We start from the raw sequence: 130,915 nt of genomic DNA, 5'->3' as shown, positions 1-130,915 counted from the left end.
CCTGTTTGGGAGATGAGGGCAGGATGGCTCTCATCAGAAATGCAACACGAGCCTCAGATGCTGCGGTAAAACTTCTACCTGCAGCTGTCCTGCAGAAAATGTCTCTGTTTTGAAAAGAAACACTTAGAAATCTGGAAGAGGGGATTACAGACTTGTACGCATTTCTGTTTCTGCTAAGCACTTCCTTTGATTCCTTGGATAAATTTCCCAAACTCCCTCTGAACTACCTAATATTTTAACAAAGGCCTGGATGTAGTCTCCATCCTATGTAAGAGTGCTCTGTATCTCTCTTTGTTCATTCTTGTAACTCATCCCCAATTAGTGAACCATGCTCAAATAGCATTGATCTTCCCTCAGCCTTCATGCTGCCATTAGTCAGGGAATGCTGAAAAGAGCCTTTGTGAACATTTTCTCTGCTAATATTGTTTCCCATATCTGCAAGTTATGCAAAGAAGTTGCAGTCCACTCTGGGGAGATGAGCGTGGGACTTCTTTGACGAAATACAGACTTGCATGTTAATGGATTCCTCAGGACAGAACGCTTTGCAGTCAGAGCTCTTTTATCCTGCTGTGGTGACAGAGGAGATGAGATTGTGGGACTTTCAGTGCTAAGTAAAATATGAAACAGTAACGTTTTTATTTCCAAACCGCACAGGAGATTCCAAAAGCATCTCCCATGTGTTTTGAAGATGGTACAAAGTCAAAGTGTTCCAAAAAACAAATTCTTTTTGCAAGATACAATAATTGGCAAGTTACAGTTTGAAATCTTTAATTATCCCTGCCTTGAACATATATGCATATGAAAATTCTGGAGGGAATTGCTCAGGAAGAAAAGGAAAAGCTTTCCAACCCTGCGGTTCAGTGTGAAAACCAACTTCTCTGGTGTTCTCCTGACCTAGATCTAGAGAGGAGTTCTTACTGTGGGCTGTGTGTCTCAGTTCTAATGAATCACAGCTTCTGACAGTGCACGATGTTACAAAATCCTGAACAAAACTGTTCAAAGTATTTACCATTCTTGTGTAGCACCTCTTTCTATTTGCCTTCTCTTTCTCATGCCTCTGACTCTTTGAGGGTTTGTTTGCTTGCCAGACCTCCCCTTTCTTTTTGCCTTCTGCTCAGGTTTGCTTTAGTTTGTCTAAGAAGCCAAATAAATATTTTATTTATTCTGAATTTTTCCTCTGGGATTTTTTTTCTTTTGTGCAAAGTGCAACAAATTATTTCAAAGGAATTCCAAGAAGATCAGTAGCCAAAGAGCGCTGCATATGTTATGTGAATTTTAGGCATTATCCCTGGTCTGCACAGGGAGAATGGCTCAATCATTTGTATAAGTTAGCTGGAGCATGTCATATCTGTATCTAATGGGCAGATAACTTACACACAGTGATGAGTAAAAACTGGTTCTCTGTCTGATAGTGTGCTTGTGTTAATGTTACTGGCAATTCCTACTTTACGCTAATGGGCAAGTGTCAAGAGCAGAGCAAATTCAGATTTATCTTTGCTTGCTTGAAACTCATTGTAAAACCTCAGTGAGCATCTACAGTAAATGATTCCGAGCTTCTCTTCTCAGCATTACTGAGAACAATGAGCTATGAGGAAATGCCCTGTTACTAGATAGCGTACTGAGCTGAGCTATTGTCTTATCAAATCCTTGCCGCCTTTTCTGAGATATCTACCAGAGATTTATTTAAATTAGCAGTCTCAGAATGGAGAGGGAAGGAAAATGGCAGTGAGATGATCATATGTGAGAGTGAGAATGTGGCAATCCTCTTGAATGCTCTGCAATGCTTTGGAAAAAGCCAGTTTCTTTTACTTGGGAGTGCTCCATTAGTAATGAATTTGGCAAGTATGAGGAAGCGTCTCATTTTTATCACTTTTATATAAACACACCAAATTATGTTTAAACTTATGTACATACCTTATGTTTATTATTTTCTACATAAGACAAAAGGTGCTGCATAGTAATTACAAAGTGTCAGAGCTTTCCATTCCACTTGCAAAACCCATGCAGTTATGGGAATGCATAGTACTATCAGCTCCGATTTCCCTTTTCCTAATGTCAGCAGTAGGCTTCCTACAATTGGTTTGTCTTCTAATGTGTTATTTATGTTTTGTTTTTCTGCAAGTTATATCATTCACACATGCAATACTGCATAGTTCTTTCAGTCTCCTTCAGTCAGGAGAAGGTAAATATTTCATTGTTTTCTGTAGCACTGTTGCCAAATCTCAACAGAGGAAAATGAGGAAGGAAAAGTCAGCTCGGGACACCAAGGGGATTTTCCTCTGCTATGTGGATCTTTTCTAATCTTGAGTTATTTAACCCCCTAGGTGTAAGTCTTGTGCATTGCTATCTTAAAATATCCAGGATGGCTGTAAATATACTAGTTCCAATTTTGGGGAACATGATCACCACAGGATTGTGTTCTGTCCAAGTTAGATGCGTCTTGTCTGGGGCAAATTTAAGCCAACAAAGTGCTCAGATGACAGCCTGTCTCTGGAGCCTGAGCTGTGTCCCAGCACGGTGCCCTTGGAACCGTGTGTTCCTCTCTCTCTTCTTCATCTGTCACGTGGGAGTAAGTGTTCTTCCCCATGAGGATCTATAGGACTAAGCACAGTGAATGCTGTAAGGTGCTCTGCTATGATAATAATAGAATAGGTGCTCAGAATAGATTTCTAGTTATATATTGTAATATACAGCCATTTACTATAAGAATTTAGATTGGGGAAAAAATACCCAATAAAATCCAGGCTGCTTCAAATAACTTTTGGACACAGTATTTCCCAGCACACACAGCTTGTAGGGCTCGTGTGCAAATAGATATGCGTGAAACACTGACTGTGCTATAGATCCTCAGCACTTTGATTGAAATCAAGATGTGTGATTCATATCATTATTGCAATTGTTATTGCAGGTTTTCACATCTCACACAAAGATAACTTAATTAATTGGTGACTGCAATCCAAACCATTAATTTTAGTGATAATATTGTTTATCAGCAATTTAAAGCAGAATGATTATTTTACAAAATCAATAGCGGAGTCATGAAAAAATGGAAAAGGATTCATTCTGGATAATATTTGATCTTTTCCTTCTTTATTTGATAGAATACCGTATAGATGTTAATGTTTGAATCATGGAGTTAAAGCACAAGGGCACATGGTTATTGGAGCAGTGTGCTCAGAGCTCTGCTCCAGGCACTTTGTAGCTGCATCACAGCTGTGGCAGCAAATCTGAGTGCTTCTTAGAGGTGTTGGAGCTGTTGTTGGTCAGGCTCAGTCTTTGGAGAAATAGGTGCCATTGTCCAAGAAGTTCTGCAGAATTATCTGCTGAAGGTTTGCCTTCCCCATTCTTTTCCATGGGCTTGTTTGGTCTACCTGCCGGCATCTGCCCTCTGCTCAATGGGAACACGGGGAGTGACAGAGGACCTGCTGCTGCCATGGTGCCTGCTGCCATCACTACCAGCCCCTGGGGGGGTACATGAGACATGGGCACCATGGCAATAATGCAGATTCACTGTCAGTGCAGCTCTGCCTGCGCTGTGTGAGGAGGCCCTCAGATAAGTACGGGCATTTTAGCTGAGGATCCAGGCTGCCCATGTGTGGAAACCAGAGGAGTGGTTCATCCTCCAGAGCCCTGCTGTGAGGTGTGACCCTGTAGGCTGTCTCTGACTGTACCAAGCTCTTTGCTGTCTTCAGCTTCTGTTTTCTTAATCTCTGTGAGATCTAACTGATCACTGACCAAACAAATTAATTTCCTAACAGTTCTACCACAGCTTCTTGCATGTGAGATTAGGTGTCACTGTATTAACAGGGACCATGCTGTAATAACATTACAAAATCAGCTGAGAAGAGAAGTAACTTCAATTATTTTGAAATGACTGCACTGCTTTTACTTAGCTAATTGCAGCCTGAACATGATTAGAAGAAATGGTAAAGGTTGAAATGCTTATTGATGGAACCCCATGGTGGACAGAAACATTCCTGAATAAATTGTATGAGCTGGTCAGAAAGGTGAACATGACAATACAACATTACTTACCCTTTCTACCAGTGGAGATAATTGCAGTCGCTGCACTGCTACTTTTGGTAGAAAAAGTAGAAGTTACTTAGAAACAGTTTAATCCTGAAGAAACAATGTGTTCCTCATATAGTAACAAAGTGGTTTAGGCAAACAACATTATTTCATCAAAAAGTTGTGAAGTAAAGAACGCATTTTAATTCATCTGCCAGATGGCTGCAGTGAGGAACTCGTCCTTTGCCAGCCGGGTAGGATAGGTGATAATTAAGGGAAAAAAAATCTACAGGAGGATGTGCTGTAAAAGTGCTACTTCTACATGAGATACTGTTTCCAGTCCAGCAGGGCCCAGGAAAAATAAATCCTGAGTTTTGAAAGGAATCAGAGGACGGAGAAGGCAGACGCAGGAGGAAACCATGTCAATATTTAAACAAGAACCAGATGATTGTTTCCTGTCCCAAAGTGCACCAAAAAGTGTTACCCCAGAATAAACAATCCCTGTTCCTTTTCAGCTTTCTATAGTAGGATCCTCTACTTAAAATTCTTGTGTCCACTTTCGGTCTATGACTTTTGCTTGAGATGTGGTTCAAGCCAAGGAGAAGATCAGTGGAAGCAGATCACACGCACCCTGAGTGCAGAAGCAGGTGGTGGCATCAGCCCTGGGAACGGCCTCAGAGATGTTCATTATCCTGGGGAGGTCTATCTATATATCTATGTATATATCTTATCTATGAGGTGTCCTTTCTTCCTCCATTAGACAGTTGAGGAGAGCATGCCACTTTGTTGGTTTTGAGAGCTGAAATACGAAGCAAGTGCTGGTTAATCCTTGAGCTCCCAGTCTGACCCAGCTCAATCGCTGGGTGTCAGCAAGTTAAAATCTATAACACGGCCATGCTAAACAGTAGACAAATTCATCAAACAAGCCAAGCTGCCTAATAAAAGGACAAGTTCTTTACACAAATCAAGTTCAGAACCCACAGAAAGCACTGAAGACCTTGAGAAGGATTGCATGATTAAAAATAAAAGCTGCTTATTTTGTTGCTTACTCGGGGGACAAGTGTAGCAGCTTCCTGCCTTGTGGGAGTTACTGATGGATAGGTTAAGGCTGGCAGGGGAAAAACACATGAGGATAACTAGATTTTAACTATTAATTTTGAAGAGTATCTGTCTAGGAACCTAGATTGGGAGTAATGTACATTACACCTGTTTGTGGATCTTCAGAGGGCAAAATGGGGCAATGGTTTTAAAACTGTTGACATTTGGGCAATATTCAGTTCTGATACCTACTTGACTTGGGGCACACTTGGTCAGAGTTGCAATTGTTGTTGTAGGTACAAAAGTCTCTCCTGAGACTAAAGATCTCCTTGCAATATCAGCTTCAATTGAAAGCTGAGATCTTTAGCAAAATAATGTCGGGGGAAATTTGGTGATTTCTCACGTAGCTGGGTCACTGCCCTCCAGGATGGGGACTGGAGGGCTGGAGCTCTCACGAGAGTGACAGAGTGAAAATGGCCACTGGAAAGCTCTGAAGGAAAACATCTACTTCTGTCTGGTAAACAGAGTTAGAGCCAAGTGCGGTGTGTCAATTCTGAACTAAGAAAAATGTAATTGAGTAATTCATCTGGTTTCAGATTTTCTTACTGGTTTGGGTCTTAAACCTTTTAAGTGAAACTGGAACAGGTTGGTGGTTTTGCAGAAAAGCGAAATGAAACATGCTGATCCAGTCGGACTTAAGCATGAAATTGTGTCTCTTGAGAGTTATAAATAAAATCTCAGACCCATAGAAAAAGAAGGAAAATCCATATAAGTTAGCAAAAGGGAGAAGCAAATTTTTCCTGTTTAGAAACTTGGATATGTGAAATTCAAGCTACTTACCCATGTCAAAAGGAAACAATCTTCCAATTATTTAATTTCAAGAACAGTGAACAAGAAAAGTGCTAAAATTGCAAAGGTTTGACAAATTAAGATTGCGTTACTCAGTGATATTTAGCATGCTGTTCAGGTTGGTGCAGTCTTTTATCTGCACAAGATTCAATTCGCAGTCAGTGTCCATCTGGAGAAATTCTGGTATTCCATTTCTTGGCTGGGTTAGCGTGAGTGGCCGGTTCTCCTACGAATTGTGCATGGACTCACTGTCCTTGGCAATATTAAATGTCTCCTTTCTTGATACAGATGAACATTTTTTTTCAGTGTATTATATGTTACCAATCTTTGCTTCAAAATTAGGCTTCTCTCCAAAGTTTTATACACCTTTTCTTGAGACTTCTGTGGTTGTCAGTTACCATTTTAAGAAACTCCAGGGGCAGACGACCTAGAGAATTTGTTTATTATTGCACCACACTCAAAGTAATGCTGCTCTAGAGCAGCTGCTTGCTAGTAAGGAACATAACATGGGGTAACTTCGGGGATTACTGAGTTGATAGGGTTACCATTTTCCACTTGCTGAACTTCTTACTTCTCCAAGAGCAAATTAATATGACATCTACAAACCCAACACATTCAAATAGTATTATCTTAAAAAAAAAAAAAATACTAAAGAAGAGACCCATGGGTCTTCCAGAGACATTTTTCTTTTTTTTTTAACCCATGTTTCTCAGTCTTCCTTTCACAGATGTTGTTAGATACCATCAGAAACTTCTGAAGTGGGGAATGCACTCCTGAATTTTGTTATATATTAGATCGTAACCCTCTTTTGAAAAAGCCTTCCTGCTAGTCTCAAGATTCCTTTTGAGTAGCCCAGGATTTACTCTGTTGTATAGCAGTGTCTATTTGTTATCTAGGCTCTTTTCTTTTGTTATTGCTGCCTCCTTTGTCATCTTCTACACTCTGATAGTACCTGTCATGCAGACCCGGGTTTGTATTGGTTCTGTTAACTTCAGCTCAAGTCTTTACTCTCTGGCCTGATGTGCTTGCTCTTATTTTAATGAAAAATACTTCACTTTGGTGGAACGTCTGTTTGTATTGATTTTTGCAACCACTTATTTCCAGAGGTTTTATCCATTCTTGTGTGTGAGTGCATCTCACACTGTGCAGGAGCAGTCCATAATCTTCACATCTCCCTCCAACTCAAGCAGAGTTGCCAGAAGAGCTACTAACCACCAGCCACAGGAGTTTCATAAAGCAGCAGGCCGTGACTGTGTGCTAAACTCTGCCATTCACTTCACTTTCTGGAGGAAACCTGGCCCCTTTTGTTGTCTTTCCTTGGCAATGAGAGTGCTTTGTGCATGCTTATGTTGGGCTGAAATTAGTGGGTGTCATGACATTGCTGAGCAATTTTAACATTCATTGCAAGGAGGGGAAAAAGAGAAGTGATCATTTTCTGCTGTTGGATCCTGTCCTGAGCGAAAGCAACCTTCACAATATTAATTTCCTGCATAGAATTTTTTTCCTGTATAGAAAATTAATTTTCTGTGTAGAAAACGGAAGCTGAAGGAGCTGGAAAGCTGACAATCTAAAATTCTCAAATGGATGCTGAGCACTAACCTCAAATCTAATAGGCTAGCACTAACAGCTCACATAAAGATCTGCTTTTGGGCACTGCAGTGTGCAGACCTTGCTGAGTTGCTGCAGCTACAAAAATAAAATGTAGATTATTTTAGGTTTTGTTGTTGGTGACTGAGGTTTATTTTTTTCCTGGATGTCATTTAGGCTCAGTGTTTTGCAGTATTACAGAACTGAAATCTGTGTAAATCCCAACATACTCTCCCATTTTTGTGGTCGTTGGGTACTTAACGTTTGTGCTTTGCGTTCCATCTTTAGAACAGGGACCACAGCGGTTCCCTCCTTTACAGGGATAATGTGAGAAAAAATGTATTAAAACACTGCTTATTCATAGCCTACAGCAATAGAGATGCACAAAAGAACTCCATTAGGTGAATACACACAGAGATACTTGCTGTTACGAGACATCTCAGCTTGGCTAAGCCAGAAAAAAACAAAGGCCAAAACAGAAAATCTGTCACAAAGAGCAGAGGGGTTTCCTGGCAGAAGGAGAGCACAAGCAAGCCAACATCCCTACAAACAAAGTGAAGATTTATAGTGTCTTCCCCAGCAGCTCTCTCCATGCAGCAGAGTGAAGTGCTCCTCGCCATCACCAAAGGCATGATTAACGCCTCATTAAGAGAGAAACGTGGTGTGCCCAGCACTGAAGGCGGAGAGCTGCACAGGACTGTGGGCTTCTCGTGCCTCCAATAGGTTCCATGTTTCACCGTGCTTTGCTCCTGCCCTTTCCTCGCTTGGGAACTGCAGTGAGGTGGTAATTCTTGGTGGGAGACGGCACTGTGGAAGGAAATTTGTAATCTCCATCAGTTTCCAGCTTTGACGAGAGGTTGGTTTGTGCTGATACAGCACTCTGCAAGCCAGGGAAAGTCCTTGTTTGTTTCTTGCTGTTTAATGAAGAAAGAGAGGGGATTTTTGTTGTTGTTATTGGGTGACATAACTGTTTTGTTATTAATAGCAGTACATAGTGGATTTATATGACTTAATTCCATCTGTAAGATGTCTGGCAGTGATGTGAAACCTGGAGAAACCAGCAAGCTTTGGGCTTCCTGACAGCTGCAGGTTAGCACGTGCTCTGTGTATTCTTCAACCTCACACTACCAATTTTCTCCAGCATACTGAAGACAAATTGTCGCATGGTAACCTAGAAGCAGAAGGCTTTTCTACACAATTTCATGAGTAATTCTTTGTAATAGTTCAGAGCAAACCGGCTGAAGCTGGCAGCCACAAATCACAGCAGCAGTATTTGCTAGCAGGTGAAGTAGCCTTATTTTGCAGGCTGCTGATAAATCTCTTGGAGGTTTCCTTTGGACCTAGTTGCTAGATGGAAGACATAATTGGTGCTTGTGATGGGCAGGCCCCTAAAAGGCCAGGGGTTTGCAAAACTACTATAAAATCAGTAGGTTGTACAGAATTCTGTCAGCACTAAATCTCTGTTTACTTGTATGATGGAGGCTGAATGCTGCAAGATCCTTTCCAAACTAGAATGAAGAAAGTCATAACGTAAAAGAAATTTTGCTGGACTAAGTTGTGAACCCAAATCACACAAATAAAGGAGCTCAAAGTAGGGCTTGAAATAGTAAAGAACAAAGCCAAAGAATTAGCTATAATTCAAATGGCCCCTGAACTTTAGAGGATTAACACAACTGCTGTTAGTTCAATTGATTACAAAAACTCATCTGAAACTCAGAAGGAATGGGACTCCTGGCCTCAAGTTACCTGAAGGCAGAGGGAGTTGGTGCTTCTTTGAAGGGCAAATCCAAGGGCTCTGGCAGAGGGGAGGACGGCCAGGCTGCAGCCATTGGGGACTGGAAGGCACTTCACTGCCCAGCTCACCTCTGTGGTCTTTCCCCTTCTGCATCACGTCTCACAGCAGTAGCAGCTGGGTTGCTCACCTGTGAGGACTCAAACCTGGGAAGATTTGTGTAGCTAGCACAAAAATACTGCATTACTTTGGCCTCCCAAAGTAAACGTAGGCTGGCAGCTTGACATCTTTCAGCTCAGGGATGAGAACATACATTATTAAACATTCACTGTTGGTGAAAGTGAAATTTTGGTGTGTGAGGTGTGTGAATTTTGGTGTGACCCTTGGTTTGTGTATCTGTGCCATCATCACCAAATGCACCAGTATTTTCCCCAAGTAACTGAATCGTGGAAGAATTGCTTGTTTGGTTTTGTTTGACCTCCCAGGCACCCTGTAGCATTGTGTCTGTAGATGGTGCCTTAAGGCACGTTCTTGTTCACTGTTTCTGGTACATATTCATGATGCTCTTCAGCAGAGCAGCCTCCCTCATGTGATGAAGATGGCATGTGCTGGGTGCCTGGCTCCCATGCTGCACAAGGCCAAAACCTCCAGCTTCTCACTGTTCTGGCTGGTACGAATTGGTGTGGATTTATTCAAATAAGTCAAATTATGCCTTTCCCCAGACAGGGGATCTGCCATTTCTTTGCACTGACTACAATGCAAAGGGGAGAAAAAGCTGTTGATTTTTGTTTCCATAATGAGTCTGGAACCGCAGCCTTCTGAGGAGACTTAGACATTATGCACAGCTTGAAATGTCTGTAGCCAATGTAGCATTTAAATCTTCAAGCCAATTAAGTGTAATTATTGAATGAAAGGTAATACTTTTCTTCAACAATATTACTGTTAAATTTAAAATGGGTTTTAAATTAGAAAGTGACACCTACTAACTGTCAGTCAATTAGATGTTTATCTGGAGACTATTGGCAAGAGATTTCTTTTTCTTCTTTAAGTACATATATATAGCCCATTTATCTCACTGGAGACTGAAGAGGTTTCTGCATTTTATGCAGAGAGGATAAATACCCAGAGCACACATGAATAAATGAAAAATGAAGCAAAGGATTCGCTTTCGAGAAAATTTCCAGTTCTATTAATAGGTATTGATAAAATCTTTCTGTTTATTCTACTCTATCAACTATGAAAATTAAACTTTTAGAATAGTATTTCCAAAAAGTGCTTAATGAAATAATTCAAACATTTCCTATGGGTCTGGGTTATTCCATCCATAACAGAAATTCTCAGCTTCATCCCAGCATTTCTATATGATGCCCTCTAAAACTTTGAGAGCTATGGGCTGATTTTTCTAGCTCAAGGGCACATAGAATCATGGAATCATTCAGGTTGGAAAAGACCTCTACATTCATATCACTTGGTTGAAGGCACAGTTTGATTCCTGTCCTGTGTCCTGCCTCATATCTCCCAAATCTGGTCAGAGACATTGGGAAGTCTTTTCATGCACAACACCAGTGTGTCCCCATTTATTAAAACAAGACAATTTTCCATGGAAATCTGTTCCTCCTCTAGCATCTGTAATACATATATTGCTTAAAGCACGGTTGCTGGATAATAAAACACAGAAGTTTCATTAGATTAAAAAGCAATTTGAGGTGATGAGATTTGTACTGCAAGCTACATTATTAGGTCTTCTTCTGGAAATACAAACTGTTATTACTTCGAAAAATTAAGTATTTTTTCTCATTTCCTCCTGTATGGAAACACATTTGAAGTTTCTATGTTTGTGACTGCTAAAGTAGCATAAATTAATAGTTTCAGAAGAGTTCTTTTTGTAAGCAATTGCTGATAATTTTTATTTTTACATTCATGGTAGAAAAGGGAAAAACACGATGTTGAAAGACGTGTCAACACTGATAATAAGCATCTTTTCTGAGAGCAATTGCCAATATTAAGGTTTTATTTACATGATGAAAAACGTCAGGTGATGTGGCTGTGTGGGCTTTAAAAGGTGTTTTTTCTCAACTTAAAAGCACCATCAATCTCATTCTGCGATAGGAAGCCATGACAGGTAGAAACAGGACATGTTTTCCTCTGTTATAACCACAAGTAATTATTAATATTATCTGTAACTACAGACAGAGAGAGCAGCTGCTCCCTCACCCAGAACAGCTTTCTCAAGGTTTTTATCATGGTGCTGTACTGGGGCTGGGTAGGGCCAACTCTGTGGAGTGTTCCAGGGGAGAAAGATGGAACCCAAACGCCTCTGGTACTTGGCTGTGGAGAAACAAAGTGGATGGCTTGCCCACAAGCTCCATGCTGGCAGCTGCTGAAACAGGGGGAGAAGAAGAAAGCATGGTGTTGGGGTTCTTCTTCCACTCTAACAGTGGACAAGTTGCCCAGGGTGGTGTAGAGTCTCCATCCTTGGAGGTACTCCAAACTTGACCTGAAGTTGGCCCCACTGTGGGCAGTGGGTTGGATGAGATGATATTCATAGATCCCTTCCAAATGAGATTATTTTGTGATTCTGCGAATGATGTGAAACTGCTTTAAACTAAACTGGGTTGCCACGGTAATGGAATTCTATTGTTTCCTTACCTATCTGAAGAAAAGTTTGTGGTAGCCAGGCTGGATTTGCCCGGTCCATAACAGATCACACCTGATGAAGTTTTTGTTAGAGGTTAATCAGCCTTTGATCTGAAGAGAGTATTAAAACTCCATTTGTTTTTTGTTTTAGCTGAGGATTCAGCCCGTGTGTATGTTGTGTGTTGGGCAACATTTATGGTGCCCTTTGGATATGTTTAAAAATTATTATTATTCATTTGTTCAGTGCAGCTGCACATCTGTTGGAGGTAGTAACTTGACAAAATATTTTATTGCAGTATTCCTATATCATAAAATGTCATTGGCTCGGATATTGAGCAGCTATGCCCTAGTTTTAACAGACAGATTGTATTGCTATTGATTTTGTAATCACGGCAAAATTACAAAATCTCTGAAGCATTCTAAACCTGATTAACATGAGTATCTATAGACCTGAATTAGTACAAAAGGTTAATCCTAAGAGCTCTGAATTACTGAAACTACCTTGAATCCTTGAGATAGATCATGGGAACCACCAATGCTGCTTTAAAATTCCATTTAATGATTCACAGAGAAACTGTGTAGTTGCCTGTGAAGCACAGTAATAATCCTTTAATTACATTTCTGATATATTACAGTTGAAATTATTTCTCAGTCTCTTTTTGAATGTGTCCTATAATAATTGGCAATTGTAATACAAACACTTTACTTTGTTCTGTTACAAGCTGCTGTCAGAGATCTTTTGGTGTTCCTCCCAGAGGCAGTGAATTAAACTATCAAAGCACAAAAGGTACACTTTAGTTATACCTTCAGTAGCCAAGTTAATTTTCCAGATATTAAACTGCTGAATTTTTTATGCTGAAAGTGCAAAGGGATGGAAATGCAGACATTGAAAACAACGTATGATTTCTACGATAGGATATTCCGACTGGTGGTCAAAATTTTTTTTGCACAAGAATTATGTTGACTTTATTAAAAAAAAAAAAATGGAAAGGAAACCAGTAACATTTCCAAACAGGGCCTTCTCAGTGATGAGAGTTATCAGTGCAGGATACTTAAAAAGACTGGCTCAAGCTTAGTATGGCTTATGTATTGCCATTCATGATATGAATCCTTCTCCCAAGGACGTGTCAGAGCTGTAGCCATTTTAACTGTTAGGGGATGAAAATGGCATTAACTGAAGTAAAAACTGTTTTGAAAGTTCCAAGCTGCTGCACATCAGCATTTGGCTTTGAAGCTGACCTTCCTCTGTACAGGGGTTGGACCAGATGCCCCCCAGAGATTCCTTCCAAGCTAAATTACTCACATTCTGTATATTCCCCTGAGGAAAAATCATGCAAGTGGCATTTCTAAGGGATATATTTCCTTCTCTGGATTGTTTGTGAGAGGCTGTCCTAAGATAAATGAATTTAGAGACTAACATAGTGATAGGAAAATGACTAATAGAAGAGAATAACAGGTTTGTGGCTTTTCCTTCCTTCCATTAGGCATTGTAGTGGATATTGTCTTCAGGCTGGCTATCTTGAAAACTGTCAGCTTTATGGAGGAGAATCTGGTTTTGCCTTATACAGCGCTGCAACATGCAATGCTGCACTCACTGCGTGGCCTGACATACTCTGCCTCAGCTCAGGTCTCTCAGGTGCCTAAAACATGCCTTTCTTCAAAGGCCATTCTGTCCCCATTACACAGCTCCTAATTGCTAAGAACGCTGTCTCCCTTTAGTCATGCTGCAGGGGCTGTGTCTTTCCTGGCTATGGATAAATTTGTGGAGCGGGATTTCCTTCTTCAACAGCATGCCGAAGTGTGTTAAAAGAAAAGCTTTCCACAGGATAATGTCTTCCATAAGATTTGTCTTTCCTATGCTTATAACAAATGATAAAACAGCATTTTGATACACCTCAGGGCACAGCACTGTTCTGTATGTGGGAGCCAGCAACCACTTGTTGGTCTGGTGAGAACATGAACAGTATTCTCATGTCAATAGCAAATCAGTGTTCTGTAGGATTGTGTTTTCCACAAGATACTGCAATGCATGACTGGTAGTTCAACAGGGTAATAAGTGGGATAATTGGGCGTAAAATGCAGCAAAAGTACAGATCAAGGAATTCAGTATTCTTGCATCAAATACTGTTCAACTGTTTCTTCTGGGAAGGATTTCCAGGCAGAATTACAGAGCTCGCACTGCTTGTCCTTCTATCTTCACTGACTGTTAGAAGGCATGCAAATTTAATGCACTGGTCTTTGTTGCTGATATGGCTTTCAGATCTGTGTTTATCTCCTCCATAAGGGAATGGTTTTTTTTCTGTGTTTTTTCATATACTTAGGTGCATTTTGTTTGATATGTGAGGTCATCTAATGTAGTGGGTTTGGAAATGCATTTGAATGTTAAAGTAAGATCTGTCCTCTACGGACACACAGCACAAAAGGGAAGGAACTAATTTATGCTAATAAAGTAACAATGAGATTTAGAAATGCCTCAAAATTGGACAGCCGAGGTTAGATTCTGCTTTACCATGAGCTGATCTGTCTCCAGCGAGGTACATTTTACCACTCAGATTCACACTCTCTGATTACCTGCCCCAATATATTATTTACAGTGCTGAGTTATTTGGTATTTGATCCTGACAAGTCCTAACATCTTAGAAATAAATATTTGCAATGTGTGCTTATTTGTTCCTTCTTTTCTTTTCTTTCTTTTCTTTTCTTTTCTTTTCTTTTCTTTTCTTTTCTTTTCTTTTCTTTTCTTTTCTTTCTTTTCTTTTCTTTTCTTTTCTTTTCTTTTCTTTTCTTTTCTTTTCTTTTCTTTTCTTTTCTTTTCTTTTCTTTTCTTTTCTTTTCTTTTCTTTTCNTTTTCTTTTCTTTTCTTTTCTTTTCTTTTCTTTTCTTTTCTTTTCTTTTCTTTTCTTTTCTTTTCTTTTCTTTTTTTTCTTTTCTTTTTTTTCTTTTTCTTTTTCTTTTTCTTTCTTTTTTTTTTTGTCATCTCCACAAAAAAAAAAATTCATAGGATTTATAGTGCCAAATAACTTTTTTCAGAAATAATAAATCTTGGGCTTTGAGAAATAAACAACTTCTGTCAGTTAAGCAGAAATCAGGAAAATAGGAAGGAAACTGGCAATCTCAAGAAAAAATCCAGTGTATTAATAAAGTTCATTCTTTAAAAGTTGGTTGACCCGCATCATGAACTCTTTTAAAACCAAAACGCCTGGGTAATGCAGAGCGGAACACCAGCGTGTGATGAATGCTCTTGGTAAGTGCTGCTGAAATGTGAGGAGAATGATTTCTCAGAGCTCATAAAGAAGGGATATAAAAACCAAACAACGATCTGTTAGCAGAGATACAACAGATCTAAGGTATCTACTTCTGGAGAGAAAACCAAACTAATGCATAGTCCTGCTACTCTCCCATCCTCTGTATACAATGTCACTGCCTGGTTCGTTGTCTTAATCCGACCTTTCTTATTTGTTTAAACTACTCGATGTGTTTCTCAGCTTCCTCATTTCAAACCAAGTTGAAAATAGCTCCACCGAGTTATTGAATTTGAAAACAATTTCAGCAGACTGCAGTTCCCAGATTAAAAATCATTGAAAGGCCAAGGTTTGTGGAAAATGGGCAATTTAAAAGGGGTCGAGCAGTGAGTGCTGTGGGTGTGAATAGAGCTGAGCCATTCTGTTGATTCTCCCATTGGACAGTTATGGAGGTTCCTGCTGTTTGCTCTCGTGTCTTTCCTGGAGTGTCCTCTAGCACTGAGCACTCCAGCATATTCTGGAATTGTTTCTGGGAGTAGCATGACCTCCTCCAGGAAACACTGCTTGCTTTCTCTTTGGAGCCATTTGTAGGGCCACCAGAAGGGCACCTCTGGAACAGCTTGTTAAGCAACTTCTGGGCCCAGTTCCAGAGCTATGTGTAGTACCACCATTCTCACAAAATACAGAAGAGGTTTTAGAATTACCTTCAGACTTATATCTAGAGCCATTCTCCAAATGCTGTTAAAAGTCTTGCTTTTTAAACTTCCTATTCCTGGAATAAAGTTCTTCTGCAGAAGCATGTGGTGTACAAATTATTTGTACTACTTCACACATTCAAACGATTCAAAGTAACCTCTGTCCTCAAATTTAGGAATGCCTAAATACATTTTACTTATTCCTATCCTAAGTGAAATGTATGGATAATTAGAATAAAATCTTTTTCAGAAAATTTAGGTGGGAATTGTTCTGTAATTGAATGATCATTATGTATACCTTTATGAAGATTAGATCTCATTTAAAGCCTAAAGCTTGGTGCTGTCTGTACACTGGGTGTAGCACTGATGCTTTGTGTTCTGTTGATGTGACTGCCAGTGACTGCACCTTACGTAATCCCTTACATTGTAAATCCCATCCTTTTTACAGAACTCCTACTGTCAAAACAGGTCAGGTTCCGGTAATCAGACAAATTAGACTATAAACTGGCAGCAATTGCTAAATTAATTTGTGAAACAGTTTTAGGTAACAAATAGATGGTAGAAAATCACAACCTGATTACAGCTATTGCAGAAGTAAGAAACCAGATTAAATTCATTAGATAAATTATTCACCATGAATCCCTTTCTCAGTAGTACAACTAACACCCCAGGGGAAAATATATTATAAAACTTCACAGAGGAGCTAGAGCACCTTCTTTTGACTTCTAATAAAAAGTTCTAGATGACGGTAGGTGCCTTGGAAACCTCCTTGAAACGACTGCAGTTTCAGTTCAGCATGTCAAAGGCAGTGGGATGGAGAGTTATGGAACAAAATAGAGCAGATCCCTCGATTCCTCTTGCCCTCTACCAGTAACGGTACTTGTGATGTTGGGCAAATCTACAAATCTTACTGCTTTTTTTTTTTTTTTAAATAATTTGGAAGATTACAGAACAAAATGAATAGAAAATGTTAATAAACTTCTTAGGAAGATGTGTTGCAAAAATCAATTATGGAAAAAATAATGAGAAATGTCACTGTTATACAGTTCCAAACTCCAATTCTGAAATCAAGTTAAATAAATTTCTTTGAAATCTGCCCCATTTGTTCACTGTAGAGGCTGCCCTTAACACTTATTTCCTTCTGTCTGATTTTGGTTTCATTTAAACAAAACAAATGTAGTCTGAGGCCAAAACACAACTGATTAATAACTGCACACATATTTTAATTAGTCTCATCTGACAAAAATCTATGATGTATGATGCACCTTGCTTAAGCTTAGATTTGTGTTTGTTCTCTAGGCAGATGCATGCTGTTTCTGAATGTTTTAGTAGCATTTATCTTAACAACAACAACAGCAACAACAAAAAACCCAACAAGAAAAGGTTGGTACAGCTGTGAGGAATACAAGGATTCTCACTTCCAGGATTCAAGGAACAATCCTCACACTTGTCAGAGGTTCTCAGGAAGGCTGCTCCCTGTTGAATGATCGTGTGAAAACAAATTGCTCATGTCTGCTGTCCCGGACCCAAGGTTAACTACCGCAACGTAGAACAGACTGAGGAAGATGTTGCGTCCAGGTCTCCCCAGTTGACCTCTTTGTCTAGAAAGGAAGCATTCTGTAAGCAGCAGTCAGCCATTTAAACAGCAGCTACTTCATGGCAGTGGAATGTCAAGAGGGAGGGAGTGTGAAACAACCTTACAAGGAAAACCATAAATACACAGAGAAGGTGGTGAAATTAAGGGATAACCAAACTTCTGTAGTATAAGGCAGATGGGTAATGGAAAATAGCATAGATCAGATATTTATAGGACAGCCTTTGATTTTCAGTGTGCGGTTTTGCATACTCAGTCTCTATCCCTTGCATGTGATTGATTATCTGGGAGTGTATAAAGTCACCTGCCAGCAAGAGTGGTCCGAAATGCATCTGGGAGTGCCTTAGAGGAGTTCCCTATCAGAAAGAGGGTAATTAAAATCTGGAACTGATCGGCAGATAAATTAATTGACATCAAAACTTGGGGCAAGTAAATGGATAACAGGTCTGTCAGGAGTTATAACTGATGGGAAAGAAAGACTTCAGCAGGAATATTAAACATCACAGTTTGGGCATTAAGCCTGCATTAAGCCTTCGTCCTCACACCCGGAGGTGTGACACGTGGGGCATGCTGTCAGGCATCTGCCTCTCCCCAGATTCTGAGCACTCCCAGAGCAGCCAAAGTCTTGTTGTGTGCTGCCCAGCTGAACGACTGCCATGCATGGCCAGACATCCGCCTCAGAAACAGAACATTTATTAAGGGCTGTGTACAATATTCTGTCCCTTTTCCCCTATCATAACAGGAGATGTACCTTTCTGTATTTTCACAGCTATAGACTATAAATTCTTCTCATTTGGCAGCATTGCAGAAACTCAGACTGAAAATAGGACTAGTGTTCTTAGTCGCCTGCAGCAGAGGATATAAGGGGAGAAGGAGTTATTGTATCTGTTATTGTCAGAGTGACTCAGTTGGTAACAATATTGGTTCCGAATTGGTAGACGTTCAGGTTACTAAACTGTATCACAGATGAGGCTGAGTTGCAGAACTGGGGGTTGTTTCTCCGAAGAAAGGGAGACAGAGAGAGAGATGGAGAGAAGTTCATTGATGATGAAAAATGCTTGTGATTTCCTTTGTAGGTAGCACACGTCTTCTTCCTTAATGAGGGCAGTATTGGTATTCCAGTCATGAATTCTTCTCCACTCACCTGTTAAGTCTTTTACATAGAAAAATCCCTCATTTTTTATATCCCCCATATGATTCCCTTCTCCATTCAGTTCAATACTGAAGTTCAGGAAGAAATGCAAATCTTAAAGCATGGGCCTTCAGCTAGGCTTTCAGACCTTCATGAGTGAAATAACAAGGCTAATTTTCAGATGCATTTAGAAATTTGATGGTAATTGTGTCAGATGAGTGAGCTGTAATTATGAAAACCAGACGTTCTTTAGAAGCTCTAACACTGACCTAAGAGTCAGGTGTTGGCAGTTCTACATGGATTGTTTCAACAACTCGTTTTCAGGATATTAATTTATTGTGGCAGAGGCACTATAGAGAAAGAAAAAATTAAGAAATTAAAAGAATATCCATATGCTAATCTACATTTAATGTTTTCCTACAGTCTATATAAATCCCAGAAATTCTTCTTTCAGAATCTCACTTTTTTGTGTGTGTAATTATCTTAGCAGCATCAAGTATTCATATGTTGGGATGCTGTGAATAGTGAATACTAGCCCCAGATATGCTAGTTTCAGAACCTGGATGACCAGGACTATATCTGCAGCCTAATAATCATGTCACCAGGTGAACTGTGCATGTCTTTCCCTGGGAGGAATGCCTAGCAATGGGTTTCAGTCATGTAAAGTTTTGTCTGGAAGAGGCAACTGCAGTGATGTGAGCAGCACAGATGAAGTCTGCACCAGGCAGAACCACAGTGTAGAAAGCGAGCCTTATATTTTCAGTGAAGAAAGGAAAATTAATTTCAGAGATGTTCATTTTAACTTGTTTGAAAATCCTGAAAATCTGGAGCAGCCAGCTTTTTCCTAAATACAAATTTTGTTGCTGTCAGAACATTTTTAGAGGAAACTGTTGAAAAGCAATTATCCACTGGGGAGAGAAAAGCAGCTGGATAGGAAATTGACCACCTATCAAAAATTGATCAACTTTGCCAGACTGGCTGAGAGGAAAGATTTAGCTCAAGCAAGACAGGAAGCAGGAAAAGAAGAGGCATGGGGGCAAAGGAGAGACACTTGAGACATTCCATTCCTTATCAGAATTACTGCTCTGCAACAACTTTACCTAAACAGGGATCAGTTTAGTTACAGTCCCTTTCCTTCTCTTCGGGTGACGATATTTGTGCTGTAACCCAGCTTCAGTGGGACCTCAGCACCTGCGTGTTGCTGTGGGTTGTTGTGCATTTTCTTCATGAGCTGAAGAAAGTCGGGATTTTATTTATTTATTTATTAACCTTGCCTGTCCAAAAATAACAAAATGTGCGGTAGGAAATGTTAGATTTGATTGAGTTTCTCAGAAAATTCTGCCTAGCTCAGTCACCTCCTATGAGCCATTGACCATCACAGTTACATGTCCTTGCTGCTGAACAAGGCTCCAGCTGCCAATCCCTGGCTAATTTATGGTACAATGCTTTCCTGCTCCAAGAAAGGTACATACGTTTTTGAAAGAAGTGATTTGTATTTCACGCTCTTCTGATTTCTCTTCTTGTTGCTTACATTTGCCTTGAACTTTTTTTCCTTTTTTTTTATTTTTTTTTTTTAAATTCAGTGAGGCATGATAAGGAAGGTCTTGGTGGTCAAAGGTCTGCAGACTCCCAAGAAGTGCATTGCAGAAAACAAAGATGCATTGCCTGTGGCTTTGCCAAAACCAGTCTGCTGACTGGTGGGATCAAACCACTGCAGTGAAAGTGGGAATCCTTTCCTTCAAGAAAAAACAGGAGCCTTGTGTTGTTGCTCAACTTCTGAAATCAAATAGATGGGCAGAAGTAGCAAGCAGGAAACACGTCATGTCCTTGTTCCCTCTGTTTAGGCACATAGGGGCGTTGTGGGGTGCCATCCTCCTGCTGGGACTCATCCCCTGCCACTTCTCCAGCAATGCCCTCCTGCCGCTGCTGCCTAAATGCATCTGCAAATCTGCAGGGAACCCAAGAGCTCCTATTTCAGCAGAATGATTTCTAGCTTTGCCAAGCACACAAGTCAGAGGCAAAACTAATTAATGTCAGTGTGCTGCAGACTCTTCCCTAATGGATCCCCTTCCTCCTCAAATTAACCTTAAATGAAGTGAGTAACATATTTTGCACATGGCTCGTTAACAGTGCTATCTGGCACATGAGAGTCTGATGTAGTATTTCCTCACCATTTCAATTGGAATTACCCAAAGCTGTAGCACACTAAGAAAAATGAAGCCCTTGGCACTAACAGCTTCTCCATATCGTAGCCAGTGGTTGGACTAGGCCACTGTTGCTGTTTTGTTTCACAGTCGTGTCACTGAAACACCTCCTGCTCACTTCCCATTTGCAGAAGCTCTCCAAAAGTGGAGGAGTGGCAGAGAGAGTTGAAGAGGTTTTAGCATCAGCTCCATCTTTTCTTCTTTTCTGAATGCACAGGACAAACACTTGCAGCACACGGAGGTAGTGTTTGAGGCAGGTAATGATGGAGCAGCTTGAATGCTGAGGAGCATGAAGACGGCAGCATGCTTTCAGCAAGTGATTGCTGCCCAATCACAAAACCAGAGGTCGGTTTTGGTTATGTGTTGTGCAGGGTTTGGCATTCTAATTTATGCTCTGTATATCAGAATCGGAGTAGCACTTAGATACGTAATTTCTTTCAAAGTAAAAAGGAGACAGACCCCCAGAATTCCTCCAGGGTCTTCTTTATCCTCATGCAAGTCCTAACTCTGATAAGAACATGCTGCCAAAAAAAAAAAAAAAGCACTCGTGCAGATAGGATTATTCAGTAAGATTCTCATCTTTGGTACATTTCTGTGTGATTTATGCCTTGATGTAAGTAGAGAACTGCACACAATACTTTGGGAGCTACTTTTCAAAGCAGATTTCACTGAGATTCCAGTTCACTTTCCTTTCTAACTCTGTGCAGTTTCATGGATGATCTAGTCCCCTAATTCCCCTTCTGCCTCAGGGCAGCGGTTCGAGGCTCGCACTCAGTGGCCAGGCTCCCGCACCAGAGGATGGATATGTCCTGGATGTCACCATGCTATATGAGATGTATCATAGCAACACATCACAGGCCCTGTGATTTCTAGATTGCAGATGGTGGAAACAAGCAACAGGCAGTTTTAATTAGCAGGATAGCTGTGGCAGTGCAGAGCTCAGGACTTTGGGCTACATGGGAGCACTCCCCATAAACCTTATTTCTGCCGTGGTTGTCATCCCATCACTGGTGCTCATTTCAAGTTACCTCAGGTACACCTGCCCAAGCTGCAGTCATAGCAGCTGGTGTGTTGCAGACACACTTAGCCTAAAGCTACAGAGAGCTTTTTCCTTGAAAATAACTACCAATTAAAAAAAATCTTCACATTGCAATGATCCAGCAGCACGTGTCCTTCCTCATCAGCCCTGAAAGTCACAGTGACACTGCATGACCCAAAGCAATGCTGGGTCCTGCTGCAGCCTCACACACAGAGCAAGGTCAGGAAGCTGGGACACCTCTGTGTTTCCTAATCCTTCTGGTGCTTCATTTGACCTGGGATAATTCACTGCAGGTTGTTGTCCCTAAATACTAAAACATACAGCAATACCTATTTCTGATACAGATTTCGGGGCTGATTAAGTATTTACCAGCTATACATAATCTTGCAAAGGAAGTCATGTAGATCTAACTCTTATAAATCTGGTTGTGATTAACAATTAACGTTCCTCCCATTTAATTTTATTTAGAATTTTCATCTATTTTCCTCTACTCATTATTTTGGATATTCTCCTAATGTTGGATGTTTGGAATGATTTTTAAATAAATTCAATAAGCTAACTCCTACCCTGTTTGTAGCTACACACCTTTGTACAAACAATTCTCAGCACAGGTGAAACTCTTCTCCTACTCACCAGAGAATGGACCCAGTAATCCACACAATTCAGATTGATTTAATAATCACAAAAAATAGCTTATGAATATTTCATGCCACATCATTTTCACCGAGAATATATACATGCTGCATGTCTATATCTTCAGATTATGCTGTGAGCAATGGAAAACCTACGTTCTATGTATTTTTCTTAACAACTTGCTGAAATGAGAACACCTGGTACGGTTAGAAATCAGATGCAAGGGAATTGTTTTCTTTTGTTACTTGCACTCTTGAAATTGTAACTTGCATACCAACTGTGTTCATGTTTTTAACACTGAGAAAATATGCTATAAAAGGATTGAAATATTTTGCTATGTTTCAAGGCTTATGAGCAGTCTAAACCAGGGATGAGGCACTGGAAATGCCATGAAAGAAGTATTCCATTAATTGGCAGATAGGAAACTGCTTTTGGTTCTTGTGGTAGCACAGAGCTGTGCATCCATGTTCCTGTGAGACAGATTCATTGTTTGCATATATATGGAATAGGATCCATTTAGAACCCACTTCTAAATGGCACTGACTGTGTAAACTTTCAGCAGTAAACTTTAGAAACAAAGAAACAAAGGAAAAACCCCAAGCCACTAACCTAAGCTCTGAAAAGAAGGTTGCTGTCTATGCCAGGCAATTAGTAAGTCGTCAGACTTCTTCAGAAGAGTCATGGTCAAAATAAAAGTATAGGTATTTCCTGAGCCCCTTTCAACCTTGCTAAAACAGTATGTTTGTATTTCTGTTCATGCTCTAAAATCACAAAAGACACTGTTACAGCAAATTGCTTTGCTCATATTAAATTCCAGAGTTATCCGTAAGATACAGCACGCACACAAAAATTGTGCATGCGACTGATGAACTGAGAACAAGGTGAATCGTTTGCTAAAATTAAAGCAAATCAAGTATTCAGAGTAGACTTTAGGCAGGGAGTTTAGGTGGTGAATTGTCAGGCCCATCTTGCTCTGAGGGGAATAATTTACAAAAGGACTGTCAAATACACTAGCTCATAGGAAAGCCATTATCAGGTTTAATATCTCAAGTGTGGACCCTCTGATGGTATCATCTGGAGTGCTCACGCTACACACAGAAATTCTGTTGTCACAGGGAGAATACATGAGTATTAAAAGAATGGTAAAATGCAGATGTAACATTAGAAGAATGGTCAAATGCAAATGTAACAAGTACTTCGGGTTAATAATTGAGGGCTCTGAAGATACAGGGGAAGAACTAGGAAAAAAGAACCCTCAATTTAATTGTGAAAAAATTGTTTCAGATGATAATATTATTCTTCTTAAAGTTAAACCTTGGAGGCTCTGAGTATAATGACTCGATGTATTTATTCTAAGGATGGGTAATTGGAAAGCGTTCCTTTGCAGAATGCTTTCTGGCCCACTGAACTCCACCAATAGTTGGCTGAGATTACGGTAAAGCAGAAAAAGCTTTCATAGGTCAGATCATATCAAACTGAATGGCCGTGTTGGACAACCAGCCCAGCTCGATGTAGCCCAGCATAAGAATCCTCTCCTGATTCCCATCAGACCTTCAGCTCCCTCTTTAGGCCTGCTGTCTCCTCTCTCAGGAGCTCAGTGTGGTGATGTTGCTGTTGGGGAGCTCAGGCAGGAGCCGTCCTGTCCCCCTGGCTGCGGTGCTGCCCCAGTGCCAGCATTGCCAGCTCTGCCTTCCCCTCCATGAGCTTGTTCTGTCCAGAAACCTTTAGCTGGCAGCGACAAACTCCGAGAAGTCAAAAATGATGGGAATGGGTTGTTTTGTAGCAATTATAGAAACCAGTAGCATTGCTGTGGCCACTGATGGCACATGCTAAGATGCAATTAGAGATAATAACACATTGCTCATGCCTTGCATGAGACCACGACTCTTGGCATTACTTAAACAGTATTTCTGGCAATAAGCAGTGCCAGGAGGTTACGCATGGTTAAACATCTTTCACGATCGAAGTAGTTTTCTAGGATAATGACAGTAATGAACCGATTTCAACACAGAGAAAATTCAATGAAACTGATTAAATACAGATTGCCAGACAGGGTTTTTTAGTCTACAACTGGGCATTGTTTTTACCAGTGCCAAATGTGTTCTGTTTTCTCCTTTTCCAAAGTGACATGAAATCTGCTACTAATTTTGTTAGGAAGAAAAGCACTCCAAATGAAAAACCGTACAGTTCTCCTCAAGCTGTTTCTGCCTTGTAACCTCAGGAAAGCATTTCCGTGTAGTAAAAGCTATTGGTGATGTGTCCTTGACTCAGATGCCTCAGTGAGACTGAGATGGTACACGTGTTTAACCAATCTCCTACTTTCTTTTCATCAATATATGATACCTTGCAGTAAAGGTTGTTCCTACTGTAAACTACAGGTTCAGAAGATTCAGAAATTATATTTTCAGCAAACAGAAGGAAAATCTTCAGAAGCCTTCTTTCAGCCGTGCGTTGATTTGTTTCACCATTTCCTTGCTACTTACTAGAGCAATAGGCAGCGAGGCAATAAGTGTTTAAGCATCAGCTTCTATGCGAGTTTTGAACTGCTGATGTGAATGTGAAGTTCCATCTCCACTATAATGCCATTGGCACCGGTGAAATTTAATTAAATTTTTCTTCACTTGTTTTTGTTAAGGACAAGTATTTCTACTGAGTTTCAGTGAAGAAGCAGACAGCATCAGAGTGCCTTCAAACACCGTGAAAAACAAACAGACTAAAGAGAAAAACAGATTCTGAAAGAGTTCAGTAAAATGGTCAGATAGAGAAGAACAGGCTGGGAATTAATTAATGGTAATTACAGCATTATTCAACTGTCAATTTTTATCATTAAATGTCATCATCCACCTCGTATCTTTAATTAAAACTTAATTTTGATTTTCTCTTCTACGTTTTTATATACACGCAGTAAAGCACGCTAAGAAAATTACCGTGTTTTGCTTTCTCTCTTAAAGATGTGGCATTGCTTTGCATTTAAAACATTTAAGCAGTATAACTTAAAGAACTGTTTCAAGAAGCATTTCATCTTTTTTACCTCTCAACACACCATAGAAGTTGTTTGTTACAACAAACCTGCAGAAGGGTCATAGCATGAGAAGCTTTCTGAATACACGTGCAGTATTTAAGCCAAGCAAAGCGAAATGTTCTTGGTCTGCCTGTTCCGTGCTGCAGGTGATGCGTGGCACCCTCAACCCATTCTCAAGGCTTTGGTGCATAAAAGCAGAGAACTCTGCTGAAATGAAAGTACTTCTGAAATGAAGCTGTGGGTGCTCCTTATTGTTCTGTGTGGGTGAAATGTGGTGCAGGGAGGTTCAAATCGCTCTTCCATTGTTCCAGAAGCTGTGGTGGTGCTCATCCTTTTAGAAAAGACAGAAAGAAACTTCAGCAGACGAGTGCTTCCCTTGCCAAAATGACATTTCCTTGTCAAAAAGAACAGCAGAAAATCTTCTTCTGGGAATATATTACAATCCATTTAATATGATGGAAGGTATTATTTTCTTCTACTGAAATATGCAACAAGAAACATTTCCAGAGTAATAATGTCACCAATAGTTCATATTTTTCTTTAAACAATGACTCTGCATCTTGAGAAAAAATCTTTCTAAAGTAGGTAATAAAAAAATGCATGAAATTTCTTTCTTCCCTCTGTGGAGAGGGAAGGAAATTCTGTTTTGTGTTGTTTAGGGGATGGGGTTAATGGATCCGTGCACCTGGAGTGACCAGAGCTGTGAGATCAGACAGCAATCTGTCTGAATCTTCACACTCGATTATTATTTAATTACACATTGCAGAATCCAAATCCAGGTGATGAATTCTGGCGAAGACTGAGCTCAGCCCAGTGCTCAGTGCAGTCTCCACGTGGGGCTTTTGTCTTCAGAAGGTGGTGTCACAGAGATGTGATGGGACATCAGAAATGCCCATTATCTGTCATCTGCATATGGGTTGGGAAGCCCTAAGAGACACAAATCTGAGCCCAACCTGCTGCTCCATCTGCCTCTGCAGCCTGGTTGGGAAGATCTTACTGTGGGATGCAGGTGAGAAAGGCAGGGATAAGCAGCTACCTAAACAAACATTCCTCTTTGGTCAGAGACTGCTGTTAGTACTGTACAGAGCAGCGAGTAATCAGCCAAAACTGAAATCTTTGTGCCAGGACTCACAGATCAAAATGGTCTGAGGCAGTAACTTGATTTCCTCAAGTGTATGGAGGAATTTGTGCTCAGTGGATGAGAACAGAGGCAATCCTGCTGTGCTAAATGAGTCTGGGAAGAGAGGAAAAAATGCTCTTCTGAAAACTGTGCTCTGTCTCTCACTCTCTCCCGAATTGATGCAGAGTTTAGGGCTTGCTGAAGAGTTTACTTTGCATCCTTGTGCCAAGGGACATTCCCCACTCACATTTCTGTCTGTACAATTAAAGTCAGTGGATCTACTCAGGTACTTATACTAGATGCCTGCATAAGCATTAGCAGGACAGTTTTAAGGTATATATTGATTTTGACCACATATACAAATGTGCTTTTTTCTTTATTACCTGTACAAAGCAATATTTCTTTGTCTTATATGTTTTCTTCTGCCAACATAAGATAGCAATGTGTAAAGCTAAACTGATAAGAGAGGTTAAATAACAAAGAGCAAAATACTAACGAAGTAATAGCTTCACTTGGGCAATAAAGTGCCTGTTTTTCTTCACTCCTGTGCTTTTAAAAGTTGTTGGGATGTTTTAATGGGAAGCATTATCCCTTTTCCTAGGGAAGGGGGACTCAGAGTCCCACAGCAGTGAGGGGCTGACATGTGGAGTTTCAGGAGTTCCCCTTTTCCTGCTGTATTTCTCTCCACATCTCATTTAATCCAGCCAACATGAGCTTTAGTGCTGTTCTGTAAATTCTTCTTTGCCATCTAAGCAAAAGTGGGAAGGGGTGTCAAGAAGAAAATTAGTTACGGGGATTTAGTTGTATTGTAAGCACTACTGGCTTCCTCTGAAGTGTTAAATATGCACCAAAAAATATTATTTTATCGGTAACAGTGTGACATGTAGTTTAATTGCCATACTTTTAGCATTACAGTATCAGAAAATGGAGTGGTATTTGAAATATTAATAAGGGAGAGGTTGCATGAATATGTTGCATTTATGTAATAAAGGGCTCTGTTTGATGTGGATTAATGCTCAAGTAAATATTGTATATGATTTGTTTTTGTACATATTTCCTTGCTCATTCTATGTGCTGTTTTATGCAATTTTTAATGGAATCATCAAAAATATTTACAAATCTGCTTTGGAAATGGCAAATTTTGATGTCTTAATTTTCCCATGAAGTATGGTTGGCCTTCATTAGAATTCAGGATTTTAAGACTCTTTTATATAATCCCTCTATAATTTACATGGAGCTTAAAGCTAATAGAATCTGCACTATAAGGTCTCTCTGACAGCACTGGGTTTTGTTCATTGTTGGTTGTGTTTTTTGAAAGCCCAATATGTCTGCTCAGCGCAGGGGATGTTCTGCGGTAGAACCACAGCAAGAAAAGCCAGTTTGATTATGTGCTGCAGATGTGCAGAGCAGTTTGAAAGAAACTGTAGAAAAAACAATAAAGATTTCATAGGCTGCTAAAGCCTGGAGCTAAACTTTCACTTCTTCCTTTCATGGAGGGGATTTGTTTTTGGAATGGTGATGACTGCAGTGTTACCAAATAACAGCAAAGTAGACTTCCAGCTCTGGCTCAGCAACAGAAGCGAACCCATCCCTATGGGGGCTGGTAGCTGTCCTTAAGGGAGCTGCAGTTCAGTGTCAAAGGGTTAGAGAAACCACTGCTCCCTGAGCTGTGAGCTTGCTGCTTTCATGGGGATTCTACCTGATGAAGGCAGGTAAAAAAATCCCACTGTGGTTTTCTTGGGTAAGTAATATCTTGGTTAGCAAAGTGTTAATTATTTCAGTTATACCATGGCTTGGTCCTGACAATTGTTAATAATTTTGTGGAGTACTAATTACCTGAGGTCATAACTACTGCATAAGTAGTTTGGAGTACCTGGCACTGCAGAAGATTAAAGGTGAGCTGTGTTATCTCCTAATTTTAAGCACAAAGCGTAGAAGGTAGAGGCATGAAAAACATCTCACTTAACCTCCTAGTATAACCAACCTTTCAAGCTGATAAATGAGGTTTTACCTAGACAACTCTCATTAATACTGAATCAGGAGTTTTTCTTATACTCAGTGTCTTCCTGCAAAACTGGAACTCTAATGAGCACAGGAGGACTCAAGCAGAGCATTTGGTAGTCCCCAAAGGCTGCACTGACAGGCTGACCTAGAAAGTTAAAGGCCAGAGAGGACTAGCAAGTCCTGTGTCTTTAACTTCCTTCTAGTACCAGTCATAAATAAAAATAATAATAATAAAAAAAGATTAAATTGTTTGTTTTAGAAAGATCATCATCAGGTCGTTCTGAAAGTAATGCCTTCTATTTATTTCCATGGAAACTACAGTGGATACAAAGAACACACTAACAATATTTGATAGAGCAAATTCTCAGCTGCAAAATTTCATTTTTCGACATAGTTATCATCATTAGCTATGTTTTTTTGCCAGTGGTGAACAAGAGCTTGCATGCTGTGTTCGTCAACATCTGCACCAGCTGAGGTGATCCACTGTTTCACAGCTGCTATAATGGCATCATGATTAGGAGAATATTGCCCACACAGCCCATCTTTCATCGGCCTGATCAGATGAAAGTCAGATGGTGCCAAATCCAGACTGTGTAGGGGTGTGGTAGGACAGTTCAACCAAGATGGGCAGTGTGCCCCATGGTCTTCAACTGGCATGCAGCCTGGCGTTATCGTGTTGCAAGAGAAAGGTTGCCTTCTCTGGCCTGACTCTGGAAGTTTGAGCCTTCTGCTTAGTCAGCATCACAATGTGGGGGTCAGAGTTGATGCTTTGTCTGCGTTCTGGGAAATCCAGAAGGATCTCCCCTTTTCTATGCCAACAGGCATTGCACATCAATTTGCTTTTGGAGCAGCCCTCGTATAACACGTCACATTTTTGGATATGTGGCGTGGCAAGGCGGTAAGGGATGAACCATCTTCAGACTGAACTATTGGATATTTTTTCCCATACTTCTGGCAAAATAATAACGAAAATGTTATTCCAGGGTAATCACAAAAGTTATGTCAACAGGAAATGTTTGCTGTTCTGTTACTCTTTGAAAAATGCATGAATTCACAGAAAAAAAAACCCTATAATTTTGAAATGAGAAGTCAAAACGCTTCTGTAAGATGACAAAATGAAACATCCCCCTGAAAATTCATTTTCCTGTCAAGATGATTTTTGCTATATTCAAACAAGTGAGTGATTTTGATTGCAGTAAGCCTGTGTTTTGTAAATATTTGTTATTACTATTTATATATTTTTTAATGATTAGCCAGCCCATCTCCTCCAACAAAATGCTGCAGTGCAGAATTACCTTCAAAGGTGCTTTTTAAAATGCATTCCTGATTTCTGAGTATCTATTTAAACTAAAGTGTTTTGTTTTAGTAGTTCTTGTCCCGGAATGTTCCTTTGTTATTGATTTTCAGCATCGCAATGTAAAGAATCTTCATTCCCAGCCTTACTCCATATTTAAAAATAGAAGGTTATTAACGCATTGTTTTCTCTTCCTTTCCACTTAATTAAAAAAAGAAAGAACAAGAAAAGAGAATCAAACAAAAAAACCCAAAGCCCTACAGAATCTAAATAAAGAAAAATAGAAATGGATGGGAAGACACCTAAGCTAATATTTTGTATTATTTTCTTTTTTTTCTTTTTTTTTTTTTTTTTTGCATTATGATTTTTTCACGTGGTAATTTTCACAGCAAATAAGCAGTTTTAGAAGCAAAATGATAAATTTTCACTGCAAAAAAAGAGAACATTTTTGTCTTTGAATATTTAGAGATCTCAAAAGCAGGCTTGAATGCAGGCGTGCGTACATCTGCATAGGACTTCATGAAATCGGGAAAGCTGTGGTTGGAGATTGCAATCGCTCTGTGATCCTAATTCATGGTCCTGAAATTTCTGCGGGTTGCACAGGAGATATTCTGAGCGGCTTTGTTATAACAATGAGTACAGGAAAAATGTAGCCCTCTGGGTTTTCATAATTCTGAGCGAGGAATGGCGCATTTCTCTAGAAGCACAGGAGGTTCACAGCCTGTCCCCTGAACTCTGGTTGGCTGCATGGAGGCTGCCTTTCAGCCTTGTTACATCTTCATGTGTTAGGCTGATCACAAACCTCACTCATTCCAAATTTCTCCAGCTGTTTTCTTGCACGTGCCTTGACATAAGTAGATAGAGCTGAACCTCCCTACAGGAATTTAATTATGACCGGTGGGGCTTCTCCCTTTATTGCTGCTTCTGTTTCCTTAACAGGTGGCATTATTAAATTCAATTGTATTCTTTTTTATCAATCATAAATAAGTGTTCCTAAGAAATAGGTTGACTAGTGAATGGGGACATTAATATTTGCTGTGATCATGCATGAAAGCAACATTTTTTCACTGCTGAGATTTTGAAAACATTCATGTAATGCCTCGTTTTCTTGATTAATATGAACTTGAACTAATTCATTTTCTTCTATTATGATGAAAGAAAATGACTTATACAGTAGATTTCTCACTAAAGTTGTTAGCTATGAGAGTTGATACAGGTCTACAGATGACTTTTTTAAATGCCAAAGAAGGTTGTGTATTTCAAACATATGCAATAAAAAATTTTAATAATAATTTAAAACCAGGAAAAGAAAATACAATTCTGTTCTCTTCCCTCTCCCAGTATTTTTAATTTTTTTTTAAAATATAAGTTAAATGGTGGCTATTTCATTTTGTGCGTCTTTGTATCTGTGTATTACATAGACAAAATGAGCAAACAAATAAATAGATTTTTCATCAGGAAAAGACAACTTTTATAAAGGAGTTTGCATTCTTTGAAATATAAGAACTTATAGCTGAGCACAGTAGTTTGGAGGAGGGGAAATTAGGAATGGCCAGTAATGCACAAATTCTCCACCCACCCCAGGAACCAGTGCTCATGGATACCAGGCAGGCAGGCTGTCAAATCACCATCCCCTTTCTCTGCTGACTAATTGGTGACTCACAAACACAACAAAATGTCATGTTCATCAGACTGCTTGTATGGCATGATGATTTCAGAGGTTTCGCTGACTTGTGCACTTGAAGGGAGTTTGGATCGCTTTATCTGCTCAGAGCGAGGATCATGCTCGCCTTCCTGGCCTAAGAAACAAATGGCAACAAGCTTCTCAGGGCAGGATCATTTCAGAACACGCTTAAACATGTCTGCTGTGCTTGTCAGTGGTGGCTGATGGTAGATATGAGATCATACTGGACAGCAAGTTGTGTGGATGCAGCTGTGACAAAAACCTGTAGATCAGCTGGCACTTCTAGCCACTCCAAGGCAAAAGAGAAGGGAAAAAAGTCTTTGTAGGGAAAGAACTAGGGAGATTTTTCCTATGAGATGGAAAGGAATTTGTACTCTGGACCTGTTGTATTTCTCGCAGTTCAGCCAAGGGCTGTTGATCCTCCATCCCATCCCATGGAATGCACTGGCTTATCCCAAATGATGTGACTCTGATTAAAGGTAGAAGAAAGGAGGAATAGGCAGACTTATGCAAGCCTGCTGAGAGCCAGGAATGGCTCTCAGCCAGGGAGCTGCTCCCTGCAACCAACCAAGGACCCATCTACCCAGCGCTCTCCCTGGCACCTGCCTGATGTCCCCCCCAGCTGCCACATCCCCTTCTTGAAACTAGAAAGCCAACACACAAGGGCCACAGTCTTGGTCCCGAGTCAGGGCAGCTGCTGCTTCTGTAGGGAGCTAGTTCCTTTCTCCTCCCCTTCCTTGTCCAGTAGCTCTTGATACAAGGGCAGCGTTGGCAAAAACAAACTGCGCAGTAGATCCATATTATACATGCATATAAATTATATGTACACTCGAGCCTTCTCGTGAGAATGATCTCAGACTCAGCCTTTCATGCAGTTTTTGTGAGATGCAGAATTACAAAATGCATCACTCCCTGACCAGGCCCAGGGAATCGTGACATGAATAATTACAAATTGCATCCATGGTCTTGAGACAGTGAACACCATCCATTCCTGTGCAGATAAACAGAAGATGCAGCATTCAGCATCTCCCAGAACCAGCCTCTTTGGCCCTGCAATGAATAATTGCTGCGAGCTCCACTAAGGCCATTATTTCACCCAGCTGCTGAATGTTGCCAGCCTGCAACATGCTGCCTGCCTTCTTTGAGGGGTAGGTATGGCAAGAGGTTAATCGCATCATATTTCATTGTCAGAAAATATTTTAGCACGGCCTTTTCAGAAATAGAGCATCAGTTAAAAGCAGATTACCAGACCATGAATTTTGAACAGTGAGACTCAGGTTGTGTTCCACATCCCAAACCATGAATTTAAGAACCCTTTTCCAATTAGTTTTGTGTGTGTGTGTCTGCAAGTCCAGATACTTTTCTTATCAAATATTCCCCCCTCAGTACTATGCGTTTGTTTCCTAATGCGTGGGAATAACAAATACATGCTACACAAACACGTTTGTGTGTCCTGCATAGCTAGCGACAGAAGGCTTTCACTCTTTTATATACTGATCCTGCATTAAGTTATGAACCAAGATGATGCGAGGGGAGGACGACGAAGAAAAGGACTTTTTTAATGGTGAATTTGAAATACCACATTATGGGTAATTTATATGGAAGTATGAAAGTACTAATCAATACCAGAGGAGAACATGATACTGAAACCTAAGCTATCATGTTCACTGTGCCTCATTTTACTCTTGAATGATTGATTTATTAATTTTCTACAATTATTTTCCTTTTTTATGAACCCATATTCAATTTTTTTTTCCTTTCCCTTTTTTCTTTTTTGAGTTCAGGTTGCCTACTATGCTTTTTAGTTGAAAAGAACACTGTAGTGCCAAGGAGCAATTTAGAAATGTTGAAACCTGAAGTTTCCTGGTTTTGCAGAAAATTAAAGCTGCTGGGGTAGAAAATCTACCAAAAATAAAATTTTAAAAATAATCAGAAAAACTGTGAACCGCTAGAAATTGAATGGAAAAAAAAATAATTCAATATTTTATGATGTTTGATTTGGACTTTTCATTTTTTTTGAAGATAGAGTCAGACATCATTGAAACCTGCAAGCAGGCATATTTAATGGAAAATAAACTTAAAAAAGGTAACAGCAGATATTTTATCCCACACTAGCGCATATTTGATTTATTTTTAGACTATCAATTAAGCTGTTTTGCTGTGTATTTGCTCACTGGTGATTTTATTATCTCCCATAGACCCTTAATCAAAATTCTTCTCTGCACTCCCATGCTATCAGTAGCCTTCTGCACATACCGGGAGAGCTGACTACCCGTGTCAAGATCTTCTGTGTAGTTTTAAGAAGAACATTTTGCCCTCAGGCTCCTAACAGCACACTGATTACACAGAAGCTGCTTCCCTTGGCAAACCCATATGCACGCTTCGTTTCATGCTGTAACTAGGAAGTGCTTGCCTTCCACCAGCTGGCAGAAAAAGATGGAGGTATTACCTCCCCCATCTGCCTCAAACCCTAAAGGAAGGGTACAGTTGCTGGAGTAGCAGAGTTTGGGAAGTTCAGTTTCCTATGGGCATGAGCTTCACAATTCCATTCTCTGGGCTGTGATAAGACCTGAACTATGGTGGAAACCTCTTAACTGTAGTGACAAAGAGAAGGAAATCTCTCATTCACCAGCCTGCCCACTGAACTCTGGGGGGACAAAAATGCTTTCAAGGCTGCTCACAGATATAGCTAATTAATTGTACTGATTGGCACCAGTCAAAGACAGTTGTAATCAACTAGGAGCTTATAAAGAGAAGGGGTTAGAAGGAAGACCTGGTCATGTAACTGGATCTTACCTGTTGTGTTTAAGAAACCAAAGTAAAAATAGAAGCTCTTTTTGAGAGCATCCCTTCCTTCTCTTTGAGTTGGCTTTGTACATACAGCACAGTGTGGGGTTCATTAACTCTCTGCAGGTTCAGCAAACACCATCTCCAGGCAAGAAAGGAGCTTAGGCATGCTCTTGAAGTTAAGTACACATCTAAAGTGATTTTTTGAATTAAGGGCTTATGTTGACGAATAAGGAATCACTGAAAGACTGTGCAGGAGTTGCTCTTTCATTGTTCTTCTTGTTTCCTTGTTTCTTTTGTATGTTTTACATTAACTTTGTTGTGATTTAGATTTATTTCTTGGATTTTCTACTAGTTTTGAGGACGTGGGCTTCCACATTGGGTAAAGCAGTGGCTCTATAAGCAAATTTCATTAGTACAATAATTATATATACATGTATAGAAAATTATATATATTATTATATCAACTATTTATTATTATATCATTCTATTATGATTAATTTTTCAGTCATGTTAAAGCTTTGAAAGTATTGTCGTGGAGTTTACCAGTCAAGTGTATTTTATTCTTTATTAAACAATTTAAGGAGAAAGGCATTAATATTATTCAGAGAGAAATCATAGGCATGCTTTATAGCTCATTTATACTGATATCAAATGAATTCCACGACACGTTAAATGTGGTAGTCTTTAATCATAGGAAACTGCAAGGTACTTCAGCTGCATAAATTAGGGGCAATTAACTAAAAAAAAAAAAGTTACACACATGCAGCTCATTATTTTTAATTTGAAATTTTATTTATGCTGGCACCAGTTTCTATCTGGTGCACCAGATGCCAGGTAAAAAATAGAAGGAATAAAATATTGGCTCTGGAGTCAGGGTAGTGTTCTACAAACAAGCAGGATGGGAACAAGTGTATGTTTTGATACTGACATCAAAGATGGGAAATGCCAGGTCTCCTCTGCTGATTTGTGCCCAGCGTCTCCCGATGAACGTATGAGCACGCAGCCACAAGCCAGCAGGTGATGCTTTTGTGCATGTCATAACATGGCTTTATCTTCACCTCCCCTCACTTTGTGATCGTCTATTCTGATGGCATCTCCATGCCCTGCAGTAGTTTGCTGGGAAAGGCTCTGCAGCCATCCTGCACTCTGGCACGGAAGCAAAGTTTGGCTCAGCTGCTCTGAGCCTTGCTGTGCTGCTCCTGGTGGGTTTGGCCAATCCGGGCCTGAGGTGCAGGCCCGGCCCTGCAGACCTGGAGGGGACACCTCGTGCCTCTTGGGGGCCCGCACTGCTCTGCGTTTAGCAAGATGTTGCATCCATAGTCTGCTCTACTCCGAAAACCAGAGAAAAAGAAAACAACATTTTACGTATTAGTTGGTAGAGTTAGGTCTGCTGGCTTTAGAAACTGGCGTCTCAACAATGGGGCTGAGGACTTGGTCGGCAAGAACCAAGTAAATAAAATAGGGTCAGGCTGAAAAAAGAGGTTCCTCTGGCTCTCAGCAAGCCTGCGATGATCTATCCAGTTCTTTCTTGGTTTTATTTCCGTAAATTTCTTTCTGCAGGTTGCTGGAGGGATGCACTGAGTAAAAGTCATCCAAAGCTGCTCTGTGAGTAACTTATAACGCTTACTGGGGTCAAGCACTGCCTCTAAAATAGTTATCAGTTTGAATGCGGTGCCTGGTAGGAAAACTAAGAGTGACTTAAAGCTGCTTAAACTGTTTTTCCTGTGCATGGTATTTAGAATTGAGATCATTTCCATCCGAAAAAGTGATGTAACATTCTCCTTTCAACACTCATTGAAGCTATTTGTTAATGCAGGCACGCCCCTCTCTTTCTGTAGCCCTTCCCTAGGGACAGAGCTCTGCAAAAACCAGCAGTTTCCCACGTGCCAATGTAACTTCATGTGATTTTATCAGTTTCTGAGTATTTCTGGAATCATCCCATAGTGTTTTCCGTATTTATGTCACTGCTGAGAATTGTTTTGCCGTTATCTTGGAATTTTTTGAGCTCTCAGACGAAAAAAATTGATATCTGGTTTTGAATCTTCATATCTTTGAGACGTTGACACAAAAAAAAAACCCAGCACATTTTATTTGAGATTTCCTTTTTTTTTTTTTTTTACCTACTTTAAAAAATTTTTGGAAGTCCTTTTGAGAAATCATACTTCAGTTTGACAACACTGAAACATGGAGGATTTGTCAGAACTGTCACGGTTTTATGAATCACTTCAACCTTCATGCGCTTGCACACGTTAGCTACAAACAGTTAATTGAAAAACTTGTCAGCTGTCTGTTGGGTTTCTTCATCAATCTCAAAGCTGAATAGAGCAAGCCCAGCCCAGCCAGGCTGTCCCAGGCCCTGGTGCAGTGCAAGGTTACCTTCTCTGAGCTCTCTGAGGGCTTTCAGATGAGCACTGGGTCAGTTTGCTGGGGTACTTAATGTTTTAAGGTATGCATTACAAACCCTCTCTTAGCTGAGCTCTTTTTCAGGGAAGCATTTCTGAACTTCGTATCTTAGCAGGAGTTCAGAGGGCACCTATATGAAAAAATAATAATAAAGGTGTCTTATTTACCAAAATATCTTCGTATTCTAGTGCAGGAATCCTTCCTTAGAACTGCCAATCACTATGTTATAGGATGCAAATAACATTGCAAAACTGAAAAGGAGTGGCCATGAATTATTCAGAGCAGCAGAAGCAGCAGCTGCTTTTTGTATTAGTCTCTAAATTGAAGGGTGGAGAATTTGAGGCCTTCATTGACATTAGAGGGGCAGAGAAGGAGACTGTTGAAATATATTGCTGCCCGATGTCTCAGAAGCTTCAAGTCTGTATGGCTGTGTTTAATTTGGTAATCCATACTGTGGTCCCTTCTGTTAGAAACAGGAGCAACAAATTGGTGCTTGTGAAATTCTGCTTCTTCCAACAGGCAGAGAAATACTCAGCCCGTTTCAAGTGACACAACAAATTCTGGTTTAAAAATAACCAAAACCAGCCAGGAAAGTATATCCGTGAAACAGCTCTAGGGAGAGAGACAGAATTCAGAGCTATACAACTATTCCACTATGACAAAATAGATGATTTCTTTCTTTCTTATTCTTTTTTCTGAAGTTCAAATAGGAGAGGAAGGGATAGGATGATTGGGTGATTCCCTTTCATTTTATATACATAGTAATGTGTCTAGGTTCTGCAGATCTGTTTTTTCCCCCTGCAATGCTGCCAATTTAATAAGTCAACTAAATTCAATGCAGAAGAGGCATGGTAAAGTGGAGTGGGGAGTCTTCATGATTTTTATTTACTATTAGAAGGATAAAACTCTGCAGATTAAGTATGAATTGAGAAAGGAAACAAAAATTAATGAAAGATGACTGCAGTAACTCCTGAGTTGATAACAGATGAGGTGTGGTATGTTGTAGGCCTAATCCTATAGCATGGTATTTCATTGCTAGAATGCCACAGCATGAAGACTATGCAAAACTTTTCTTATCGCTTTTGCATAGCAAACTGTATAGTCAGAAGAAATTCTGACTCCATATTTCCAGTAGAGCATTATTTAAGCCGTGATTCACTCTCTAATTTCTTTGGGAAAAATTTCTTTGGGTACAAAGAACAGCACATAAAATGTTATAGAGCTTGGCACTTAGTCTGAAACTTAAGCACTATTTACTCCCCTGGGATAAACCCCAAGGTCCTTTACACAGGCAAACTCTTTGGTAGCAGTAGTGTTTGCTGGAATGAAGGCAGAACTAAGCAGCTCAGGATCTGGGTCATGAGATTTAGCTCACCAACCTGTAAGGACATTTAGCAAAGATTACACAAGCATAGAACTCAGACAGAGACCTTGTTCCACCAAAACCAATTTTAGATAGGAAAAGCCTTTTGATAGGAAATTCAATTTTTTTTTTCTTGAGAGCAAGAAAGAAAATGACAAAAAATGAGAAGATAAATTAACTTACATAACTTCCAGACTATAAACTGATCTGCTGTTCTGCAAATAGGAGTAGAAGAGGGATAGATTTTTATATGGGGGGGGGGGGGAAATCTTTTTAGATATCATTCATTTGCACAGTAATTCTGAGCATGTAAACATGATGTGCATGTAGATAACAATAGAAGTGTTGGCACTATTTTTTAGAAGGGATTGTGAGACCAAATCCAAATTTGGGCAAGAAGAATCTCTAATGTATTTAATGTATACTCCTGGAAGGAGAAGGGAGAGTTCACACACTCACACACACACACACACACACACACACACGCACACACTCATCTGTGGGCATTCTCCTCTTTGGAAAGTGGAAAAAAAGTCTGGTTCAGAAGGTTTAACTGAACCTGGTGCGGAAAGAAAGGGTCTGAGCATTGTTTCATGGTGTTGAGAGCAGAAAACTGCATTGAAAATGTCAGTTTTGTTGCTAGTGATGCTTTTATTCTTATTCTGCTGCTTTTTTATTATTTATTTCAATGGAGTTGAGCGCCTGTCTCCCTGTAAATCCTGAGAGGAAGCTTGTGGGTCGCTGTGGTTTCCTGGCCCTAGGGATGCTCTGCCATCCTTGGGACCCTGCAGAGATTGCTATCCCTCAGTGCAAACTGACTGTGTTAAATTTGAGGAGCTTGCATAAAGCTTATGTATGAAGATGTACTTAATAGGAACGCTAGCAGAGGGTATTGTAATAAAGCAGCCAGGAATAAATAACAATAGAAAGTGCAGCTCTGACTGGGAAGTGCAGAGGAGTGGCCTGGAGGAGGCTGCTCTTCCACAGCTTTTTCCCCTGGACCCAAACATTTCCCCATCAGAAGAAAAAAGTTCCCAGCACAGGCAACTCACCATCCGTCTCATAACTACTTAATCCAGGCCTCGCAGCTGCCCCACCAAACCCATTAATCCCATTTCCATTAGAAGGTGCCCGTTGGCAGCTCCTCGTGTCCCCCCATGAGCCGTCCATCACTGCTGCCAGCACTGAGGAAGCGTTCAGCTCGCAGTCACAGTCAGGCTGCAAATGGCCTGGGATGTTCCCGAGGTGTCTCAGTATGAGGGCTGCTACCAATTTATGGCCTTCTTGTAATGAATTTCAGCCATTCGGGGAGAGACAAAAAACTCCGTGTGCTCCTGCCAAAGTACTGCTTGAGATGCTTAGCTGCAGCTCTCCAGCAAATAGATTTTGAAATAAATTACTAACAGCGCGGAGATGGCAAGTGAGAGCTCTGCAGAGCTGGTCCACTTCTCAGCCTCAGGGTGGAGGGTCCCGAATAATAGACTGGAAACCTCTTGATGTGCGAATGTCTGTAGGAAGAGAGCCATTTGCAGGAGTAAGGAAAAGCCTGGGGCTTGTAGTCTTCTAGCCTTCTGTTTTCTTTCTTTATTCCCTCCAGCTCAAGATGAAGTGGCTGAGACTCACATTTGGATAGGAGTTGAGAGGAAAAGGCAGGTAAAATCCAAGCAAACAGAGAAGAAAAGCCACGTGGCTATGGAAACACACAAGTGATCTCACATTGACAATGATGGACAATAAAAAGGAAGAATAGTGCAATGATATCACTGTATCCTAATTTAATTAATTAATTTAACAGTAACTCTCTTGATTCCCAGAGAGTGAACTTCAGAGAACTGATGTGCTGTGTTCTTGCTAACTGGGATTGCCTTTGTTACTAAAAGGAAAGGGAATTACCATGTTTTTCCAGAATGAAGTTTTTAAGCAAAGGTGTAACATACCCTTTCTTGGAAAAATTTTTGATCCATTATGATGTCCTAGTGCATCCCTAAGTAATCACATACTTTATCATCCAGGCCACAAAGCTGCAAAGAAAACAGAGGAGGCCTTTACCTGTGTGAGGAAGGAGGGGTAGGATAGCTGAAGCAGAATCAATGAGCGTTAATGCAGGAGTCTGCCCTGTAAAAATCCAGCACCAACCAAAGCAAATAAAAGAAATGGAAATGAATTGTGAAGCCCAACACTAGGTTTCCCTGCTTATTTTCAGCAGCCTACTTCCAGTTCTCCTTACAGCTTTGGCTATGATCATTTTTCTGTGTCCCTCCTTCAATATTTTATTCAGCAGTCAGCAACCAGAGTGGTTACAGCCCTTCATCTTTGATAAGAGAGTAGAAATTATTGACTTAGTTTGGAGCAGGGATGAGTACTTGGTTCACTATCTTCCTGCTAATTTTGTCATCTACTGTCAGTTACTTGCAGAAAAGCTGTGTTCTAGTTTTATCTGTTTAGTTCTGTTTTCAATGCCATTTGAAACTGCTTTCTCCTAAAAGACACAGCACCATCAAGGAATGCACAGACCACATCCCCCTCAGCAGAAGTCAGTCTGCACAATTCTGATCATGGCTGTTTTTCAGAGCAGATACCTGTACGTGTTTGGGGAAGTACACTGTTGATTACTGAACCAGTGAAGACCAGACAGTAGTTTGGTGATTCACTTCAGCTGTGTGATATAAATACCGTATATGAGCTTTTTGGTTCCATTTGTAACACTGCCACCCACTCGGCTGCCTCACTGAGATTTGTTCCGTTGCCTCCAATTCTGTGTTTATCAGCTCTTTAAGCTGAAACTAAAAAACCCATGCACAAAGTAGCTATTTTTGGAAGGAGAGACTGATGGCTCTCTTTGTACAGAAATGTCTTACTTTCTCCTCAGCTGATTTTATAAATTACTGCCTGCGCCGAACCGGACTGTTTATCACTCTCATCCTCAGCAGTGCTTTCTCAGCCCGACAGTAGCTGTGCTTTGCCTTCCCAATTTGCTTAGGCCAAGATTTAAGATAGGCAGAGACCGCTGCTCTTATAAATCCTGATTCCATTAGTGATGAAGTGCCTGGCAAAAAGTCCCTGTGATGGATGCTCTGTGCTCCATCTCCTGTGCAGCCTAACTAGGCCTCCAATGGCGCGATGAGCGTGGGACGGCCAGGGCCCACTGAAGCGCAATAATAAGGGCGATGGAGAAAGTGGTCCCTGCGAGGCCTCATTATGGGCATTTCTGGGGCTAAGTTACTGCTTCAGAGGGTGGAAAAGGCATCTTTACGGTGACTTCCCCAAAATAAAATGCATCGTTTCTATCTGGGTCTGACTTTCATTTCCCTTATAATAGTATCAGTGTAAGACTTGCTAATTGGTACGTAACGCAGTTTGTCATACCTTTTGGTTATGCTGTCGTTATTCTTACCATCAGTAGCAACCCAGCTTAACGCTGAGGCATAACTGTCTCCAATTAACTGATGAAAAATGACATCTGTGTAAATGTGCAGAGTTGAATTTTCCTCATCTGTCTGAATGCGGTATTTTTCCTCGGTAGCTTTCTTTCATAGATGAGCTAAAATTGAGAGATGGAATGAGTTTTAAAAACCAAACAAATAAAACAGCGACGCTGCTGTTTGCACTAAGCAGATAGATGGGTTAGCATGGCTTGTATTCCAGTCGGAGTGGGGAAGATAGATGTTATCTACCCTATTATCTGAAAAGTAATATAAATACTTCACAGAAAAGAGCTCCAACAGGATGAAAACATCTCACAGCGGAATGAAACATGCTTCTGGCCTTTTCTGAAACTTTTTTCAGTAGAAGGAACAGTTTTATAACCGACTTCTGGCAATTTCAGCTCATCTACATATACTGATAAAAATGTGTATGTACTGGTATTTATACAAAATGAGTTTATAATATGTGCATTTATATAAGATCAAGTGTTTATTGTCAGTGGCTCTGGCTAACATTAGGTATCATTTGCACAAATCCTGAATAGATCCAGTTGATTTCAGTGGTCAGATATCTTTAATGGGCTTCAATCAAAGCATAAAGTCAAACTCCTAAGAGAAAATCCAGGTGCCTGGCAAGAGCCACGTGAGCTTAATGTCAGAAACAGGAGGTCTGACAGTGGTGTTAATGCACCTGCAGCCATACATGTCAGCATGGTGGGAGATTTTCAGAACTGCAGTGTGGGATATGTCAACCATGTCTCTTGAAATAAGAAATAGATACCATATAAACAAATAAATACCAAATAAACATTTAAACATGAATTTTTCTAAGTGCAACCCTCAAGAGGAATTTTCTTCTGCTTTCTTTCACGTTTACAAATAAAATGGCCTAATAGAAGCCATGTTTATTTGCAACTAAAATACCATCTGCTTATGTGAGAAAAAGTTGCCTAGTCTTATGGATTGGGGGTTAAAATGATACATTTAATTATCAGGAAGTGAAAGAGCAAATCACATACAGAAACAGCAAATTTCAGCAGTACTCAATATTTAATTTCATGCTATTTCCTGGAAGTTCAGTAGGTTCTGTGGCTTTCTACAAAATTCCACACATTATTTAGAACAAACCTGTTGAGATATTGTATTTATCAAGCATAACAAAACACATTTATCACATGCCCCATTGTGGCTGCTAATATGCATTGGATACTTTCCTGTCGTGTCATCATTCCTGCTTTCATCAGTGGCTGTCTGCACTGCCAGATGAGCTTTTCTGTCTTTTAGCCTCATTGAATCCTTCACATCTTATTTTAAAGTATTCTCCCTCAAAGTTCAGTAACACAGTTCATGGTTAGTCTCCTCTGCTCAATTTAAAAGAAAACTATTTATGAAGTATTTGAGAATAAGCAATTGTTGGGAAGAAAAAAAGAAAAAAAAAAAACAAACCCTCAGACTATCTTTCTTTTTGCTAGCACCACTCCTGGCTGACTCAAAAAGTGACGTTATTTAAGCCTTCTGTAGCTGTCCTCCAAATTTCTGGAGAACTTCAGCTCCTGAAGGCTTTTTTTTTTTTTTCAGCTGCTGCATTCTCATATCTCTACATAGCTCTGTTATCTACTTTGCTAATCACTGCATACATCTATGTGAAGTGTAATTTGAAGATTTGGTCTAATCACCAACAAAACTGCATGATCTTAAGGAGATATTTAATAGTAAAGAACCCTCGTATTAAACAGAGTAAGAAATCTCTGCAGGTAAAAGCTGCCTCTTTCATAAACTAAACTGTATGCTAAATTTGCAGCAGAGGTCTATTTCATTTGGGGTCAGTCCTGTATTTTGCTAGGTTTGCACAAGAATAAAATCATGCAAATAAAATACTGCAGAGCCCTAAATAAACCCCTAGCCAGCTCCTTTTCCTATCACCTTCCCCAGCTTTCCAGTGCCTCTATAAATGTGCACCTCTATTCTGAACAGAATTTAATGGTTTCAGAACTCTCTTTCACATTATGACTGCATATTTGGGAGAATTTTCCCATCACAGTTGCAGCATCAATGATCAAACTATAACTGGTTGTGATATTATGCTCCCAGTAATTGTATCCCCACTCGCTTGAAGGTGGACGAAACTTCTATTAGACTCCGAGGGACTCTGACGTCAACACAGCCTTTCTAACTGAAAAAGATGAAAAAGTGGAGGAAGCAGAATGTGCTCAGCAGGAGCAATATTGCCTTTGAAGAGATATACTTAGTGTATTCTATTTACATTAAGGCCTTCATCTTTGTTGCCAGTCTGTGGTACAGGCATTTGCTATAGAGGTGGGAATTTTTCCCAGATGGCCAAACACAGTTAGATATTTTCTGTGATTTTTCTGCTTCACCCTTTCTTTCCAAGGTGGATACATGCAATAGAAAGAAATTCTTGTTCTGTTCTCGGCTGTTCCTCAACAGCTGTCACGGTGCCTGAAATCTGCTGGGCAGCGTGCACCCTTAGAGGTGTGCTCCTTCAGAAACACCTCCAATGCTTCACCTTAACTTCAACCTGCAGTCTGGTTTTGGCTAAGATCCTACGTTGCTCTGGAAGAAGAAAGAACTTTTTATCTTCACTTCATAGCACTTCTTTTACTTCTGTTGTAGATTTGACATTTTGCAGTTACTCTTTTTTGTGTTAGAGAGCGTGTGGGTACAACCAGGTCCTAAAATAAATACAGATCCTCCAAGGTACATAAATAAACAGTAGAGCTCATAAATAAACAACAAAATAATCTTGAAAAATGGAGCAAGACCATATCGTCTGATCTTCAGCAAAGGAAAAGACAGAAAGTACCCCTTGGTAATTTCTACTTCTAGCCATTGCTTACCTGCTGTGAGCAAACGCTGATATCAGTGTCATCTGTTTGCATACCAGACGAGTCTAGATTAATTAATTTACATTTGCTTACCTAGCATCACACATTTCCTGACTCAGATGTTTCATAGTGAGGCTGAACTCCTGTCTCGTGTTGCAGGAATGTTATGTATGAGGAGCAGAACAGGGCTGAACAGACTCACTGGTTGTTTATAACAACTGCCAAAGTTTTGGTCAATACATAAATATTGGGCTCCTCCAGTAACCAAAAATGCAAGTTTGTTTCATTGACAAATATTTCAGAGCTCATGCGCATAAGCATTTGCAGTTTTGAGTATGTGGATGACATCTTTCATTCCAGCCACCCTTCCATTCTATACTGCATTCAGAAGGCTCTGGTGGACATTGTACATATTCATCATTATATTATCAGTGGAATTTGAAAGATATTTCTTAATTCGTCTATCAGAAAAAATTCCTAAGAACACTTCATTAGATGACATATCTACAAGCAGGTATTTCCAGCTTTTGTATTAACTGAAAGTACATCAGTGCTTTTGAGTTTTGAGGTTCAGTTTCTTTGAGCCCACTGTGTTTCTGAAGTGTTCAGACCATCCTAAATGGCATCGCATCGTTCAACACCTTTCCAATTTTCTACTGCAAGGAAATGGATGGAATATCAACCTTGCCAAGTGCGAAAATGGCAGGATCAAGTGTTGAGTTTCAATCTTAAATTTCAATCTGTTTCCCGTCTTGTCATCTGATTTTTAGTATCATTGTATCTATTGAAAAAGATGGTTAAGCAGCTGTTATTATAAGGCTTTATGTTGACAATAATGCTAACAGTCCAAAACAGTATTTCATGGAAAAAAGGAGCTTGAAGCTATCTCCAAAATCAGATATAATGGAGACTCTTAGTACTGGCACTCTATAGAGGAGGCAGCAAGGAAATGTGTGCACTAGATGGTGCTTTTAAGATGCTAAAACAGCACATGTCTTTGTGCATTTTGACTGCTTTGCATGCTATTAGGAGAATGCAGTAAAGGAGCTGCCGATAGTATAACGATGTCCTCCTTCTCTTCATGAGAAAATATTTTTATTTATGGTAAATAACATTTGATCTACATGTTACTTCAATTAAACCTGTTAGAGTAAGCCATGCTCATCCAGGCAGACTCACTTCAGAGCAAAATCACTGTAGAAATTTCACAGTTCTGAAACATTCCTGGAAAGGGAAACTGTATATTCTTATTGCCAGTTCAAATGGGAGAATGTAAATCCCATCAATCTCCAATTTTCTTTAATAATTCATGAAATGTCATGAACCAATAGGTAATTGGTTCTTACAGACAAGCCTCTGAGCATTTTTCTAGTATTCAAGAGTTCCACGGATTTATGCCCATGCATATAACAGTTAGTGCCTTTAAACAGGGTCATTAAAAAATTTCCACTTACATACAAATGACCTTTTAAACAGCACCTCTGATTGATTTGCAGTCGGTAAAATAACATCCCCCTACATCCTGGTATTTAATTTTCCTGACAGAGCAGTCTCTCCCAGGCTTTCTCAGGGGATTGTGAGCAAGCTATTCTCAGGATTATTGTGTATCAAATTGCCATCATTTCTAATGAAGTAGTAAATTAGAGGTGCTGAGTGGGTAACAGTTAATTTGGATATTCCTAGCTGACTCGAACACTTGTCAGTCATTCTCATACCTGTATTTGGGTCTGAAACAGGGCAGGGGTTGAGCAGAGAGAAATTAAATTAGATCTTTTTAAATTTTGTACCGGTTTAGTAACTTAAATGCACTGGAAATGAATGTGTTCTTGTGCTTCTGAAAACATATACATGGAATCATGTATCTTACTGGAAATCCGGGGCAAATTAAACTCCTAATTCTCTTTTGAAAATGGTATCTAGTTGTTAAATCACGTGATAGTTTTGATAGATGGGTGGTTTATCTCCTCATTCATTGTTGAGCAAAAGTGATGGTAGCAACTATTTAAAAAAAAAGAAAAAAGAAACAGAAAAAAAAAAAATCCTCACTCTTGCATTAAACAACCCAAAAGGCATAAAATACCCCGGAGAAAACTTGAAATAAATGTAATTAAAATGACCTTTTCCCCTTTTAAAAATTATTTTGCAGTGAAGCACAACCTATTGAAGTAGTTCTATTACAGAACAGTCTTCTTCATAAATCCTGTATTACCAGTTCAGTGATTTAATCAATAAGACTGTCTTAATGGAAACGCTAATCCTTCATTTGGGTAAAGCAAGGCACAGAGGTGCTGAGTAGAACTCTCAAGCTGACAGTGTGACACCTGAATCCTGCATCAGACCTCTCTCCCACAGCCAAAACCTGCATGCCACCAAAATACATGCTCTGTTCCTCTTCTGTGCCTCAACTTGTCAGCAGTGATGTAGCCGCAGGATGGAGGATCACTTCATGAGAACTCATCTTTGCACAAAGGCTGGGGTTGGAGGGAGCAGCTGTATTTCAAATCTAATGTTCTTCATGAGTTATTCACAATGGTGTCAAATAGTATTACTAATCAAACCTGAGGCATGCTGCTAGAAAGGTAGATATCACAGAGGGCATGACAGCTTAACTGGGGATACGTTTTCAGTTCCATGTATTGCTGAACTGGAGTTCTCTTCTAGGGGAACAACCCGCACTCATGAAACGTATCACTGGAAAATGAACTGGAGGCACAAATCAAAGTGCCTGCCCCAGTAGCTACGTGCATAGTGTGCTCCATTCTATGAGAGAGCTTTTCCTCTTGAAAATGTGACCCCAGCTGGAGTTCCTAATCAGCATCAGTCACAACAACTGTGTTAAGGGCACATGCCTGCTTTTCTTGATGAGACACCAGAAGCAGATTTACTCTTTTGCAAATGAGCTATTATATCATGCCTTTCTGTCTGTATATTCATTTACTTTAGAAGACTTTAAAAGTGTGTGTGAATACGTGTCCCGTTGGGTAGATCTATGTGGCATGAATTAATTGGCTTGCAGCTCACTGGGGAGGGCTGATTTGGTTGTAGCATCATAGAGGAGAAGTTGCATCCATAAGAAATGAGTGACTCATGGCAGTTCCTCTCCTACCAGTCAGTAAAGGTATAAAGATAATATTAATGATTAATTCATACTTACTTTTGATTTGTAGTGTAGTCAGACCAGTTACTAGCTTACCTGTTTTCTATCACTGTCTCCTGACCTGAACCGAAGACTCTAAGCAGTTGCAATCTAATTCTGAAAAATTCAGTGTAACCTGAGGTTCTGACAGTCCTGGATCTGATGAAAGGATGCGTATAGATTTTTCTTCAGCTTGGCTAAGCTATTCCTGAGTTTGTGAGACTGGCTTCAGCAGTCTGATAGGGAATTGGGTTTCTATAGGATGAGGGCGTTTTATCCAGATTGGTGCTGTTAATCTGGTACACAGTTCTGCAAACACAGAAACATGACTCTGACATCAGCGAATCTACTCACACAAGTATTGCTCTCTGATTCTACTGTTTGTAGGACACTAATTAATGAATGTGTTCCTGGTGTTGAGTAAATCAAAACAGAGTAGAAAACTGCTGTTGATACAATCATGTTGGGGAGTTTTGCACTTAGTGTTCAAAATTTCATCAGCTTCATTCAGCTCCTCTTTCCCACGCTGATTAAGACACAAAACACCCATTAAATTGAGCATGTTGTCTTCAGCATTGATGTACAGTCCCAGCAGCTACTGTATAAGCTCTTATTTCACCTTCATTTACTAACACAGTCTTCACTATTGAATACTGATGCAAGAAATGTAGTAAGAGTCCTCATCAACATTTTGCATGTTGTATAAACTGAATTGATGAAAACTGACTCATCCGTGCCCACTTAAAAGATTAGTGTTGCACGACCTTCCTTAATTACTCTATAATCTTGTCTTTTAATTCCTTCCCAGCCTGACAATATCCAGCATCTCCCATGCTGTAACACAGACCCTTCCATTTCTGCTGAGCAATCAGGAGCACTGAGCTTGCCAGTGGAAGCACAGCGAGCAATCATTGCATTGCTGTCTACAATAGGCATCGAAGAGCTTTCCATGGCACGCAGCTGCCACGCAGCCCCACGATCTCATACCCCCTCTCTTCATCCTCTTGCCAGCAGGACCTTGTTCTGGTGCTGTCACTAAACTCAGCTTGGTTATACACCCTGAAAATATTTGCCGAATTCTGTTCCTGTGTATGTTCAGGACTATCCAACCATGCGTAACTCGTCCCCAAGCTTATCTCTCATGCACCTTCTCCTGCTCCCTTCTTCCACACCTTTGCTATTGCCACAGGCATGAAGTTCCCTTTATCTCAGAGTACAAATTGTCTCCGATCCAGGATTGATTTCTTGCTAAAAGCAGTGAGGAAATGCAGAGGAACAGTATCCTCCATGTGTTGGCCAGACTGCCACTGCTGTTGGTGACTGACAATGGGAAATGGAAATTGAACCTTGGTTTTCAGACTCTTTAGAGCAGCAAGCTGACGCAAGTCCTGTGCTGGGCTTTCTCTTCTTTTTGTATTCACAGAGAGGCTTAGAAGGGACTTGGTTTTATTCAAAGATGAAAGTAGACTTTTTTTTTGTCCTGTACAAAAGGAAAACGTTTTTGCTTTGGAGGCTGAATATAGACGTGTTGTGAAGAGGGATCTCATTGTGATGAAAGGAGCATCTTTCCATCATGTGGCTGAGGGATATGAGCCACGAGGAGCAGTACGAATGGGATGGGGAAGTCCCACTCCTCCTGATTCCTGCCTGCTCAGTTCTAACTGTGCACTGCCAAACATCACGACACTGCTCAATTATAACAATGGCAAGGTGAAAATTCCTAGGGAAAAGCACAAAACTACTCAAACTTATTAAGAGACCTTACAAATGATAAAGGATTTCAGCAAGTAATAAATAGCTGATGTGATGGAAATAGTTCATTATAAGCCCATAGCATCATGCTTGCATTTAACTGAAGTGTATCAGCATTGCAAAGCACACCATTTGAAATACACTTAGCACTGTAGAGCATAGATACTATTAATATCATTAAAGGAGTACAAATGTATTCAACCAAATGTCACAAATCCTACTAAGTGTGTATAGAACATGCTGGTTTTGCACGAGGGTTGAAATTAATAAGCATGACCTTTTCCTGACTTGCCTTTTGTCCTCATAAATTCAGCATGTTTGCAAATGAGGCTCAGCAGGATTTGTTTGTGACTTTGTTTACATCCAACACAACAAAAGTTACAGCCTTTTTTTCAGTCCTACTAGTCTCTTAAAGAAGAAATAATGTACCAAGCTGTATCCTCTCTGCATCATGGCAATGTTAGAAGGTTAGATTTATTTACAAACAAGCGTCCATCCTTGTGTTAGCTTTTCCAGTCCAGACTGTATTCATAGACCAACATGGGAAAGTCTAACTTGAAAAGCGTAGATGGAATTAATGACACTGCATTGAGAGTGCTCGCAGCAAGGGCTCCCTGTTGATTTTCAGCTTCCAGTATCCCCTGGTCAAACAGGCGCACAGGTGCGATGATAAGAACTCCTACATCCCACCAGGCATTCATTTATTTCAAGACTTTCAATTCAAGAGTGGCCAAGGATAATATTTCAGAGGGAGAAGCAAAAGCTGCACTGCAAAAAATTATCTGTTCCTTTTAGGAGTATTTTCCTACCTCCTGGCAATGAGCAGCTAACTAACGTTCTTAATCTCACTGATTTGCATCTTTTGTATTCCTTTTGTATTTGAAGTTCCCGTTGTGTATTTGTACAACTAATCCTTTTGGGAACAGTGGTAATCTCTGTGCTTGCATGTTGTGAGTATTACAGTTTGAGCAATGTGCACTGTAGAGCATGTATTTCATTTTGCTTGTTTTTAAAATAAGCTTTTGCCTACCAGTAAACACTGTTTTTCCTACATTGTGTCAGCAGATATGCCTCTGAAATACCATGGTTTTGGGGTTCTCTTTTTCTATACATTGATTTTCTGACAAAAACCAGCAGGCATCCAGAATAAATTGCAGCTTCTTCATAGAAATGATATTAAAATACAAAGCAGCAGACTGCAGAGTTTGGGATGGGGCAGACTGAGTAAAGTCATCAGGAAAGTACTTCCAACAGGCTTCCCAGTGCCTGGAGCTGTGTGATGTGCTGCTCTGCTGTCTCCTGTCTGGGTAGCACCCCGAAAGAGAAAAAGGAGTGAATGGGGGTAGCATCACTGGATCTTTGAGAGAATAGATGAGGAGACCCCAATTTTATAAGCTGTCAGAAGATCCTTGCTTGAGGCTTAACTTAATTTTCTGATAAAAGAGTTGTGACCTTTTCAAATATTCAGAATTCAGCCTGAGTCTCACATGTCTCTGCTTTGGCAATTGCATAAACTTCTATCTAAAGACCCTGCTGTATCCAGTATTATTAGATTTCAGAGGTGTATCAGAGAGAGCTGTGAAATACTTCAGGGGAACTAAGATCCTTCAAAACACCTTCTTTTTGTACAAAACCGAAGCCTCTACATTTAAGAATGTCCAAGGCATGCACTTTCATTAAGGGATAGGTTTCATGTTTAAAGCATAGTTGTGGCAGATTGCAGCTGAAAGACACAACAAAGCGGGGACAAGAGAGGGAAGACAGTTCCATTGCATTAGTAGGCAGACCCAAGGTAGTGCTGGAGCTCTGAATACAGAAAGAGGTGCAAAGAGCCACCACTTTCTGTGTCTGTTAAGGAATCAAAGTTTTTCCAAGGCACGGTGACCGGAGGAGCACCTCCCTGACTTGTTATCCATAACGAGTATGTGGAAGACTAAAAGTTAATTGAAATGTTTGTCAGTTCAAGTGTGAGCTTTTACCTTGGTAAACCTTTCCCAAGCAGACTTCAGTTAACAGCCTGATTTTCACGTCTGAGTGCTGTACCACTTTTCGTGTTAATTGTTGTGAGCAATAGCCTTTAGTTGCCCGACCACCTTATTCTGAATATTTCTTGCAACTGCTTTGTCCCATGGGACTTGTATGAGGAGGCACAGAGGCCATGAAAACACGTTAATAAGAGGTCACACAAACCTTTCAGTGCTTTACAATACAGCTTTTGGACCATGAAGTTTGCTGTAGGTACAAGAGTTGCACAAGATCTTTTACACTTACTCATTTAATATTTAGTTTATAATGTTATTGTGATGTATTAAAAGCTTTACACCCTCTCTTCCAGTATGTGTAACATTCTGCAGCGTGTTGTTTAACAAATTAGTCATTCTTTTAGATAATTTGTACTGGTGGTGAAATAGTTTGTCCTCAGCTCCAGGTGCTTTGCAATCGGAATTCGTAGCGGCCTAATGCAGTAAGGTGGGAATGAAGATGACAAATGTTGCAGCAGGTACCGGCGCTTTTCACATATGAAATTTACTGCATTCTTTTTGGCGATGCCATGCTTCAGTATGGTACTTCATGTATTAGTTTGGTATTATATTTAAAGCTGAACTTTCATGTCTAGCATTGTAATAAATTATTTCCGAGCATCTCTATGTAGAAGGGAAGGAGTCAAATTAGATTAGCCTGTCTTCTAGGTCTTACTCTAATTTTCCTATACCACACAGTTTATTTATTGGGATCATAGGCAGTTATTGGAAATGATGGTTTGGAACTGATATTTTTAATAATTTCCAACAATTCTGATCATCTCAATCAATCTAAATTTTAAAAGCAGAACAAGAACTAATCTCTAAGTAGGTTAGATCAGAAAGCAATTACTGGATTTACTCCATTACATTTATTAGGAAGCCAAGTGAGCGCAGCAGTAGCACTTGAGGTCAGCGAGGCGGTGATGAAGCTGGGTGATAAAAGCCAGCTTTTACTGATAGGTATTTTTACCAAACAAGCTTCCTCCTGGCTCCTGAGATGGAGCTCTCTGCTCTGTGGTTTGCTTCATCCTGCTCCACATTTCAGAGCAGTGAGACAAAAAATGCTAAGTTTTATCCCTGCATCCAGCTAAGGGTCCCCCTCACTTTCCACTTTAACTTAATGGTTAATCTCACTTTTGGAGTGGCTTTGAATTTTTGAAGTGTTCCTTCCCACTCTCTAGCTACTAATTAAACACTTCTAATGAAATGACGTGGCGATCCATTGTACCATTCCTTTCTGTAAGCCCCATCCAGTACAGACTCTGCCTGCTAACATAGCTTGAGACCAGCAAGTAATCCCACTGAGTTAAATGGAACCGCTCCAACGCTTGAGTTTATCCACATAAGTGCTGTGCTGGCTTTGTGCCATGGAAAGATGCTGCTGTTTTAGCAGTGTTGCTGTTCTCTGGAAATGCTGTTGCTTTGTGAAGAGAAGGACTTCTGGTATAACAGGGATCAAGTTGTGTTCTGTGCCGTTCCTCCAGGTCAGTGCGTTGCTTTTGGATCGCCCCAAAGATAAAGCAGGGGCACCCAGTGTGCCTCTTCAGCACTGAAACAACCATATAAGGACAGGGATGTTTATTCACCATGACCTGGTGCGTATCCCAGCCCCTGGCATTTCTGTTTCGATATGATGAATTACTGTTAATGGATTTCCGATAAACAAATATTTAAAGTCCACATAGATAATTTGAAAAGAGGGGGAAAAACTTTAAACCTTTCATTGCTGCTGCTCACTGGTTTTCATAGCTGAAGGTCATTCAAGTGCCTGAAGGTGAAACTGAAATTCACATTGGTACACACCTCCCCTGCAGACCATTCATACGAACCAAAAGTGAGTTTAGAATCTCCTTGTTACTAATGACTGTAATACACTTGCACAGCCAACTACTGTAATAAAGGATTTTGCACACTGTGCAGAGGACGTAAGTGTAGCAGGAGGGGGAGAGGTGCTGAAGGATGTGCCAGAGGTCATGAACCAGAAGAAGGATGGAGCCACGAGCAGATTCCACCATCCCTTTCTTCTAGTGCCCTGCCGGGCTCACCAGATCCGCCTCCAGTTAACAATTTTGCCAAAATATTTTTTTCTGCCCTTCCCCAGCAGCCGGAGCAGACGTCTGGCTTCCACTTCACACAGCGACTGCAGACAGCAGCTGAGCAGGGCTTTCAATTTGTACTCGATGTGTAGTGAACTGTTTTACAGACAGCGGTGTTAATTGCACGCTGGACCCTGCAAACAGGCAACCACTGCCCTGTGTCTCCTCAGGACCAAAAAAAAAAAAAAAATAGGGAGAGAAAATTTTAATTAATTGCCAACAACACATTGTCACATTCTACAAAATTACAGTTCTGGAATATTGTGCTCAGCGGGACCTGCCATTTCAAAATTAAAACTAAACCATTTACTAAAAAGCTGTCATCATGCCTGTTTAGTTGCCTAATTGCTTTGTCCTTAATAAGTACTCACAGTTACAAGCCACTTTTGCCAAACCAAATTACACAGCATCTATTACAAAGAGCAGATGATTTTAAGAGCATCAATCTAATTACTCACTCTCATTTTTCCAGTAACAAACACTGTAATTGTTATGGGTTTAGGTTTCCTGCAGAGCAGCCTAGAGGCAAACCTTGTGCACTTACACTGGTGTATAACCTTCCCTCGCCCAGTCTCATTATTATGCAAAAAGATGCTGAGATGAACAAAACTTGCATTTGTTTCCTTGAAACATCATCTATCAGGCTGCATCCTTGGAGACACGGGCATAACTGCAAACACACTAACAAATAAAGGGAGCAGTCGTGTCACATTTGGTCTTTATCATCTTGATATTAAAGCTTTGAGAGGGCAAAATGTTTTAAGTGTCTATGCATGTTGAGGGAGTAGAGTTTATTGGCCGACTGTCACAGAGCTAACTGAATTTAATTTTGTATTCATCCTTGGATCTCATGTCAGAAATACCTGGACCTTCGTGTTATGAAATAAATACAAACAGATAAATGGGTTATGTATAAGAGACCTGAAGATGGCATTTTAGTTCCACCTGAGGCCACAGAACAAGATGATACTCCAGCTTAGAGGCCAACTAATTTTTAGTTGATATTTTTATTGTCTGTTATAGGAACCTTACACCATCCCTGAATTAGCAGGAAAAAAAGGCTTTGATCAGTAGCGATGGCGCTTAATATAATTTATTAAATGTGTATGAACTTTTCATCCTCGAATTTGATTTTGTCATCTAATTTCATCAAGTCCTTCACCAAGTCTCCTTCAGCCTTCTTTAGACTTGATGAACAACACGCAATTAAGAGGCACTGCTCACAGCCATGTCCTGTGCTGCTCAAACAGCAGCGGAGTGGTGGCTCCTTGCCTCCAGCTCCAGTGTGCACGGGCACCACTGGCACTCCATGGAAACAATAGCAATGGATCTTGAGATGTCATTGAGTTCTGTGATATTTCTCCACTCTAGTTATGGCAAGGAGGGATTTTTCAGTCTCTCTTTCAAAAAATTCACAGTTTCTGTTGTTTCGGTTTAAATGGCAAGCACTTACTCTTAATGAACGTCCATTTTTTGACATCAGTAGAACAGATCAAATTTTGCCTAAGCAGCTGAGGGTCTGACAGATCTAGTGACCTTCTATTACAACACCATTTACAAATATGATTAAATTATTCACCGTGGCTGGACCGATACCCAGATTAGATGTATTTTTCTCCTGAGGCACTACAAAATATACTACTTTACCCTTCGCTGCTCACTCTGCCCAGCATTTTTGAAAGAAGATTTCACATTTCATTGTTCATTTCCGTTAAGGTGACCCTGGCTGGGGTAATTTATTCCAAGGCAGTTTAGAACACTAATTTCTCTAGGAAATGCAGGTGCTCGAACTCTATGCTGGGGATTCCGGGTGTGATCCTACAAGCCCTTTGCTCTTGGCTTCCTGCAGAGTTGGTTTAGTGGTGTGAAGGAAATGTGTGATAATATAAGAATCTGCGCAGAGTGCAAGCAGGCAAAGGAGGTGGGCTGCAGCTCAGAGCAGACTCAGAGTAGCTTTTAGGACCTGTTACCACGTGTGAACTTACACAACTAAGTGTGTAAGCTACAGCGCTGCTCCGTTCGTAGAACTAACAAATATTTCCATAGACTTGGACAGAAAGGAGTAAAAACTTGGGGGAAAACTCATGGCATCCTTCTGCTTTCCTGCACTGAGTACAGCTCTTCTGGGGCTGCAGAGCTCCCAGGGCTCATGAAGGTGCACTTGTCACATGGCATGGCTCCAGACAGCACAATTCCTCCATTTGGTGTGGCTCAGCTGGCAGCTGCACCTCTGTCAGTGAACAGAGTGATGCTATCACCATCTGGGGCAGTTTCCCTGCACTGAGCAGGAACGTAGCCGAACAAATTTGGGGATCTACTTGACTTAGATCCATAAGTGAGCCCTCTGTGTTTTTGTTGCACTCTGACCTGTGCAATACTGCCAGGAGATAACAGCACTCACATTAGCACTAACTGTACTCATTTTTACCCCCTTTATCCCTCCCTTTACACAGTAAGCCTCTATTTCAGGCGGATTTTTTGATCCATGTATACTCTCAGAATAGATCAACTCCCACACTGGCACCTCTCTGCACACAGTGTGTTTCTAAATGCCTCTATGAAAACTGTAAGTCACAGCTTGCTGCTACTGCAGAGGTGTCAGTCCTAAAGACGTTTTTTCTGGTGTCTTATTTTCCCCCTAGATTTTAATGTGAGCAAACTTCTCTGTGCTCTCTTTGCTTTCATTAAAGAAATAAAAATGATGAAGAGTGAAATAGTAAAGACCCTTCATTCTGCGCTGATTATTGCTTGTACATGCAAAAAGCCCTCCAATTTTTCGAAGATCTGAGTGAAATTGCTGAGCACTGCAAAGAAACTCATTTGGGCTTTTCATTGGTCTTAAAAACATTTCTAGTCCTCGTTTAGTGACAAAAAGGAAACAACAAATGATACCCATGAATATTATTTGTAGTACGTATTAAAAGACTCAGAGGGTATCGCTTCATTCTGACTTCTAATCATCTCTTGTGCATCAAAACATATTATTTGCAAAAATTTTGGCTCTTATGAGCTTTTTAATCTTTCTCAGAGGTAAATTTTACATTATCTTTGTTTTTAGTATATTTTATCCTGGGCCCTATTCCTTCCTAAGCTGATTTTTAGAGCGTGTGGTTTAGACAATCTGTGAAATCATGGATAGTCAAGAATATTGCTTACAGTAAAATCCTTCACGATTTGATTGCTTTCACTGTCATGATTATGCAGATCAAAAGTGGAAGATTTATGGCAGGAAACCTTTTCTTTAGGGTTCTTTCAAGCAGTTTTCAGTGACCTGGCAGAGCTCATTGGGAAACAACTCCTTTCGAACACATCACTGTCTATTCGGTGCTGAGAGTCCCAGGCTTACAAAAATAGCTAATTCCCAGAAAACAGGAAACTAAGGATGCTACTGAAACCTACCAGATACCATACAAAGTCTGGCCTCCATCTAGCTTAACCATGCTTATGCTAAGGTTAAGAATGTCCGCAGTATTTCTGTTCATTATCTGTACTTTAAGTTTTTAAAGCTACCAATTACTGTACAGAGAAATTGCACAACTGAGGTTTTTTGCGGTTTGCTTTTGCTGGCTTTTGTTTCTTTCTTTCTTTGTGGGGTTCCTTGTTTTGTTTCATTAGCTTTAGATTTTTAACCAAGTCTCCATCTTACAATGTTTTTCTCCCCTTTTCCACTTTCCAATTAAAAAGGCACCTTCATGAGGTTTGAACTAATCTACCTTAAAACGTTACTGCTGTGCGTGAGAGTGCAGAGCGTTTGGTATTGACCTGCTTTGTTTAGAAACCAATAATCTGAAGAGAATTCTGCCACTGCAAAACAAGCATAAAACAGAGGAGAAAGTAGACTGCAGCTCTCTGAGATGCATTCTGGAAAGAGAAGAAATGGTTGAACAAAGGCATCTAAAATTTCTGCAGAGAATGTAAAGCAACAGCAAGTTTGGAGATGGATGTCAGTTCTGTGTACAGGTCAGCTACATCACTCTTTAGTGAAAAGCTTCTGGCTGAGCAACCCGCAGAGCTCTGCTCCAAACAGTTTCTGAGGATGGTGTCTTCTCGGCAAGAGTCACCTGGGAGAAAAGGAGGTTGAAACTTTAAAACAGAACAGAGAAGTTATCCTGTAGTTTGCTAGGCAATTGTGCCCAAATCCAGCTTGGTGGTCTTAGATATTCTTCACTTACGTGATGCTCTTTCTAAAGTAAGGGGTTTAATGGCTTGGTCTCTTTAATTAGAGGAGACTGACCTAACTCCTGCAAGACATGGGTCAGTCTCCTTTGCCTGATCCTCAGTCAAACTGTAAGGTGAGGTTTTTCTTTTTTTCAGATTTTAGCCATCTTTTCTTTCTCTCCCTCTTCACCATTTCTAGAACCTGGGTTCCTGGGTGCCCAGATACGAGAAACTGCAGTTGATTAACTCTACATTTTGTCTGGTGTTAAAGGATTGAGGGGTATTAGAGCTTTTCATACCTGCACTTTTTAATTTAGTTGTACCAATTAATTTTTATTACATTTGCCTGCTGGAGAAGACTCTCTTTTCCACGCTACAGGAATAACTACTTTCTGAGTAACAAGGGCTTCTTTCTGCTCTCCCTGAAATCAATTGGCATTGTGTGCTGACCTTCCAAACTCTAAAAAGCAGTGCAATAAATCTGAAATCAGGACTCCCTACAGGATGAGGTCCTGCCTGATTTATTCTCCAGCTTGTGCTGGTACATCAGCAATGCTTAGATTACCATATATTTCACACGCCCAGCTCTGTTCAGACACACAGCAGCAGATGAAATTGGTTTGGTTTTATGTAACAGAAAGCAATGGTGTGGAAAGATAAGACCTGGTATTTTTTGGATAAATTAGAAGTGGAGTAGAGAAGACAGGTAGGAATGCGTGACTCACCTACTAGGAACACACTTTCGTATCTCAGATACAAAACAATATCCTGATAGAGTTCCATAAGTATTGGAACAACAGTTTCGAGTGAGATTACCGGCCAGTAGCCATGGGTAGATAAATATCTGTGGACAGAGATAGAGAAGGAAATACACCAAGCCCCTTGAAAACCAGCTACAGAAAAAAAAAAAAAAAATAAAAAAAATCACTTCATGACTCTTTCTACACATTTTGCACATTTCAAAACTAATTATTACAACGAGGCCATAAGTGAGATGTGAAGGTTAGGGTCATTTCTGATTATTCATTTCTAGGATTAGCCATGCTTCTCTGAGTTAAACAATCTTGCCTTTAGACCCTGGAGAGCCAACCTTCAGGTCTGCCTTTACTGTCACGAACAGGCAGCGAGCACTGGCACTAATTTGGCTTCCGAATACGCTTGCAGTTCCTTCCTAACGTTATATCAGAGGTGAATAACAATGCAGCTTCACACTGAGTTCAGAAAGCAGCCTGAGGGCTCAGGAGTACTGACCACAAGTCAAGATTAATGTAAATCTTATCATAAAAAACGTAATGCAAGACAAATCTGGTCTGGGCTTGGATTATTTATGACTGGATCGCTCAGAATATATAAATGATGTTCAGTGGGAGCTGACTCTCCCCTCCAATGAGCTTCTCTCTGTATTATGTTACCTAGTGGAGGCTTTTTAAACATATCTTTCATCAGTGTAGATATTAAATATAATCTTTTTCTTTCAACTTGTGCAGTCTTTGTCCTGAGAAATCCTTTGATAACTTTGAAAATCAAATATGGTTTACATGCAAATAAAGGGGCAACTGTAGTGAGTCCAGATTCTCATGTTAAGAGGAGCAGAAACCAACTATTTGCTGCTTGCATTGCCAGGTATGAGTCGGTAGTCACTGATGCCTCCCTTTATTCCAGCAGCCAGCGTGGCAGTGAATCTCTGTGTAGGCTGATCAATCCAAGCTATATTTTAAGAAGTCTCTGTACCATTCCTCTCTCCATTTGTCTCTAGCATTTCATCTGCTCTCATTACTCTCATTTTGACTTCTTTCCAAGTAGAAAGAGACATTTTTCCCCACTCCTTTTCCTAGCTTAGCTCCTTCAGGCTCTTCATAAAGCTGCCTCATCCATTCCTCGTTCTCTTGTGCTCTTGAAAGTGTGGTGACCATTTGATCAGTGCTGGATTCTGAGGGCGGACTGCCCAGCACAGAGTGCGTGGTGCTTCCTACTCTCATTTCTATTCCTTGAGCAGCTCACTCTATCTGAGAATCTTGTTTGCTTCCTGCCACTGAGCCTCTACAGTGAACAGACAGCTTTAGGGATTTTTCTGTAATCACTTATAAATCTCTTCCTTGGTCAGCATTCTACAACACCTCCCCATTGAACAGACACTTCCAGTTTCTATTACTCCTGTACTGTTAGATTTGAACTCAGTATTTTACAGCAATGATCTGCAACAGATCTTTTGGCATTTCAGTTACTGAAAGGTAAAGGACTCAGACTCCCATGTTTTTCCCAGTGCAACTCTTCCAGTTTACTGACAATGAATAAGATGGGGGAAAGCTGTCAGAAAAGGAAATCTATCACAAAAAAAAAAAAAAAGATACTGTTTTTGAGAAGAGGGAAATATTTCTTCTTATGGCAAAATCTCATTTGATCTAAAAACACTTCTAACTCTTGTCAGCAATTTTATTTAAGGATCTTCCGAAGGTATTTGTGTGCCTGGCTTCTTTGGCTCCTCATAGAATATTGCTGGAAATTTATTCCAGAGGCTGATATCCCTCCTGAGGGATAAAACTGCAGTGCTGTACCTCTGGCACCTCCTGTGCAACTAGAAAAAAATGGGTCTCAAAAGGTTTACCTTGTGCACAGGAGATAAAACTCAAATCTATAACTCAGATGCACATTCTTTCTAGAATTCATTTGGTGTGAGCAAATGAACGTACTCTGCCATACATTGTCTGTATTCTGACCTGGCAGGGGTGCCAACTGAAAAGCTCTTAAATCGATCTAGCTCTGATGCATTTACCTTGTAGGAAGAAATTAAAGTATAATAAAACACCTATGTATGATAAAGCAAACTGCCTGGGTCAAGAACACCTCCAGTAGCAAACCGGCAGTGGCAGACAGCTTTGTTGTGATTTTTTAGCAAGTGGCATACATCGATCACTCTTCAGCTGACAGCTGACACAGTGGATTAAGAAATCTTCGCTGATATCTTCCTGCATAAAAGAAGGCCTCTAAAACTAAAGAGGGGAACTGCCAAACTGATAGTGAAGGTAAGAAACTATGGGGACCAGAAAGGAATGAGAACTGGGGAAGAAAATTCTGTTTGCTGTTCACAAGCGGAACTGCATGAGAAGAGCAGTCCAGTCAAAACAAATGTCTGATGGAAATGAACATCCCTGCATCCTGATCAAACATCCCTCGTGCAAACTGCACAGTTGTGGAAGAAGTGAGCTTGTTATTTCCCTCTGGAAGCATTTCAGTCTAATGGACTCCTAAGCACAGACGCTCTGTATGTAGGTAGCACGTTTTTGGCTTTCTGAACTTTTTGTCAGAAATCTGGTTGGAAAATGCTTTCATGCCATTTCAGAAGAGGTTTTATTGTTTTATGGATCCAAGAATGGATGTTCTGCAGAAATAAGATTTTCAGCATTCTCTTCCGTCAGTTCTTAACATAGGCCCAGAGTCTAGATCATTACAAATTTCAAAGGAAGGCGGTGTTTTATTTTGACTGCCATTTTTTCAGGTTTTAACAACACAGCAAGAAGTGTGACAGAGTGTTGAAATAGTATCTTTTACATGCCTTGCTGTTCTTATTCCTATGTTTATTTGTATAAGTACAATCCAGTAGGTTTCCAACGTAAATTCGTGTAAGGCTTTCTTCAGCCATGAACTGTTCACTTTGAAAGAACCTAAGAGACATCACAAAAACAAATTATGTCATTTTAGCATAGATCATCCTTTTTCTTGGCACTGCAGTTCATCAGGCAACCTCTCAGACTCGGACACATCCATGGTACAATGCAAAGTGTCAGCCACACTGAGCCTCCTTTTCTACTGCTTTTTCAAAGGGTCCAGAGTGGATCAAGAAAGCTGAAATTACTGCGTTCTGACAGTTGTAAAAGGTCATCTAGTTAAATTAATTCATGTTATTTCCAGTGCATCCTAATATATGGGAAAGAAACTAGCGGTCATCTCAAAGACAACAAGAACAAACCATTCCAAGCCATGAGATTTGTGAAGTGACTCCAGGGAGGTCAGCGTTGTCACTGCTGCTCAGAGGAACGGGACGCTGAACCCCAGCTGGCCAGAGAATATGTCATTTATTGAGGCAAACCTTCAGGGTCTGCACAGCCCTGTGAGATCAGCTTACATCTGATCCATTAAAAACAGCTTTTATGGGAAGTTTCTTTAATTGCGAGCTTATCTCTTTCCAGAGCTTGCTGTGGAGGGGAGACACATCAAAAGTCTTCAGGCAGCTCTGAGCTCTGAGCGCCGGGGCTCATGGGGCTGCTCAGGGGACTCAAGTGGACCAAGTCTAGACATTGAAACATTTTTAATTTCACGTAAATTAAAAGATCAAGATACCATCACACAAATATTTAAATGACCATGGAAAAGGAGGGTTCGTTAACTCTCCATGCAGTGCTGTGCTTGGCCAGCCACTTCATGTGGCAGACTGGTAGGATGGGGTTTCCATAAAAACATGACCCACAGACACTGTTCTGAATATTCTTTGCTTCCCCTGCCATGCCAAATCTGTATGCCCACCCTGATGTGCAGTGCCCCATTCCTGAAGTCTCTTCATGCTGAACAGCTGGGGCAATGATCTGTCCTGACATCTACCAGGGTGAGGCATGCCTCCTTTCATAGGTGCAAGCGGTTGTACATTAGACACATAGCATAGAACAGTGTAAAACCTCATGGAAAAAGAAGCACTTTCCTATCCATAGTGCTTACCTAACCCTGCATGCATGCAGCGTGGCCAGAAGGGCGCAGAGCTCATGTAAAGCTCCGTGCTGGCTGATCATTACAAGCCCCAGTGGTTTGACGACCACTGAACACGGTGCCCAAATTAAGAAACATCTCTAATAAATAGCACGGAGATGATCCACCATGCAAAGCAGCAGTGCTTAACAGCCAACAGAACATCTTGCTCTGGTTTGTGGTGAGGGGAGACAAGACAGCAGAGGTGCTTGTTGTTTCCCTGTGAGGCTGCTTGCTTCTGCCAGGAAAAGCACAATGCAGCCCGAGCTCAGCCTTAAGAGATGCTGCTACAGGAATGCCAAACGAATCTTTATGCCTTGATATTTCCCTATTAGAGTTTTATGTGGGTTTGTAGGGAGCAAGTGAGATTGCATTCAGATTTCATTGGCACTCCTTAGTGAATTCTGCCCTCAAGGCATTCACTGCACAGCGATTAACAGCTTCCTAAATCATTTGCATTCTATCATTTGCTATGATAGACATGCACTCGTAAGCTTCATAAATTTAACTACAAAGCTTGCAGATTTCTGCTTGGTCTTGTACCTAATATGTTCCCCATGTTCGACCAGGGATCGCTCATCTAATGGCTTTGAAGGTTCCTAATTAACCACTATGATTTGTTCCCAGACAATGCGCATGCATTCAATTTTTACTTTGTTGGGGTTTTTTTGATGAAATATCATTTTCCTCTGGCTTAAATGCACTTCTTCCTCCCCCAACTCACTCCATGAAAAAATTACAGAGAGCATTTTGGTTCTCCCTCAGCCTTCTTTTGGCCCAGCAGAACATACTGAGGTCTTCCTCCTGTGAGACACTCTCCATCCCCATGATTGCAGTGCCCAGTTCTGCATCAATCCAAATCTGAGTTCACCTTTCCAGGGGTCAGACCTGTACCTGTCCAGACGAGGTTCCATCAGTGCTTGCTCCCAGGCGTGCTGCTTCCTCTGTTGCTGCCTGCAGGTATCTGGGCTGGAGATCAATGGGTTTTCTCACCTGCAGTGCAAGAAACACTTAGGGCTTTGCAGCCACCTCAGAGGTGCTAATGAAATGCAGTACATTCATCCTCATCCTCCGTTCTGCTGTTGTTCCTGCACTGAAATGTGCCAGCACTATTTTGGGGGCAATATCTAGATTCTTTACTCTTGACCCCATTCTCACTGCATAGCGGAACACTTTTATTCTTGTTCTCTTTTTATTTATATTGTTAAAACCTCTTTTACCCCTTCATATCCTTTGGCAAATTCTAACTCAGCTTGATTTTGGAGCAGTTTTCTACATACCTGCAATAGGCTTTTTTCAACCCATTATGTTGGAACTCTTCCTTTCATTTCCCGCTGGCTGGGCTGCAGATTCCAGGCTGATTTTGCCCCTTTGAACTAAAGCAGTTAGCCCTGTGCTCCATTTCCATTCCTGAGTTTGTTATTCAAACTCGACCATAATAATGCTTCTCAGACTGAGCTCTTATAGATGAAAAAAGGTTTCGACCTGTTTTTCTCTTCCCATTTTATTGACTCTGGTCTTATTTTCTACCACCACCTTTTCAAGAACAAACAGTTAAACATGACTGCCTACCATTATTGCACGTGACAGTTGCTGAGGACTCTAAACACAAATCTAATTGCTGGCTGTGCTTTTTTCCCCTCAATTTTTTAAAATAATAATAAATAATATTTTCATACAATATGCTATATATTCTATGTAATAAATAATAAAAGACGATATTTATTGCTGTGCATATAACTTTAACTTAGAAGACACTCCAGGGTTCATAATCCTGTCAAAGAAGTATTTTCACCACCACCCTTCCTTGAGTTATTCCTCTGGTTTTCCCAACCTACCTAAAATTCTATTTTTGGTGATTCCTCTCTCTAGAAGAACAAACTCGGGGAATTCTGCTGCATTCTGGAGGAATTCAGAGGAGGCCAGAGAGAGGAGACAGAAGTTCTCCTATCTGTTCCACAACTCTTCACATTCAGATCAACTAGAAATGGAATGGTTGGAAAATGATACCAGCTAGGTGCACTAGAGTTTCTCTCTTCCATCAAAGCAGCAGGTGGCCCTGAGATTCTGGGGTCATTCTTCATCTGGGAATGCAGGAGGTCATTTCTCCTTTTAAGGCAAAAGAATAAAAATAAAATGTTCCTAAATTCACAATTCCACTTCAGGGAACAATCTCACACTGTGTCTTTTCACAGTTATCATAATTCTGATTTTATCAGATGTGCATTTAATTTCCTTAAGTAAATATCTAAAGGTCACAAAGCATTCTGGCTGGTGCTTGTACGTGTGTTTATAGATGTTTTCTTTTCAAATTAAGCTGACATCTTGATGGGTAGCAGATGTCTGATATCATAATGGTACATATGGGATCATTCATGTGCCAGACCCAATCATCAGATGTTCTAGGGGGTATAGGGAAGAGACGAGGGAAAGGAAATTCTCCATAATATCCTACCTTTATTAATGCTCACTGGAGTGCATTATCTCAACCAGAGATTCTGCCAGACTTGCATTTTAACCATAAAATCCACTATTCTCTAATTTCACTTAGTACTTTATACTGCCCATATTTTGGCAGGCAGTCACAGCAACTAAAAAGTCTAAGAAGCTTTACAAATGTAAAACAAAATAAGAGGAAACTCCAAACTGTGTGACACAGGCAGCCAAATACTTGACCCTTACTTCAGGATAGTGAGGCACCGTGTAGAAAATCCTGGATGAACAGTATGCAGAATTCCTGCCTCGTCCTCTGCGCTTTGGAATCTGGGCTGACTTAAGGGATCACGAAGGGGTTTCAGCAAAGATAAGACTGGGCCCCAAAGGTCTGCTGAGATACGGCTTAGAAGTGAATTCTTTACAATCAAACGCATTACAGTCTACCTGGAAATCTATCCTTTTCTTAGTGATCGTCAGCCTGCCCTGGCTCAGACAGAAATGCCGCAGAGCAAATGAGCAACGAAATGAATGGGGCAGTAGGTGTGGAGGTGACGCCCCACTGCCCGCGGGGTGCAGCCATCGCTCACCATGTGCCACGCACACCTTGCCTCCACTTACTGCTAACGTGTGGGGGAAATCACTCACTGCACGAGACAGCTAATGAAATGGTCTTTGGAAAGAGCTAGAGGGAATTCCTTGAAGCGGCTGTTTGGCTGATAGGGGTATTTTTATCACTAGTGCAATTGAAGGTCCTAACAATATTGAAACCTCGGTCTCCATGGTGAGCAGATGAGTCATTTGTTTGCCTACCATAAACAAAAACTGGCTGCGCGTGCACTGAAAGTAAGAAGAGCTCAGTTCTGCTTGAGTGTATAGTAGAAATTAGTACCTCTGCCTTACATTGCATCTAATACCCATTGGCTGGGTTTTACTGCAATACTACAGCTGTTGTTGAGAACGTCACCGAGCACAGACAGTGATCAGAAGGAAAAGTCTTCCTCACAGACTTTTGTATTTTTTTATGCATGCAGGAAAACAAGATCCATGCTTCACAAAGTCCTGTAGGTTATTACTATGTGTTAAGTTGTGAACTGCAAACACAAGCTGTTCTTAAACGGGAACAAAAAGTAAAAGCAGATGGTTTCTTTTAACGTCTCGCAGAACTTGTCTCAAACACCAGAGTATGTTTTCTCCTCTCCAGCTGGCAATTCCCACATGTAAATGATCTGCTTTTACCATTGCAGGATACTCATACGACCCCCTCTGTTATACAAAGGCACATTAGCCTTAAAGAGAGAGGAACAACTTCAGCTTCAGAAAATAGTTTTTCCTTCATCTTCTATTGGAAAATGCATCTGGACCTTGCTTTCTTTTTCTTTCTTTTTAAGAAAGAAAATGAGAGAATGTAAGAAAATGAAAACCAGTGTCTTCAGAGTCACCCTTGAGAGAAGTTTTGTGTCTGTGACATTTCGGAACGTCCGCTTGTCTCCCTGCCGCAGACGGAGCAGCCATGTCCTGCTGCACGCACCGGGCTGCCCCGGGACAGCGCTGCAGGTGCAGAGCAGTGACACCAGTGAATACAGTGAAATCTGTATTCATCAAGGCAATAGGTTTGAGGATTTAGTGTTAGAGACCCCTGATGCAGGCTAGAAGTGGAGTGACGGAGATTTGCACATTAGTGAGGACAGGAATAGCTGCCAGTCGTGTCACTTGGACAACAGGTGTGAAACCAAATAAATGTTCCATCTATTGAATAGAAAACTCCCTACTACTTGTGTTCCGTGTATGGGCACTCAGATACATTTTCATAACTGGAATGAAATGAATTCCCTTTTCTGCCTTTTCTTCTATTAAAAAAAAAAATCTTGATTGTCACTCTGTTGGCTTTCCCTGCACACAGCCTCTCTGCATTTCTTTCTGGCACTATCCCACTTTTCTTTTCAATTTACCATTCTGTTTTGTTTCTTCACATCATTGTCATTCTCTTTATGTACCAAAACTGAATAAGAGGCAGCCCTCTGATTAATGTTAAAGCTTTCTCCGTGAGCTGTTAACACCCATGGTTAAGGCCTCATTTAAGGGCCAATAACAATCCCCCTCTGCAAGCCATTCAAGAGTTTCAACCAGTGCTGTGTTTCATCCTCTAGATGTTAAATCTATACATTTTTAGAGCCAATATTTTTTAAAAAGAAGAGGCACTAGTATAATAACACCACTTAGTAATCAAATATTAATGGTTTTCTAAATGTTTATTATGCTATTAAATTAAATTATTTCCATACATGGGCAGAACAGATGGCTTCTTTTCTGCAAAGGAAATGGCATTAAATCAAGCATTTGGGTATTTAGAAACAGTTCCATTGCCCCCGCTTCCCTCCTAATTTCCTAAACTGAAAAGGAAACCACGGAAAAGTAAGAAAAATAAGAGGAGAGAAAATGGACTCATGGTGACAAGGAGAGTTATGTGACCCAATGACACAACTATCAGATTCCAGAAGGCACAAATAGTCCCTGGTGGTGGTGTCTGAGTTGCTTTGCTGACCCTTTGTTCAAAAGTTTCTTTACTCATCCTAATGAGTGGCAGTTTTTGTTTTGAAAGCCCATGTCTAAGAACATATGTTAAAATTCCAGAAATCCTCATCTTACACACATGGTGCTTAATTAAGTCAACTGAATTAAAGTACCTGCTAGCAAAAGCCTGAAAAATTCCTCATAAGAAGGTATAGCAGCTCCCTGTTGTGCTTTATTTCCTATTGCTTGCCAATTATGCCCTTTTTGTTCTTTGCACATCTTGAGGAATTGTATGTTCATACAGTGATTTCATATGAACAGATTTATTTCACAGAATCTCTGGTATTTGTGTTTATTGCACTTTTTAATCTAATTTTCATTTAAGGTTGGCAAACAGTTCAGGGTCAGAGCTCCACAGAGCAGCCAGAGGGAAGATGAATTTTATCCTGTTAATGTCTACTAAATTAAATTTAATGAAATGACATGAAATTTCAGGATGACAGAGGGGTACAATTCAGTGCTCTTTAAATATTGGTCTTTCTGGAGAGCCAGACTCAGATTCATGGCCTTTTAATTGTTTAGAATTGTTTTATATAAAATCACTTTTGTAGGCAGCTCTACTAAGGAAAGAGACTCTTCAGTGCCCAGCTGAGGGATCAAATCATTAACTGACCCCAGCTGCAGGATCAGTTAACACCTTACTAAACATCAGAGAGCTCCTGGGGGAAATTCCTTCTAAATGCTCAATCAGTTGGGCAGCTTCACTTAAAGCTTGAATCTGCATAGATGCTAAAGCCCACCTGTAAGTCCTCAAGCAATCCCAATATTTTAATAGTTTAAGCAGTGCTCCTATTTGGAACTCAGTTGTGTTTACTGTGCTTCTTCTCAGCAACCATGGAGGAGTGAGTTGGTCTCCTTGTTCCTATGGCAGCTGCGGACCTGCATGCTCAGGTGATCCTCCAGAGGCACCAATGCAGAGCCTGAAGGAAAGCTCCCATCTCCAATCCATGACTGTCTCCAGCTGAGCAGGACCTTGTTCTTCTGGTAGGTGGCTTCTATGGCACTCTTATTAAGTTACTAGCCAAAATGTGTTCTACTATGTTTCAAGTTCATATTTCCACACATCATCTCACCAGAAGTGGGAGTGGAGGGTGAGAAAGCCCACTGAAGTACTGATATATTGCAAACACTGATGGTCCTGCAGATTAGGGATGGTATAGGCAAGAAATACTACAATTTCATAGGCATCACTGATGAAATGTTAATAAAATAAGAGTAGATTTCACTGATTAGAAAATCCTCTCTTTTTGGATGTTTTACAAAAGTGCTTCCATGGCTGTGATTTGGTCGTTGTCACAGTACATCTCAATAAATCTCTTCAGTCTTTAAGGGTAAAGCCATCATCACTGAATAATCCCCTGCTTTAGGCACAAAGCTTTGTGACAAATATGATTCCTAGTGATGCCTCCTAAAACATGTAATTAAAATGGTGATCTCTCAGTGTCTACTTTGCTGGATTATGTTGGTTTTGAAACTGTTATGATGCCTCATGACTCTGCCATGAGTCATTTGGAACAAGCCTTTATTAAATGACCCTCAGAAAGTTCTAGCACTGACTATGATGCAGATTAGCAGCACTTCTTGCTGAAAGTATTGGGAGCCTGGGACTGAGGGCACACATCTGGGAGTCCTCCTTCCCCAGAAAACAAATCTGAAAATAATAAATGAGGGAAGAGAGAAGAACAGAAGCCAGAAAATGAGCCGGGCAGCTTTAGATATACTTCAATCTCTTGTTATTCATGTTTTCTTCCATTGGGAGATTGTTTACCCTGAGAATTCAATCCTGTTACCAGCTTCTTTTATCAGAACTGTCTTCAGATCTACAGGCTGCTGGAGCCATTAAAACCAAGTTGTTATTCCCCTTGCCTTTCAGCACAAAGTGCTGCCCGTAGCAATGACAATAATCCAGAAGAATTGTACTGCTAAAGGGAAAGCAGTAAAGTCTCAGGATACGAGGTGAGGCTGGGTGAGTGGGCCCTGTAGGCCTTGTGCTGCTAGTGGGTGGCACTGGGGGCTGTCCATGTTCTGCAAGCAAGTGTCACAGAGAAGTGCTTGAGGAGTTGGGATCCATTAAGTAGAAAGCAGGACTCAGTGCATAATGTCTTGAGCTTGGATTCTGTAGTGGAAACATCCGTATCTCCAGCACACAAACTCAAAGCAAGTGTCAGCTCATTTTTTCAAAGAGATGTGTGTTTCTAACCAAATGATACACTGCCTTTCTTTCCCTTCCTTCCCGAGATTAGCTCATGTCAGGTTCTGGCAGCTCTTGTTGCTGCATCGTCTCTGTCTGTGCTGTGACTCATTGCTCAACGAGAGTCGCAGAGCCTTGTAAGGAGGGGAGCATGCAAGCCAATATCTGCGTGTCCAAACAGCAGACAAATGTTTGAATAACAGATCACAACTAACTACTAATTGGCCATAACGTGAGCCCCTTCTCAATGGACATGGTAAATATTGAAATAAATAGCTTGTTATTTTTCAGACCCGAATGCCAGTCATTTAAAATGAAAAGCTAATTTTAGCCTGGGAGGCAAGCTCTATGTTTTAATCTAGAGTGATAAAGCGAAAACAATAAATGAGCACTTAAGGTGAAGGGATGTTTATTTCCCTGCTGCAAGTTTACTTGTGATAAGTCGTACTGCCCAATGGGAAATAAAATTAAACTGTAGCTTTGATTCTGATCTCAAAGAAGTCCCAGCAGAAAACCTGACTAAAGAAAACAAAGCAAGAAACCACTCTTTGAATTGAGCAAACCACCCAGTTAGGAAAAGCTTTCATAGATATTGTATATATACAATTGTAATATAATAACATAATTAAGAAAAAAGCTTTACTGGGAGCCATGAAGAGCTGAGACTTCACTATGCTGACACCTTAGTCTGTCCTGCAGAGTATGCTCAAAATTCAGATATTAAAATAATATCTAAGAAGCTTTTGGATGGAGCCTTTTATTGGTACAATAGAAATCCAGGTGTTCCCTTTTGTTTGAGGCATATCTTCATTTTCAGTAAATGTAACTGTTCTTGTTGTAGGGAGGTAGAGATAATGCTTATACTTGACAAGCCTTTTGTTTGTTCCTTCTTTCAAAGCATTCAGCTTCCAAGACTTTTATTCTAAGTATGAGGCTAACATTGATTTAAAAAGAAATCAAGTTCAAGTGGATGCATTCTAACAAATTAAACTTCTACTTAAATCAAGTATTTTTTATAGTATAAGTAATGCTCTGAATAACTCATATCCGTTCTCAGTCTGTATATAAATATTTCATGGTTCCCCATATTTCAGTGCAACCAGTAGAGCTGATGTTGCTCTGAACCATTTTTTCTCATACTGAAGCAACAAAATCAGTCTCAGTTCGATGTATCAAAAGGGTTTAAATAATTGTGCTTAATATAGGATTATGGTGAAAACAATAAAAAAATACTTTTATGTAGTGCTGTCCTCAGATGAGTTCTCTTGTAAAATATCTACAGGAGCGGTGTTTGGGTTGTTTTTTGTTTTATAGAATAACTATTACAAGCAAGTAAGGAAAAAGTTGATGATAAGTTAGAAAACCAGTTAGCTAAAAGAACTGGTTTCCCAGCGAATTTTTGGGTGTTCTCCAACATTTAGTATTACGTGAATATTTTTGCAGGCTGATGCATTTTCATAAACTGAACGCAGTCTATTTCTCAAGCAAGTTTGTCCTTCCTGGTGCTTTGTGTTTCTGCTCCAGCTGTGGTGTTAGGATTCCCAATGCGGCTGCAGGAAGCATGTACACTTCTTGCCTGGTTGTACCCTTAGCACTTCGAGGTGCTTCCACACGCTTGTGTGTAAGCCTTAGCACTAAGCTGGCACGTATGATGCAACAGAAGCATTAGTTGCCTTCTAAGGCAAATACACGAGTTTGTGCTGTGTCTCTGTGTGCTACTGGCATTTACGTGGCTGTGTCTGGTTCTGTCAGCAGTGAAGCTGGTGGTACCCTTCTTTCTGTTAGAGGGGTGCTGTTGTGGCTTCGAATCAGTGAGCTGGTGGAGTCAAACTTTGCTCAGCTTTGTCTTCCCAGGCTGCTAGCAGAGCTGCTGGCTTAGTGCTGAGGTCAGCCATCCTTTTGCTGCCTGATGCTTCGTAGGTCATTCACGTTGGCCAAGTATCTAAGTTTCAATCTATAGCTAAAGAATGGATAAGAAAGTCTGTTTATTTTTTTTTCCTTCCCAACATGCATATTGAAACTAATAGTGAAGGAAGGGTCTCTGAGTTCAGATCATCCAGCTGCCAAGGAGGTCAGGTATGGATTTGCTGCCTGGCAGCCCTGCACACCTCAGGCAGAGGGAAGGGCAGAATCCAAATCTGCTCAAGCAGCGAGCCTCAGAAAGGAAAGCCAAACATGCAATGAGACAAAGATAAACAACAGGGTCAATAGGAGTCAATCTGTGTTGCTTTCCAAATTTTAAAATGCTCGAGGGAAGCAGGAGAAGCATTTGAAATGGGGCTTCATTAAAAAATGAATGCCATTCCTGCTCTTACAATAGTGCTCAAGCACTGGAACAAAACCTGTGCTCAGCGTGGATTTATACTTTAAAAAGAGGAAAGGGGGTAAAAGAAAAAAATATAAAGCCAGGGGGAAGGAAAGGGAGGGGGTTGGATGAGATTCTACCTCAGTTTCTACTTTGGCAATGGAGAGATAATCTGTTTTAAGATGTGTCAGTCTCCAGATAAGGGTTCATTGGATTTGTGATTTAAGCAAAGTACCAGTGTTGTGGGATGGAAGCTATATTCATTGAACATGTCCTGGGTCAGGACATCACACTCACTCCAGGTACAAATTATGTGCAGAGGTTTCTTATTAAAGCTGGTGTTTCTCATTAGAACAGTGCTTTTTTATTCACAGAGATAAGCACAGAAATGGCATATGAAAACACAAACAGCCCTTAAGCTCTCCACCACTTCCTTTTGGTGGTACCATCACAACAATAATTTAATTACATAGTGTCACTAACAGCGTAACTAAGGACTCTACTCATGTAAGAAAGGATTTAGTAAGATTAATCTCAATGTTAAAATCAGGATCCCCAAGTAGCTATGGTGAGAGAAAACTGCACAAATAAAAACTGTTTATTCTCACTCAAAATCCTGCAGTTTAGGTCTTGGGGCTGGACTCAGTGGATTCAGATTTCAGCAATGCATTCTCTAGCAGAGAGGGTCTCATCCTGTGAGGACACAGATGTTTTCATGTTATCCTGTCCTTTAAAATGGTGTTTCTACACGGTGAGGTTGTGTTTTCCACGCTAATGACCTGGTTTGGGTTTGGTTTCGTTTTGCTGCTCACTCCTGGTTTCCCCCACTTCCTGGATTCATTGCTGGTGGGTGGAGAAATGTGGCTTCGTGCAGGTGTCTCAGGCTGGAATCCCCCCGGTTTTAGGAACTCCCCGATCTTCTGGCAGACTCGCACGAACCCATGTTGCTGACAGCAACGTCTGGAGTCAGGGTGACAGGGATGCCATTCAGTATCCACCACCTGCTGCTGGTGCCCGCCTGAACAGAGCAGTGTAACTCCAGACCCTACGGTTCATGATCATCTGCGATGACCTATCAGCATTCATGCATGCTTATTATTGATTTATTTAGCCTGCTCCTTGTCCAGCTGTCCTTGCTACTTGTAACTGCGCCTGCAGGTGAGCAGCTGACACGCAGCTCTCTGCTTTTGAGGGAGGATGGGCAGCTGGAAGAGAACTCCATCGAACAGTTTGCTCCGGTGACTTTATTGCAGCGATTAAAAATGTTTTAATTCACCTCAGTGAATGTGTTTTTATGATCTGCATCGGTGCAATCATACTTGTAATGAAATGAAATAATTAAAAAGGTATTCTCCTCTCTGCCTTGCACTTACGATTAACGAAGTAAACGAAAATCCAGCCTTTTGCCTGACAGCAATTGGTATTGCATTTTTGAGCTAAATTGGACTTTTTTTTTTTTTAAGCTTAAACACTTCTTTCTCTTTCTCCCTTTCCTTCTTTCTTATGTTTCTGGATACCAGTAAATTAAAGATGACGAGAAACTGGAAATGCTTTCAGAGGAGGTCTTGAAATTCATGCGAGTGCACACAAAAAGAGGGGGAAAGAGAGAGAAATGTAACCCCTCTTCTTTCCTATTAGCGTGACAATCAAGCAATTGCTTGGAATACCTCATATACATTCCAGCAATTTTTGTGGGGGGGAGAGGGCAGTCTGCATTGAACAATGTATTCCATGCTTATCTCAGTTTAGATAATCATACACAGCATTGTATTATCCCTCCCTTCCAGAGGCTGGGAAACAACAGATTTGGCAGACGACAAGTTCTCCATTCTGTACTGAAAGTTTGTGCGTGAGTCACTTGCAGCGTAGTGCAAGTGCAAGATAGGAGGGCTGTGTGAGGAAGAAGCGATAGGATGCAATTGTACATCGCTGAAAGCTTAGCAGCTGTGGAATAAAATGAGAGAACTGTAGGAAAGATAACTTTCATGCCTACAAAATACCCATGTACTTCTGCGCTACTACAAGAGAACTACCTGCGTTGCTGAGACAAGAATCAAATTCAGTGTCTCCAAATGACAAATCACCACTGGCCAAATTCTGTCACCACTGCAGATAGGAGGAGGTTCTCCCTATAGCTGTGCAAATGGCATAGTGGGCTGGGTTGTTGCAAGGTGTAAGTGTAGAGGAAGAAAGCGCATAAACTGATAAAGGAGATGGGGACTACTTGATCCTTGTGCATCCGAATTTGTAGTTCTGTTCCCTGTGACACTGGTTATTCCAGGCCCATTCTGTATTCTTTATACTGTCTGTTAAAGAACATAAGGACCAAATCAGGCTCTTGGTACTCTGTCCATGTCAGGTGTCTGACAGCAACGTTTTGTTTGTGGTTTACCAACACTTACCTCTGAGAGATGAGCCACGAGCACATGACTGTAATCCATCTTGTGCTAAAAGGCATGAATTGAGTCTCTGAGGATCTCTGGTCAGGATGAGGGCAAATTCAAGCAATTCTCTTGCTCTCTGAGCAGAAAGCGTGTATGCCTGAGGAGGGAGGGCTGCCACTGGCAGAGTGGAACGTGGCTGCAGAGCAGCCCTGCAGGCAGCACCTATGCTCGGAGGACAAGTTGTTTTCTAAGGCCTCTACTTAGCTACTGCTCAGGGAAGCAGCAGGTGGCTTCCAAAGTGAAAACTATGTAAAGGCAAGGGAAGGTGATTGCATATGCTTCAGGCCATTCTGTACTCACAGGGTAAGAGCCGAAGTGTAGAAGAGTAACAAATATAAGACAACAAAGATAACTAATGTTTTAATGTTCTTTTGAGCAGTACGTTTAAAACAAAACAAAAAAATGAGACCACAAAATGAAGTGAGATATTTTTTTTTCTTTTAACTCAATCAGGAAACTTTAAATAAGGAATCTGGGTTGTAGATGCAGGCTTTCCAGCAAGCAATTAACGCTCAATGGTTTCAGTCAGTTAAACTAACTAGATGTATTCCTGGCAAGGGAGAGCAGGAAAACAACAGATTTTGGGGTACATTGACAGCCTTTAATCTTCAGAAAGAATAGGCTCCAGTTAGGAAACCTTCCTCCAGTAAGCAAATGATTTAGTTCATTGTGTGCTGTTTAACAGTTCTGCTATTTAGACTTCTGATTGTTGGGGACGTAGTAAAAGAGTAAGGCAGCCCAATCTATCTTCCGTAGAAGTGGATGGGAAGGTTCCTGGGGAACTGTCTGCAAGAGCAATGTGAAGTTTTTTCATCTCCTCTTCTATGTTAAACCAAATGACTGTGTTTTCTTACCCCTCTCTCTTAACAACAGTAGATCTCCTGTAATGCAGAGATGCTCAGTAAAGAAGTAACGTAGTGAAGTTGTGCTAACAACATGATTTACCAAAAGCAATCAGTTTTTGTTAGGTATATGAAGATATATTAGCAGACACAAATGATTTGTTATATAGCAGCAGCAAAATTGAGGGGAAAAATCAGCCCCTACATTGCATAGGTAATAGATGACTGCTTCAGTTTTGAAAGGAAAGATGGAAGAACAATGTCATTAACAAAATGGAACAGGTGCAGCGGACAGCACAGATGCACTGTGAGAACATAAGCCTTCCCATTTCTAAATGCTAGATGGACCCAGCCTCTAACTAGATGCACGCTGTCAGATTGCCATTGCCTTTTTCATCCACTTGACACCCACACTGGTGGCACCTACAACTGAGAAGTCTGAGGGGTGAGCATAACCTCTGTGAGCTTTTATCTCCTAACCACCATCAGGAAGGGGACACGTGGCAGTTTCCCATGGCAGGGCTGAATTCCTCATTACCAGGAGAAAACTTGGATTTTTTGGGGTAGGAATTACAAATCTCAATGAAAAGAGCAATAACAAAGAGGTCTTGGGAGTATTCTGCATAAAACTGCCATATTTTCTGGGCTTGCTTTATAGAAATCCTATTTCAGTTTCTATTATAAACACTGTAAAATAATAAATGTTATCAGTTAGCTTTGCCACAAGACTTGTTCTGCCTCTCCCCAGAAGCAGCAGCAGCCCCATGGCCTTGCTCTGACTGCCGTCATCTACCAGCAGCAGCTTGGCTGGAGCACAGAAATGCAATCACACTCCTCCTGATATTGCACAAGATAAGAGGGAGTGACAAACAGCATTAAGTCCAATGGTATTTTTCATTGCCATTTAATTTCTATATCCTTTTGCTGCGATTAAACTCTGCTTCTGAAAGAAAGCTTTTGAAAGGGAAAAAGAAAGCCAAGCCCCTTTCTCTACTGAGCAGTTCAGCAGAGGAGTAGCAAGGGTCACCCTGGACCAAGCTGCAGCCACATCAGCACACACTGAGCTGCAGTAATTTGAGCCTGTCCAGCCCCTCTATAACTGATTAGAAACCAATCTTTGCCTGTGCCCCTTTGGTGAAGGAAACCAAAGGCTCTGGGGAACCTTTCTGGGCTGCTACATCTGCATGGAGAACTACTTAAATTTTTTTATTGCACAGGTGGAGTTGTCCGTTTGGTTTAAAACCTCCATTTGCAGCTATCATTGCAGAAAACAAAACAGCATCGTTTTCAAACACAGTCTCAGTTTGTGATTGTTTTTGGCTGTCTAATGAATCCTTTGATTTATGGCAGCCTCAGAGGCTGTAGGAAAAAAAAATCTTGCAGCTTGCAAACCTGAAGCGCTGTAAATGTTTTAAGCTATTAGATATTATTTTGTGAATTATTAAAAATGATATTTTTGAAAGACTTGCGAAACCTGGTGGGGGTGGGGAGGAGGAGCAAAGGTTGGATTTAAAATAAATTAAAAAAAAAAACTGCAGGGGATTGTCACAGAGCCCATGAAGGAAGGGTTGTTCAGAAAAGTGCTCCATGATGCTCCTCTGTCGTCCTAACACAGAACTTTGGCACAGCCTCCTTTGCAGGCAGGAGCAGGGCTGTGCGGACATGCAAGAAGCATTCTGAAGAAGGAATAGTAGTTTTGTTCTACAAGTCAGTGGAGGTAGGATAATTAATTACTAACCTGGAGCACTGAGTGCTGTGACGAGCAGCAGCCGGTTCCATTAATTAATCAGTATTACAGATACAAACCTTAGAATTAAAGAAGCAGAACTAATGTTTAACCTTATTCTTACTTTGTTTGGACTGCTGGAATTCGAGAGGCAACTGAAAATCATTTTCTGGTGAGAATTCTGTGATGAAAACATACAATAACCAAAGGGAAGTGTTTAGGTTTTTAATTAATAATTAATGTAATGGAGATAAAAAATTAAACATGGTATAAATGTAGCCACAGAGTATGAACTGAACTTCAAAGAATACAGTTCTATTGAGTGGTAAAGGCAGAGTGCTTTTCCTCATCTTGGGGCCAATAATTCATTTAGCCTGACTGTTACTTCAGGTTTAAATGACCTAAAGTGGAAGTTTCTGGGGGATGTTCTGTGCAGACAGAATTTATACTAAGCAACTATCACAACGTTTTATTCTTTATTCAGAAAGTTGTTCTTGAGGCATGCAATTAGCCACAGAGCACCGCATCCATCATCTCTTTCCCAACTGTCATTATCCGCCACAATCTTTTCTGAACATTTTTTTCCAGTCAAAATGGGATCCCTGTCCCATTAACAAGGCCAGCGGTTCAGCTCAACTGGACTCAGCAGGGATGTGTTGCTGTGGGTCACATTTAGAATCAGCGCTGGTGGTCCTGGTCTTACTGAAACAAACAGCAGAATTCAGGATTTCAATGGGGCAGGGTTTCATAACCGCGTCTATTTTGATGTATTTCCTTTTCCTCTCCTACTGCTCAACAGGATTGTATCTCTGTATTGCCAATTAACACAGAGTGCTCAGTATTCAGAAGGAATATTACAAGCAGGAAAGATGTTCATGTTTGCTAAGATCAAGTGGTATAACAAATCTCTGTTTATTTTCATTCCGTAGCTCTGTGTGATGTATATCTATCATCTAATGCTGATTTCAGCCGTGGTTTTAATGTGTTCTGTTTTTGAAAGAAGTTGCAAATATCCTTCTAATAGCTGATTGGTAGGATAATGCAGTGGCATAGGAAGAGTTTTAACTAGACAATTATTTCCTTCTATATTAAATCTGTGTGAATTACCTATCAGAATGGTTAGACTGAGTGAACTGCAAGATCGATCTGTTTTTTATTATTATATTTTATTTTTTCCTGCTTAACTGATCAGTTAATGCTGTGGGCATTGTGATGTAACACGAGGGAGACTGGTAGTCTCCAGGCAGAGATTACTGACATCTGTAAACTTACTGAATCTGTATGGCCTGGGACTTCACTGAGAGCACTTCAGTACAACAGCAGTAGAGAAAAGAATGGCCTGATAATTTTCTGCAGCAATTCCAGGAGAACTCTTGCACATAATGAACTGCAGGTAAACACCAGTAAATCTGAAAACAGGGCAGGAAGAAACAAGAAAATGCAGCCGTGTGATTTCATTTCTGAGGGGACAAAAGCACTTTCCATAAACACTCTTGGATATAATGTATTGATTCCTAACTGCAATTTATTGTTCAACACAATCATATTTATTCACTTCAGAGACATGAATTGTACATTTTGTAGCTGCTGTTAACCAAGGGGGAGGGAAAAGTCCATCTCAGATCCTAGCCACAAGATTTCAGGGGTTCCATCATCCATGCAATCTATGGAGAAACAGTAATAATATTGAAGGTATTTTCAGTAATGGAGGTTTTGTGGTGGAATGGATTCCCAGAGTGAATTAGACTACTCCAGAGTCTGATCACTTACAGAAAACGCTGCAATTTACATTACATTCAAAATCCATTTACAGCGATCTCAGGAAAGAAAAAAAAATCCCATATTGTGCAAATGCAGCTTAAATTCTGGGGAAAAAAAGGAAAGTAGCAGAGGGAGAAATTCACAGCAGGTGAAGTTCCTGACTCCTCTTAAACCCATAGAATTTTTTTTTTCATTTTTCTGAACAGATGTTAAATTACGTCTGCAAGTGGGAGGGTTATATGTATGGGAGCACAGGGAAGAGGTGTCAGCCTCAGAAGGAGGGAGCATACAGTGAGCCAGTGGGGTTTGCTATGCTGGATGCCAGCCACGTGAACAGGGCACACACTATGGATGACTCCAGTATTCTCCCATTAATCCCATATTCTCGAATTCCAGTGTCTCGTTCTTTTCTAGTAGCTCTTGAAGCAGAGTGTGAGTGAGCTCACCCTGCCTTCTTAGTGGTACGTGCAATTGTTTACTGTGAAAACTAAGTACAACTTCTTACAGCACTGAAGTGGGGTACCAACCTGCCTTCAGACCTTCCAAGTGATCTGGGCTGCTCCAATTACAAGATGTAGCTAATGCATAGGAAATAATCCTAGCGTGAATCTTGAGAAATGCTCGGCTCGCATCTCCCACGTGGTGTGATGCTTTCATTGTACAGCTGGGGAAAGGGAGGCATGGAACCATGAGGCCTTTGGCATCCTGGGTGTTCTTAAACAAGTCCCAAAGTTCCAAGATACGTGTTCTAATTAATGGATGCCAAATAGCAAACCAAAAAAAAAAAAATACGTCAAACCATGAAATATGGATGGCTGCTACTGTGCTGGGTTGTAATGGCAGAGTGTGTTTTCTTGCGCAATGCTCTTCAAGATTTAGTCAGAAGTGGTAATGCTGTCCTACAGAAAATCCCCGGACAGAAAATATTCATGAAAATCCCCTTGTAGAGACTTTTCTCTTACACCTTCCCTCTCAGTGTAAGTGTTGGGAGAAGGTTCAGATCCACTGCTTCCCAGAAAAGCCTCCAAAACCCTCCCTGTGCCCAACCGCTCACAGTGATCTCTGCCAGTCACTTTTCCCATTTTCCTCTCTGGTTTCCAGGCACATTCGCTCATCTGTGGCCACACTACCAAAGATTTCCTGGGAGCAGCACCCCAGGGCCGATCCTGTGGCTGACACGGTGCCACCCCTTGCTGTCACTGTGCCATGGTGACATGCTCCCCTGTGTCACTTCTCAGCGATGCCCCATGGGAACAGCTGAGCACCTGTCCTGCCGTGGGCTTAGAGAGAAGCACAGCTCCCCAGGATGGGTCAGGACCGTGCCTTTAAGATTTATGTGGAGCTACCCTACAAGCATGAACTGCAGTCTGTCATACAGCCTGCTGCATCCAATAAATAAACCTCGAGCTTCTCTCCTCTGTTATGCGTAACTGTACTGTTTGTACTATCAGAAAGACTGACATGCCTAAATAATTGAATGATATTGATCTTAAAATTGAGTTACCAGAACAAGAGTGTTTCCTGTATATTTTCACAGTGAGGTCACTACATTCCTATCTATAGTCATCATGTGAAACCATTGACAGGTTCAATAGTGGCAGCTCGGCAGGTTTTAAAAGTCAATAAAGGAAACGAGTGTGTTTGTTTTCAAACATCAAATACGTTTTAATTGTTTGCATTTAAAGCTACAAACCCTTAATCAAACTGTGTCCTTTCCATCTCAGAGCAAAGCCTGGTGCAGTAGCACAGTCTGTGTTACTTAAATCATGCTTAAGGACTTGCATTAACCATGAAAACTGTAGCGCATCTGATTTAAAACGCCATTTCTCCCTTGTTCAGTTATGTTGCCAAGTTTATGAGGACAGGATTTTTGCTTTGTCTTCAGGAGATGAGCAATGCAGCTTTTGCAGGTGAATTTGGGCTGTATTCCACTTGGTGTATGTGCTGCTAAAGAAAGGTCAGATCACGTGAGTTATAACTTTGGGGCTTTCCAAGTACCATTTTACAGTGACAGATAAAAGTTAGTTACATTTGACAGCCAGGTAGCAGGGTAACAGCAGCTGCTGCTTGAAACATGGGACCTTGCATGAGTTCCCTAATGTTGGGATGCCGGAGCTGTGAAATCCTCTCCGGTCTCACAGTTCTGTATCTTTAATCGCAGTTTTCATTAGGGCCCTATCCAAGCAAGTGTCCGTGTGCGCTGAGATCTCTGATAGGTACTTGCATAAGATTTTCTTTTAGGTAGAAATGCTCAGACATAGTGCATGCAGTGACCCTTGTGATTTTGGTGCCAGGGTTTTCTGAGAAGCTCTGGGCATGGAGGGGCTGTAGGGAGGCTCCAGGAGGTGGCAGGCAGACATGCAGGCTGCACCTGTTAGTAACGAGCAGAGGTTGCAGCTGGTTTCACACAACCAGAGGGAGCTGCATCCTTGTCCCTTCTGAGGTGGCTCTGCAGGTGGATAGGAATGGAAGAGCTCACACTCACTTAGATAAACTCTCTTGGAGCTGCTCGCTGTTTCTTCAGTTCCATCGCTCTCTGGAAAGAGAAGTGCCTGTGGTCAGGATTTCTGTTTTTGCTGATGTCCGCGTTTGTTGAATGGACGATTCAGTTTCCAAGTGAACTTTGTTGTTGAGTTGATTTTATTTTCTTTATCGTTTATTTCTTCAAGAGGAAATATCTGCTTTTAGGGTAAAACATTAAGTTCCACTCTGGAAATCTTCAGATCAAAATGACAAAAATTCTTGGGGTTATGCCAAACACGTCTCACCTTCAGTTTTGCTTAGGACACTGGAAGTTTTGCTGAATGGCGGTTTCAGCACAGTTGAGATTTATTTTACTTTTTTGTCAAGAGCTAAAACTGTTTTTCTTTCTTTTTAGTGCTGTTGTAATAAATCTATGGATTGTCTCCACAATGGCCTTATTTCTTTACAAAGTTTTATCTATTAAGGGCAAGAACTTTGGCAGGTGAGAAGCAATAGAGAGCTGTGTATGCTAAAGGAGCTATATTGACTTATTCTAGGTGATGCTTTGGCCCCAAACCCAAACTCCGTGATTAATTATTCTCACTTTCAGATCTATCGACTTAATACAGGAAAGAAAATGTGCAGTAGTCACCTGGACTGCAGCTTCTTCAAGGTTATGAACAAAGTCATATTCCTGCACTGTAGAGTTGTCACAAGGGTACAGCTTTTCTAATGCTGAGAATCTGCTGCTAAACTTGAAACGACAGGTCATTGCCAGCTTGGGAGAATTCTATCGTTTATTGGGAGGTAAACCTCATAAAAAGCATCTCCAGATTCATTTTGGTACAGAAATGTTTTACAGATTAAAATCTATTAAATGTGGAAATAAAATCTGACACATCAGTCATCAGAAATTGAGAAAAGCTGAGACCTGGGGAAATAAGTCGTAATGAAATCATTCTCTTAGAGTCTTTTGAGATGGGCATTCTGGGGCAATTTTATCTTCTTAGCTCTCATAATTTCCTATTTGACTTTTGCTGCCTATTGCTTTAGCTATTGATTAGGAAAGGAAGAACGTGAACACATTTTTTGAATGATTGTTGTGCAGTACTGTTAAATCCCACTCAAAAATCTCAGCAGTCGGGACCCATTTAAGGAATCCTTCCACGTATGAGAAACCCTTCCTGGCAGGAGGTGTCTGAAAAATGTACAGTTTTGGCCTCTGGACTCTTAGGAGTGCCAAAGATATTCTGATTTCTCTGCCGGATTTCTCCTGATTCATTTGAACTCTGCTGTCTCCATAGCACAGGATTTTTGACTAACGAAACCACTGTGAAATCAGCTTCCACTGCCTAAGCTACCAAGTGCAGCCTTCATGAAGCTGAAATCCTGGTGGTCCAAGCAACATGGATTTCACCTTGTGTTGTACGCTGTATTCCATTTTCCACTAATGTATTATTTCTCAGCAATGTCTAGATGTAAAATTATGATAAGTTTCTGTTATGGTGACAATGATTCTCTTTCAAACACTGATGAAGGCTTTCATCCCATAAAAATCTAATGAAAAATCAAATCCTGCCTTCCCACATGTGACAGCTTAGCACATTCTCTAATTTGGTCTCCGTCATCTCACTATGACACATTCCTCAACTTGATTCCATGGGGAAGTTGGGAAAGGAATGCAAAGATTTCTTTACCAGACAAATGTTGAGCTCTTTTTCTTTCAGTCTGTTTACCCAAAAAGGAAGAAATGATCCGAACTTCCTCCATTATCATTATCATTCCCTTAGAAAAATACTGGAGAGGTGGGAACCAGAGATAAAGGAGTTAAAATGTAGTAGTTTGCAACAAACAAAATGATCACAACAGTAGAGAAAGGGAAAGAGAAACTAAGAACTGGGATTTTGGATTTGTTAGCAACAGTTTTCTCTCTGTTATGTTTACAAGCATAATTCACTCTGGAGATACTCCTAAGAGATGTAGCTGGAAGAATTATGAGGGTGCATACTATGAATTACAGAGGTGACAATTCCAATAATATCTGATCAAGAAAAGAGGTATAATGGACACACACATCTCTTTTAAGACTGAAAGGCAATTTCTGTAAATGGAGCAGTAATTTTATATGATTGTATTTATCTACATCCGAAAAAGACTGTAATTTATCCCTTGGTTCTCTCTGCTATGAATAGGTGGGGGTCAGCCAAAAGTGGATATGTACAGCTAGTAACAGTGTGGATCCTTTGAACAGAGTGTAGCAGAAGTTGGTCCTTGTGAGAGAATAAAACAGCAACGGATCTGCAGTGCAGCAATGGGCAGGCTGAACACTGAGACAACCTGTGGTCTGCTCAGAACTGATGCTCCTCAGGCAACCAAAGGCTGGGCCGGGCAGTGTGGGTTCCAGTGCCGGTGGCTTGAAACCCCTCCCTGGAGCAGCACACCCACCCATGGCAGGCAGCACACGTAGCAAAGTGCTTCCTCATTCCTTGAGAGATGACATTTAAATAATTCCATGTAGCCATTATCTTTGCCTTCGGCATGAAGCCATTCTCTTTGTGCTCAGTCTACTTAGCTTTGCCTTCACCCCAATGCATGCTGCCTCGAAAAATACTTATTTGTTACTTGTATGGAGGTTTGTTTGGGGGCGTTTTGCCATGTTACTACCTCTACCCTACTGCTGTTCAGTGTCAGTGTTGCAGTCTCTTTCTCAGCCACCAGGATGGCTCACAGATGAATAGAGAAGCAGTTCAATAACCACAAAAAATTCAGTTATGTATTGTGAGGATTAGGACAGTCAGGGAAAAGAGAATAAAAGCTGCGAAGTTTCAGGTCTGTTTCCAAGCAAAATTTCTCAAGGGGAAGGGGAGAGGGGAAAAGTGGCTAAAAATGAAAACGGCAAAATAAAATACGGATGAAGGTGAGAACTGGGTATTTACTTAGAAGTTTGGTTTTGTGCTTTCCAAGCTAGAGAATTCTAGTTTTTTGGAAGTGCATCACAAACCATAACCCTGAGGGGAAGAAAAAAGAAGAGGAGGTGATTGATTAAAACAACTGATTCTGTAAACAGGAGTGGGTACGTTTAATGAGACCTCTCCATTTATGCTGTGAGACTGTGAAAGCTGGGACCACGTGAGCACTGTGTGCATGGTGCTCTCCAGCTCCTTGCTCTTGATTGATTCCTCATGTCCACATGCTGTTTCTGACACGTGTGGCTGAATCGTTGCATGCATCAACCAAACAGGGGCAACGGTATCAGCAGCTCCCCATGTTTCTCTATGAAGAACATAGAGGGCAGTGCTTTATTGACATTCTTCGTTGTATATGCAACTATTTGCAGTGTTTATCTCAGTGCAGACAAAGTGGATGAAGCTATGATAATGAGCACCTGTATAAAGCAGTAGAAAACGCCACTGGTGTAGAAACAAATGAGAAACCATCACATTTCTACTTTCTTACTTGTGCCTTGTTCTGCGTGAATCCAAGCCCTGAATTTTCAAAGATTTTTAGGGCAGAGGAACTGTCAAAGAATTCACTGGGAAAACTTGTGTCATTAAAGCCCAGCACATGCCCAGATGCTTTGCTGGTATGAGCAAAACTGTTGGGCGAAGACTTCTTCAAACAAACTTGTGAACATCAGTAGAAGAAACATCCACTCAACCTCACATTTCCTGCCTCAGTTGTCACCTGCAAAATCAAGAATCAGTCTCTCTGCTGAGGTTTTCAATGAAGTTGTCAAATGTGCCAAGATATTTTAGGTTGTAGGTACTCGTTCCTTTTTGAACTGAGCTCTCTTTCATGAAGAACACCAAAGAGCCCTCAGATGACAGCAATGTTCCATTATATTCGGGCTCTATTTTAACAGCTACTTGGAAATCTAAACCCAGTCACTTGAAACTGAATTTTCTATACACCATATAAACCCGAGACAGTGAAATTGCTCTGTAGTCTGTGCAGGAGAAATAATACTGTTTCTGCCCTTCAAGCAAAAGCCTCTGGACCTTTCCCTTTTCCTCTCTCAGCCCCAGCTTATATTTGGGATTGTAGTCTGTTATTGTTGGTGCAGGAACTGATCAAATTGCAGTTTGGAACAACTCAATACAATGTTTTTAAAATATTTTTATTATTTTTAAAATAATTATGCTATGCATGTAGAAAAAATCTCAGTGGGCTCAAATGTAGAGACATGCATTCTGTTTTGGTTTCAATGACAGGAATCTGATGTTTGCTCCCAAATTCAGTATCTGGTTGGACACAAACCCAGTGAGCAGGAGACGTGGCTGGGATTTCAAAAAGACAAAATGCTTCTGCAATATGCTTAGATAGAACAGAGATATTACCTTTATGATCGCTAAGCAACAATAATAGGAAATCAGAATCAGCATCTTGGGATGCAAACCCTCCTATAGGCATTTCTGAGCAGTAAGCACCAGCGTAATGATGAAGTATCCATCAAGCAGGGGCTGCCAGGGCCATGTGTGAGGCCGCCAGCAGAAGCAGGGTCTGGCTGAAATGAGCTGCTCTTCCCAAGCTGTGTCATTATGGAAGTGAACTGTAGCTGGGGTCTCTCTGGGCTGAAATGAAAAGAAACCACTTTAGGAGCACAAAAGGAAGGAAATCAACAGGAAAAATTGTATTTCTGTTGTCACTGACTTTAGAGCTCTTTTTATCCATGAAGTAAACGCTGATTACAGCTCAGCACAACAGGCCGTGCCTACCCAAGTGCTCTCAGAGCTTGCATGATTGCTCTCAGTGTTCAGCACAGAAATGCAGCTCTACAGACCGTGCCTTCTGCTTCTGAAAAGTGCCATCTATGTACAGGAGTGCTGATACGGAATGCTGGCGGATATAAGTCCATCAGACCTTCACTGCTGTGTATACTGACACACTGTTGATATTTTCCATGCTTATCCATCCCATATCACATACCATCTTCCTCTGCTTCCTTATCTGCCTCATTAAACTCTGGAGGAAAGGCAAATCCCTGCTCTGTACATGTCACAAGGGTGAGAGAAGTTCAAAGTAACATTTTCCAGGGAACAGCATAATGTGCTACAAATGGGTAAGGTTTTCATTACCCAGTCAGCCCCCAGTGAGCTGAACTATCACAGTTTTTGGCCTTGTTAGAGCAGTTTGTCATTATTGTCCTGAGGATTGGAGTAGAAATTTCTTGAAGCCATGGTGCCACTCAGATTTTCATTCCTAAGTGATATTCCAAGTGTACAGTATACAAAATCTAGAGGAGAACACTAGATAAGCTTCTAATCCAAATCAACAGATAGTGAAAAGAAGAATATTTTTATTCCAAAGCCCTGTAATGCTGTTAGAAAGATCTGAGTTTTGATTCTTTATTGGTTTCCTTTTTTTTTTTTTCTTTTTTTACTTATTTGAGCAGAAGTTCTGGAGAAAAAATATCAATTCAGATGGAGATACTGATTTTCCAGGATTAATATAAACCATTTTAAAGCTGCCTTGCTACAGCCTGATGCCCAAATAACTTTCACTGCTTGCAAAGTCTTATTGTGATCTAGGTGTTAAATAATTTATATTATGCTGATTCATTTTCTTTTCAGTTAGGGTTACAGTATTTTTCCCTAGGAAAATGCTGTGTATGTCTAAATTACACTCCCTTAATATCTAACGTGATTTAAAATAATGTTACTTTCCTAATTTGGCTTACTCATAACCTGGCTTAAACTCCATATTACACAGCAGCAAAGACTGGAGCAGACACTGTTAAGGAACAAACTCTGATTCCCCAAAGCAAGAAAGATTTCTTGTAGGAAGAGAGCTGAGCACGAGGCACCACGCGTGCCCTGCACAGTGCTTGCTGAGTGCTCCCACACCAGCACTGGTGCAGCAGCACAACTGCAGGTGTGCTCCCAGAGCTCTGCTGCTTTCCTTTGATGAAACCAACATTTCGACTCAAATTTGCAAATCACGTATATATATATATATATGTCGGTATAGATATGCTGGTGGCTTAGCACCTGTCCCTGTGCTTTTCACAGGAGACAAGGGCAAAGGCAGATTTCCAAGCCGTGTGCCACCACTTTGCACGCAAGGGAAGTGCATTTTAATCTCTAACACTTTCTACTCAGAGTATGAGTGTGATTGTTCACGTAAGAGTGAAATCTCGTGACATCCCTGTAGCATGTATTCATGGTTTTCCACATTCAAAAGAATGTAACCGCCATGTATCTCTGGTATGCTTCCTCCAATAAGTTCTCAAAGAGAATCCCTGAGAAGAGAGGTTATACTGAAAAGATAAGCTGTTTCTGTGTACAGAAACATACTGTATGTGGGAAGGAAAGAAAGAAGGAAAGAAAGAGAGACAGAAGAAAAGAAAGAATTTGTGGGAGGTTTCTATTTCACAATGTCCTGTAAAAATAAAGACAAAGAATGATTCCCCCCAGCAATGCTGCCTCCTGTTACTTGCAGCCAGCAGCTTACATCCACTTGATGCTAAAGCAATTCTGAAAGGCTTATCTAAGAATGAATTAACTGAGAGGGGAGCTGTCCCGTGGGATGGATAAGCAGAGGATGGAGAGGCACTTTGAGATTCCTGACTTGTTCTTATCCTCTTAAAGAACGCTTGATACGACTCCATGGTTTCCTGGACAACTTCTTCAAAGGCCGTTTGGTTCAGATGCATTGGGCCCATTCCTAACTTCACCAGATTCCCTCTTTAGAGTGTAAATAGCAGTAAATGATTTGCATGTAAAGCTTGCATAGCAGCGCAGCCAATCTCGCCGCCCATGGCAGCCTGCTTTTGTGACATCCAGGAGTGACACAGTGCCACACAGACCTACCAGCCTGATCCTAACCCTTGGCATTTACCTGCCACCAGAAATTGTGCTTCCTGGAGGAATGAGGAAAGGATTTGAAACTACTTTGTATTTTTCAGCACTACAATGAAGCCCTTTGGGCCCTACTGCAGTTCTTTCACCGTTACCTGTATGTGTCAGAGTACATCCCATCTTTCTGATGGGCACAGAGTTATGACACACCTACAGTAACTGGTATCTGTTAATTTTCATAGGCACTCTTCCTTAAAATAAAGAAATAAAAAAAGGAAAGAGGAAAAAAAAGAAAAAGAAACAATGAAAGATATTGATCCGCAAAAGGCTATAGCGTAGTGAGTCAGACACCAGCTTCTCTTTGCAGCATCCCCAGCAACCCGCTGGCAGCCTGCCATTTCCACACCACCTGGGCACGTGCCAGAACCAGCCTCAGAGCCGCCAGCGTATTTCTCTGTGGCATTTTGAAAGATTTTCTTGGGATTTTCTAGTTTTCATTTTTCTAAAAGCTGTGGCACAAGAGAGGGGCAGGGAAGAAAGAAAACAAACATTAAAGTCACTCATGAGCACGGTTTGGGCATGTGCCAAGGGGTGGAAACACAATTCCACTGGATCTTGCTGATGTGGCTCTGAGGGACGTGGTTTTGACACGATGGGGATGGGTTGATAGTTGGACTGATGATCGTGGAGGTCTTTTCCAACCCTAATGATTCTGTGACTCTATGATCTTGTTCTGCAGTTAGTGCCAAAACAGCTGCAGCCTGAGGGGGACCGTGGGGCTGTTCCAGGGTGAAACAGGTTCCCCGTGTGTGGCTGGCAACAGAGGGGAGTTAGCTTCCCTGTGTCACAGCCTCATCTCACGTCTCCACCAAACAGCTTTTTGGTGGTGCCATCCGTGTGCACGTCCTGCACACCTCCCAATGGCAGGAACCCCAGGGATGTCCCTGCAGGAGCAGGGCTGGCACTGGGCTTGCAGCAACAGCGCTCATCTCTGAAGATTCTGTAGGAAATCACTGCAAGCTCTTTTCTACCTCTTGTGTTGTTAGCTCCAGACTAATACTTCCACTTCAAGACTTAGGGTGAGGTTTTGGTTGGGATTGGTTGGGAAAGGTTTCCTATTGCCTACATTCTCTGTTAGGAGCAGAATTTGAAAATGAGCAGTGGGAAGGGAATTTCTGATGTCATTATTTTTAGCGATAGTTTTGAGGACAGCTGTCCTCGAAGACATGCTTTCCTTTAAACAACATATTGTTCAGGATCAAGGCAGAAAAGCTTTTGTTTTCAGAACCCCACATCTAGCACTAAAAAGCACACATATGCTTTTCCCTGTTGTCTCAGGGTAATCAGGGAAATACTCCTCTTTGCATCGCACTGCTGTGTTAGAAGCTGAGAGATGCATAAACCCTCCTTTTTTTGCTAGCACATTATGAAATGGAATTTCGTCGTATACTCACACGAAAAAAATGCTGTTAAGAAAACATCACAGTGGTTCCCAGTCGACAATTTTTCTTTTATTTAGGTGAAGTTATGGATAAAAACTTGAAGGGAAGCATAGACTTCAATTTATTGTTCCTCTTAAGGCAGTTAAATATTCCATTAACTATAAGCTATGGTACAATACAGGAGGTGAATGATGGAAGATTAATGACCTGGCTTAAAGGTACGCATTAAGTCCTTTTATTTCAACAGCATGGAGTGAGAAGTCCCCGCTGAACTAGGTCCATGGAAGGGAAAAAAATATGAAGCTTCTGAGGGAAAATGTTTTTCACTGTTAAACAAAACAGATTCGCATCTGAACCGCAGTGCGTTTCTCAAAAGAGCCGTGAAGTTTATTGTTCCACTTAATATTTATCTGAACTGGTACCCAGCCACCTCATCCAAGGCCATCGCCCGCCCCGCTGCAGTAGGAGTGCTATGAGCACATCTCAGTTTCTACCCAAGGGTTTTACATTGTAAGTGCTTTGCTGCAGCTTTACCGGTGCAAGGGATTCTGGAAAACATAAATCCTTTCCTGGGGTTCTTCTTGATCACTTAATGAAGTGAACTGATGTTGTTCTTTGTCAGGGGCTTGTTACAGCCCTGTTACACAAAGCCCCTCCAAGGGGAGGAAGGCCCAGAGGTGCTGCAAGAGAGGATGCTGTGTGAGGGTCAGGCTGCAGCGTGGGGAACCACACCTCTGGAGCTGAGCTCAGCACTTGGGCCCCTTGTAGCCAGGAGGAAAGCAGGGCTCTCCACCTGTGCTAAGCTTGCATGAAGGTGAGGAATTGCTCCCGAGGGATTTGTGTTTCCCTCCTCGGCTCTGGAGGCAGCCAAGCTGCTGCTTGCCCTGCCTACGGATGGGGTTTTTTCCAGGGCTGAATTCAGGTGAGGCAAGTCACAGTTTGTGTCTAGACCAGGGAAACGATCGTCTTGTTTAAATGGGCAAAATGTGCAGCACTCCCTCTGCATGAGGGATCTGTGCAATAGTACTACTTAGAGTGAATTATAATCTAAGACAAACGTTGCAGTTTTGTAAACAAGCCTTCAGTTGCAAAACGTTATTACTGAGTGGGCTTTATCTTTCCCTTTTTCGTTCATAAATCTCTGTGAAACCAGAAGGAATGCTTTCTGAGGTGGTTTCCTACTGTTGGGCAAAGCTGGCTGCCAGTGCAATAGCATGTTTTTGTTCAGCAGCTGCAGCGAATTATGGAGGTACTAGAGGTAAACTTTTATTCTTACGTTGCACTGAGTTTGATTCATCCAAAAAAGGTTGGTTTCAAATAACAAGCTTTAGGCTGTGAAACCATGATTTTTTGGTTAAATAAGACTTCATAACATTTGTGAAATGTGAAATATGAAATAAGTCACACTTTGCTGCCAGTAGCTTCTGCACTGCGAGCTTTATTTTAGCAGCAGTGTAAAACGTATTTACTTTAAGCCTTAAATTGAGCACAGAATCTGTAATAATTTTTTTTTTTTGCATGCTACAGCAATAAACAGACTAACAGAAGAAAAAGGAAAACCAAAGTCCACAGTGGTGTACTGCTTTTGTTGTCACTGAGGCAAACACACTGCCAGCAATACCCTTAAAAAAATAAAGCCATTCAAACTCTTGCTGGTTCCTCTTTTATTAACATTTGAATAAGTAAAGGAAAGCTTCACAGAGCTGCAGCATTTGTTCTGCATTTCAGGAAGCACAAAGGCCCATACAAAAAGCAAAAGAGTTTTTAACAATGGAGCTTTAACAAGAGTGATTTCTGGAGGCCTTTGGCGACTCCTGGGTGAACGTCTCCTGTTTTGAGATTATCAGCCTGCCTTGATTTATCCCACATGCAGCCTCCAAATCCACAGGTAGTGGAAATGCTGAGTCAGGGCATGAAGCAGTGATGGAGCACCTGGTGGGAAGGCAGGGCCGGCCCAGGGGAGCTCAGGTATAAGCAAGGTGTAAGGACTTTGCTCCCCCGCTGTGCTTTCCATCGCATTATAGCATTTCACCATATTCCTCTGATTTCAAGATAAGGATATGATGTAGGACCACGTCAAAGGCCTTGCTCAAGTCCAGGCAGTCCTTTGGCCCTGAGATGTGCATCGTCTGCCCCCACAGGCACATTTGGCCCCATGAGGCCATCTCGGACTTGCTCCACTCTTACTGTGGGAGGGATTCTGCTCCCCTGACCCAACCTTGAGGCTCAGGGACACAAGGGGTGTGGGAACCCTGAGTGCCAGCACAGAACTCATTAAGTACCTCAGCCTCCTCTGTGTCCATTGAGACCAGTTCTCCCTTCTCATTTATTGGTGTGTGCTGTCCTTTGCCTGTGTCTTCTGACCAACATACCTATAGATAGAGTCCCTTGTTATTTTTTACATCCCTCACCAAGTTTAGATCTGTCTGCACTTTAGCTTTCCTTATCCCATCTCTGCGTGTTCCAGGTGACATCCCTGCATTTATCCCTGCTTCCACTGCCTTCCTTTCCCCATCTGACCAGCAAGTCTTTACTGCTTTCCTGCCTCCTCTGCTTGTTTTCTTGATTTTTCCTAAGCACAGTTTCTCAGGGAATCTCATCCAGTAGTTCCCCGAAGAGCAAGGAGGTTGCTTTAAAAGGGTCTTCATCATAATTTTAGAAATGATTTTACATTTCAAAGAAGCAGCAACAGTTATGTGGAAAGGTAGCAAAGTAATGCTAAAGAAAGACAAAACTGGCTTCAATGTATTGAGTAACTAGGCACGGAATGAGAATTTCATAAAGAATCTCTAAACCAATGGTCCTGAGACTGCTGATATTCTTACTTTTTAATCATTTGCATAAGTGTCCTTTTTGCTTCATTCCAGAAAGAATACTTTTAACATTAACATTTCAGCAAAACTCCTAATGATGAAATTGCTCCTGTCAACTACACAATGGGGCAAAAGCCTGAAGAACTTTGCTTAGAGAGAGTGCTTACTGAAACCCCTGTGCCCATGAATATGCAGAAGTGATTCTCAACAGATTTCTTTACAGATGGATGGAAGCTGAAGACCTTGTTGGTCCCTCAGTGACAATAAAGCCTCAAAGTACGTTTTTTCCCCTAAATTTATTTATTTGCTATTAACAATAAATCAGTGGAAGCTTTCATATTTTATCAGAGTCATTTGAGTTTAAAGCTCCCAAGAGAAGCAGAGAGAGATAGAGAGACTTGAAGTGTTTTTATCAATAAAATGGTGTGCTTTTCAGTGCTTTTAAAATACAGCATTTATATTCTGGGATATGTGCATTTCTGCACACATAACTTACTGTTTTTTGTTAATGATGAATCTTTATTGATATATTTATCTTAACAGGTATAGAATAATAGTTGTTTTATTCTCAGATACTGGAAGCAAGATTTTTAAGCAGGATTCTGAGCAGGACGAATCCTCATTGAAATCAGTGAGGAACTGTTGGGATTGAAGTTTCTCTATGGTTGCAGTTTGTTGCACACTCCCTTGATCTTTGCATTATTCACCTCCATTAAATAGTATCATTTGACTTGGAGGAGAAAGTGGCACCTGTTAGATACTGACTCAGAAACAGGTAGAGAATGTGCAGCAGTTTGAATTGGGAAATGCCAATCATTTTGAATTCCCAGTTTCTGCCCAGCAATAGCCTGACATGGATCTGGAACCAGACCATCCCTGGGAGCAGGTTTTCTCTCGCTCTATTTTGAGCTGGAAGTGCCAAGAAAAGGGATGCCTTTGGGCTGCGTCTGTCAGAAAACTCTGCAAGATCAATAGCTTCACTGCTCTGCAGATTTTCTGCAGAATTCTGCAGACCAGCGATTCTGGGGAGGCTCTCCTGGTCTTCTGGACCTCCACGTGGGGAATTTTGTATGTGAAGGAATCTCAGGGAAAAGCTTCATTTTTAAAACTGCAATTATTTAGGGTTGCTTTGTGTGTGAATGTGGACCTGCAGTTTGAACCAGCTTTAATTGAGTAAAACTTTAGGTCAAGCTCTTCAATGAGGCTCTGGGAAGTTTCAGTGTAGGTAGCAATTTTAAAAATATTTCTCTAGAATCAGTCGATCTCAGCAGACAGGTGGCTGAGAATGAAATGACAGAAGGATAAAAGATCAAATGATATTGACTCTTTCTCACTCCTTTGTGCTCTCACTGACAAGTTCTATATTAAAATGCCAGAGCTTTAAGATTTAGATATATTTAGCGTTTGTTTACATTCTATTTAATTACCCGGTACTGAATAAATGCAACCTCATTAATTGCTAATACTGTTGTAATGATCTACCATTTTATTAACTGACTCTCTGAGAGACATCTCAATAACATGACTGTGTCTGGGGTTTGCAGTGACATTGAGCTTGGACAAACAACAAGGAAGGCAATTTATAATCTCCATCCATAAGTCCTATGTTTATTTACATTTAACATCATAGACGGAAAAAAAAAATTGCATTCTTAGTATTCTGTGGCAGAAGACTCTCTGACATAAAATCATTTGGATTCACTGAACTATGGCTGCAGTGAGAATTCATCAAAAAAGCTTTTTGCCTTTGTAATGACTGACTTTGTTCACGTCTGGATTTCAGCAGAGGTTGGGCTGGGTCTGAAAATGCACTCTGTAGATCGTGTGCTGTATCTGGAAGAGTTTCAATAGTAATTGATAAAAGATCCCTACATAGAAAGATTGGCTAAAATGTGAAGTATAACAAGTCTTCGAGATTAATCAGCCCTTTAATTAAATGAGTCATTTGGTTTCCTTCTGTGTCTTTACTTTCACCCTCGCTTTCAAGTCTTCCTCCATGCTCCTACTTATACAACCAGCAATAAGCCCGCATTGCATTGTAACAACCCTGTCTCCTCCTATTGTTTCAATCACAGCACTGAAGATACTGTCCCATGTTCAAACTTGCATCTTATTTTGCAGTTCTTCTCATATGGCAGCTTGTACAAAGCCACTGCTGGTTGTTCCAGATTTCAATAAATTGATTGGCCAGGGGCTGATCAGTCATCACCTTACATTTGGGACTAGTAAAATACCTCAGCTAGTAGATAAAAATATGCATTTTTAGAGTTTAAGGAGCATAAGGAAATAGTTCCATTGAACATGTGGATACATTGTGATTTTTTTTTTTTTCCAGACGTTTGATCTAGGGTTATTTGGTTTTATTTAAGCAGGCTGCAGGATAGACGTGTGATCACAGTAAGAGTCTGGAGAGTCATTGCACCAAGGCCATGCTGTCCTGCTCTGTCACTTGTCTGCTGTATTGCAGAGAAGACATACTGCATCTGACATTGCCTCTGCTTTTCTACCAACGTGGGTAGAACAAGCCCACTCTGGCTACCATCCAGCAGGCATCCTGCTCACTAGCTAGCAAAATTAATTGCAAGTCACTGGCACGCATTCAAACAAGCACTATTCAACCCTTCATTATCACAGATCTTTGCTGTCACTCCTTAATCAAGTCTTCATTCATAATTCTACCCCTTCTGTTTTGTTTACGTTCCTAGAATGATGGATGTAAACACAGTTTGTGCTCAGCGGTTACTTTGCGTGAAGATTGAAACTGTAACGAGCAGCTTGGGAGATACTGAGACCTGACAGAAGAGAAACAAAAAAAGAAAAAAATTCTCTATCAGAACTGGGAAATCAGAAGCAAGCCAACTGCTGCCGAGTTGGCCTTTTCCTTGCCTCATTCCTTGGACCCAAATTTAAACCGAATTTCCTGCTTTTCAAGGGAAAACGTTGCTAAAATTGTTCCACTTTCTACATAGGAAGGAAAATTTCTTTCTTAGCCTGTAGAAAGAGAATTAAAGGAGTTGTCTATGTAAGCAAGAAAAAGCAAGTAAGAAAATGTCAGGAAACTTAGCTGCTAGCATTTTAACACAGTGCAGCTATTTCCTTGAATCTGTCTATTAATTGTCAAGCAGACAAATTCCTGTCACCTCTTGTTGCGTTATCAAGCCAATGGCAAGGAGTTCTCTCATGTGACATCCAAATAATGAACCCAAAGCCATGTATCTGGAGACTTGGGCCATGATCTATGTTGTACTTAAAGTCATCCTTCTCTTTTCTTTTGTGACTTGCTCCTCGGATTTAATTTAACTTCACATTAGATTAAACTCTTCATTCTTCTGGTTAATCATTTCCTTTCATTTTATAGTTTTGGCTTCCATCTGCTTTATCTCCAGCTCCCACTACAGTTTCCTTATAGCTTCCTTGCTTTCTTGTTCCTTGTATTTGCCCATTTGCAAAGATCTAAGGTTTTGATTCCAAGTAGCCAGCAAAGCCTCCCCTGAGTTCTACGGGACATGGGGGTGAGTTCAGCACTCAGAGAATTCACAGTGTTCAGTGTGAGGAAGTCCATTGGAAGAACAGCAATTCAGGAATCACCCTCCCAGTGAAAATACCCACATCCAAAATCCCTAATTTTAACCTAAGGAAAGATAGTGATGTTAACTTACGCAAATGCTGAGGCATGTTCTTGATGAGCACTGAGACTTCATTCATTATTCTTTGTCAAATAAGCTTAAGATCCATATGTGTCACAGTAATTATGGTGTGTGGTGGGGAGGGGCATAAAGAGGGGTGACTAAAGAGACCACAGCTGAACAGATCAAGAAATGGAGCTGTGTTCTGCTACCACCACCTTTAACGTACTCAGAAGCTCTGATAATGCCTAATCTGTTAATGTAAATAGAAAAAAAGTCATGATAGCAAAAAAGAATAGGAAAGGAGTGCACCAGGAGGCAGAATTATAATTTAAAAAGCTCCTTTTATCTAAAAAATTCATTAAAAGCAAAGAAATGCTCAAACACACAAAGATATATAGGACGTATTTTTTAATAGTGCAGGTGCTGCTTTGCAGTCTCTGCAAAAACAAACAGCTACACCTGAGGTTACTTTAAGCAAGCCCCCAGCTCATTTACTCTTAATTATTGAGTTCTTCCCTGTGGAGATGTTTCTGGTGTGGGTGTCTCAACTGGGCTCTCAGGACTCTCTCAAACCACTGTGGCCTGTGTGGACTCACTGCTGTGTGGGAACAGCTGGGAACCACAACTCCAGGCCAAAACTCCTGAAAATGTCATTTTAATACAGAAATTTGAAATCTTCAGCCAGAAGTAAATGATTTCCCTTTTTTATTTATTTATTTTTTTTTTAGGAGACACTACTTGAGTGATGGGAAAATTGGCTATATGTTTAATTGAGTGAAAGCAAAGCTTAAACCGGAGCCTGATAACTTTACTCTGAATAGTATGTTAATGACTTGACACTTGTGTTAATAAGATTATTCTGAAATACGAACTCGTGTTTCTAACAGCTGGCACACTTCACCAGTGTGTGAACAATGGTTATCTCCTTGCTAGTTTCCTGATCCTTCAGAATGAATAATTGAAACATTTTAGTACTGAAAACTCAATATTTTATCTCAGGCCAAAGTTAATGTTTTGGTTTAGTTTTAGGCAGAAATGCAGCAATTCATCAAAGTAATAAGTAGAAATCCATGGATATGCTTCTAAGATTACTGCTGAAAGTATTTGTGTGAAGAAAACCTTGCCACCTTTTTGTGCTACCTTATTAAATGGGCTCTTCTAATCTGCCACACTGCCTTTAAAGAACTTTAAAAAAAAAGGAAAGAATACCAAATCTCTTTGGATTAAAGAATTCATAATTTTTATCTGACTTCATCTCCAAAATGTCAGATTTCTTCAGCTGCCCTGAACTAGAACTGTACTTGGATCCTTTCTGGATCAAAGGCTCAGGTTTGCTTTCAGTGTAAGGGTTTAATGTGAAACCTCAAAGGAGAAGCCAAAAACTGAAACAGACACCATGGCCACTTTCTCCCTTCAAACCGTATTTTTAATTCACAGTGACCCCTTAATCTACAAGGAACAGCCAAAAAAAAATTGAGTTATGGGCATTTCTACTGAGAGAGAAGGGAAACAGCTGGGGAGAGGGGATGTGTGAATTTCCAAAGAGAAGTGTTACTTGCAGCACCCAAATGGCAGCAGCAGGTCAGGAGGTTGGAGTGCCCTCGCTGTATTTCTACATACACTGATCTGGGCTATGCCAAACCCGAGCAGTGTGCTACCAGGCAGCAAACCCACACTGCTTCATGTTTTGCTGCCTCTGTCTGGAGGTGAAATTAGCAAGTTTACAGCAAGTTTACTTTCTTGCTCCTTTCTCAGGTGAACGCCAGTGTTTTCATTTGTTTCAATCTTGTCCAGCGTGAACAGGGGAGTAATGTAAGGGAATAAGTTCCAGAAGGTTTTGTTCTTTTGGGGGATTCTTAACTGAGGAAAGAGCAGCTCTTTCCTGCATTCCCAAGCAATAAAATCAGGAACCATCTCGACACCTTTAGGGAATTAGGTAGTGATTAGGAGTGAACTTCTATTTTCTTTAATGAGGCAGAAGGAAATTGCCTCTCTTTTTGTCTGAAAAACAGATTTCCACTCAGTATAATACCAAATTTTGTTACCCAGCAATGCCTCATATAGACTTAATGGTTAGTTTGTAATTGTTTTCTTTTATCTATGTGACTAATGACATCTACGTGATAAAGGACTGTACTAAGAAGTAAATGAGAATACTAGGAGTTTGTATATGTCAAGAGCTTTATACATAAAATGTGGAAATTAAATTAGGCTTCATTCTTCCAGAAATGTGTATCTTAGCCTTTGCTATACTTCATATATTTAATTAAAATGCTAATATATTTTGCAGCAGTTGTAAAACTATTTTAAAAGAAAGTCATTTCTTTTGGGGCCTTATTTGGCTTCTGAATTAAAAGATGTAGAGATGCAGAGATAATAATAATAAGGTCTGCTGGGAGAGTGGTCAGAGCCTATTGCTGTGAGTTTATTCAGACCTCCAGGATGTTCAGATTAAAACATCTCCCCAAATTAAGCTTTCTCATAACTGTGGTCAAAACCAGAAACATTTTCCTGATGCTTTTCTCTTGCTCAGTTGTTACAATTGCAGTCAGAGAATTCTGCTCAAACTCTCATGGATCCCAGAGTCCCACGCTAATGTGTCCATTTCCTTTATCTCCTTTAGTGCAGTTGAAAGCAGAGCTGTCTTTCCAAAGACACTGTGATTGGGATGACTTATGCTGACTGGTTCCAATTTTCTCTCCTTGTAAACTCTATTTAGTGTTAAAAAAACAATTCAAAGGCAGATTGTAGGTGCCACACGTCTCCTCTGACCTTTAAATCAAATTTAGTATTTCACTCTGTAGTCGGCCACCAAGCAAAACTTGACAGCTTAATAAAGTGGAAATTTTAGGCAATAAGTCTAAGAATTCTTCCATCATTCATGAGAAAGGAGATCAAAGCTTTGCTGAATATCTCCCAAACAAGAGCTTCTGAAACTTGGCCGAAATAAAAACTTGCATTGTCAGAAGCTAATTCTCCTGCACTAAATCATGTATCAAGGAGCAGCCTGCTGCCTGCTTTAGCTCCAGGACAGCCTGCACGACATGCAGCAGTCATCTTGAAGAAGATCAATTAATGCAATGCCGTCATTACATTATCGATGCTGAGTTACGAATTTCAGTGCATGCCAATCAAGAAAGGGCTCCCCTCCCCCAGAAACAGAAAATATAATGCAGGAATACATCTGGTCAAATACCAGCTTGGGTCGAATGGTCGGATGATGTTACTCCCCATCATTCATATGAGACGATGGTTCCCTGCTCGGAACTGGCAAGGAGAGGAGATGCTGTCAGCCCGTGTCAGGAATATGATGGTGCAGATATTTTTGAAAACAGCTGCGCTGGTTTTACTGACAAAGCAGTTTTCTAGCAGTATCCTTTTTTTACGGCAATGCGTGCCCACAGTTATGGGCACTGTGAACAGAGCTGGTGGGGATGACAACGGGAAATGCAGCTTTGGAATAAAGGGCGCAACAAAAAACAAAGAGAAGAACTAAAATGTTTGAGACTGCATTGAAAACGAGTAATACCATTTCTGGGCAGAAAAAAAAAAGCCTTTCAGGTACACGATTACTAGGTCGCAGAAGGTCTTTCCGGTTAAGGAGAAGTGGGGATGGGGAAAGATACCTATATCTCTCAGTAGGGGATTGAGGCCCAAAGGTTAAGGCTTAAGACACTTCAGCTGCTCACATGGACCATTGAAGCAGCCAATCAATGGATGTGCTTGTACTTTGTGGGATTCTTTCAGTTTTTTGTAGCACTGTTTTTAAACATCTACAGTTGAAAAAAAATGAATAAAAAATAGAAAGAAAAACGCATTTCTTATTACAGAAAAACAAATTGTCTGTCAACTCTCCCTGCATTTCTGCAGTATAATGCAAAGAGGAGGAAAGGGCTTAAGGTCTTTCGTTTGGATATTATTCACAGAATAGCAACAGATGAATATGTTCCCAAAGTAAAGATAAATTATTTCAAATCGGTCCTATATTTAAATATGAAATGAGCTGATACTTTGTCACGTCAGCTAATGAAACTGCTGGGAAAAATCTGAGGATGAAAAATAGACAATTAAATGACTTCTTTGAAAACAAAAGAGGGATTTGCATATCTCTTTATAATGATGAGTTTGCAGTTCTTTTCTTGGAGGGTACAAACAAAGCATCAGTGGCAATCTGTAATGAGTCTGAGATCCAGAGCACTTCAGGTTACCAGGATAAGAGTCCTTTGTGTTATTGCTGTCATCTGCAAAGACAGTTGCCCCAGGCTGGGAAACAAGTAACAGATAACCAGTTCCTTTCATGATGCCAGAACTATAATTCCATCAGATATTTGGCTTGTGAGAAAGGACTGAAGACATGCGTACAACGGATGCTGCTAAAGGCTCAGGATTCATTGCCTTGGGCGTTTGCAGTAATTGTAATGTATTCCTATATTAAAAAAGGACATACTGCAAGTGATGGGATTTTAATGGCTCCCAGGGCACGTTTCAGCACAGGAAGGTGTAAGACAAGGCAGAGAAAATGCTGCTCTGGGACAGGCCCCTGGCCAGTCCAATCCTTTCCACAACAATGGCAGAAGCTGCAGGAGTTCAGTGAGACCAGGAGGCTGCGTTGGGGCAGATGGGCTGTAATTTCTGTGAAATGATGACTACAGCAGAGAGGAAGGTTTTAAGGAAATGAGGAGGAAAAAAATGTGCCGGGTTTTGCATGGTGCAATAACACATTCAGATATTGCAGCACTGTCTGGGCAACTCAGCCAGGACCTGCATGTACCAGAGCAAAACAGGCAATGGATAGCTCTCAGAATTACAGTGCTGATGAAAAAAATCCTAGGATAAGATGATCGTGGACTGGCTGATGTAGCAGCTTGCCATGGCCAACGCAGTAGGGGCAAGGCTGGGGCAGACCAGGCCATGTGCCCTGAATTCTTCACTTCTGCAATTTGAGGAGGGATTTGATGATGTCTTTGTGCCTTAGATATAAAAATCCACTGTCTTGCTGTCACAGCAGCATTAACACCTGGGATACATTTTCACGCAGACAAACAGATGATGGATGTTCTGTGTCTTCACCAGTTTGCCTTGCTAATCTTTCATGGTTTCCTAGGCAATGAAAAGGGAATGTACAATAGACCACAGATTTTCATTTAGTTTGTATTCAATGGTAATGAAAGTGTCTATATTGGCAATAAAAGAAATAATGTAGAATCAGAAAATAAATAAGATACATAAAGGAGTCAGCCAATAGTGATGGCCAGAACACATAATTTTTATCTCATTTTATTGCGGGAGTGAAAACAAACAACCACAAAACAAAACACAAAGCAACCCTTCCCCAAACAAACAGAATTCTTCCCAATTTTACAGGTGAAAAAACTGTTTCAGATGACTTCAGAAGTCATTTTGGCATCCGTTTTTTCCCTTTCCTTGATGCCAGATGCATCAACCTTTTTTCACAATGATATTTTCTCAGAGAAAATGTTGGTTTCCAAACTACCATTCTCACTGAAAATTCTCTACTGTCTTCATCTTTCTGCTTTACTTTCCTGTATAACTTCCCCCAACACTCTCTCCCAACTTGGTGTTGTCTGCAAACTTACTGAGGGTGTGTTCAATCCCCTTATCAAGATCATTGATAAAGGTGTTGAATAGGAGTGGCCTCAGTACCAAGCCCTGGGGGACACCACTGGTGACTGGCCACCAGCTGGATTGAACTGCACTGACCACAACTCTTTGGGCCCTGCCATCCAGACAGTGTTTCTCCCAGCAGAGTGTATGCCCATCCAAACCATGGGCAGCCAGCTTCCTCATGAGGGTGCTGTGGGGTACAATGTCAAAGGCTTTACTGAAGTCCAGGCAGACCACATGGACAACCTTACCTTTATCCACTAAGCAGGGCAGCATGTCATAGAACAAAATCAGGTTTGTCAAACAGGATCTGCCATTCATGAACCTAAAGAGACCTTGAAGGCCCCTTCCAACTCTGGCCATTCTGTGAGTCTATGAAATGCTCTGGGTGCCAGACCCTGCTCCTTCTGAAAACTCACTAACCAGGGTACCTAACAGGTGACAGCTAACAAAGTACATCTTCTGCTCTTAACGGCTGAGAAACTGAATTATTCACATGTTAACCAGCCCTGCAGACTCTGGAGATACACACAGGCCTTGGCAATGCATCATGGTCTTCCAGTTATAGGTATTAAAAATGAAATGGAAATTTCCTGCTACTATTTTAATAAAATTAGGGTTGGAATTGGCTGAGGTTTTTTTTGTTTTGTTTTGTTTGTCAAAAGTACCATCATTTACTATTCAAAAGTACCATCAATATTTGTTCTTGGTACGTTGTTTTATGCCTGAGGCCTTTATTTGGTCTTTAACAACAGTGTTCAGGGAATACTGCAACCAGCAAATGGATGGGCTTTCTTTTTTTAGATGTGATGTATCATCTCTGATTTTGCAAAATACAATAAGTGAGACTGTGTCACAGTCGGCACTTTCGGGTGCATTTGAAAAATGCCTGGTATCAGAGTGTAAACTGCTGTAAGCTGACAGAAGCTAAGGATTTTTCACATTTACCTCCAAAATTATTGCTCTAGGCTGACACTTTAAAAAAATAAAAAGCCAAATGTGTAGAATGGCTGTTTCATGTATTACATTGTGAAAGCACCAAGTTATTTCTCTGAATCTTCTAGTAAAGTCTAGCATAGTCACAGCAGGTAAGATTTATTGGGCTGGTAATTAATTTAATGTGCCATACTATCTGATCTGTATGAAGAGCCACAGATGTCAAGACTCAGAGCTACGTCTTGTCCTTCACGTCCTTTGCTCAGTGTCACACAGAAAGCAAATGGGCCACCTGGGGAGAGAATACAATGCAGCCCCCGTTATCACTGTCCCTGCCTGGAAAATGAAGCATTGCAGGCTACTCCAAGATCTCCCAGATGAAATGATTAAGTTGTGAGCATTAAGGAGTGACCCTTTGTATCTTTAGCTATGCCACCTTCCAAGGGAGCACGATCCTTGACTCTCTGAGCCCAGTCCTTGCTCAGGGCAGGCCATGATCTTCAGCTGACCTGCTGCCAGCGCTGCAGAGAGGAGGCTCCATGTAACCAGCTGTGCCTGTCGGTATGAAACCCCTTCCCCTGAATTAGAAAAGGGAAGAAGAAGGTAGTGGGGGTAATACTGTCAAGAATTTTCTTTCTATGGTCAATCATGGGCCAGGTCGTCCACCAGCTTTTATCGATCCTCGGGAAACTCCAGGTGAGTGCACAGCTGACAGTGCCTAGTGCTGACGAGCCAGGTGGAGGAGCCCTGGCCATCTGGATGGGCTGTGGATGAGAAACTCCCCAGCTTCAGAGGCAGTTTCCCATAGCATGGTCTCAGCAGGGCCTTCTCCAAGTGGTGGCAGAGATTCAGACTCTATCTGAGAGTGCAAAAGACACTCCCTGCAGCTGCCATGCCAAACCATCCTGCTCTCAACAACAAAAAACAACTCTGGCAAAAGAATTTGAAACCAATGTCCAAAACAGATTAGCGCAGAGTAGCTTAATAACAAGCAGAATATATATATTCTTGCTGCTGACATTTGCTGAAGGATTGTTCTGCTCTGATGGTTTTTAAAGCAGAGACAGAAAAGCTCATTCTGCCAAAAATCCTTCAATGTTGTATTGAGCTGGATAACTGCTACAAATTCCTTCAGTGTATGTTATGCCTTTAAATCTCTCGAGAGTCCTCTGGCTTTGAGGTAGACATCCATTTTGTATTCAAGGCACTACAGCCTCTTGCAGGTATGTAAAACACAGTTTCCTCGAGGATATTTTCTCTCATTTTAGCCTGGTTCCCTGAGGAAATCCTCACTTTGGGAGTGGGTGGGAGGTTTACATACCTACATCTCTCCTTCCGCGTTCCCTGAGAGCTGCCATTGTTCAACTGCAGTTTTCTCAGGCAAGAAATGCGAGTGAGAAAAGTGGCAGTGGGAGTTCACAGCTTATTAAACACCAGAGAATCTACAGCAGCCAACAGCATTATAAACACTACGAGATTTAGAAACATTGAAAAAGCTTTCCCGCAGATATATAAGTTCCTGAGCTCCAGAAATTCACTTGTGACCTGGGAGAAAAAAGCTTTTGAACTCTCAGTACAGCAGGAGATGGACCTGAGGCCGTACGAGGTCCCCAGCTGGAGAGTTAACTGGGAACTGTTTGATGCTGGGGGCACTGGAGGAAAGAAATGGGATGGTGGTTTGCTTCAGTCCTTAGCATTCAGATATCAGCATCAGTGGGGCCTACGAGAGGCTGGGTAAAGCCAGGCGGATCAGAACTCTGTGACTGTAGCAGTGCCAGGCTCCTGGGGCCTCTCTCTGCTAGAAAATATTACAGGGGGTCAATATATATCAGCACGGCTGACTCGGGAGATGGTAGCTACCTGCAGAAACTGGCAGATGTAGATGACAGCAACCCTTGGTAGAATTCAGGCAGAGTTATTGCATCAGGCAATACAAATCCATAGGAATCAAAATTCATTAGTTCTAGCACTCACCAACCTACCCATTTTTCCTTCATTTTCTCTCATTCAGACTGGATTTAAGAGGCTGCTTCTCACAAAGGGAAGAACACAGACCCCCTATTCCAGATTTACAGCACATTCCAAATTCTTTGAAGCTAGAATTTTGTTTGCCTTCTATAAAATGTATGTTCAGGGCCATGGCATATTTCTCTGCTTTATTCCCTCATTCTTTGAGAGGCCAGGCAGTAATTATTTCGAACAGGTTTCCTCACTACCCAGTCAGAGCAGGCTCTGATTCTGTGCTAGCACTGGGGAAGATGAAATCTGGAGGGTTCTTTTTCATACGCTTCACATGAGTCATATTCCTTCCTTAATACCTACCAGGCGGATGCACTTGGTTGTGTCCAAACTGCAGCCTGCTGGCCCCCAGCAGCAGTCCTGCCTTGTGGCCTCTCCCTGCCAGGGGAGAGCCACTCCGTGAGGCTTATGGACTACTGTACTCAATGGTGCTGTCAGAGGTCCTCTCCATCCTCCTCTGTTTGGGGGAATCCCTGTGCAGAGACAAGGTCAGTTGGCACCAATGCTGGGAGAAAACTTTGTGTCTTTCTTGGGATACCCATCTGTGGCTTTAGAAATAGCAGTGAGAAAGGAAGTTAGTGTTAACTATACAGATTAAATGAATATTATTAGGATTATCCTTGTTTTCTGTGAAATGTCTGTCAGTGTTCAATTAATCAGAGATTCCTATATAAATCTATTTATCTTTTTACTCTAGAGTCCAAACCATAAAATATCTAAAATCTGAACTAACGCTCTATTCCTTGTTACCTGTGGAGGTTGGACTACAAACTTCTCAGGAGTGAGGAGATAGCAATATTTTAATTATTTTCTATAAAAACCGCACAATAACAAAAGCTATTGTAGGCTGAAGAATACCTTCAAACTAATTATCAATCTGAATATGATATGAGAAAGGCTTTTCAGAGCTTAATGATAGAAGAGAGAATAAGAATGAATAAGGCTGAAAGTTAAAGCAAAAAATATAAGAAAAGAGACTAAATTTGTGGAAGAAACCAGAAAAAAAGGAACTTAGAGGATTAAGGTATGCTGAATTGCAGTATTAGATTCTGAATTATATCCAGGTATTCCTCTAATTGTAAGGATATTCTGAAATTTTTTACCATTCCCTGCATACTGGGAAAAAATGCCATCGTTTCGCTACCCAAACCAGGCATGTATTACAGCTCTGGAACTCTAAACTAAACACTAGTACAGCTTGCATGTGCTTTTCTGGGCATGAAGAAGTTAAGAGCAGGAAAACCCAAATAACATCCATAGACAGAGGTCATGGAGGACAGACACTGCATGGATGGCAGTTGCCAGCTGGTGCACACCACCTATCTGTCCCACACCAGTTCTGCTGGTGATTTGCTACCTGTTGGTTCACAGGCCTTCACACTTAAGGTAGATGAGCTACTTTCTCCAGCATACTCCAAAGAGCCCCTGTCGTCCATGAGTTACATTCCAATAAACTTAATCCCATCAGCTTTGAGTGCAGGACTTCAGCTCCTGGCCCAGCTTCTCCTAGCTCACTCCCATCCCCCATCATGTGATTTTAATCATATATAAGGAATACTGTTCTATTCCAACACCAATAACATGCCAGCACAATCAGCGTGAAGAGACAAGCATTCCCTTTAATGTGTGATTCATAGCAGGAATATGTGGCAGTAACTTATGCATGGTCAGTGCACATGTTGTGGAAATGCTAAGTCAGAGCTTGGAGCAGTGATGGAGCACCTGGTGGGAAGGCAGGGCCAACCCAGGGGAGCTCAGGTGCATGCAATGACCAGAAGGGCTGGAGCCAGGATCCACCCCTTCCCAGACCTCATTTAAGGGTTGGCAGTGGAGGCAAGGGTATCTTGCTGGAGATCCCTGTGTACCTGAGGTCTTCTAAAGGTAAGCAGCTTCTTTCTTTTATTTCTGTGCCTATGGCTGTTGCATTTGAGCAAATTGTCACTTGCCATGGCCTAGGACCTTGCTGTTCTGCTGTTGTGCTTTTCATCATGTTACAGTCCAGTCTGTACACTACTGCTAGCAAAAGCACTGCCAGATTTGGTGTTCATCCGGCTTGAGGTGAGATTGGCAGTGAGATTGTGGGAAATCCTCTGATTTAGCAAAACTGTAAATCACAGCTCTTAAGTGGGAGGGAAGTCCCTCTTTATCCAGAAAGCCAAGAGTATGCACTTAATACCCCCTGAATGTCACAGGAGTTAAGTATATTCTTAATCACATTAGAAATGAGCTTTTTTAAAACCAGGAAATTAATTCATGGGAGGAAAGTCAGTACAGCTTTTACTCCCTCAGTTTTGGACCTAAAGAGACTGTTTTGCCAGAGAACCAAGAGGGAACTTAGTTCTTGAGGGGTCAGAGCACAGTGGACACCGGTGTCCTTCCACATCTTCCTGGCTACAGCACTGAAATGCAACCAGAATCCAGTTCATTAGACCTACAGAATCACAGCTGAGGAATTTTAATCTCCAGGTCAGTGTGAAAGCTTTTGTATTGACTTTAGAAAGTGGAAAAATTGTTTTTGCTGACTGAAATACTTCCTGATTTAGCAAAGGTGGGAGCTGAGGGAGCTCTCGATCCTGTTCTGGGAGTTATGATGCTGGGCCCAGTCTCAGTTCTGTCTAATAACTGGTGGAAATCAAGGGGAGAAAATAATTTCAGGGAGATTTGTTGAGTTTCTTAAAACTTGGTACTGTAAATAACACCTCTGAAGTAAGTCAATAGCTTTGCTCTTCAATACGGTATCTATTCAGCAGGGATAAGGGCACTGGAACCCATCCCAAGGTGCTGGAAAAAGACTGCTCCTTGCAGTATTTGTATCCAGTGTGTAATTTGAAAAATACCAGCATTTGGACAGTACCACAGGAGTGCAAATCTGTCAATAGACTTGTTACAATCACCTAGAATTGCAAAAAGTAGCTTTCACACGGTCAAAATTGCCTTTCCTGTTGGTTAGTTGCTTTTTTTTTTTTTCTCTAGAGCTGAGAAAGCGAAAATGAAGTCGGGGCTACAGCTGATGTGCTCTTACACAACTTTTTCCTCTCTCTGCTAAACTGTAAGCTATGTGTTAGAAATGCAAAGTGGAAAAATCTATCACGTTTTTTTTTTTTTTTTTTAAAAAAAAAGCACCCTAAGAAAAGTACCTTGACCTCAGATTGACCAAGTGAATCAGTTCGATCATCTAGTAATTATTTAAGTAATTAAGTATCTAGTAAACTGCCAGAGCTGCAGTGTTGTGAGTAATATCATGCTTTAGCACCCCTCTCTGGATCATCAAGCCTCTGGGAGCTCTGGTTGAGAGTTTATTTCTCTGGGATACTCAGCAATGTACCTAAGAGCCTACCTGAGGGCATTTACTAGGCAGTGTAAGAACACACAGGTGAAGTCAGAGTCAGTTCCTTGCTTCAACAGCCCTGTTGCTTTATAGCCATGAGTTGCATGGTCATTTCAGAGTGATCCCTGAACACCTGCATAAGAGGACACTTTGATTGCTGCTCACTTGACAGCGTTGCTACTGAAGCGACAGCATCGAAGTTGAGAAGACACATTTTTCAAGCACTTTAACTTAAAATTGATGGGAACTTTTGGGGATGCTTGAAGGGAAGCAATACTTTTTCTTTAATCAGAAGGGAAAGACAGTTGGAAAAATAAATAAATGAAGTAAATAGACTTTAAAGAGATATGCTGCTTACCACCCACTGATACCTGCTTTGTGAGAAGCTGCTTTGTACGGTGGCTGTAGAATTCAGATCAGTTCTTCAGTGAGGCCACAATTTCATCCTAAGGATTTAGGGCTTGATCCAGAAAGCTTTTACTTGTGATGATCCCTACTCATATGTCCTGTGGAATTACAGTAGCTTGTCATTGTAATTGTAAGAGAGGGGCATTTCCTTTGCTTCTGTATGTATAATCATTGAGCTGAAAGAAATTCTTCAGCAAAGCGATGGTTCATAGCTGAACCAGGAAAGCAGTTACTACCACACACCTGGAATTGGCTGTGACCATTCAAGCCAGAAATAAAAACAGAAAAAGAATTAGAAGTATCTCATTGAAATTATATTCTGAATTTGGAGTCGCTGTATTAGTATATGGTTTTAGACTTAGTTATGAGGAAGGCACAATGCAGTGCTGTCTATTGGCAGAAATAAGGTGATGTAAATCCCTAAACTTTGGAACTTTGGAAAATATATGAACCACCCTAAATTTTCTATAATTAAAGTAGGTAATAAAGCTGCATTTTAATAGGAGGAACTAATGGTGGGTGGTGTTTTTTAACAGATAATATATAGCTGTGTTCTCCATACTTTTGTAAAGTAATCAAGTAAAGCATTTGTTCTGAGGCCTTAAGTAATTTATAAGAATGCAATAAAACAGTGACTGTGGCTTTAATAATATTTATCCTCTTAAAATACCTCCCACAAATGATACAGACATAAATGGCTTGTGTCAGACAAAAGATGCTGGCTCTCCACCTCAGCAGGTATTTGTTCTGTCTTTTTCCCTCGCAGCCCAATGGAATGGAACCAAACTCAAATCCTGCTCACTCATAAAACATTTGCTCGGGTGTTCCCAAGTGTGGTATAACTCCTCTGGCAAGCAAATACAGCATGCAGGCTGGCCATAAAGCGTGCTCCAAATAATTGTGGAGGAAGTAGTGAACGTTCCAAAGGTAGGTTCATCTCTTATTGCTGGGAACAGAACCACAACAGTGGTTCTGATGGGGGTTCTGCTCATGAGGACCACCAAAGGCACTGGAGGACATGGAAGAGTAAATCTTTGTCAAATGTAGATTAGCTGCTCCCTCTAATTTGGGTATTTTTGGTGCCTTTTGATTTGTTCAAGCCCTGCTTTCTCTCTGAGATCAGATGGTCATCACTGTTGAAGTGAATTCAGCTCACACAACTTGTTCTTCAATTTATCTCTGGAGTTTAGGAGCAACTCCAGCTCTGCTCTGGAGAGCCAAAGGATGTGTCTCACTCCAGGCCCAGGTTAGCCATGACTTTCATGACTTTTTTTAATGACAAAATAATAGAACTGTACATACTATCATCCCCAGTACTACCCTTGTACCCTTCTACTACCCTTCAGGAGATGAGCACTCTGCTGTGCTCCGAAAACTCTAAAACAGATCAACCACGGAGTGCTTGTAAGTTCATAACAGACTCCAACAATTTAATAGATCTTTCTGGTGGCAGCCTGGACTCACCTTCCAGCTACAGCTGATGCAGCACTGAGAGCTCTTCTTATAAATTGATTTAGCCATTTAAAAAAAAAAAACTTTTAGTCCTTGCAGTACGGTTAGATCACACTGCATGACAGTTCAGAGCAAGAAAACTGAAGAGCACGTGCCGTGCAAAACCCAGCTCTTTGCTCCCTCCAGCTGCTCTGTGCTTGTGCATACACCAGGTTTGGCAGCAGGCACAGCCTCACATTGACCAGGTCACCCCATAGAACCGAAGTGGTGTGTGTGAGCCTCAGCAGTGCTGCTGCCACATATCTGGATGTGCAGAAAGGCATGGGGTGTTCCTCCAGAGCTGGGTGCAGCGTGGGGGCCTCTGGGCTGCTGACTTCTGCAGGGCTCTGCAGCACACACAGCTGGTCTCCCTGCATCTGTCACAGCTGCAGACTGCCCTGAGGCAGTGCCAGCAAAAAGTCGCCTGTTTTTAAAAGGTGCTCACAGCTAACCCCCAACACCTACACTCATCTGCCCTGATTTTCTTGGTGAATGCATGTCTTTCTCCTTTCCCCTGTGTGCTGTGAGAGGCAGACTTGCATTTCCTTTCTAGAAGTGAGCTGACAGATCCTCAAACAGTGCAAGCTGCCCTGGTGCTGCTGAAGTCAGTGAAGTTGCAACAGTTTGCACCAGTTGGGAAGTGCACGACATTGAGAGCATTTGTTCCAGCTCTGCCCCTGCCCTCTGGTCTGCAATTTCACTCTGCCCAGCCAGGTTAGAAGAGGAGGGGACCTCAGGTGAGGACAACTTCTGATTTATTACATTGGGTTTTTCATTAATATGGTGATTATGGGAATGGGGAAGGCTATTAAAATGTCCAAAGATTCATTATTTGTCAATCTGTTTGCATGCAAAAGGAAAGGATAAGATCTGTTCCATCAATAGGTATTATATCAGAAATTCTTGGAAACTGGCACGCAAAACAGCACCATTGATCTCAGATCAGATGGTTTTTATTATCAGATTTCACTTGTAATCTGAAAATGGCAAAAAATATCCAAAATGTATGTAGCAATTGCTGTACAATGAGGAAGTTCAACTGCAGATAATTGCATACGAAGTACTTGAATGCTAACTGCCTTACAAGAGAGAAGAGGCTGACCCCTCTTCTCTCTTGTAACAGTGACAGGATGAGGGGGAATGGCCTCAAGTTGCGCCAGGGGAGATTTAGGCTGGACATCAGGAAAAACTACTTTTCTGAAAGAGTGGTCAGGTGCTGGAATGGGCTGCCCAGGGAGGTGGTTGAGTCACCGTCCCTGGAGGTGTTCAAGAAGCGTTTAGATGTTGTGCTTTGAGAGACATGGTTTAGTTGGAGTTATTGGTGGTGGGGAGATGGTTGGACTTGATGATCTTGTAGGTCTTTTCCAACCTAGCTAATTCTGTGATTCTACTTGGAAAAAATATCAAAATCAAGCTTACAATTAAATTATAATTATTAGCAAACATGAAGTAGTGATCATTCTCAGAGAAACGTGTACATCTACCCCTGCAGTTCTCTAGCTGCTCTCCCTGTGACTCATACTTAAGGGTGATTGTGCCCCTTGTTGTGCAGGGAGGAATGAGCTGCTCACACTGATCTGTTTTGCAGTGTTTATGTAAAATATTGTGTGTTTTGGCTGAGCTGCCATTCATGAGTGCAGGCATTCAGCAAAAGAGAAATGGAAAAGCATCTGTTCTCTTCACGTGTGCTAGAAGTCAATGACCTGTTTAGGGAAAGCGGGTTCAGATATCCCACTGATGAAAAAGGGCACGACTGCTGGAGTGACACAGCCTGGCAAATGTCAAAATCTGTCTATTTAATTCTAAAGAAATAGCAGCTGTTGGTGTTGGCACGGCTTAGCAGTATGACTGCTTTGATGGGTGCACAACTCTGTTCCCATCAGAGATGGGAGGGGGCTGAGTTTGGTGCTGAGGAAGATGCGTGAGAGGGGAAAGATGCCACGTCTGGCACTGGCTCCCATGCGGAGAAAAATTCCAGCTGCCTCTGAACCAAGATCACAAGGAAAAATTCTCTTTCCTCCTTCTTTCTCTTCTGATGAGAGATCCAGACAGCATCTGCACCTGCCCTGTACTGCTCAGCTCCTGGAGGAATAGCCATTTTGTAAGAGGACACTTTTGAAGCTGAGATTCATGCGGTGCTTGCTGGCTCTGGCTGTTTGGTGACAAGTGAAATTACAGAGGAAAATAATCACTTCTTGTGGAGTCCTGAGAGACGTCCTGCAAGTAGCAGCAGCTGTGCCTGGTTGTTGGAACTGGCAGAACTCATCCATCTCTTTTCCCTACCCTCTTACAACTGTGCTTGTTTGGGGTCAAATCTTCCTGGAACTTCAGAGAAAATGCCCACTGAAAATGGGCAACTTCGCCTGCCCTGCTGTTTGGTTCTTAGGCACCCGCCTGCGTTCCTCTCCCTGCAGTGCACAGCCTCTGCAGCAGCATCTGTGCATAGAGCTGTCAGGTCTGGATCCACGATGAGTTTTACTCCTAAGCCTGTTTTCTTAGTGCTGACCGTTTTATAAATGATGTTATTTAGTGCATTTTGTAAGTGTAGAAAATGTGATATTTGCCGTCATAGTATATGCCAAGATAGAAGGCTCCAGCACAGGAGACAGTCTGCTGCAGAAGCCTTGTTTCCTGCCATTTTCTCACAGCCCTGTACTCTGCTGCTGACACTTGCATTTATACTTGTCCTCATGGTGGGGGGACTGCAGGTACAGCTCCCCTGTTTTAAGGAGCCTGCAGTTCTTGCTTGGTTGTGGAGAGCTGGTACAGCCCAGCATTGCCAGCAGCGTGCCCTGCTCCTCCTGGCTTATCTGGATCCCTCCAGTAAGTGTCACCACTTTTACTCAGCACAAATGAGCCTCATACTTTGTGCTGTGCTCAAGGGAAACCAAACCCATGACACTGATGCCAACAAGTGCTGTTCATGCCTAGGAAGGGACAAACTGCCCTTTCCATATATGTGGAAATCTCGTAGTATATTTTTAATGCTGCCATTCAATGATAGATCTCATCTGTGGCATGGGACCTGTTCCTCCCTCCTCTCCCCTTTCAAACAATACGAGACTGATCCATATTTGCTCACCTGAAGCAGCCATATGGCCAGCAATATGTTACTAGATGTGTGTCCTTTGTTTTTTTTCCCCTCTCATCAGCACTCTTACATGGAGCACTCTAAGCAGTCCCCATTCCTTTGTACTATCTTTGAGGTGGCTGGATCCTGTGCCCAGCTGAGTCACATTGCTGTGCTGTGAGCAGACGGGTGGGAGTACCAGCTTCAGGCTTGTAGTCCCTGCAGTGCTAGGGCTAACGTCTGCCATAACCCCAGAAATGTGTTCAGCTAATAGGGATTTCAAAAATCTCAGTTTTATTTATAGATAGGCTGGTTTAATTATTTATTATCCCTGTTTTATTAAACATAAAACACTTCTGCTTGTGAAAGAGAACAAATGCAATCCCTTGTGGAAGGTAATAAACATAATAAAACAAATCAGTGTGCAAGCAAAGCGTCCTTGGTCTGGGTGTTCTTTTATTTGCATCCTTGTGAGATGAATCTTTGTCTTTCTGCTCTGATGAAAGATGATTTCATTCCCTCTGTCTTTCTTTCTCCCTCTTTCTCCTCCACTCTCCATTAGCACCATGTAAATCCCTCACATTGCAATAGAGGCTTGTTTTATTTGTAATTAGACAGTGATGCAGTCATAGTATTGCTGCATTTGAAAGATGCTCTCAGCTACTTTTGAAAGCTAGAGATTCTGAAGAGGGTGCATTAGGGTTAATTACTTAATAATTTACAGTATTAAATGCAGCTGCAGACACTTTGATTTTCACTAATTGTGGCACCAAACAACAAAAATAAGAATTTGCTCATATTCAAGCACTATGGCTATCAAAAAGCCTTCAAGGCATTTGTGTGTCCTTTCTTTCTCCTTGGCTTCAGTGGCACACAAGCAGCAGTAGGACATCATGCAGAGAACTGGGATGTCACCATATTCCGTTTATAATGGTTTTCCTTCCTTTGTGTAATTCAGATGTCAAAAGTATGCCAGTTGACTGTTATTGAATTAGAGGATATCAAATGTGTTATGCTATGGAGGCAATATTCATAGGGTTTGATGATGTTAGAAAGATGATTTTGAGGGTCCCAGGACACAAAGGCATAAGCATGAACTGAGAAACCCCAGCACTACAGCATCTCAGTCTCCTTCTCAAGCCTGTCCTACAGCATACGGTCCAGGTCTCCAGGTAGAATAAATCAGTGTAGCTTCATGAAAAACATTAAATGTGAAAGGAGACATGCTCAACTGTGCTAATATGGATCTGCCATTCCATCTCTGACTGCTGTCATGAGGGTGCATTATATGACAGCAGCTGTTCTGCTATGAAGATGCGAAGTCAGCCCTTGCTCACTGTCCACCTCTTGGAGACGTCCTCAAAGCAAAGTGCATGGAGAGCTAGCATTTCTAATTTGCTTTACTGACACCTTGTTTTAGGGACTCTCAGGGGCGTAGAATCAGCTCAGCTCTATAGAGGACAGCACTGAACAAACCCAAATACCTCTAGAGGAAAGGACAGTCACAATCCGACCAGCCTTTGTGCTTGTCCTGTCTTACCTCCTGCAAAGATATTGAGAAAGTCATGTTGCTGTAATAATTCATTAACATCTTACTCCGTCAGAAACAGATATTTTGGTTCTTTTGTTTTGTTTTGGATTTTTTTTTTAGTTTAGATGTATCATCTGGAGTTTAATTGCTCATGACATTTAACAGTGTAATTTCCTATTTCCTAGTTCAATTCTTGCTACAGTTTCCTCCTAATTCCCTCATCGTTAATTTCACCCCTTTACATAGCACCAGAGGAAGGACTTAGAGTCTCTGCCTCCCCAGTGAACTCAGCCCTTCATGCAGGAGCAGACTTCACTCCAGAGATTCGAGCAGGGGGTCTCTTTGTTCCCTATTCCTTCATTTTCTTACTCTACGTAGAGTAGCTCCGAAAGCATTCAGTATATTTTTGGATACGACAAATAGCTGCGTTTCACACCTTGTAGCAAGCTCACACGTCTCTTCCATTAGATCTAAAGGGTGCACAAAAGCAGTGATGGCATTTAATAAATAGGAACGACTTTAAGGCTCACCAACCTTCTGGATTTTCTGAGCCGAGCTTAAAGCAGCACACAGAAACCACCAAAAGCAGACACCGAAACCAGCTCTCCTGAAAAGACGTCAGCCTTTCTTCACAAGAAGGACAAAAAGATCCAGCCCCAGCCTTCCTTGCTGCAGATGCTCAAATGCTCCTCTTTCTGCTTCCTGCAGTTCTCTCCGGTGCTAAAAATCCATTCTGACATTTTCCATTAAAGGTTTCTCAGAAGTCTCAGTCCAGAATGGAATAACCTTTATCTTTCAGCTGGATCCCAGCCTGATCATTTCAATTAAATACTTCGCTCCTTTCAATTTCTTACGTAGGGAAATGAGTTACCCGGGGTACACGGTCTCCTCTGTCTGACATTTCTTATATTCAAGGAGAAGCAAATCAAAAGCAGCCCAGGAATTCCCTATCATAGCTTTTAATTAGCTAACTAAAGTTAATTAGAAAAAAAATAATCTAGGATGCATACTGGGGCCTTGAGAAGTGCTAAGAGCTTTGCTTCAACATATTATAAGACTTTCATCACTAAGTACCAAAAGCCACTGATTCGTGAAGATTCATGCCCGACAAAACTGTTAAACAAGGAGTGATTTACTGAGAAGCAGCTCAACAAACCACGCCGTCACTTCATCTTTCAAATACTGTTCTTTCATCCGCTGTTGGACTGTGCAATCTTTAGATTTAAAGGGAAATCAATATCATTGATTAAACACAATAAAAGCTATTCCATAGGACACCCTTACTAAATCTAGCTGTTGGAAAAGCACGTTATTTCTTCTTATCAGTTTGATTTAAAAATCAGTTTGAATTTCTCGTAACTAGGCACAACAACTACAAGGCACAATATAAGAAGCAGAGAATTGCACATTCCATCAAGGAAACATATGACGCTGATTTGGAAAAGCTTCTTACATCCCTGCTTGTTTCTCATGCACGCATCTCTCCATAGCCAGCACTTTGCTGGGGGCCTGTATTTAAGTGGAACATTTGAATGGCTTTTGCTCCTTTTCCAGAAGATGCACGGAGCAGTACTCACGTGGAGGTGACAACCCCTAGCACAACCCAACCTCCAGCACAGTGCAGTTCTCGCAGGCACAGCCCTCAGGCTCCATCCCCCTGCCCCATGCTGTGCCTACGGCCCCATCCCGCAGCACTTACACCAACACCCCTTATACAGGAGGGAAACTCAACAGTGCTGCTGCTGGCAGACCTGACGGGCTGTTTTTTCAATGTTAGCAGCACCATTCCACCCGAGCATTGAATTTCTCTTGTAATGGTTTTATCAGACTCACAGTAGCTGGCATTAGACAATTAAACTGGCGCCGAGATCACCAATGTAAATGTACAATGGAATATTTAAAGGCACGGAATGAAGTGAATTATTACATAGCCTGACATAAAACAAAATTTTGTGTGCAAAGTGGTTTCTAGTAAATCTGTTTAAGGAGGTTCTTTTTTGAAGTAACAGACTTCATTAAAAAAACAACAGCCTGGCTGTCAGAGATACTTCATTTTACACTGTTTTTTCTTTGAGAAATCATAGTAAAGAAGCTGTACTGAAAGCTTTATCCAAAGCAATAACCTTCCAGGATGTTCAAATACAATTAATTGCATTGCTTAAAAGTAGGGGCTTCCAGTAGAATGCACAGGCCTTGACATCTTTGCTGGGCATCAACTCTACCACATGAATGTCGTCATTAAACATCAGGATTATATTTTCATTATATTCTTCACATATTCATTAGAAGTGGAATAAGGAAAAAATACAACAAAAGCCAACACTTGGCTAAAAGTGCTGACACATCCCCAGACTGAGGTATTGTAAGAGCCGCTAACATCATGAATACATTTCTTTCATATTTGTCAGAAAAGCTATTAACTTGAAATTTAAAAAGATAGTAAATACTCTTAAAAATAATAATAATAAAAAAAGCTAAGCTAGGGTTTTGAACTTTGCAAAGAAATTATGGCAAAGCCCTCAACACAATTTGCTTTTCCCCTGTAAAGCAATTAAATGTTCTGAGGCAGCTGCATGGATGGACTCAGTTCTGGCCCATTTTGCACCACTGCTGCGCAAAGAGATCCTATGGGGTTCTGTGGGGTTTTCACATGGGACTGCACGTGTTAGCAAACTGCTCTGCATCCTAGAGGGGTGAAATCACACCCTGTGAGAGAGCTGCATGCACCATGAGCCCGTGTCTGCTTTGCCAGCTGCTGCAGCATGCAGTGGGGATGCTGAGCTCCTCAGTGGCCCTGTAGGCCTTTGTAAACCATCAGGACTAATTTTTTTTACTGTACTTTCTTTATCCTGGAGAACAAAGAATTAACAACTGAGCTCCTTGAAAGGAAGCTTTGCTAAGCTCTGGACACATACTGAACGCCTGAAGCATCCAGAAGGGATGAGGCAGACACTTCCTTTGTTAGCACCATGTAATGACAGAAGGTGCCAGTCCTCCTACACAAAATAGCAGATCGAGTTCCCTGCCTCCTTGTTTTCAAGCCTTTTAATGGAACTTCTGTTGGATAGGCTCTGCAGTCCTTCTCATTCAGAAAAGATCCTATATATGATGCTGAAGTGCCTTCAAATCTGGGACTGGGGAAAGAAAACACAGTTCTGCTCCAGGTTAGGAGCTGGCTGAGTCCATACAGGTTTCAAATCCAAATTCAAAAGAAAGCACCTCACTCCCTTCCTGAGAAACTGCAGACCCAGTAAATGAAAGGCTTTAGCCACAGACTCGTGAAAGCAGGTAAGAAGATTTTAGCCATGTCAAATGGAAAGCAGAAACAAGCCAAGTGGCCCAGCTGACAGATCATCAAGGCTTCTGAATCAGCCCCTGGATTTGCAAATGGTTTGTAGTTAGAAGGGTTGAATGGCTATCATAGACAAAAAGAGAATCAACCAAAGACAAAAAATATACAAATTAGAGTGCACTAGAGCTGTTGAATACATTTGCTCAGGAGAAAAGTGCCTTACTTATGAGATGGATAAACTTCCCTGACATTCCTCTGAAATTCACGTACACCGATGTAAGCTTATCATAACCCTACCCACAGCTTTAACATGCTGGTTCACATAAGATGGTGTAAACAGGCATCCATAGCAGTGCCTCAAACTGCTGACAAATCTCACAGACTTCAAGGCAAACCACCCAGCTCACCCGAGAGCTTGGCCAAGTTGTAAATTTGCAGAAACTGGAATGAGAATGAATCAAGCTGAAGTCCCAGTATGAAATATGCATGATTTTCTCCCACAACTTCTGTAGTAGTAGTACGTCCATGTCAGGTTTTGATGCAGGTTTTACTAAAACCACAAGGGTCAATTAGGATTCTGTGCTTTGAATTCAGTTTCCCCATGCGTAGAAATCTGAAATGCAAGATTGCAACCTAGAACTCTCTTCACACCTCCCTCTGCAATACTTTCCACTTTCTGGAGGGAATTTCCCATATCAGAGCAGCAGACTTGACTTTAAGGATCTGTTGGACACATGTATCATTTGTGGAGGTGATCAGCTCCAGCCAGGCCACTGCAATAAAGAACAAGTCTTCCTATTTTTGAGGGCTTGAGGTCATACTATAGAGAAAGTACTCATGGATGCTCCTGTCACCTCTTTCATACTAACTCTCTTGATCTCCCATGTTGGACTCAGCAGTCGGTTGTGCTCCTTTCATAGCCCCAGATCCCCCAAGGCTCGATTTGAATCAAGTAACCGAGGCCAATCCAATCATCTCCCCCTGGCACAGCTGGACCTGCCCCTCCGTGCCACCAGCCCCTGCCTGCACGCTCCCTTGGGCTGAGGTGGAGCATTGCACCAGGTTTAAGCACTTTGAGCTCTGACCCTGACTTAGTGCATTAATGTATTTATGTGGCTTACAGGCATTTCTGTGGCCTACAGAACCAGAGTAATGAGCACAGAGCTGTTAAACTATTGCTAAACCATGCTGTTGAGTTCTGTGATATTTTTGTGGAATAGCAGCTAGGAGCAAAGATGTGTCCCTGTGCTATCTGGTTTTCACATTCTCTGTGACCAATTCCAAGTTCTACATCTTTAAAAAGAAGAAAAATATATTGTTGGTGTAGGACATTTTGGATTGCCTTTGAATAAATTATTCACCATTTAAAGAGCAAGCATCCTTGTGTTACAACTCTTATGGTCATGGAGTAATCAATTATACATTGACCATAAATTATAATAATTTAAACCTGTTTCATTCAGGTTTAAATTCCCAGAAGCAGCTCCTTAAACATCTTCCTTGCAGTGCACACCAGTGGTCACAGGGCAATGCTTCTGCCCTTCCCCCCTTCACTTACATTCAGTGGACACCACACAATTTTGGATTTAACCAGCTCAGCTTAATGACAAAACTTCGAGCTTTGTATTAATTTAACTAACAAGGTCAGACAGCCTCTTCCCATAGAAAACTCATTTTACAAGCTAATTAAATGCAATAATATGAGCAATACTGAAAGCCATTCATGACTGTCTCTAAAGCACTGTTTCAACTCTGTTTTAACCACAGAGAGACATTCAAGACCAGTGACCTGGCTGCACATTGCCACAAAAATTAACCTTGCTTACAAAAGAGTTCCTAGCAGCATAGACATATTCTCCAGTATTACAGCTTCACCCAGACTTATATTTCTAAGTCTAAACTGGAACATTTTACCTGCTATTAAAGAATAAGCATCTAGAATCCATGATGCATACATACCCAAACCATCCAGTTCAACCATTTCAAAGATAAATGCCAACCATTCTCGTCAATCTGTGTAGACAATGTCAGGCAGGATGCCAAAGGAAGTCCGTGCATTCCCAATGCCGGTATGAATTCTGAGAAACCATCCTTCTTTAAAGGAGTACCCACTCCATGCCAGTACTTTTACACTGGCAACAGCCTCCTGCCTATCTGCAGGAATAAAATGCATGGAATGCTTGGAGATGGCCCTTGCACCAATCTATATGACAGACCACAGTGACGGTCACTGCTTAGAGCAGTTACAAATACTAGCTCTAAAGGGATGCTTAAAGCTGGGGAACAGATACCAGGAGCCTGACTTCTATGGCCCTTTCTGATAAAGACAGCTGTGTGACTGGGGAGAAGCCAAGCAAACTGGCCATGACTCAGCTTCTCCTTCTCTACAGCTGCAACAAGGACATCTGCACTGTGAGATGGTTTTGAGATCTCTTCTTTGAGCAACATCCTTAGCCTAGCACAGCAACAGACGGTTGGTTAGTTTCTTGCAAGTCACATTGCTTTTTAAACTATTGCCTATCCCTGCAAAGTCTCTTCCCTTGATGCAACAAAGAATTAAGCAGGTAGATTGAACTCAGTGAAATGACTTCAGCTTTCAACGTTATATTTGTGCTCAACTGTCCGCTGGATCCTGGCCTGCTTACACATGTAATGAGTGCATAAAGAGGAGTGTTTAAGATCTGACTTACAATTCTAAGTAGTCAAGGGATCTTTCTTAGAGTCTTTACTTTTGCAGTACTGAAAAGATTATGATACTCGAGAATTCATCCGGTAGACTGGCTCGCTCTTCACGATTCAGCAGACATAAATAATGCCTACACTTCAAGTTAATTTAAGTTGGATTTGGTATGCCATCAGTTTAAATCTCGCCCTAAAATTAAATCAGTCTTTATTCAGCTTTAAAATGTGCTAAATTGTTCAGATGTTCTAAACCTCTTCTTCCTCAAGGCTTCTGAGTGTTATTCTACATTTATTTAATAAAGCAGCCAGGATTTACTGCACCGGTAGTGGTAAGCACTTTTTACTTTCCTCAGGATAGATTGGAGTTGACTGTATACTTTTTTTGCTACAGCTGCACAAGTTTACAAGTCACAATTGAATTACCAAACTGAGGAAAATAAAGATTATTCCTGTGGGTGCAATGCAGGTTGCAGACTTGTTTTCTTTTAAAGAAGAGTTTAAAGAATTAGCAATAAACATTATCAACTGCAGCTAGAAAATGATGCTGACTTATTACTTCGTGGGGATCCTAAGGGGCATCCTGAAAACCAAATTCCTTAGCTGAGGTTTCCAGAAGGAAAAAAGAAAAAAAAAATCTAATAATGTCTTTTGAACACCTTACATTTGGATTTACAGCACAGGCAAAAAGACTAAGCTTACAGAGGTCACAGGCAGCCCTGCCTTGCTCCTGAAGTTGCACAACACCTCAATGGGTACTCATTCATTTACAGTATGCTTCCATTGCCACTGGGAATGTACGAGTTGAGGACATTTCTATTGACAGCCACACATAACGGGGCAAGGCAGGCAAATTTCTCACCTTCAGTGCAAACCTCCGGAAACACACGTGCCCCAGCAGGCAAGGGGAACACTGGGCCCTCCTGCACCTGTCTCATTGCATGCTGGAGCGAGAGCTGTGCTGATCTGGACAGGTGCTGCTGCTCTGAAGACGTTCCCCTTGTTACCTGCCACCAAATAACCAAGTGCCTTTCAGGATAACACTGAGATCTAGAAGACACGAACTGGGAAAGCAAAACATCAGTTGGATGGCTCTAAGCTGATGCAATATCACGACGTTCCAACAGGCAGGGATGTTTCTGCAAAGGCTTTTTGCTTGCTACTTTTTCAAGTTTGCAGATATCTAAAGGAAAACAAAATTGTGAACCATCTTATTTTTTTTTTTCCTCCACGAAAGGCGCTTGCTACGTTTTGTCCAGCTGTACTGAACAAGTCTCTCACCTTGAAAGACTTCGAGTACATGCTCAGCAAAATTCTCACATAATGGTGACTCTGACAAATCATCAGAGCTTAGAAACGCTCACAAATGTTATCTTGCGTGCCACCTTTACTGGAAACCCCACTCAAGCCAATTCTATGTCTTAGCCAAAGACTGATATTGACAGGTACAAAAACCTCACAGCTTTTTCCACTGAACGTATGTGCATAAAATTCAATACAACTTACTTATATAAAACTGGTGGCTTGGATTACAGTCTGCAAGCCAGAAATTTAAACTCAGCTTTTTCTCAGTTTCTAACATTCTCATTCAATCAAAGTTATGTGCCCTCAGCCACCTGAGAGACCTGAAGAAAAGTTATCTTCCATACTCATGCAGTTAAATAATTCCTGTACAAAATGTACATGACGGCTGAATCACGCCCAGTGAGTCACTGCTTACAATAGACTAAACCTAGACTATCTGACTTAACCTGTGCTGAATTCAAGACAGCTAAGACAGATGGTCTCGGAGCTATCTTCTCCAGAAACATTTGTTCTTTTTGCAGGAATCCAATTAAGCGGGCCACAAAAACCAAAATGCACGATGGCACTGTAGAACTCTGCTCTCTTCTACAGCACCGACCACCTCAATATTCTCATGTTTTACGTAATCATTCTTCAGGTCCTTTCATTATTTGGATCACAGTTTTGCTTTCTGGAAATGAACCAGAGTCTATTTCTCCCAAAGAAATGAGCAGTGCAGTTTCTTTAAACGTGTACATGAGGTTATCTTCTGCCTTTTTAGCTATAAATCTGTGGAGCACAGATGTGCCTTGATTTTAGTTTGCTTTGCTGCATAATTGCATGCCCTCAAATTAAGAAATTTAGTCTTGCTATTTACTCAGAAAACCACTTTCTTAACTTTACTATCAGACAACGTTAGTAAAGATTGCCTTTGTTTGAGAATATATTCACTGTAAGTAGAGCTTCACTTGCAAAAAAAAGGAATTAAAAAAAAAAAAAGATGTTTAAGCAGAGTAAAACTTAAAGAGGGCTTAGGAGCATGCCCAGCTGCCATAAAACTGCTCAGAACTTGCATCGAGGGCCTCAAAACTGTGAAGATTAAAACAGTGACTGCTTCCACCAGACGCCTTAGATCACAGCTTTCTCTAGCCAGACTGTTCGAGCCACATTTCCATTATCCTCATCATCATTTATATAACGGTGACTGATTTTATTGTTGTTCTTGGCACACATTCCCCTTAGTGCTCTTGGGTAGGAAAGGTTTTCCTCCCCTTTGCTAAACAGCAACGGATAAATAACTTCAGCTCAGCATCTAAGACAGTGTCTTTCCTCAACGGAGCCATTTCCATCTGGACAACAATAGCACAAAAAATACGATGTTGTGGCACGTACCAACCACTGCATTCTGTCACTGGGGATCTTCATTTACGCACATTGTGTCATCTGGTTAACGCTGCCTTTAGAAGACAAAGAGTTTTAATATTATAAAGAGTTCTTACAATATGACGGGCAGCTGTAATGAATTGCTAAGGTAAAGCATATTACTGACTCAGAAACTCTTATAAAAGAAGGAGAAAATACATCTGCTTCTCTGCCTCAGCCCATATTTCCTATTAATGGTTCAGCTTCCTTCTTGTGATCACGACACACTGCTTCTTGCATTTATCTTCTCTATCCTGAATTCTGCTCATAGAAGTACCTCAGATACCACAGACCTGTCCTTCCAGGGGCTTGCAAAAACAAAAGCTAAAAAAAAATAAAAAGAGCTGATAGCTAATGTTGAGTTTCAGGGCATTAAAAACTGTCTAGTTTTTCTAGGAAGATGAAGGCAGTAACAGAGATCTAAATAATAAGGAAGAGGAGATACAGCAGTACACTCTTCATTCCAAAACAACCTGTCTACCATTGCCTTACATCAGAAAAAAGAGCAGCTCAGCAGAACGAAGGGGGAAAGCAGCAGCATGGGGCAGTCTGAGCCCAGGGATGGTGCTGGGCCCATTTTTTTCCTCCCTCAGTTTCATAATCAAACATGAATGAATGAAATACAGAGAAAAAGGTGAAAATAGAGATCTCCTTCTAAGGAGATAATAAGAATATATGCAGCGCACTCAGCCAGAAACTTTTCACATGTGTTCATGCTTTTCTGCTCCAGGCGCAGAGCTGGTGCTGCAGCACAGACACAGGAAGATAGTGGCGAAAGGAACGCAGACATCGAGAGGAAAGCCGCCAGTTCCCAAGCCCAGCTCCTTCTGCGCGAGGTGACCTCCTCCCAACTCCTCTTCTGGGAAAAACTCCTATTGACACCACAGCAATGTGGGACCAGAGAATGGGAATGAGCTCCAGCTCTGCAAGGCAGCTCTGGCTGCTGAGTGACAGCCACGGCTGCTCCTTCCGAGACCTTGAACCCGGAGCTGCGACCACGCGCATCCCACCCTGCTGCTCCCAGAGACTGCGCCGCGCTTCTTCCCCTCCCCAAGCAGCAAAACCGGGCAGGAATTGCCATTTCAGAGGCAGAGGAGAAAAATTGAGGGCATTTCTATCAAAATGCATCTCCTCATTGAATAACTTCCCAAACTCTGGTTCAAGTTTAAATAACAGTTAACGACTCAGAAGCAATCGGAAACGTTTTGCCAAGGGGAAATCAGCAGTCCATTAAGAGCTGAGCATTATTGCTGAACACTGAAGGCAGCTTTTAGACATCGTATGTTTATAGACTGAAGGAGCTGGATACATTTGATCTTCCCAAAAAGCACACTAACACTTTTAATACCATTCTTCTTCCATCTGTGCAGGAGCAGCACTTCAGTTACGTTACATAGGTATCAATGGGTCAAGAGAGCTTTCAGATTTCACTGATTTTCTACAAAATACAGATGTACTGATGTTCCCCTCTGAAATCAACTCCTATGGGAAATAAACTTTTCATAACATGCATGTTATGTTCTGCAATCACAGTTGTTTTTTTTTAATGTATACATACACACACACGTTTATTTGCCGTAGCAGTGATACAGTATGTTTGCTCATAATGGACATTTTTAATAAATGTTTTTAGGGAAGTAAATTATTTGCCTTCCTGCCATGTCCTTCCACTTCCACCCAAGCTGCAGTGCTCTGTGGAGAAACCACACAGCCTCTCTACCAAACAACCTTCTCCTCATCTGACTTATTCTATAGGAACGTACCCATCTCACCTTCTGAAATTCAAAACACTGCATGGTGGAACCAAAAAAAAATTCGGAATTTGGGCACCATTCTTTGCCAGTGATGCTCTTAAATTCTATTGGGAGAATCAACCATCAGCCATGAGTAGACTTCATATCAATGAAGTAACCATTTACAGCAGTTACAGCAATAGGATACACCACACTTTGCTAACAACTGAACAAATGAGCTAAAACAGCAATCCACACCAATGCTTGCATTTTGGAGAAGGTCCCCAATTTTGGGATATTCTCACACCCAGAATGTTTCTCAAGCGTACAGTATGTTTCAATTTAGAGCCATATCCTTCATGACATGCAAGGCACAAATATCCATTGAAGTCCACCGATACTTTTGGGCAAGAGGAAGGGAGGTTTCATTAGCAGCTCGTATGAAAATCATTTTCAATTGATATTCAGTTTAACTGCACCAGAGTTTAATGCTGATGGCAAAACCTAAAGCATAGGTCTCATCCAAAATCCTTTGGAATCAATGTGATTCTTAACATTAACTTCCTCAAAGCCAGGATTTCTGCCTAATTGCTTTCTAATAAAATGCATAGGTTATTTCTAGATCACTTTGATTACCTCCAGGATTCCGCCAGACCAAACTAGGACAGCTCGCCTGCCTCCCAGGGCACTTTCTGTGAATCCCAAAAGCTGATACTTTGCATATAATAATTATATCCAATAAAAAAATAGCATGAAGCGACTTCTAAAATCCAAAGGTCAAAAATTCAGCTAACATACATTAATCTTTATTATGTAACAACAATATAATTAATGAGTTTATGAGGTTCGTATGACCTGTACAAAAAGCCAAAAAGATATTGCACCGAGTGAGGTACCGGCTGTTAGGATTCCATACTCGTTAAGCATTCGATCTAAAATTATATGCAGTTGTGGAGTTAAGGCGAAGCCAGATGATACCTTTAGCACAACAGAAGGTTTGAAAAATAGGCATAATTACAAACAAGGGGATACATCTCCAGCTAATAAAGTATCTGTGTCTAAGGAAGGAATCCCTCAGGTTATTATCAGCGGTTATTATCAATCACATTAATTGAAATTGAGGAGCGAGATTTCCTAAAGGGCAAAGCTGTTCTGAAAATTGCACCTGGATGATCGCCTCTAACCCTGGTAAGGGTATTTTTCTTAACAGTTATCAACTGCTCTTGTTTTGGCAAAAGAGGAATACCTCACACATCCCACTAAAATCCAGCCATACCCTCTTAGCTTCCTGCGGGCGAGATGTGATCGTGACTGGTGACAGAGCATAGATATATGGGTGAACCATCCAACACACTACACACAGAGGAGAATAAAAGGCAGTCACTTATCATAAATAATTACCTTTCTCAAGACAATGGTATAACTCGTGTTAGCTAAGTCCCAGTGACAGAAACATGTATGACCAATATATCAATACACAGTTCTTTGGCAGCAACACACTAACTCTTGATTGAAGTCTGAACTCGAACTCTCCTAAATTATAGACCTGGTTGCCAGTCCTTTCAAAATTAAAGAAAATCCACTTCTCTTATGAATCCATAAGTCCAGTAAATGAAATCTGAATAAATCTTGCAGGCAGCTTTAGACTGTAACATTAAGCATAGGTATTTATCGTCTGCTTTAGTCTCAATCCAAATATATTGTATTTAAACACACAAAATTCTGTGAAACTTCTGTATAGTTCAGATGGGGCCAAAATCCATAAAGAAAATCCATATTCACCCATGAAAAACCAATAAGGGAACATCAATCCCACGATGACAGAACGATCTTCATGTGACAGAGGCAATGACGACTCCACAACTGGACAAACGTCACAGGAAAATTGACTTTACAGGGGAAAGACCAGAAAGCCAGAAAACGTAGAATACTGCCATCCACCAACCAGATTACCTTTCTCCAGCTTCAGGTAAACCTTATCCTCCTTGTCTAGATAGAGCAGGACTCCATTAGTGGCAGCTTCACGTGTGACGTCCTTGTCCCCGGCAAAAGCAGAGATGACTGGCTTCCCATTGAGCATCAAATTAACCTGCACAACAAAAAGCACTGAGAAGCTCTAATTAACAGGAAAACGTCAACAAGAATCACTGAATATTAACTGCAGTGCCACAGGTGTGTTGAGGACAAACCCTTTTGTTTCCTGGCCTTGATCTGCAGCTGAATGCAATCAGTGGGATGCCACTCCCTGAGTGCAATGGCTGGGGCTCAGTGTGAAGCTATAACGAGATACTGGTTACATGTGCTGTTAATTATTGGCTGGGCAGCCCTGTCTGTGCTCACTCTGTGGTAACATGGACCTGTGAGCTCAGTTTTGCTTCACTTCAGCCATTTCACTGGTCATTCAGACACATATAGCAAAGAAGACATTTTCATGAGACCATAGGCACCTGGAGATGCACTACAGGCACCTAATGAGATTTCAGAAGCACTGTAGTACAGTGGGGGCTTACACTCCACTGAGAGCAAAATACACATCCCTTCTATCAATGGCTGCATTTTAAAGTCTAGAACAGACCTTCAGCTTTATGAGCAACCACACAGTGTTTTGATAGTGAACCCGTTCTTCCACAGAACACTTCTGAAGTCAGCACAGCCCCTGCTCCAAATACATCACACAGATTCTGGGTAAATAACGACGGGCAGGGCCAGCTCCACACACCTTCATTTCCCCAGAGGCAAACTGTTAGTTTTCTTCTTCTTTTTAAGCATCTATAGTGCAGCCACAAAGGGGTGAATTATGAAATGCCTGTTTGTACGGAGTATTCTGGCCTTGCACACGCTCCCACCAGTTCTAACAGGAGTCACAGCAGAATAAATTACTGCTCAGCAAGAGCTGGGGCAGCAGAATATGGCCCTGATTTGGGATTCACTTATCTGGGAAACCCACTTAATCAGATGTCCCCAGGGAACCAATTTCAGTTTAATGATACTTAATGGCACCAACAGATGTTTCAGGGGCACAGTGATATCATTTACACAGGAGCCATCCTCTGAGTTAGTGGTGTTTAAGGCTGCATGTGGCTGGGACTCAAGCTGGTTTGCTCCATGGCAGTGCTTTCAGTCCTCCCTGTCACTATCCCACATGCACAGAAGGACACCACGAGTTTGCTCACGGCTTGGTTTGGCATTTTTTGTTCTGTACTGGGCTGGTTTCCCTGCAGGGCACGTCACAGCTCGTTTGGTGACAGCAGGAGGCACACCGCAGCTTTGCCTCTGATGGTCTCACGTGAACCGTGCCAAAACGGAGCCAACCAAACCCACCCATCACTTGTGAAAAACTTCACTGATGAAAGATGTAGGTGATGTGGCAGGCTGTGACGTTCCCTATTAATGCCCCAGCTCCCAGGTTTGAGTACTTGGCACATGAAACACCAAAGTCTGCCTTGGACTTCCAGAACCGAAGCCCTGACGTCTTTCCTGGCAACGCGCAGGAACCCAATAACAAGGGCTGACATCTAATCATTCCAGGCCATTTCAACACTTGGTATTTAAGAGAGTGAAAGGAACCAAGTTGGAACTTATTAAATAGCTTACAAGCTCATTACATGGGAGTTTGTGACACCAAAATTTCATCTCAGACTTTTATCTTCGAACAGAATGAAACAAAGTCTTGAAGTCATAAGCTGAGAGTGAATTGCCCCAGGGCTGGGAGGGGCCGTATGCTTCTCTGCCTTCTCCACCATCCGCATCTTTCTGAGGAGCGGTACTGGCAGCCCAAAGCCAGGGCTGCACAGAGATCACTCCTGCAGAAATCAGCTTTGTCTCAGCCCTGTCACACGGAAAACCATATTCAATGGCAAGACAGGGCAGGGGAAAAGCATCAGATACTTCCGTGGATCCAGTGGTCTCATAAGTGGAAACAAGACATTATTCTACATCTAGAAAGCCAGAATGTATGTCACAGACATTGCACGACCTGGGGTGAAGATTAAGGAATGGGCTTGAAGCTATTTGGTTTTAGCTCAGCAAGGAAATGTTCAGGAACTTAGAATACCATATATTTAATTAAGTAGTTTGGCTGCTATTAAGCTACAGGAAAAAAAAGCCTGTAAAATCACTATTTTTCAGTGTATGAGACACCTGTTATATATTGAAAGGTGAAGCAAGTTTAAACTGCTCTAAAGGTTCCCTATAGGGATATAACATTCTGGTGTTGTTGCAGAACAAACCAACCACCTCAGCCTTAGCCCGCGGCAGGCTGGGTTCACGAGCATCCATCTGGCACCATGACCTGGCAGCCAGGTGACGAGATGCTACCAGAACAGGCAAAAATGCTATGTATCCCCACACTGTCTCATGCAGCAAAATATAACTTTTCAATAGTATTTAGGCAACCAAGTGAAATTCAGAGACATATTTTACTCGGTTCATTCTATCCCGGACTTCATATTTGCCCAGATACTTGGTTCTCCCAGCAAAGCTATGACAATATATCTCAGGTGAGGATCCTGCCTCATTCCAGCTGCTTGATTTAAATGTATTCACTCTGCTGCTGGGAACTGTACACCACAGGTTGCTGGAAACTAAGCTAGTCCTCCTTGAAAGAGTGCTAAGTTCTCCTGTGTTCGGTCTAGATTCTATTGTGAATAAACAGTTTAATGAAAAGATCGTATAGGCGTACCTGGATTGTTTGGCTCTGGTAGACTTTAATCACATGAAAACTGAAACTGTAAATTCCTTTCCTTGGTGATACAAAGACAGATTCCAAGGTGAAAAAATTGCCCACGTTTACTAGGATCTACAAGAAAAAGTACAAATGGGAATTAGCACAGGCATTCAGAACTACACAAAACACAGAGTATCAGCTGTAGAAACCATTCACCCAAGGAAAACATTCCATCTACATCTATGCTTCTTTATTCATTGTTCCATCAACTCGTGTTGAAATATTACACATAAAATGGATGTTCTATCTACAGCACAGCCTTACAGTAAATAAGCTGAGGGGGAAATCCTTCCTACTTTGCTACTATCTCACACCATCATGAGTAAATCTTTATTCTATAGACATTTAGAGGATATTAAGAAAAGGCATTTTTGTTCATCATCCCCCCAAAATGACATCAAAACACTGATGCTGGGAGTGGCACGCTGCTTCGGGATAAAAAGCAGCGGCCAAGCCAACACCTCCTTCCTGGCAGTACCAAGCTGGAAGCAAGAACGTACGGGAACTCTACAGTTCATTCACAGCTCAGTCACACCGAGCTCCGGGAGCACCTGCAGGACGAGCACCATCTGGCCAGGAGCATTTGCTGCCTTCTTTATGTAAGCACTCATCATAATTTGGGTCTGGTTAAACAGCGACAAGGAACGGAGGGGAACGCATCAAATGAGTGCATCATCCATAGGATGAATATCTCCTTTAGTGTCTACTTTTTTCTTTCCTCCCACTTAGTTATACTCTAGTTTTAACGGATATTTTCAGGCTCCTTTATGCCAGGCACAGCCCTGGAAAGCCACGAGGAATGCCCATAAAGTTGGGGTGATGCACACAGTCAGCATAAAGCTGTGCAGCAAGCCTAGCTCCAGCTGTTATGATAATTTACTGTTCATTATGATGGGAGATAGGGATTAAAGCGAGCATCAGCCTCAGTTACCTGCCCTAGGGCAGCAGCTGGTACATGAAACGTGCACTGGTATCTGCGCCTTAACGTGATTGAGACGAGAGAGGCTGTGCTACGAAGCTGTGATTTCTAGAGAAAACTTCAATGTTTTTTCCCTGTAAATCGTTCCTCTTTCCCCTCTGGAAGGCTGCGCACGCCCACTAAGCCCCCGCGGGCTGCCCCGTCTCCGGGGGTGGGGGGCAAAGGGAGAGCCGCGGTGCGGTGCGGTGCGGTGCGGTGCGGTGCGGTGCCGTGCCCCTCCCGCCGCGTCCCAAACTCCGGTGGGAAATAACGGGGGACCCGTGGGGTGCGGCGGAGGCACCTGTTGCGTGCAGCGCGGCCCCGCGGGGCTCTGCTCACCTGGTCGAAGTAGATGATGCGCGTCTTGTTGCTCATCTCGGAGGGCTCGTGGTTGGTGCTCCTGACGGCCGAGAAGGCGACCTTCGAGTTGGCCGCCCTCACCGAGATGCCCAGAGGGGAGGAGGACGAGCCCTTGGTGTCGGTGGTCGGGTTGGAATCGCACACCACCAGGCACTTGCCCTCCAGGACGATGGGCTCCGTGTCGTTCTGCGCCCGCGCCGCGGGGCCGCCCAGCGCCAGGGCCAGGAGCACGGCGGGCAGCAGCCGCCAGCCCATGGTCCGCACCCGCGGCCGCTCCGCGCCCCGCTCCGGCCACCGCGCACCCGCGGCTCTCCCCGCCGGCAGCAGCTGCAGCCGCTCCGCGCGCACCTCCCAGCAACGCCGCTCTGAAAGTCTTCTTTCCGCCGGCT

The 130,915-nt window shown here is 41.4% G+C and overlaps 1 protein-coding gene and 2 long non-coding RNA genes across 8 annotated transcripts; 2 read left to right on the top strand and 1 right to left on the bottom strand.

Annotated features, from left to right (window-relative positions):
- Positions 26,338-81,399, top strand: LOC110408252. 2 transcript variants are annotated; one of them, XR_002444244.1, is made up of 3 exons: positions 26,338-26,421; positions 68,081-68,235; positions 79,622-81,399. It is a non-coding gene; the product is annotated as an uncharacterized LOC110408252 (long non-coding RNA). The 2 variants fall into 2 exon arrangements; XR_002444243.1 differs by lacking the exon at positions 26,338-26,421 and adding an exon at positions 67,895-67,993.
- On the top strand, positions 106,091-125,406 carry LOC110408255. 5 transcript variants are annotated; one of them, XR_002444247.1, is made up of 8 exons: positions 106,091-106,125; positions 106,534-106,710; positions 107,218-107,293; positions 108,747-108,907; positions 109,081-109,226; positions 109,327-109,384; positions 110,025-110,208; positions 111,514-112,746. It is a non-coding gene; the product is annotated as an uncharacterized LOC110408255 (long non-coding RNA). The 5 variants fall into 5 exon arrangements; XR_002444250.1 differs by lacking the exons at positions 109,327-109,384; positions 111,514-112,746 and adding an exon at positions 123,480-125,406; XR_002444249.1 differs by lacking the exon at positions 109,327-109,384 and having other exon boundaries at positions 111,520-112,746.
- Positions 126,206-130,909, bottom strand: CBLN4 (cerebellin 4 precursor). The gene is made up of 3 exons (XM_021416839.1): positions 130,506-130,909; positions 129,164-129,280; positions 126,206-126,571 (listed from the first exon to the last, which is right to left on the bottom strand). Exons 1-3 carry the CDS (start codon positions 130,779-130,781, stop codon positions 126,374-126,376), a joined length of 591 nt encoding a protein of 196 aa, XP_021272514.1. The 5' UTR covers positions 130,782-130,909; the 3' UTR covers positions 126,206-126,373.

The sequence above is a fragment of the Numida meleagris genome, chromosome 19 (assembly GCF_002078875.1).
Source record: "Numida meleagris isolate 19003 breed g44 Domestic line chromosome 19, NumMel1.0, whole genome shotgun sequence".
Taxonomy (NCBI): Eukaryota; Metazoa; Chordata; class Aves; order Galliformes; family Numididae; genus Numida; species Numida meleagris.
Note: the sequence above shows the minus strand (reverse complement) of the source record. Positions and strands in the feature narration are given on the sequence as shown.

Bases quoted from the DNA above. Each gene is read 5' to 3' on its own strand.
- CBLN4 (XM_021416839.1), bottom strand. From the start codon at position 130,781: ATGGGCTGGCGGCTGCTGCCCGCCGTGCTCCTGGCCCTGGCGCTGGGC. The intron at 129,281-130,505 runs GTGAGCAGAGCC...TTTTTCTTGTAG, and splicing joins GCATCATCTACTTCGACCAG to ATCCTAGTAAACGTGGGCAA. The intron at 126,572-129,163 runs GTACGCCTATAC...TTTGTTGTGCAG, and splicing joins ACCAGAGCCAAACAATCCAG to GTTAATTTGATGCTCAATGG.